General features: G+C 51.2%; 7 protein-coding genes across 20 annotated transcripts; 3 read left to right on the plus strand and 4 right to left on the minus strand.

Annotated features, from left to right (window-relative positions):
* Positions 1–382: 382 nt before the first annotated feature.
* ATP13A2 (ATPase cation transporting 13A2) lies at positions 383–18,915 on the minus strand. Of its 3 annotated transcripts, XM_065649785.1 has the most exons (29): positions 18,844–18,915; positions 13,933–14,006; positions 13,543–13,710; positions 12,441–12,499; positions 12,228–12,342; positions 11,627–11,706; positions 11,075–11,152; positions 10,456–10,525; positions 9,905–10,039; positions 9,593–9,659; positions 8,581–8,709; positions 8,313–8,468; positions 7,996–8,106; positions 7,834–7,880; positions 7,348–7,536; positions 7,065–7,271; positions 6,590–6,703; positions 6,292–6,448; positions 5,760–5,880; positions 5,406–5,530; positions 4,482–4,642; positions 3,956–4,066; positions 3,360–3,439; positions 2,966–3,118; positions 2,753–2,849; positions 2,418–2,641; positions 1,766–1,917; positions 1,510–1,682; positions 383–1,322 (listed from the first exon to the last, which is right to left on the minus strand). In XM_065649785.1, the coding sequence occupies exons 1-29, from the start codon at positions 18,851–18,853 to the stop codon at positions 1,152–1,154; spliced, it is 3,534 nt and encodes a 1,177-aa protein (XP_065505857.1). In that variant the 5' UTR covers positions 18,854–18,915; the 3' UTR covers positions 383–1,151. The 3 variants fall into 3 exon arrangements, with proteins under 3 accessions (XP_065505857.1, XP_065505859.1, XP_065505858.1); XM_065649787.1 differs by lacking the exons at positions 11,627–11,706; positions 18,844–18,915 and having other exon boundaries at positions 12,228–12,339; positions 13,933–14,003; XM_065649786.1 differs by lacking the exons at positions 11,627–11,706; positions 18,844–18,915 and having other exon boundaries at positions 13,933–14,003.
* A 2,186-nt stretch (positions 18,916–21,101) lies between these two features.
* Positions 21,102–33,006, minus strand: SDHB (succinate dehydrogenase complex iron sulfur subunit B). Its single transcript, XM_065650115.1, has 8 exons — positions 32,909–33,006; positions 30,460–30,587; positions 29,097–29,182; positions 26,989–27,125; positions 26,592–26,708; positions 24,477–24,578; positions 24,167–24,289; positions 21,102–22,459 (listed from the first exon to the last, which is right to left on the minus strand). Exons 1-8 carry the CDS (start codon positions 32,981–32,983, stop codon positions 22,382–22,384), a joined length of 846 nt encoding a protein of 281 aa, XP_065506187.1. The 5' UTR covers positions 32,984–33,006; the 3' UTR covers positions 21,102–22,381.
* Positions 33,007–33,419: 413 nt separating this feature from the next.
* Positions 33,420–43,864, minus strand: LOC135997428 (protein-arginine deiminase type-2-like). Of its 2 annotated transcripts, none has more exons than XM_065650004.1 (16): positions 43,773–43,864; positions 42,089–42,275; positions 41,938–42,007; positions 41,700–41,761; positions 41,501–41,618; positions 40,780–40,905; positions 39,856–40,034; positions 39,596–39,699; positions 39,343–39,454; positions 39,148–39,255; positions 36,791–36,942; positions 36,375–36,519; positions 35,203–35,296; positions 34,441–34,526; positions 34,140–34,268; positions 33,420–33,706 (listed from the first exon to the last, which is right to left on the minus strand). In XM_065650004.1, exons 1-16 carry the CDS (start codon positions 43,862–43,864, stop codon positions 33,473–33,475), a joined length of 1,998 nt encoding a protein of 665 aa, XP_065506076.1. In that variant the 3' UTR covers positions 33,420–33,472. The 2 variants fall into 2 exon arrangements, with proteins under 2 accessions (XP_065506076.1, XP_065506077.1); XM_065650005.1 differs by having other exon boundaries at positions 34,441–34,511; positions 35,188–35,296.
* Positions 43,865–50,297: 6,433 nt separating this feature from the next.
* Positions 50,298–61,157, plus strand: LOC135997430 (protein-arginine deiminase type-1-like). Its single transcript, XM_065650013.1, has 16 exons — positions 50,298–50,389; positions 52,417–52,591; positions 53,054–53,123; positions 54,366–54,427; positions 55,146–55,263; positions 55,383–55,508; positions 56,084–56,259; positions 56,337–56,440; positions 56,751–56,874; positions 57,484–57,591; positions 57,679–57,830; positions 59,377–59,521; positions 59,761–59,854; positions 59,933–60,012; positions 60,700–60,825; positions 60,924–61,157. Exons 1-16 carry the CDS (start codon positions 50,298–50,300, stop codon positions 61,155–61,157), a joined length of 1,986 nt encoding a protein of 661 aa, XP_065506085.1.
* A 1,559-nt stretch (positions 61,158–62,716) lies between these two features.
* Positions 62,717–69,106, plus strand: LOC135997406 (protein-arginine deiminase type-3-like). The gene is made up of 16 exons (XM_065649969.1): positions 62,717–62,823; positions 64,913–65,093; positions 65,166–65,238; positions 65,317–65,378; positions 65,470–65,587; positions 65,675–65,800; positions 66,073–66,251; positions 66,333–66,436; positions 66,510–66,621; positions 66,706–66,813; positions 67,035–67,183; positions 67,323–67,467; positions 67,548–67,641; positions 67,929–68,008; positions 68,641–68,769; positions 68,845–69,106. The coding sequence occupies exons 1-16, from the start codon at positions 62,732–62,734 to the stop codon at positions 69,076–69,078; spliced, it is 1,986 nt and encodes a 661-aa protein (XP_065506041.1). The 5' UTR covers positions 62,717–62,731; the 3' UTR covers positions 69,079–69,106.
* Positions 69,107–70,456: 1,350 nt separating this feature from the next.
* RCC2 (regulator of chromosome condensation 2) lies at positions 70,457–84,239 on the minus strand. The gene is made up of 13 exons (XM_065650219.1): positions 84,165–84,239; positions 81,765–82,126; positions 79,284–79,377; positions 77,309–77,452; positions 75,995–76,126; positions 75,805–75,893; positions 75,404–75,518; positions 74,998–75,164; positions 73,665–73,845; positions 73,466–73,571; positions 73,286–73,358; positions 73,083–73,160; positions 70,457–71,885 (listed from the first exon to the last, which is right to left on the minus strand). The coding sequence occupies exons 2-13, from the start codon at positions 82,116–82,118 to the stop codon at positions 71,781–71,783; spliced, it is 1,638 nt and encodes a 545-aa protein (XP_065506291.1). The 5' UTR covers positions 82,119–82,126; positions 84,165–84,239; the 3' UTR covers positions 70,457–71,780.
* A 3,913-nt stretch (positions 84,240–88,152) lies between these two features.
* On the plus strand, positions 88,153–111,456 carry ARHGEF10L (Rho guanine nucleotide exchange factor 10 like). Of its 11 annotated transcripts, none has more exons than XM_065650210.1 (30): positions 88,153–88,168; positions 89,092–89,203; positions 94,657–94,741; positions 95,047–95,223; positions 95,324–95,351; positions 96,120–96,205; positions 96,302–96,379; positions 96,582–96,757; positions 98,115–98,223; positions 98,597–98,692; positions 99,614–99,720; positions 99,927–100,004; positions 100,093–100,272; positions 100,494–100,610; positions 100,704–100,796; positions 101,023–101,196; positions 101,811–101,956; positions 102,301–102,315; positions 102,488–102,672; positions 102,759–102,874; positions 103,053–103,180; positions 103,272–103,372; positions 104,339–104,457; positions 104,743–104,829; positions 104,938–105,161; positions 105,278–105,432; positions 106,914–107,059; positions 108,367–108,541; positions 110,211–110,333; positions 110,423–111,456. In XM_065650210.1, the coding sequence occupies exons 3-30, from the start codon at positions 94,705–94,707 to the stop codon at positions 110,905–110,907; spliced, it is 3,741 nt and encodes a 1,246-aa protein (XP_065506282.1). In that variant the 5' UTR covers positions 88,153–88,168; positions 89,092–89,203; positions 94,657–94,704; the 3' UTR covers positions 110,908–111,456. The 11 variants fall into 11 exon arrangements, with proteins under 11 accessions (XP_065506282.1, XP_065506281.1, XP_065506289.1 ...); XM_065650209.1 differs by lacking the exon at positions 88,153–88,168 and adding an exon at positions 88,490–88,555; XM_065650208.1 differs by lacking the exons at positions 88,153–88,168; positions 89,092–89,203 and adding an exon at positions 89,668–89,930.
* The last annotated feature ends 25,281 nt before the right edge of the window (positions 111,457–136,737 follow it).

The following is a 136,737-nucleotide window of genomic DNA, read 5'->3' on the forward strand; positions in this document are numbered from 1 at the left end:
GAGCATCCCCCCCTCCCCGGGCATCCTCCCCTTTCGGGATGCGGCATCTCCATCCACCGGCTTTTCCTCCATCGAAGGAGCAAGGTTTTTGCAGCCTTGGCGAGGACAATCTGGGTTTTTCCAGCGATTATTATGATTAGTTTCTAGGAAATTCCAGCTGGAAACAGGCTCTGGGGTTATTTAACTCATTTGGGCTGGTGAAATCCCAGCGGTGCCGCCCCCTGGGTTCGCTCTCTGCTTTCGAGCATCAAGGAAAAGCATCTTCCAGCCCAGACGGGGGAGTGAAATGACCCTAAAACCTCCTGCACTTGCTCATATTCTCTGTTTGATACTCACACAACGTTGTCCTGCCCCAAGCTCCATCCACGCACAAGCAAGGCCGTCAAGAAAATAATGTTAATTTATTAGACAACGCTCACGACAGCACCATGCGGAAACCGAAAAGCTGCACGTCATCTTCCCGACTGCATTGACACTGGAGTAGAGTTAAAAAATAAAGAGATTTGGGGTTGCGTTTTTGTGGGTTTGGGGTTTTTTTTTAATGCTACAAAGGTCCCGTGCTTGGCAGGGGCATCACAAGCGGAGAGGTTGGTCCCTGGGCGGTGGGGATTGAGCAGCATCCTTGGCAAGGCGGGGATGGAGGGGTTGTAAACCGTTCCTACACATCTAGGGCAGCCGTGGGCGTTTTTGTTTTTCACAGTGAGCAGAAACGTGAGGTTGGGCTGGATGCTCTCGCCATGAGAAGATCAAGGACCCTCTTAATGAGAAGATCAAGGAGCCTCTTCATGGTGGTTTTGACCAGCCAGGAGATGAAAAGGAAAAATTTGTGTACCCTTATGAAATGGTACCAGTTCCCAGCGTGGGGAGATGGGTCCAAAGCTGGCGCGGGAGAGGAGGAAGAGCTGAGCTGGACCATTTCTCCTCTTTTCTGGACCATTTCTCCTCTTCTTTTGGACGTTCTCCCCCCAGTTTGCTCCTCCAGCATCTCTTCCTCTCCAGCCACGGCTGCGGGACCGGCACGTGCGGCTTCACAGCTTCGACGCCGACGGTCTCCCCGTGGGATCCTGCCCACCGCATCCCTCGATTTATGGGGATAAATAAATAAACGACGGCATCCGAGGGCTGGCAGGTGGGGGGGAGCCCGACACGGGCTATCTAACAGCGATGGACATCTTGGGGGTGGCGAAAAGCGGTTCGTTCAGAGGCGGCCAGGATGGTTGCTGCTGGCTCAGCTCCTTCTCCAGCCTCTTGAAAAGCTTCTTGGACGCTTTTTTTCGGCGCAGCTTGCGGAGGCAGCTGAGCAAGCCGTGGTCCAGGGCAGTCTGAAGGAAAAACGGGGGGGAAAAGGATTTTGAGGAGGTTGTGGACCTCGAGGAGAGGGCAGAGCCAATGCCAAGGCGAGCCCTGCTCCCTCGGTGCCCACAGCTCCTGGAAAATAACTGCTGGGACAGACCCAAAAGGACAACACGTGTCCCTCGCGTCCCCAGTGCCCACCCTGGGGTGACCTACCTCCAGCACGAAGGCGGCGAAGAAGTTGAGGGCGGCGATTCCCAGCAGCAGCAGCTTGAAATTCAAGTCGTCGATGCTCTGCAGCTTCAGCAGCGTTTTGGGGAAGCCCATCGGGTAGAGGGTCAACCACACCATGAGGCCAAAAAGGAGGACGAGGACCACCAAGAAGAGCACTGAGGGCAAGAAAGAAGAGGGTTGAGGAGGAGGAGGAAGGTTTAACGTCTCCTTTGGTCCACGGAGCCGGCATCATCCTCACCGTTGGTGTAGAGCGGCTCCCGGAATGGGTACCCCTTGGACATGGCCACGGCCAGGATGAGGTACTGGAAGCCCGTGACACAGAAGAGGACCGTGTTCTCGTAGTTGGGCAGGTTTTGGGGAGCTGTCACCGTGCTGTTCAGTGGGACGTACCTGAACCAGGTGGGGGGACAAGGTTGAGGAGGGTCAGATGAAGGCAGAGGCAAGGAGAGGGTCTAAACAGCGAGCCCATCTTCTCCATGAGCAGGTTGTTCATGGACCTTCTCTCTACAACTATTTGAAAGAAGGTTGTAGAAAGGGGGGGTTGGTCTCTTCTCCCAGGTATTAAGAAATAGGATGAGAGGAAACGGCCTCGAGTTGTGCCAAGGGAGGTTGAGCTTGGATCTGGGGAACAATTTCTTCCCCAAAGGGCTGTGGGGCATTGGAACAGGCTGCCCAGGGCAGTGCTGGAGTCACCATCCCTGGAGGGGTTGGACAGACGGACATGAGGTTCTCAGGACATGGGGCAGTGCCAGGGGTGGGTAACAGTTGGCCTCGATGAGCTTGAGGGGCTTTTCCAATCAAAATGATTCTAAGACAAGGACCCAGGCTTCATTGCAACGCCCTGTTGTGGGTTTCCCATCACCAAAGTCACGTGAAGCCGGGTCCCTCACCAGCTCTGCGAGACGGTGACAAAGTAGCTGAGCACTTGCACGGTGATGAGCAGGGTGGTCTGGAGGAGCAGGCTGCCCAGCACCAGGACGCTGATCAAGGCTCCTTGGGGACGCTCCACTCCCAGGTCCTGGGCAGGACCCGTCCGACCCATCAGCACCGCCACGGTGGTGGTGATGATCAGGTCGAAGAAGAGGAATTGGAAGTCGCTCAGGTTGGTGTTGATCTGGGAAGGAGAAGCCACCCGCTCTCAGCCACAAGAGGGCTGGGAAGGTCACCCAGCGGTGACAAGGTGACTCAAAGGCATCGCGGGCATTTGGGAAACCACAGGGCTCACCGTGTAGAGCAGCAGGACGGATACAAACTGCACTAAGCTGTAAAGGGCCATGTACTTAAAGACGCCAAAGGAGGTGACCAGTGAGCACCTGCCCTCCCTGTGGAGAAAAACAGCCTCACCCACAGCACCCTTTTTCCATGAATTGTCCCAAAGTGGGGACACAGGGGCAGCCACCAGCCCCCCATCCTGGGTTTTTATCCCCCGGCAGCTCACCGGATGATGGTGGGGACACACTCGATGTTGGCCACCCGGGAGGTGAACGGCGAAGCCACCGACGCCTCCGCCTCGGACAGCGAGATGCCCACGTCGGCGGCTTTCAGAGCCCCGCAGTCGTTGGCGCCGTCCCCGCACATCCCCACGCAATAGCTGTGGTGATAAGGGAGCCAAGATGTCACGACGGGACAGGGGAAAACCCTGGGGCTCCACGGTTGCACCCCCGTATTTAGGATAAATCCACTTCTGGTTCTCAGGGACATGGGTTAGTGTCAGGGTTGGGTTAATGGTTGGACTCAATGATATTGAGGAGCTTTTCCAAGCAAAATGATTCTGTGATTCTACGACTTGTCCCCCTCTGTCCCCGCATCCCTTGGGGCTGGGGGGTCCTTACTTAAGCTCTTGCAGGCTGCAAACCAGCTGAGTCTTCTGGTCGGGCGACATGCGGGCGAAGACGGTGGCTCGGATGAGGATCTGCAAAGAGGGAAAAGGCTCCGTGATTCTATTGCAATACCCCACAGCCCAGGAGGAGCCGCGTGATTTTGAGCTTTCCCAGCTTAGCAGAGCGGAGGGCATCATCCACCAGTAAAAAAAAACCAAACTAAACCCTTGGGGCATTTTGCTTTGGAGCTGCAAGGTTGCATCATGAAACCCCAGTGAGGTCAACCTTCATAAAATCATAGAACATTTTGGGTTGAAGGGACCTTCCCAGCTCATCCAGTCCATGAGCAGGGACATCTGCACCAGCTCAGGTTGCTCAGAGCCCCGTCCAGCCTGGCCTGGGATGTCTCCAGGGATGCTTCATCCACCACCTCTCCGGCCAACCTGGGCCAGGCTCTCACCACCCTCAGGGCCAACAATTTCTTCCTGGTGTCCAGCCTGTTTCTCCCCTCCTTTAGTTTAAAACCATCGCCCCTTGTCTTAATCCAACAGGCCCTGATAAAAAGTCCGTCCTCGCCTTGCCGGAGGATTCCCCGCCATCGGACTCACCTTTGGCAGCAGGTCAGGGAAATGCTCGCAAACCACGGCGAAGGATTTGCCGTTCAGCGCGAAGTGGCAGGGCTGGGGCTGGAGGCAGCAGCCATCCCGCCGGTGCAAACCCTGCCAAGGAAAACAAACTCCTTTTTCCTGGTTCTTTTTCTTCGAGTCGCGCTCAAATCCCTGCTGAGCCCCTGGGTGATGCTCTGCGCCAGCATCCTCAACCCATATAGTAAAGCAGCTTCCCTTCAACCTCAATTTCAGGCATTTAATAGTGGAATTTTGGATAAAAAGCTTGTGTGAGCGAGCCCTTCATAGCAAACCTGGAGCAGGACCTGGCTGCATCCCACGAGGGTGTTTGGAGCCTGATGTGCTCCCAGGGAGAGACAGGAGCAAGTGATTTTCTCCCATTTAAGAAGCGGCAGAATCACACCCATAATTGCCTCTCTTTTCCCAGCATTGTTATTTTTAGAGTCCTGCAAGGTGACCAGCAGCTTTGGCTTTACAAAATCCCCCAAACCGTTGCCTCGGGACTCACCTCCAGCTGTTCCTCGCCCTGGGAGTGCTCGGCGAGGACGAATTTCAGAGCGGCGGGTTTGTCGTGGCTTGGGGGGGAGGCGCTGACGAAGATCACCCCCTCTTTGGCTTCCACCATGCGGCAGCTCCTGGCCACGTTCACGGCTGTCAGCATGTTGTCCCCTGGCAGACAGAGGCGGTGGGGGCTGAGAAACCACCAGCGGAACCATGTTTGCCAGGGTCTCGCATTGCTGTGAGCTCAAACCCACCGCATCCCCCTTGCCGGTCACTTTGGGGGTTCTTTTGCTTCCCCATTTTTTGTGGGACAGCTCGAAAATCTCATTGCTGCCCTACCCCAAATCAGAGAATATTAATAGTTTGGGTTGAAGGGCCGTTCCCAGCTCCCCCAGTGCCCGCCTTGCCATGGGCAGGGACATCTGCACCAGCTCAGGTTGCTCAGAGCCCCGTCCAGCCTGGCCTGGGATGTCTCCAGGGACGGTTCATCCACCACCTCTCTGGCCAACCTGGGCCAGGCTCTCACAGCCCTCAGGGGCAACAATTTCTTCCTCATGTCCGGCCTGAATCTCCCCAAAGAAAAGCAGCAGCTCCAAACCTTGGTGGTGCCGCTTGGTTTGGTGCAAAAGACCCTACATCCCCCCCATTAGCTGTGCAACTTGGGGTGCTCATGAAAAGTCAACATTTATGTGATTGCAGTGAGACAGGGAGCAGTTTTGCTATTTAAGCCGCCCACTCTGGGTCTGCAGGTTCACGCTGCACCTACAAAAAAGCAGCCTGCACCAGTCCAGGAGTCCTCGCCAAGCATCCCAGCTGCTTCAGGCCACGATTTCTGATGGAAAAACCCTTCATCCCTTGCACAGCATCAAGGATCATCTGTGTCCCATCTCCTCCCCAAGCCTGGTGTCCCCGGTCCCCTCCGCAGGGTCACCTGTCACCATGACGGGGCGGATGTTGGCGTTCCTCAGGAGGTGAATCACGGGCGCAGACTCTGGCTTGAGGACGTTTTTCATGACGAGGAAGCCCAGGAAGGTCAGGCTGCTCTCTGCAGAGTCCCTGGTGGGACACAATGAGCTGGTCAACACCGTCTTCAACACAAGGTAGAGCAGAAAAATTGGTATAAACAGCTAAAAATCCATCTGGGGGGCAGCCAGTGATCGCTTTGGTACGGGGTAGGGTTTAATTCCTTGCAGACTATGATGGGGCAGGCTGCTAGGACCAAAGCACCCTGTGAAATGCTCGAAGCGAACATCTAAATGGTGAAAAACAAGTTGTTGGCACCAACCTCGGGAGCTGCAGGGCCTCCTCAAAGGTTGCCACCATGCTCAGAGGTTTGCAAGCCAGAGCCAAGACTCGGAAACCGTCGGTGGTGTAGTGTCGCAGCATCTGGGAGAAATCCACAGGCACTGCGGCCACGAGGAGAAAAGCAAAGTCAGAGCAGCTCCTGCATGAATCCAGTGCGGTAAATCCAGCAAGGGGAGCTGGGGCTGGAGCTGCTGAAGGACTGAAGGGCTTTGGATGGTCAGGGAATCACAGAATTGTTTTGGAAGGAGGGACTCAGGCTGGATACCAGGAAGAAATTGTTGTCCCTGAGGGTGGTGAGAGCCTGGCCCAGGTTGGCCAGAGAGGTGGTGGATGAACCATCCCTGGAGACATCCCAGGCCAGGCTGGACGGGGCTCTGAGCAACCTGAGCTGGTGCAGATGTCCCTGCTCATGGACTGGATGAGCTGGGAAGGTCCCTCCAACCCAAACCAATCTATAACCCTGTGATTCACAGCTGGGCAGTGACAACAAACCACCGTCCCCCAGTATGTACCAGTTTCCTTCCTGCACAGACTGGCCACCATCTCCGGTGCGCCCTTGGTGCAGACATGGGCTGAGGCTTCTCCGGGCAGCTTCACCAGGACACTCATCCTCTGCAAGGAGGAGGAGAAGGGGAAACGCCGGAGGATCCCCAGGGGTGACTGGTGCTTCTGCAGAGGAGAGGGAAGGGGTCTCAGGGCTGGGCAGGAGCTTCTCCAGGAGGTACAACCTCTCCAGGGGCTGTGGAGGACACAACAACCCTTTGGGGTACAAACCAGGGAACCTGAGCCGCTCTGGTCCACAGGACCTACCCTGTCTCGTGGCTGTTCTTCCTCGGGTGGAGGTTTCATCACAGCCAAGACCTTTGTCCCAAACTGCTGGCAGGCAGGCAGCCCACCTTCCTCCTCCTCCATCATCTCCAGGCGCTGAAACCAAGGCAGATGCTGAGATGGCAAAGCCCTGCCTGGCAAGAACCAAGCCCCATGCACCCCACAGGTGGTTTTAAACACACCCTTCTCCTGGCAGAGCAAGATCACACAATTATAGAATGGCTTTGGTTGGAAAAGCCCCTCAAGATCATCGAGTCCAACCGTTCCCCACCCCCAGCACTGCCCCATGTCCTGAGAACCTCATGTCTGTCTGTCCAACCCCTCCAGGGATGGTGACTCCAGCACTGCCCTGGGCAGCCTGTTCCAATGCCCCACAGCCCTTGGGGGAAGAAATTGTTCCAGAGATCCGATAGCTCCTTCTTTACAGACCTGCAGCTTTGCCCGCTGCTTGTCTTACCCAGCCGGTGGACTCCACCATCTTGAGGTCCACAGGGTCCCCGATGGGCTGTGCCCGCAGCAGCGTGACGGTGTGACAGGCGGCCAGTGAGTAGAGCAAGGGACCAGCGGGCAGACAGCGGGGCTCGTGGACGATGGGCATGAAGTGGTTGTTCTCCAGCGGGACCACCCCCCAGACATCCAGACCTTCCTCCGTCAGGGTTCCTGTCTGTGGGGAGGGGACAAGGGGTCCAGACGAGCCTCTCCGAGATGGAAACTGTGGTCCCATTGTGCCCAAGACTCACCTTGTCGAAGCAAACCAGGCGGATCTTCCCGCAGAGGTTGATTCGGGGAGGGCTGATGCAGAAGATTCCTTGTTTCTTCAGCCTGTTCTGGGCGTAGATGGTGCCCACGGTCATCGCAGCCGGGAGAGCCGGGGGCACGATGACGGTGATGAGGTCGAGGGCACGGATGATGATTTGCCCCACAGAGACCTGGCGGGTGAGGAAGAAGGTTGGGCATCCTGATAGCCCCCACCCATCTCCACCCTACACTCAAGGATTCAAATTGTTGCACCTAAGGTGGGTTAGAGCCTGGACCAGGGTGGCCAGAGAGGTGGTGGATGAAGCATCCCTGGAGACATCCCAGGCCAGGCTGGACGGGGCTCTGAGCAACCTGAGCTGGTGCAGATGTCCCTGCTCATGGCAGGGGTGGCACTGGATGAGCTTTGAAGGTCCCTTCAACCCAAACTATTCAAAGATTTGAGGATTCACCAGCTCCAACAACCCTACCTGGTTTTGCACCAAGATGAGGATGCTGTACAGTGTGCCAATAAAAGCTGTGCGGGAGGAGAACAGGCTTGGTTACAATGCAAAGCAGATGATGAAGGGTGGGTTCAAGCATTTAAAGAGGAGTTTGGCTGCTCCTGGCCGTGCCTCCACCCTCAGACGTACCCAGGACGGCAAGGAACAGGACAAACTTCACAGCATCCTTGTAGAACTTGAAGCTCACGGGTTTGGGGTAGAGGATGGAGCTGATGAGATCCCCTTTGGCCGTGCAGAACCCTGCAGGAGACAGGCAGGAGGTAAATATATAATCGTCACTCCAAATACATGGCTTAATCCTGGCTCTTCATATAATCATAGAATCATTTTGGTTGGAAAAGCCCCTCAAGATTGAGTCCAACCGTTGCCCCAACCCTGGCACCACCCCATGTCCCTGAGAACCTCATCTATGCACCTTTGTTTGTGGATTTTTCTCAATCCCTTACCTGTGCGGGTCACCACGGCCAGCACGTCTCTGCCCATGTAGGACTTGGCTTGGATGACCTGCGTCCCGCAGAACAAGGTGTGCCGCCGGTGCTCCTCGGGGGAATAGATGCCGCTGCCCGCCGGGAGAGGGGTTTTCATCACGGGCACGCTCTCCCCTGCGGCGGGGAACAGCACGGAGCGGGGTTTATCACCCTGGCGGGGGCAGGATCCAACCAGCCTGATGGGAAGGGGCTGCTCCCAAAAAATCCCCCGTCGCGGGGCTCTCACCCGTCAGCATGCTCTCGTTGACCATGCACTCGCCCGTCAGCAGCGCTGCGTCGCACGGGACCAGCGTCCCATCCGTGGGGAGGCTGATGCAGTCGCCCGGCACCAGTTCTGCGGAGGTGACCGTCTCCTCTGGGAAAAACACAGCCATGCTCCAGCACGTCATGGAATCATTTTGGTTGGAAAAGCCCCTCAAGATCATCGAGTCCAACCGTTCCCCAGCCCTGGCACTGCCCCATGTCCTGAGAACCTCATGTCCGTCTGTCCAACCCCTCCAGGGATGGTGACTCCAGCACTGCCCTGGGCAGCCTGTTCCAATGCCCCACAGCCCTTTGGGGAAGAAATTGTTCCCCAGATCCAACCTCAACCTCCCCTGGTGCAACTTGAGGCCGTTTCCTCTGGTCTTGGCGCTTGTTCCTGGGGAGCAGAGCCCGACCCCCCCTGGCTCCAAGCTCCTTTCAGGCAGGTCAGAGATCAGAAGGTCTCCCCTCAGCTCCTGTTCTCCAGCTGAACCCCCAGCTCCCTCAGCCGCTCCCATCACCCTTGTGCTCCAGCCCCTCACCAGCTCCGTTCCCTTCTCTCAACTCGCTCCAGCACCTCAAGGCCTTTCTTGGTGTGAGGTGATCCCGCCACCCTTCTGGCCGCCATTTTGAGCCCTGAGGTGATTCTGGTGCCGCCATTTGGAGCCCTGAGGTGATTCTGGTGCCGCCATTTTGAGCCCTGAGATGAGGGGCCCAAAACTGCCCCCAGGATTCGCGGTTTGGCCTCCCCATTCCCAGCACAAGGACAGTCACTGCCCTGGGCCTGCTGGCCACACCAGTGCTGGTACCAGCCAGGATGCTGGTGGCCTTTTTGGCCACCCGGGCACACGCTGGCTCATGTTCAGCCGCTGTCACCAACAACCCCAGGTCCTTTTCCAGCCGCTCTTCCCCGAGACTGTAGCATTGCAGGTGTCATCCCAGCACCATCCCAAACGGCTTCGTGAGCCCTCGCTCATCGTGGACATCGCACTCACCTCCATCAGGACGACGGACCCGGACGCCGACCGACATCTTGGCCATGTTTTGCAGGGTGGCACTTTGCTGCAAGGGAGGGAGCAGTTACCAGCCACCCCTGGGCAGCTCAAAACGCGCAGCAAAGCTCCATAAAACAGGTCTCGAAAGCTCAGGACCGTGGATGAAGGAGGAGAAAACCTGCCCCAGTGTTGGAATATGGGTTGCGCTCACCCAGCTGGGCTCAGAGGGAGCTCAGCAGCAGCACAGAGGTCAAACAGCATCAGAAAACGGGCTGTTTCCTGAGAGCTGCTTGTCCCAAACCCACCACCAACCTTCCTCGTCTCGTAGAGGGAGAGCCCTAAGGAGATGGTGGAGATGAGGAAGATGCAGGCGGCGTAGTAGTAATAGGCGTCGCAGACCCACAGCACGATGCTGAACACTTGGAAGATGTAGAAGGGGTTAAGCACCTGGAAAGGAACAAGGAGAAAGAGCAGATTTTGAGGGGTCAGAGCTTCCTCCAGCCCATCGTGAGACCTCCAGGCTCCTTGAGGGACAGCTGCTCATGCAGACGGGAAACTGGCCCTTCCCTGGGGATAAATCAGCTGAATTCTTCCAAACCCTCCATCCTCCCTGGCTTGGCTCTATGGTCAGGACTCCTGAGGATGCTCAGCCACCTCTGGGGATGCTCGTGTCTGAGTTAAGAGGCAGGACAGGTCCCCTCCACAGCTCTGCCTTCTCTGATCTCTGCCCAAAAATAGTCCTAAAGTCCTCTCCTCCCCACCAGAGAGGAAAAGCCCACAAAGTGAGGGACATGGAGATGGGGAAGGATCTACCCTGGGACAACGCAGTGTTTTCGAAGCCAGGCCCATCGATGCACACATACCTCCTCCACCAAGAGCCTGGCATAGGACTTCACCGGTACCTCGATGAGGTTGGGTCCGTAGATCTTCGTTCTGCAAACAGGAGAGAAAAAAGCAAAGGGGGAAGCAAATGGGTGTTGGGGAAAAGCTGCATTTCCATCCTAAGGGGCCCTCACGCTGCCCAGAACTCCACGGGAGCCTGGTGATGTGGAGAAGCCAAGCCAGGGAAATGCAGCTGACCCGGCTGTCTTATGATTTGAGGTCTGGGAGCAAGAAAAAAACAGATTCCAGAATTCACCAGTCCCTGGAAAAGCTTTATCTGCACTGCTTGGGTGTCCCATGGAGCTTGGAGATCCCACGTGGGCTGGTTGCAATAGGACAAGGGGTGATGGTTTTAAACTAAAAGGAGAGATTCAGGCTGGACATGAGGAAGAAATTGTTGCCCCTGAGGGTGGTGAGAGCCTGGCCCGGGTTGGCCAGAGAGGTGGTGGATGAACCATCCCTGGAGACATCCCAGGCCAGGCTGGACGGGGCTCTGAGCAACCCGAGCTGGTGCAGATGTCCCTGCTCATGGCAGGGGGGGCACTGGGGGAGCTGAGAAGGTCCCTTCAACACAAACCAACTGTGATTCGATGATTCTACCTGGTATTGTGGTCTTGCTGGTCACGCCCAGCCTGGGAGAGGTGGAGATCTGCGCAGGTCCAACCTTCATCCAAGACGCTGGCAAGCCCGAGGGGAAAGAAAAAAACAGAGAAACGGAGTCAAAGTCAGCAGGAGCCTGGCCTGGCGGAACAAAACCCGTGGCCAAGTCCTTGGTGACAAAAAAAACCCCCTTTGAGTAAGGGAGAGCATCTTGTTCCTTGGCATCTGCCAAGGAGCGGAGACAAAAGGGGCACAGTTTGGAGAGCTGCGAGCGGCACAGCGCGGTGGGACCATCCAGCACGGGGCTTCTGCCAAAACACTTCACCCACAAAGACGGGGAACATCAACAACTCAGAGAGAGAGGCAGCGCTGCTTCCCCGACCCAACACCCCAAGGATGGGCTCCAAAGGTTTCACAGCATGGAGAAAAGCTCCAGCACAGTTCTGTGGCTTCCAGCCAGGTCAGGATTATTTTTGGGAGGGGCTGAGGGGTCAAGGAGAGGAGCAGAGAGATGCAGCGAGGATTGCTGGGGCAAAGGGGATGGAGAAACACCTGACTTTGCAGAACGCCTGCCGCTGCTCCATCCAGACGTAGCGCATGCCCTCAAAGAGGTAATACCGCAAGATGTTCTTCTGAGCAGAGCAGGATGGAAAAAGGAAGGGGTTAGCGGGACACAAGAGCAGCCCATGCCATGGGAGGTGGGAATAATAGAATCGTTTTGGTTGGAAAAGACCTCAGGATCATTGAGTCCAACCATAACCCAACGCATGTCCCTGAGAACGTCATCTCTGCGTCTGTCCAACCCCTCCAGGGATGGTGACTCCAGCACTGCCCTGGGCAGCCTGTTCCAATGCCCCACAGCCCTTTGGGGAAGAAATTGTTCCCCACATCCAACCTCAACCTCCCCTGGCGCAACTTGAGGCCGTTTCCTCTGGTCCTGCTGCTTGTTCCTGGGGAGCAGAGCCCGACCCCCCCTGGCTCCAAGCTCCTTTCAGGCAGGTCAGAGATCAGAAGGTCTCCCCTCAGCTCCTGTTCTCCAGCTGAACCCCCAGCTCCCTCAGCCGCTCCCATCACCCTTGTGCTCCAGCCCCTCACCATCTCCGTTCCCTTCTCTCAACTCGCTCCAGCACCTCCCTTTCTCTCCAGACGTTACCTCCTCCTTCTCCTGCAGCCGGACGGTGTCCCTGCTCTCCTCCTCCTCCGACACGCCGATGGCGATGCTACTCCTCCGGTCCTCCAGCCTGGCCCCGGGGTGATGCTCCAGGCTGCTTGAGATGCCAAACCAAGCGTTAATCCCTCCTCACCCGCCGCAAACACCCCCCTTCCTTGTAGCCAAAATCTCGGGGAGCGCCCACCAGCATCTCACCTGCCCTCACCCAGCGGCTCCGCGCACACGCGGGTGGTGAAGCACTGTCCGAATCGGTCCTGCAACACAGCGCGGGGCTGACCAGAGGGAAATGGGGGGTCCCCGTGTGTCCCCCCTGTTCCTTCACATGGGGACAGTGTCACAGGGAGTCCCCAGTCACCCATCCCAGGTGACTGGTGGGTTTCAGGGATGATAAAGAGAAATGCAAAGGCAGGCTGGCTGCTGCGGAAGGGGAAAGCACGGAATTATTCCAGGAATAATAATTATACTATTATCATATTGTATTATGTTATTTTACATTATATTATATCACGTTATATCACATTGTTATGTTATATTATGTTTCATTATATCACTTCACATTATATCACTTTATGTGACTGTTATATTGTTACATTATATCACATCACATTACATTATATCACATTATATTAGATCATGCTATATCACAATATGTAACGTTCCATTATGTTACATTTTATCCTGTTGTATTACATCATGTTACATTACATCACATTGCATCACATTATATTACGTTACATTATATCATGTTATGTCAGTTATGTTCCATTATATTACGTTATATTATATCACATTATGTGATGTTATATTACGTTACATCATATGTTATATCACGTTATATTACATTATATTACGTTATATTATATCACATTATGTGATGTTATGTTACATCATATCATGTTATATCACATTATATTACATTATATTATGTTAGATCACATTATGTGATATTATATTACGTTACATCATATCATATCACGCTATATTACATTGTACTACATTACATTATATCAGGTGATGTGACATATTACATTATATTATGCCATGTTATATTACATTATACTACGTTATATTGCATTATATTATATAAAATCACATTACGTTATTATATGTGATTCTGTGATATAATAATTATTCCTGGAATAACTTGCCTCTGGGGTAGCACATCGCTTGACGCGAGGAGACGTCAAACACAGGGCGGGCAGGGTGACAAGGGACATCAAGGGACATGCCCAGGGCCCTCCCGGGACGCCGGTGGCAGAGTCCGCACCCCCGGCTGTCCCCCCGGTTGGGGACTCACCCTGATGATGACCCAGTCGGCCTGGCCGAGGGCGCAGGGTTTGCATTTCGCCTGCACCTCCAGGCTGGGTTTCCAGTGGAAGAGGACGAGGAGCAGCCCGGCCGTGAGCACGGAGCCCGCATGGCACAGGGCCACCCGCCACCGCTTGGTCTGGTAGCCTGTCACCTCCTGGGAGACACGAAATCCACCTTTACAGGGACGCTTAGCCATAAAATAAACCCAAATTAAAATTATCAAGCATCTAAATCGATAAAAGTCCCAAGCCTCCTGGTGTGATCTAACACCAAGCACATGGCAACCAAGTCATTTTAGGGCTGGAAAACCACTGTTTTTTGCAGATAACGCGCAATTTTCGTGCCTCTCTCCCCGCGGCGAAGCTCTCGGACCTACCATGTGGGATTTCTCAGTGTCCGGCTGCAGCGTCCCGTAGCCCGGCCGCCGCCTCCCCAGCAGCCTGCTGCTGTCTGCAGAGTGAAAAAACAGGGAAAAAAAATCAGGGGAGCTGATCCGAAGGCGTTATTTAGGAGATGCTGCAGTGACGGGCTCCCAGTTGTGGCGGTGACATCCCTGGGTGTCCCCTCTGTCACCCAGCCCAGCTGGTGCCGTGCAGGGGAACGCTGCAGGCACGGGGACACCCGGCGCTGCCCGGTCACCCTCCCACGGCACGTGACGGTCACACCAACGGTGCCAAAGCAGCTTGGGGAGAAAAGCTGGCACCGAACGCAGCGGTTTGGCAGCCGGGGAAGGGAGCGGGGCTGGGGCAGCGCCAGGACGAGCACGAGGAGAGCTCTCCCGGCCGCTTTGCACGCTTGTTGGCTCCTCGTGTTTCCCTCTGCATGGAGGACGTGGCCACAAAATTTGCTTTTGACTAGTTTTAATGATGCCCAGCACGGCTCAGCACCTCCGATTCCTGCTGGTCGCTGCTGCACCTAAATGCCCAACCTGGAAAATGGGGATCGCCAGGGGAGGTTTAAATTGGATCTAGGGAACAATTTCTTCCCCAAAGGGCTGTGGGGCATTGGAACAGGCTGCCCAGGGCAGTGCTGGAGTCACCATCCCTGGAGGGGTTGGACAGACGGACATGAGGTTCTCAGGACATGGGGTAATGCCAGGCGTGGGGAACAGTTGGACTCGATGATCTTGAGGGGCTTTTCCAACCAAAACGATTCTATGATCCCCAGTGGGATTTTAACCATCGCCCTCCATCCCATGAAGCTAAACACACTTATACCCTAAATCTGCTCTGAATTACACCCCAGGGAGTCCCAACTCCGGCAGCTCAAAGCAGCAGTGGGGAGATAACACGTGGCGCAAACACAAACCAGGAGGTAATTCCCACCCTTGAAATGTGAGATAATTTCCCGGTTCAGGTTTCCAGGGCGCTCAGACAATTTACGAGCTGGGCGAAGGCCCGTGGGCCCATCCTCTGCTGGAAAAGCGCCCCCCCCCAGCTCATGACAACAGCAATTAATTAAAATCATCATCATTTTGATGATCACCAGGGCTGGGTCTCAATCTCCCCCCAAAAAACAGCCAGTGCTGCTCCAAGGTCTAAGTTTTGTGTTGGGGAAGTGGAGGCGGGGGGATGAGCTCAAGGGATGGTTTATTCAAACAAAAGCCCCCCCAAGGAGGCAAAAGAAGCAGCTGCAAAGTGGGGAGACATCGATCTCTCTGCTGCCGGCGTCAAACCCCGCGAAAAACCTCGATTCCGGGTGAAACGAGGCCGGGAGCGGCGGAGGAGGCAGAACAAGGGGGAGGGCGAGAGGGTGCCGGGCACTAAGGCTTTTCCCCAGCACCCAGGGTTTGCAGGAGGGGGGAAAAATTACTGAAACACCCCCAAAACCAACCCCAGTTTGCTTCCTGCGCCTCGCTAAGCCAGGCTGGGCGGCAAGAAGCACTGGCCACCTCACCACCCGAACTCCGCTGCTTGCAACAACTCAATTATTACAATTTTCTTGACCTTCTCCTATAAGCAGCAAATTTTTCAGAGCAGCGTGCGGGTGCAAGCGGCTCTGTCCACGGAGCTGCAGCTCTCGCACAACTGTGTCCCCATCCCCGGGGGGTTTCTGACCCCCCATTCCCATCCCGGCTGCACCCCAAAATCCAGCAAGCGAGAAGGAGCTCCGGCCTCGACTCACCGCGCTTTACCCCGCCGGCTGGGCGAGCGGAGCCGTCCCCGCTTGGGATGGGGCAGGTAAAACCATCGTCACCCGCGTCCCGTGTCCGGGAAGCATCCGGCACCGGCCGGGAGGGAGGGCAGAGCCCTGCGGAGCTGCGATACCGGTTTTGAATCGCGACGCAAAGGCCACACCTCGTTGGCAAACACAGCACGGGGACAAGCGGCTGTCCCTGCTCCAGCTCCCAAAGCTGAGGGGTTTTGCCCCAAACGTGTTTCTGAGAGCTCTGGGAAGAGATTTGCTTCTCTTGCTGCTGCTAAATGGGGGGATAACAGCCCAGAGCTGTTGTAAATTTGAGGGGGGGTCAGTGATGCCCCAGCCCAGCTTGCGAAGGGAGGAGGGGACACATAATTCCCCGCTGACACTGGGTTTGCACGGCCAAAGCGCTGCTGGAAGTGCCAGCGCCGGCTCCTCGCAGCTGCCGGCCTCCCAGGCGAGTTAGAATCATAGAACAGAATCATCAAACCATTTTGGTTGGAAGAAAACTTTAAGATCAGAGTGTCCAACCGTTCCCCACCCCTGGCACTGCCCCATGTTCCTGAGAACCTCATGTCCGTCTGTCCAACCCCTCCAGGGATGGTGACTCCAGCACTGCCCTGGGCAGCCTGTTCCAATGCCCCACAGCCCTTTGGGGAAGAAATTGTTCCCCAGACCCAACCTCAACCTCCCCTGGCACAACTTGAGGCCGTTTCCTCTGGTCCTGCCACACGTGCGGGCTGGACGTTGCCCACAAGAAGATCCACCCAGGGAGGTCACTGCTCCAACCAGCAAGGTCTGGTGCTGTCTGGTTGATGGGATGGGGTTGACAAGGTCAATCCAGGCCGTTAGGGACGGGGACACAGAGAATCAGGATGTGGCAAAAGGAAGGACGAGGGAAGGAAAATGGCATTTGGTCACGTAGAGCAAGATTTAACCCCTTGCAGAGTTTGGGATGGGAGACGTCAGAGTCATCAGACCCAGCGAGGGCTTGGGATGAGACGGCGTCAATTCTCCTGCCCTTTCCACCGCGCCAATGTAAACTCATCCACACCAGAAACGTGTTGTCTTGCCTGCCACAGGACGGAGCAAACGTGTTTTACCAGCTCCGGTCCTGCCCTATCTGGAAAAACGCCCCGAGGTTGGAAGAAACAAAAGGATGAGACGAGCTTGAGACACAGTGGGGACATGGCCGATGGGGACTGAGGCTCTGCCGCTGCTGGAAACCCCGGGGGAATCGCTCTCGTACTTCAAATCCTTGAGACGGGCGAGAAAATAAAGTAAGAAAATAAAGTCCTTGCAGGCAAAGCGCCCTCCCAGTAGCCCCGTCCACCTCTAACTGGTTTCGGTTCAGGTCTGCAGGGAGGGTTTGTCTGCAAGGAGGAAACCGGCGGCACAACCAGCGTTTGCTTCACCACATGCTGACGACAGCGGCGGCTGAATCCATCCGGCACGGTGGTTTGTCCCCAGCCCTGGACCAGCATCACCCTGACCTCTCCTGAACTCGGGTTTTGCAAGACCTCGGCACGCGTTAAAACCACTCGCCGAGCTGGAGCACCCGCGCTTGGGCAAAATGACCCTGTTTATATCCGAAATCCATATTTTCTCCAAATTCTGGTTAAATAAAGAGCTCCTACCTCTCTTAAGGAGAGAGGAGCCTTGCTCCTCACAGCCCACCATCCCCATTTTGCTGCGTTAGGCCAGGATTAAAGCACCTCCTGCCTCTCGAGCCAGCATCCCAGCGTTAAACCTGGCTACCCTTAAGCAAAAAAGGGGGGTGGTTTAACCCCTGAGTGCTGCTGTGCTGCAGGCTTGGAGCAAAAAATGGGTGGCGGGGAGCCGAGGGGGGTCAGCAGGGTGGTGGGGACCACGGTGGCAGCACAGGGACCGGCCACCGCATCGTCACCCTCCTCCCTTTCCTTCCTCCTGCGCCGATCGGGGCAAATTTGAAAGGAAACGGACAAAAGCCGCACGGGCCGCGCTGCTTCCGTGTGCCCTAGAATTAAAAACGCCGCCAAGACGAGGGGCGCGGGGCACCTCGGGTGAGGTTTTTAGAGCCATATCGCATTTTTCTGAACCGCTGGATGCTTTTTTCCCCCCCCATCACCCTCGACCCTGCAAAGGGTTTTTCGGCGGTTCAGGGCTTGGTCGGTGACATCGTGTGACATCCCCTAACGGCGCGAGGGGCCAGAAAGGTAAAACCATTCTGCAACATCCCGCGACAGCAAAAGCGTTTTCCAGCCCCGCAGCATCCCGGGGGGGACATCGCTGTGCTGTCCCCACCCCAAATCTGCAACAGCGAGGAGGGGGCAGCACCCGCTTGGTAGCATCGATGGCTCCTGATTTTGGAAACCTCGCTGCGGGGGGAAGCAAAGCAAAATGAAGCGGAAAAGAAAATAAAGCAGAATAAAATAAAGCAAAGCAAAAATAAAGCAAAGCAAAAAGGAGCAAATTAAAATGAGGCGAGGCAAAAAGAAGCGAATTAAAATGGAGCAAAGGAAAAAGAAGCGAATTAAAATGAGGCAAAGCAAAAAGGAGTGAATTAAAATGAGGCAAAGGAAAAATGAGAGAATCAAAATGAGGCGAAGCAAAAAGAAGCGAATTAAAATGAGGCAAAGTGAAAAGAAGTTAATTAAAATAAGGCAAAGCAAGAAGAAGCAAAATAAAGCAAAAAGAGGCCAAATAAAGCAAAGCAAAATAAAATAAAGCAAAGCAAAAAGAGGCCAAATAAAGCAAAGCAAAATAAAATAAAGCAAAGCAAAATAAAATAGAGCAAAATGTAACAAAGCAAAATAAAAGCAAAAATAAAACAAAGCAAAACGAAGCAAAATAAAACGAAACAGAGGAAAAGAAAGCAAAAATAAAAGAAAGCAAAAATAAAGTGAAGCAGCCCCCCACCTTCCAGCACCACCCGTTGCACAAGCAGGGGCCGAGCGGGGGGTGAGCGCAGCCCCCGGGGTGGGGCGCAAAATGCACCCGCGGGGCCACGCACGATGCGACCCCCGTGGGCCGCGCACGGAGCTGCAAAGCGCTGCAAAGCGGGGGGGGGGGGGGGGGAACCTGCGCACCGCGAACCGCCCCCTCCCCACGCCGTGCGTGCGTGCGTGCGTGCGTGTGTGTCCCGCACCCCCGCGTGGGTCCCGCTGACCTGAGCTCATGTTGGGGGACACGCGTGGGCCGGGGCCCCGCGCGCACCCGCAGCTCCGCGGCGCGCGGCGGAAGGGCGGAGCGCGGGGGCTGCTGGGACTTGGAGTCCTGCACCCCCCCCCCCCCCAAAAAAAAAAAATTAAAAAATTAGCAAAAAACCTCCCCGGGTGCTACTCCCACCCCTCCCCGGGCTCTGCAACCTCCCCCCCCGCGTGGAAGGGGAATGCACGGGGCTGTGCACCCCCCACAGCAAAATATCCAGGTCCTGCCCCCAAAAATAGGCTTTGCACCCCCACATCTTGCAAGGAAATGCACGGGGCTCTGCCTCAAAAAGGGCTTTGCACCCCCACATCTTGTGAAGAAATGCACGGGACTCTGCCCCCAAAAGGGCTTTGCACCCTGTTTTGTTGCAAGAAAAACACAAGGAGCTCTGCCTCCCGGCTGCAAAACGCTTTGCACCCAATTTCCTTGCAAGGAATGCAACGAGCTCTGCTCCAAAAAAAAGGCTTTGCACCCCGTTTTCTTGCAAGGAAATAAACTGGGCTCTGCCCCCAAAAAGGGGGTTTGCAGTCCCATATCTTGCAAGCAAATGTACCAGGCTCTGCCTCAAAAAGGCTTTGCACCCCCACATCTTGCAAGGAAACGCACTGGGCTCTGCCCCCAAAAGGGCTTTGCACCCCATTTTCTTGCAAGGAAGCACAAGGAACTCTGCCCCCCCCCCAAAAAAAAGCTTTGCAGCCCCATATCTTCCAAGGAAACGCACTTGGTGGGCTCTGCCCCAAAAAAACGCTTTGCACCCCATTTCCTCACAAGGAAATAAACTAGGGTCTGCCCCCCAAAAGGGGTTTTGCAGCCCCACATCTTGCAAAGAAACGCACCAGGCTCTGCTCCTCCCTCCCAAAAAAAAAAAAAAAAGCAGCTTTGCACTCCCACATCTTGCAAGGAAATGCACTGGGCTCTGCTCCCCCCCCAAAAAGGCATTGCACCCCCAAAAGTTGCAAGGAAATGCACCAGGCTCTACCCCAAAAATGGCTTCATACCCCCACATCTTGCAAGAAAACGCACCAGGTTCTGCCTCAAAAAGGGCCTTTGTACCCCCACATCATGCAAGGAAACGCACGGGGCTCTGCCCCCAAAATAGGCTTTGCAACCCTAAATATAGCAAAGAAATGGACTTGGTGGGCTCTGCCCCAAAAAAGGGCTTTACGCCCCCATATTTTTCAAGAAAATACACCAGGCTCTGCCCCCAAAAAGGGGCTTCGCGCCCCTAAATATTGCAAGGAAATGCATGAAGCTCTGCCCCAAAAAGGGGCATTGTGCCCCATTTTCTTGCAAGGAAGTGCACTGGGCTCTGCCCCCAAAAAAGGCTTTGTACCCCCACATCTTGCAAGAAAATGTACCAGGCTCTGCCTCAAAAAGGGCCTTTGCACCCCCGTATCTTGCAAGGAAATGCAGCAGGCTCCGCCTTCAAAAAAAAAAAAAAAAAAAGGCTTTGCAACCCATTTTCTCGCAAGGGAATGCAATGAGCTCCACTCCCCCAAAAAGGTTTGCACCCCCATATCTTGCAAGGAAATACACTGGGCTCTGCCCCCCAAAAGGGGGCTTGCACCCTCCCATCTTGCAAAAAAATGGATGGGGCTCTGCCCTAAAAAAAGGCTTTGCACTCCTGTATCTTGCAAGGAAATGCACTGGGCTCCACCCTAAAAAAAAAAAAAAAAAAAAGCTTTGCACCCCCATTTTCTTGCAAGGAAATGCATGGGGGTCTGCCCTAAAAAAAAAGAGGCTTTTCACCCCTTTTTCTTAGAAGGAGAGGCACTGGGTGCTGCCCCAAAAAGCAGGGGGGTTATTGAAGCCAGTAACCCTGTGCAGCCCCATTAACGCCCTAGAGCAGGCCCCTCCAGCCCAAACTTGGCTTTTTGGGGCTCTGAATTGCCAAAAAAATGCCACTAGAATTAGCCGGCACCTGCAAGAAGAGCCACTCCTGCCCCCCCCCCGACTCAGCTGCCCCCAAAACCCAACCCTTGCACAAGGGACTTTTGGTTTCTTACACAGAAAGGGAGACAAACTCCAATATTTTCATTAGAAGGAAGAGCCTGTGCTTCTCCCAAAGCCAAAAAAATGAAGCAGTTTTTATTATTCAGGACAGAAAACCCCTCAACCACTGAAAACCATTTTGGTTCCTCCGTGCTGAATTTCCATCCGATCCTTTTCTCAGCCATCGTGCCTAGCTTTTAAAAAAGAAACGAGGCAAAAAACCAGTTTGTGTTCAAATAAAAACCATGTCATAGAGCTCTTTTTATTCAAGCTGTTGATGGGCAGCCCTTAGATTGAAGCAGGGAGATGCTATTTCAAAGCAGAGGGTATCAAAATCTCAGTATTTTGGGAGTGACAATGTGTCACCGCTGTCAAACAGACACAGAAAACAGGGAGGGACAATTTGATGACATGGAAGAGCAGCCCAACACAGGTGGATTTTAAATATTAAAAATCTCTGACCTACAGAAGTCGGTGTCACATCCGCTCTTGGGAATGAAGACGTTAGCTCCAGGAATAAAAAAAAAAAAAAAAAAAATCTATTTCTGCAAATGAAAATTAAGACAGCGACATCAGTTTGGTTTCTCCAGACACCCACAAATCTCCCTGACCATAGGACAGATAAATGTATGGAAAAAACCCAACCAACCAACAACCCAGCATCATTTTTTGGATAAGGCTTTCCAGAGCTGTACACAACTTTTGATGCCACATCAATTTTCATTTGCTGCCCACTGGCAGCAGCTTGGTTACCACATCATGTGTCAGAAGCAGCATCGTGACATTTCTAGGAGTTCTTACTACATCTAGACAAAAAAAACCAACCAACCAAACACCAACACATTAAAAATCTATTAAACAGCAAAACAGAAAGTGCTTCTTTCCTCTCCACCTCCCTGTGTTGCTGCAAGCAACAACCTACCATGAACATCACAAGTTTCAAAAACCTGGAGCTAAAAATCACTTGTACCAGAGCAAAGATTCAACCCTGTTCTAAGAAACCTGCTCTAGGACTTGGAATAAAGATCCAGGTCCTCACTTTGCTCCTCATCGAGGAGCCCAGAGGATTTCAAAGCAGGCTGAAGTTCCCCGCAAATTCCCGTTTCCCAGCCACTTCCATTGTTGTCTTGCTAATTGCCACAGGGTTTATTACTTGCAGGTCTCTTCCCACATGTGCATTTGATTTGAAGACAGAGGATCAAAGTCATTACAGAAATATTTTTTTTTTTTGTCTCCGGGGACACTTTCAAATCCTCATCCCACAGCAGAGCCAATGGCCAAAAATGCAAAAACCAGCAAGGTTTGGGATTCTATGATTGAATCAGAGGCATCAGTGCAACACTTAATAAAATAACAACTCTTCTTTGTCCTTTACAGTTATTTATTGTACATGCAAACCTACGGGAACACCACCGAACTCTCTGCTGGAACCTTCTCTTGCTAAATCAGGTATAAATTACTTTTGGTAAAGCACGTTCGTGTGTAATTCTTCCAGCTGAACAGCGTTACGCAGCGGTCGCCTTCTGTTTGTACGTCGCCATCATCTTCTTGATCTCAGCAATTGCTTTCCCAGGGTTCAAACCCTGAAAAAAAGGAAGAGTTTCAGTTAATTCCTTTGGAAATGGGCATTTTGGAGCATCCTCCCCCTCTTCGTCTCGATTTAAGTCACTGTAAACTCACAAACATGCTGCTATTTGTAAAAAAGTAGCTGGCAGAGTGCTCAGCACCCCGTGCTCAGCTCCTCTACCCAGAGGCTGGACCAGCAGCACTTTCCCACTGCTTGAAGAAGAAAAAAAACCCCACTAATTTGACTTTCAAGGAGTGGTTTTAATCAGCAACATGAGGATCAAAAACGAGTGACGGAGCGATAGGAAATTTTAATAAAGCTCAAGTAGGGCAGAATTCAAGACTTTTACAGGTATTACATGATGATTTCCGGAGGCAGGAAACTGCCTTGTAAAAGATGTTACAAGAGATGTGGGTTTTTGCCTTGTCTGCAATAAAAGAAGCTGTATCAGACGACACTAGGGAAGGGAGCAAGAACATTAACTCCTAAGATTAAAACACTCCTCACACGAGCTTTCCAAAGAAAGGGTTTTTTCTACAATATAGACACACGTCATGTTGCAAAAGCCCTTAATCCTGCAGCACTGCTACCAAACCAAGTGTGTTTAATCTCAAAATGAGAGGGGGGGAAATCACGACTGTGATTCCAGCCACAGGATGGAGAAGGAACAGGAATTACCTGGGCACAGACTTTGAGGGCTGACTGAGACAACAGCCAGGATTAGAGCACGTGAGTGGAAACCTGTTATCAACCAGAAATCTGCCTCCGAGTTGAGACGAAGCATCAACGTGCTATTTATTTCCCTGCACTACATACAGCCAAATCTTCAAGCTGAACCTTCACCATCAGCTGAACTACGGGCGACACCAGATCATGAGCTGGCTCCCCATACAAAGGAAGAATTATCTGTAGCCAGTGAATCACTTCAGAAAAATAACACACATACAAAAAAAAAATTCAGCATGCAGAGGTCCTGACCAACGCCCAGCAGATCTCCAGCATCTCATCATCCCCACATCTCAAGCATTTGCCTCCGTGTTATTTCGCAGCTCAAGAATAATCGCTCCACCGCCAGACACAAGTAGAGGCTGGCAAGAAAACAGCACAGCTGGCAGGGAAGCAAAACTTGATAATCTGCCCAACAACAGGCACAAGGTCATGGCAAGATGAGGAAAAGACATGCTCTGATTTAGGAGAACTTGCTCGGTTCTCAAAAAAAAAAAAAAAATAGAGACACCAGCTGGGAAATGCCCTGACAGCAGGATGTCAGCATAAACCACGTCCCTCAGAGGCATTAAAAACTTGCCAGAGTCTTCTCCATGATACAAATTGCACAAGACAGCAGGGACAACTGCTACCCTTGGAGTTTAAGGTTGTGCTGTGTGGGGGTTAAGCGTGTTAATCATGCCGCTGACTGGACTATGCATGACAAAATTCCCCGACCAGCACCCTACGGTCACGCTCCTAAACCTTGGCAACAGGTTCTCGAAGTCACAGCCTTGCTCACGAGGAAGAAATGTTCCTGTGATGCAAAATAAGAATGTTACGACGTCCTCTCGTACAGTCACTACCATGAGCACAACTGTTGGCAACTCGCCGGGGGTCAAAAGGTTGAATGAGCCAAGGCAAGCGGCAGGAAAAACACCAAAGCGGGTGTTTTCCTACCGGTTTCAAACACGGTACTTGGAAACACGCCAGTAACGCGCGTAGGACACACATGTACCTTCGGGCAAGTCCGCGTGCAATTCATGATCGTGTGACAACGATAGAGAGAAAATGGGTCTTGCAGCTGCGCCAGGCGCTCCTCCGTGTAGTCGTCTCGGGAGTCGATCATCCAGCGATAGGCCTGAAAATCAAGGGCAGGTGACACCCCAAAATGCTTCGTCAAGGAGGTGTCATCACGGGAGGTTTCAAAAGCAACACCTAACTCCGGAATTTTGGGTCCTATGTCGTTCTATCCCACTTGCGCTGGCAAATATTTGTACTGATTTCGCTGGGAAGCCCCTGAGGTGACGCAGGGGATCTGGCCTTACCTGCATCAGCACGGCAGGACCCAGGTACTTGTCCCCGTTCCACCAGTAACTGGGGCAACTGGTGCTGCAGCAGGCGCACAGGATGCACTCGTAGAGTCCGTCCTGGTGGGAGAGCACAGTCAAGACACTCCAGAAACTCATGACAAAGCCTGTTTTTTAAAGAGGGGATTTACAAGAGCACACGCTTCCCTCACCGCCTTCCCCTCTAGCGACTCTGAAAACCTTACGCTGAAGCAGTTCCTCTGAAATGAGCTGCATGAAATCCTCCCTACTCAAGCCGTGTAATGAACAGGGCGGGTGGGGAAGCATAAAGTGGAAAAAAAAAAAAAAAAAAAAGAGTGAAAACCGCTTGATCTTCCTGCATCCCTTCCTTCCAGCCTCTCCCAGTAAGCAGCTGAGGGAAAGCACAGATGTGCGACCAACTAACAGCTCAAAATTGTGTTAAAGAGCAGCAAAATTTGCCCAACAGCTTAAAAGAGAAGAGCTCATAGTTGTCATGTGTTTTCAGGGGAGCTCCAGGCACTTACAGAACAGGAATAGTGAGAGTCTTTAGCCATTTTGCTGTTTTTACAGAAATTAAGGCCTTTTTATTTTGGGTGCTGAAGAACTTTAGACCTACATGGAAGTGACACTGGGCAGACAATGGTTAAATTCCACCAGGTCTCCCAGTTCAATCAAATCCCCAGGCTAAGAGAGGGAGTCCAGTCTGGCTTAAACTACATCTCTGCAAGTTGCTTTTTTGTGCAGGTAACTCAAATTTAGTTTAGAAATATACACGATGCCAAAAAACTTCTAGGAGCTTGTAGGAAGTCTACTGCATTGGAGGGACTGCTCCAATCCACTTTTGAAAAGACTTGCCAAAGCTATTTAAGTCAGGGTTACCTCCTTGCTTTAAATTTATTTCTAATCATAACACTTCAAATAATCGATGATTTTCAGAAAAAAGTGGGAGTTTTTCAGCTGACACTGTATCCAAGTTTCTCCTGCATACAGACCATTGTCAAAGCAAGAGAAACTTCAGAAGTGAGGTAAAAAGCAAATTCATTAGTGGTGAGAAAGATTCCAGCAGCTCTTGCAGCCACTTTTAGCTTTGCTTATTCCTAACTAAATGAGAAAGCAATTTCGAGGATGCTGCTTTATGAAAACCGCGTGTAGGGAGAGTCCCTTTAGTTCTTACGTATAGATTGGATAATGTCATGAAGTGGTGCAAGAGAACTAACCCTTGCCCTTGGATTGAGATTCTTCCAGACTGTAAAAATCCTGCAGTTAAGATATTGGCAGCACCAGTCGCGCCGCACGAACACATAATGGAAAACCTTCCAAGATCGCTGCAGAGTATCAGGCTGCAGCTCACAGGTTTTCATTAAATCCCCTTTAAACAGTCTTCCTCTTTGCTGTTAATATTCACCTCTCTCTCATCGCTTGCCAAAATCCCGCTTTGCGCCTGCGCGACCATGAAGCAAATGATCCACCAAGACAAGTCAGAGGCAAAAAAGAAACGGCTGATTCAATGGCACTTACTGCAGCAGCCGAGGAAATCCAGACGAGAATTTACCTGCACTATGAAGCTCTTCAAATGGTTCCTCAGACACACTTCAGCTTTATGTAGAAACTTCAGACCAGAAAAGCCCCTCAAAATAAGGCAGCGCTCACAACAGACATCCTAAATCTTGTGCTAATGCAGGGTTTAGCTTTTGCCATTAGTTTTTAAGGCTAAAACCCAGCAAGAGGACAGCATTGCGCGGCATACTGCAGCTAGACGAGACAGACAGCGCTGCGCCCGACATCCTACGTGCCCGGCATAAACTGCAGCGCCTTATCTCCCTGGGGTTATTACAAACCTGGAGCCTTCGCAACGTTTGTACAAAGACACGTGGTTTCGCAGCGCAGACAATGGAAAATCAGAGTCCCCATCGCAACCACGACTGCGTTTCCTTAGCAAACATTTCCCCTAGCAATGCAGGCATGCCGTGACACTGCGTTTCAGGCGGCAGATGCCACCCACGCCGGGTTTTGCACCAGACGGCTTTGTCATCAAAGCAACTCAAAGCTACCGCAGGCTAGCGCTTAACCCCGGTCTTATCTGGAAGGGATTTAAACAGAAGAAGCAGTAACCAGTTTCTGACGGTCTTCAATGGACTGCAGGTACTGCTCCTTGCCCTGTTTTGACTCATCCTTCTTCTTCAGATAAGGCTCGATGGATTTGTATTGTGCGTAGAAGTTAGTCAAGTCCTAGGAGTCAAAAGGCAAAGAGGTCACGTTTAGTAACCCGAACTGATGTGCGAGATTGAATAGGTGGCATTTTGTACTTTAACCTGTCGCATTCCTCCAAACAAGGACAGATTTAGTGAAGCTCAGACCCACCCACACCAGAAAACACTAGCATGAATAAAACGTGAATTGGGAGACCCGATTTTGTTGTTACCTCCCAACGTTACCCCCTCCAACCCCATGTGAACCCCCTGCTGCCCAGAACGGTGTCACCCCGGGTCCCAGGCTGACAGATACTCACGGGAACAAGGTCTTTCACCACGTACATGTGCGGGAGAGGGTAGATTTTAGTGATTTTGTTGAGATCGGGGTCAATTCTTTTGATACAGGCCAGCGTGTTGCCACCTGCGATGTTCATAGCACAAGAGCCGCAGATGCCTGAGTGGGAGAAGAAGAATAAAACGTTCAATATTTACCCTCTTATCTTACTTGAGGAAGATCCTCTCAGCCCCAAACATGCCCCCGAGTTGTCTTCAAGAAACTCTGTACGTGACAAGAAAAATGCCCCAAGTTGTTACTGGGCCAAACGCGTTGCTATTTAAATAAAGAACAAACACAAGAGTCACTTTCATTAAAGCTTAAACACATTCTCGGCATTGAACTTCCTTCCACAGCAGAAAACAAGCGGCTTGGCTGCTTCATCACTTTTGCATCATTCATTAGTTTTATATTAGTGGGGAAAACGCTCAGCTTTGCTCACAGGTTTGAAGCACAAGTTTGTATTGATGCAAAAGAGCTACCGCGGAGATTTTAAAATGGGAAGCAGGCGCAGCCCTCACCAGCCCCACAGTTACGGTCAGAGCTTCCCTGAAGGTCAGGAACACAAAACAAAGTCCCCGAGACAGAAGCTTCTTGCTGGGCTTTCTGCAGCGGGGTAGAGCGGTGCCATAAACTGCGTTAATTACGTTCCAAAGGTGAGAGGACAGACAGTAAACCAGAACAAACAGCATAAAAATAACTTAACAAATGGATTAAATGACACCGCTAACAATCTCCCAGTAACAGAAGGATCAGATGTAGCCCAGGAAAGGCCAAGGTTTACAAGAAAAACCACCGCAGAGCTGTCAGAGATACGGCTCCGGAGCTCGGGTATCCAATTCAGAGTGATGCCGAAAACATCCCATTAGAAAGAAGACAAGTGTTGAAAGGGCAAAACTCTCATTTGGGAGGATTTGACACATACCAGTTGATACGAGAGAGAGAAATGCCACCGCTCCTCACAGGGACGAGCTGCTCGGCCGTCCCATCGCTGCCAGATAAAAGCTGGCGCTCGAACAAGGTTGTTCCTCCCACTCCAGAAACGGTTACCAGTATTTTCCAGTCAACTGGAGAGGGAACTGGGACTGCAGACAAAGACCCACGAGTGTGCAACACAAACGCGTGATTTTTTTTTTTTTTTTTTTTTTACATGGTAGAAAAAGGGACAAGATTGAACCAGCCCAGCTCAAATAAAATCCATCTCCAGGTTCTCAAAGAAAATTAGTCAGGGCAATTAATTCCAGCTGCTCAGGAGCAGAGGTGGCTGTCTAAATATCAAACACTGTATGAAATTCCTCCGCCTGCTATGCAGATTCTGCAGGAAACGGCTGCGTTGAAGCGGCTTTTCATGTAGGTCCAAGTCCAAACATCTTTAGGCACCAGCTGCGCCTGAATTTCTCATACTTGCAAACTCACCTCATTAAATCCAAAGTCATTTCATTAGGCATCCTCCCTTCCTGCATTTCCACAACTATCATTTTAAGCTCAGCATCCCAACATTATCCAGGAATTAGGATTTTTTTTTTTTAATAAAAAAAGGAAAGTCACCTTTAATGCAGTCAGAAATGCTGATTTGTAACCAGACAAGAAGCCAAGGGTAGCTTTGCAGCATAAAACCACCAGATGGCCTTTTGCTCAATCATTGAGCTTAGTCAAAGGGCCAAAAAAAAATTCCTGAAGCTATTCCTGGAAGTCCCAAGTCCTTTTCCAGCTACACCCTTTCCAATTTCCACAGCAGCACTAGATAAAGCAGCTCCTACAATTTACTTCCTCACGTCTGCCCCCTCAATTTTGCTGCTGTCATCTTTCTCACTGGGTTTCCCTCCGCCGGCCATCACTGGAGGGCAGCAAGATGAACAAGATTAGGCCAGAAACAGGAACTACCAGGGCTGTTTAAGCTTTATTGCTCACAGCTCAGCATTCTGCGATTCCACCCCAGGAACATGAGCTTTAACTTTACTACTTGATTCATTATTTCATACGTTGGAGGAGGAGAGGGTTGTTTTCCAGCGGTTACACATACGCCATCAGCAACAAAGAGTCTTCAAGGACAATCTTCAGTTTAGGACAGTGGAAAAAAATCCTTCTTACCTTCCCGACACGATCTGCGGAAGGTCAGAGTGGAGTCCACCTCATTTTTTATCTTGATCAGAGCATCGAGCACCATAGGCCCACATCTGTAATAGGAAAAAAAGAAGTCAGTGAACCCAAATAATTAATCCTCCAGCCTCAGTGCTTGACCTCTGGCAACCCAACCGAGCAGCACCTAAAAGGATTTTGAGCAACGGCAATTAAAAATAGACTTTTTTCGCCAATTCCAGGCAACAAGACAGAGATATCTTGATCAGCAGCACAACCCATTCGCTTCGGGACACCCAGGAGAGAAGCCCTTCCATTTCTTGACGCCCAGAAGATCTGGCTCAGCTGGAGAGGGTTCAAACAACACAATTAAAAACCGAGTCCCTTCCTACCGGTTCTCTCCTTCTGAATCAGGTTTTGACAAGCCTGTCTATCTTTAGTCACAAGAGGCAGCGCTGCACACAAAACCAAACAATCTCAGACAATTTATGTAATTTTATATACAGCAGATGAGGCAACACCCAGAGATTATTAACTGGGGCAAGTCACACAAAAATTTGAGTTGTCATGTGCTTCTTGAGCAGAGCTGCGTGGTTTTGTAGCTGAAGCTTTCCGAAAGGCTTGAGGTGAATTCCTCTGGCAAGAGCACAGGGAAATCAAGGTGCACGTGTCCACACAAAGGCTTCTGTGCCACGAGGAAGCCTGCATCTGTTTGCAGAATTGTGGAGAAGAGCTTTCTTGGTGATAGTTACCCCAAAGTGTGCAGGTGGTTACTGCAGGTTTAACAAGATGTGGAAATTAAAAGTAACTAAGTGTTAAGAAAACTAAGAGAAGAGTTGGTAAAGCTTCCACCTTGTCTGCCAGGTCTGGGACTGCGCACTATAGGTAAAACAGTTTCCTTTTGGAACATGCCCCAAGATTTACTGGATAAATAAAGCTTATTAAAGCCACAAACACAATTACATTTTCAACAGAACTCAGGGACGTGGGTAAAACCTCAGAGAAGTCACAAAACAAAGTGACAGCTATTGGGACAGTGGCATTCGGGGAACAGTTTTATTTGCCACACTTAACACTGACAGCTGAGGGAGAGAAAAATCATCCCACATGATCATAGTCAAAATTTATCAAGAAATAACACTGATCTCACCCATGCTGAGGACAAGCAGCTCTAACACAGCTGAGACACCAAATCCCCAGCCACTCTAACAAGGTTTTAACAATCCCTGAAGCTTAACGAGGCTGCTGCCACCCTTAGCTGTCACTCAAGTGCTTCTCAAACACCTTCCATTATCACTTTGCAGATAACCTGTGCACACGCAGCCCCGGAGCGCCTGCCCAGCAGCGAAACCTCTCCCCGCAGGGCCACACTCACTTATTCAGATCCACTTCGTACGTCTGCATGCGGGGCTTGTCCCCAGGCTTGTCGGGATCCCATCGGTAGATGGCAAACTTCTTGATCCGAGGTGCGGCCGCGGCTGCCGTCTGCGCTCCCCGGCACATCTGAAGTCAAACAATGGCAAAAAAACCAGCCCTGAGGTGCCTTGGAGTGGATTTAATTGAGCAACAAAACGACATAAGGATGTGTGGTTTGGGGCGAGAGCTGCAGGACCCGTCGCTGCTTCATGTTCAGTTTTTGGCAAATCCTCCCAAGGCAGGTGGGCCCAGGCAAGCAGTTCTATCCTGGGGCTCCTTCCTCTTCCGTGAGGAAGAGGAGATAATGCGGAAACTAACGGGCAGCCCCAGGTGCTCCTGCGGACGCCCCTTTCATTCCTCCACAGTCCTGAACGCTCTCCCTGCCCCACAACTACCTCCGAAGCTCCCAGCCGTGTCTCTACCCTGCTCCAGGGCAACAACGTCCCCCTCCCAGTGTCCCCCCAGGAGCTTCTTCCCTCTCTAGGCCACCTGCCCCTACTCACCCCTCCCAAATTTCCCCACATCCTTATTCTTCATGGTCCCACATTTTTTCAAACTTGTTTCTAGAACACCTGCATCCCCTACAATTCCTTGTCAAACGTTACCTCCCCTAAACCCTTTCCAAACCCCCTCCTGCTCCTTTTTGCCCTCCACATCCTCTTGCTCCCCCAAGTCCAACCCCCTTTCTCATATCTGCTCTGAACCCTCTTCCCAACCTGTACCCCCTCCTGCCCCCCAGCTCCCTCCCAACCCTTCCTGCACACCCTCCAGACCCCCCCAGCTCCCTTTCAACCCTTCCTGCACACCCTCCAGACCCCCCCAGCTCCCTCTCAGCCCCCTTTGCATCCTCTTCAGCCCCCCAGCTCCCTCCACATCCCCTGCAACCCCTCAGCTCTATCCCAACCCTCTCTGTATGTCCTCCTACTTCCAGCTCCTTCCCAAATCCCTCTGCACCCCCTCCTGCCCTCCCAGCTCCCCCCCAACTCTTCCTGCATCCCCTCCAGACCCCTCTACACCCCCTCCTGCCCCCAACCCTTCCTACACTGCCTCCAGAACCCCCCAGCCCGCTCTGTGCCCCCTCCAATCCCCCAGTTCCCTCCCAATCCTTCCTGCAGCCCCTTTAGAATCCTCCAGCCCACTCTGCACCTCCTCCAATCCCTCATCTCCTTCCCAAATCCCTCTACACTCCCTCCCGCCACCCAGCTCCATTCCAGCCCTTCATTCACCTCCTCCAGCCCCCACTTCCCCCTCAGCCCACTCTGCACCCCCTCCAGACCCCCAGCTCCCTCCCAAATCCCTCTGCACCCCCTCCCGCCCTTCCAGCTCCCCCCTAGTCTTCCTGCACCCTCTCCAGACCACCCTGGCCCCCTCTTGCCCTCAACCCTTCCTTCACTCCCTCCAGCCCCCCAGCTCCCTTCCAGACCCCTTTACCCCTCCCCTTCCCCTCAGCTCCCTCCCAACACTTCCTGCACCCTCTCCTGTGCCCCAGCTCCCCTCTGCACCCCCTCCTGCCCTCCCAGCTTCCCCCAACCCTTCCTTCACCTCCTCCAGCTCCCCCCAACCCTTCCTTCACTCCCTCCAGCCCCCCAGCTCCCTTCCAGACCCCTCTGCATCCCCTCCTGCCCCCCAACACTTCCTTCACTCCCTCCAGCCCCCTCTGCACCCCCTCCAACCACCCAGCTCCCTCCCAAACCTCCCTACACCCCCTCCTGCCCCCCAGCTCCCTCCCAGCCCTTCCTACAGCCCGTTTTGAACCCCCCAGCCCACACTTCACCCCCTCTTGCCTCCAGCTCCCCCAACGCTTCCTTCACCCCCTCCAGCCCCCAGCTCCCTTCCAGACCCCTTTACCCCTCCCCTTTCCCTCAGGTCCCTCCCAACGCTTCCTGCACCCTCTCCTGTGCCCCAGCTTCCCTCTGCACCCCCTCCTGCTCTCCCAGCTCCCCCCAACCCTTCCTTCACCCCCTCCAGCCCCCCAGCTCCCTTCCAGACCCCTCTGCACCCTCCCCAGCTCCCTCTGTCCCTCTCCTTCCCCTCAGCTCCCCCCACAGCTCCCCCCAACCCTTCCTTCACCCCCTCCAGCCTCCCCCCAACCCTTCCTTCACCCCCCTAACCTCCCAGTTCTCTTCCAGAGCCCCCCAACCCTTCCTTCACCCCCTCCGGCCCCCCAGCTCCCTTCTAGACCCCTTTACCCCTCTCCTTCCCCTCAGCTCCCCCCCAACCCTTCCTTCATCCCCTCCAGCCCCCCAGCTCCCTTCCAGACCCCTCTGCACCCTCCCCAGCTCCCTCTGGCCCTCTCCTTCCCCTCAGCTCCCCCCAACCCTTCCTTCATGCCCTCCAGCCCCCCAGCTCCCCCCAACCCGTCAGCCCCCCGCCCGGCTGCCCGGGGCAGGGCGGCTCCAGCCCCTCACCGGCCGCGGCCCGGCCCGCAGGAGCCGTGCGGGGACGCCGCGCCTCAAGGAGACTGCCACCACGGCCGCCGCCATCTTGGCGTTGCGCACTTCCGTGTCCCAGGGGCCACCATAGAGCGCGGGTTGTACCGGGACAAAGGGGCGGGGCTTTTTCTGGCGGCCATCTTGGGTGTGGCGCCACGTTGGGGGTGGCGCCATGTTGAGCGTGGCGCCCTGTGGGACAAGGCGGGATGGCGAGGTCAAGGCGCCCGCATCCCAGCTGTTTGAGGAGAGAGGGGGGTCGGTGCATCCCCCCCTTTAATTCTCAGCTGAATTCTTCCTAGAGAGAAGCCACCCAGACCTTCCCGCCTGCCCCAACCCCAGGCAGGGCAAAACGGTGGGTGCTGAGGGGCAAAATGGCGTCCCCTCCCTGAGGGCTTCCCCCCCTTTCTTTCGCCATTATCGCCCTTTATTATTTAGTTTTCTTCCTCTTTCCTCACAGCAAATTGATTTATTAACTGAATCGCAAGCAACACACGCTGGAAAAGCCACCGGAGACCAAGGCGGAGGGGGGAATGGGCCATGCTATGGCATCATGTGCCACCATTGGAAGGCGAAGGGCCGGCGCTGGACGCTGGTGCCGCAGCGAACCTCCCCCAGGCTGCCGTGGTAGGAGGCCACGTCCTCCAGGAAGCGGCAGCGCAGGCCCAGCGGCTCCAGGAGGGAACGGACCCGTCGCTCCAGGCAGCATTCGCCCCCCGTCACGGGGCCGAAGGGCTTGGGGACGCCCAGGTCCTTGGCCAGGACCATCATGGTGACCTGTGGGGTGACACAGAGGGAGAACCCCGCGGCGTCGGGACTGGGGAAGGTGAAGAGAAGCCGCTGGACGCCCTCATCCGTCAGCGTCGCCCCAAAATGGGGGCACGGACGCTACTTTTGGCAGCCCACCCTCCCGCTGACCTCCAAATCCAGCAGCGTTTTCCCCCTTTTAATCATTAAAATGTGCCTCGCGCCTTGAAATTTCACCACTTTGAGTGGTTTTCACCTCAAAACTATATAGTTTAACCCAACCGCAAGCAACATGAAGCTACAAAGCTGTGGTTGACCTGGGTGTATCCGAGTCTATCTGGAGATCTTTTCCCTTTTTTGGGCAGCTGTAAAGATTGTGCTTTTTTGGGACAACTCTGGGGACTCATTCTAGCTGAATAAGCTGTTTTTTGGGGAGGATCCAAGGAACGGCAGCCCCCCTCACCATGTTGGGGAAGTACGGCACGGCTTTGCCCTGCTTGTCGAGCTTGAAGAGGGTGGGCAGGTCGATGATGTCCTCCTCTGTCAGCCCCAGCTCCTTCTTCAGGACGTCCCTGTTCCAGTCGATGCAGCGCTGGAGGAGATCGGGAAAAGCAGGTCGAGATTTGGGGACGTGGGTGGGCACAGTCCCCAAAACCGTCTCACAGAGCAGAGCCAAAATGCGTCACCTCCCTTAAGGATTTGCACCGCCCTGGGTGATTATCGCAAGAAATATATCAATTATTGTCAGAAATATTGGTTATTACCTGGACATACTGGTTCTGCTGCGCCAGAATGTCATTGGAAAGGACCTTGTTAATGGTGATGCGTTTTGTGTCTGTCCCTGAGTACCCTGCGGATGCAAAACCCCCTCCAAATGAAACGGTGCTGGTAGGAGCCCGGCTTAAAATAGGCCACAGAAATGGAAAAAAAAAAAAAAAACAACAAATCATGATTCCCTGAGCTTGAAGTTCAGGCTGCTGGGAATCCCAGTTCATGGCTTATTGGGAAATTGGGTGGAAGACAAACCTCTGCCTGTTGGGAATAGCGTTGGAAAGGTCCTGTCATCCACGGGGGTCATTAGCTCCTAAATTTCTCCCCTCAACTCCATAAAACCAGAGGTGCCACCTCCAGCCCTTGTTTTGGGACAGGCAGGTCCCGGGGGTGACCCTGGAGGGACCCAGGGAGGGACAAAACTCTTCCCCTGACCCCGTCGTAGATGGATCATGTTCGAATTAACCCAAACCAGCAAGGGAGGGAAGGGCAAGCGAGGCAAAATGCTGCTAATTTGAGTCGTCCTTTGTGCATCTCCTCCGTGCAGAGGTTCTTGATCCCTCCCGTCCCACTCGCTTTCCCAAAATAGGGCTTGAGGAGGCCGGGAACGGTGACCAGACCAGGTGCGAAGGACAAACTGGGTGGGAAAATGTCCCCAACGTCCCCCCCACCCCGTGGACACCCGCACGTCGGTCAGGCGCTGCCGCCCTCACTGGCATCAAAGCTGGGCCCGAAGCCACCCGCTGTCCCCTTGCCTTTGAACATGGTGGCTTCGCCCTGACCCTCCTTCTGCTTCTCCCGAAAGAGCTTGTAGCAGGCAGCGGGGCTGGCCATCAGCATCCGAAACCGCTGCAGGGACAGAGGAGGGACAGCGCTCACCAAAAGTGCCTCATCCAAAGCCCTGGGGGGCTTATTTTTACAAGGAATTAATTTTGGGGGGGTTGGACTAGATGATCTTTAAGATCCCTTCATTCTGTGAGTCTACGAACCTGAGCTTAAACTCTTAAAATTAGGCATCTTCATGGCTATTTATTAGTTTTTTTAAACGCAGTGCTGAGAAGAAGTATCTAAATGAGCTATCGGTGATTTGTGCTGTTGGTAAATCCCCACCTAACAACCCCCGAGGGGTTAAACTGCTGCCTGGGCTTGGCTGCAGGTGGGTCTAATCCTGCCCAGCCCAGGTGGGGTATATAAACCCCCGGGAGGGTTTTGTTGGAGGTTTGGATGAGCTGAGATGGTGTGTGGGGGTTCTGGCTGTTGTTGAGGTTGGTATTTTTTGTTTCTGAACTGGTATTGCAATGAGGGGAGAGGAAGGAATAAGTAAATAATTTTTTTTTTTGTTTTCCCGGGAGAGGTTGAAAAACCAGTATTAAGTTAATCCTATGGAAATTGAGAATTGGAGACTGGGGGGGTTTCCCACCAGCAGAAATGGGCTCCTTGCTGCAGTATTGATGGCATCTCCTATGGGGGTTTAGCACAGCCCTGGTGATAGAAAACACTTCATGGAGGGTTTGTGGGGCTTTTGTATGTAAATATTCCTTTTTTTTGAACCTTTTGATCAAGGTGTGATTTCCCCAGAGGGCAAAGGCCTGTGTCAGAAACAGTAAAAACCAGGAAAGGGCTTTTGCAAACATCTGGAGATGCAGAGCTGCCAGAAGTCCTGGCCAGTGCGTGTGAATATGGAGGTTTAAATTTCTTGGATTATCTTTGCAAGTATCTTTTTCCTTTTATCTATGTTGATTATTCACTAAGAAAGTCTACTTTTTCCATTCAGAGCCCTCACTTTGGGGATAGGAGTGAGAATTCAAGTAAATAACTGGCTGGGACTGTCAAGGAAAAGAGCTTTAGGGTTTTCTCTAGAGGTGCCCCAATGGGATTAGTGTCTGAGTGGAGAAACCGTGGAGTGGTGTGGGGGTTTCGGGGCTACCTTTGTGTCGGAGGTGGGCACAAAAGTGAGAAATTCGTTGACGTGACCCATGGCCAACCAGTCGGAGTAGAGCTCTACAGGAGCCTGGACTTGCTGGGCGTAGAGAAAATCCCGCACCACCCTGGTCATTCTCCTCCCTGCGGATCTGCGGGTGAGAGAACAAGGGCAATAAATATTTATGCAGCAATATGGACATATAAATAACTTGGGGGGCAAAAAAAAGAGGGTTCACATGTGATGGCAGAGGTTGGGTGCACACACTCCGTAAGGTGCCAGATTTGCAGCTGGTCAGGGAATGGCTAATTAAGGCCCTTAATGTGTTGTTTGGTTTGGTTTTGTTTGTTTGGGTTTTTTGTTATATTTAGGGGCAGTTGTGGTTCCTGTGCTCCCAAACCTGTGGGTTTCCCCTCTCTTACGTGGGGAAGCTGCTGCCGATGAGGATCCTCCCCAGGGGATACTCCTTCCCTGCCACGGTCACGGGTGGGCTGACCTCCAGGTTGCCGAAGGAATCGAGGCTGGCGATGGCTTCGAAGAGCGGCTCTCGCCTCACGTACCCAAAATCAGGGCCCTGGGGTAAGAGAAATTGCCGTGGGCTTTGCCCTGAGCTCCCTCTGCCTCCATGTCTCTGTTTTTATTCCTCCTGTTGAGCTCAGACCCACTCCAGTGGGTAAAAAAATAACAAGAATAAAGCCTTTTGGTGGATAAGGAGAGGCTCAAGGAAAGGCAAGAGGATAAAGGTTGTTTCTATGTTATTTTGGCTCAGAAATAAATGGCAAACGCTGGGAGCAGAGCTGGGGCGTTGAGCTGGGCTGAGATCTCCTCTGCTATCTCATAGTCAGTGTTTAAGTGTTGTCATTAAGCTAATGAGGTGCTGGGTTAGCCCCGAAGCCGACTTTCTGGGTGGCTCTTGTTGAGCTCGAGGAACTTCAGCCCCTGAGGGTACATCCACCCCAGCCATAAGAGCCACCCCAAGGGCTGCACTTCGTTTAAATCCCATTTAAACCCTGATTTTCAGCACTTATTATATATGGGATTTAAGGCATTGTGCGCACAGGGGTAATTAACACTCCATTGTGATGTGCCAGGGTCAAATGCTCAAGGGGAGTGATTGCGGTGTTAAAAACGGGGCAAAAATGACAGTGGTGGGGCAAAAATGACAGCGGTGGGACAAAAATCCTACCTTGAGCCCATCCTGGTGCTCTGGTTTATGTGGACTCGGAGCTCAGGGCAGCCCCTGGGACAAGCTCAGGGATCGGTTGGGTTTGTGTTAAATCCCAATCCCTTATTAATGTTGGATTTCCTTAGGGGTAATATATATATATAAGTTGGTAAGAATGCACGGGGAGACCTAAGGTTGTGTGGTTATGATCTAGAAGTTGCTTTTTTTTTTTCTCTTTTAAATTGAGGGTGTTTGAAGGAGCTGGGAGCTGCCGCTGCCTTTCCCTGAGGCTCCCCATACATTTTTGGGGTGCGTATCTAGAGGGTCAGATCCTTCCCCTGGGTGCTATGAGAGGGACTGAGCATGAAACAGCTGCTCTTGGCTTATTTCAGTTTAATAAATGGCGGAGCCGATACGGTTTCAGCTGTCAAGGCGCTGGTTCATCCCAGGTTTGGGTGTCGCATCCAAAGCCTATCAGTTCCAGATTGATTTTTGAGGGGCTTAATTGCCTCCTGTCTCCTTTTTCCCTGGTGTGGGGTCCCAGGGGTTTAGGTTGGCCGGGGCGAGGGGAGGGCCTGTCCATGTTGTGTTTGGCTCAATATTCCGAGCTGGAAAATGAGATTGGAAAGATAGGAGTGGGGATTAGGGGAGGCTTCAAAGCAGAAATTGGAGTATGACATGTTAGCGGCTCCACAGGCTGAAATTGCTTCGCTAAATATGAAGCGGAGCAATTCCTAAAGAGGAATTCGTCCTGCTTGATGAATCCAGGACTGCGTGTTCTCATTTCAGGCATGAGAAACGATGTATTTCAACACTTCTGAAAGCACTTAACCTTCCCCAAAGTGACATGCAACAACAGCAAAAAGGCAAGCTGTCCTCTTTTCCCATTAATTTTGGGGAGAATACCAGGGCTGAGGCTGCTCCCAGAGCCTGGCTGGGTGTACTGGGTGGCTTTGGTGGCTCCTTGGGGATGTCCTACCCTTTCTGCATGGTGATATCTCAAAGGGATCATCCAAACCATCTTTTTTTTCCCATGTGTTTTGGTGCTGGGCTTTCCCAAAACTCCCCAGCCAGGGTTCCTGCTTTCTTTGCGCACCCTGCCCGTGACTGGCCCTTTGCCTTGGCGGAGAAGCCCCACAGGGATGTTTTTTGGCAGCCGATTGTCTTGTTTCTCTTCCAAGGAAGTAAACTGACCCTCTCACACTTTCCTTTCCTGTTCGGGAGCTGCTGTGTAGTCACGGATGTGGAGGAGGGAAGGAAAAACCAGCCAATTCTTGGGTATTCAGGATGGAGAAATCCATTCCTGTCCCAAAGTGTGGCAGGAATCCTTTTTTCCCTGAGGTCCTCCTTGCCCATCTCATCCAGAACTTTGTGGATAAAGGGTTTTCCAGATGGTTGGGATGTGGATCAGGTTCTGACCCTTGTTTTTAGAAGGCGAGGCGGTTGTGAATGGGCTGGTATCTCTATGCAGTGCTCTTAAACTCTCATTTTTCAGCTAATTCATTACAGGGCCTCCAAGGAGCCAAGTGCAAGTGAGATTTTTAGCAAAGGTTCGATGACATAAAAACCTTCAAGCTGCTCCTTGGACACCACAAGTGACCATCCTGCTCTTACCAGCAGCTCCTTGATGGGGAGTTGCTCCACCCCTCCATCTCGAGGGGAGTCCAGCACCACCGGGAAGCTTTTATGGGGAGTGTGGGTGTAGCCAAACTCAATCTCATCCTAAAAAAAAGGGAGGAAAACCCACATGGGGTACATCAGGGAAGGAAAGGGGTTTGGTTTTTTTTTTTCTCTCTGGTGTCCACTTACCTGCATCCAGCGGTCTCCGCGGTTGATGTAGCCGGAGCAAACCTTCAGCTCACAGCCGGCCTTGTTCACCAGGTTTTTGATCTCCTTCATGAAGAGGTAGTTGTCCTTCATGCTGGGAAAGGGGGTGGCAGGAGGGAAGGAGGTGAAGGGCTGCTGGAAAATCAATGTCCCCTCTGCCTGTCACCTCTCTGGCCTGTCACGGTGACCCCCAGGGAGACTGCGGGGCTGATGCTGATTCGGTTGGGGACTTTACCTGCAGACGAAGACGTTCACCGGTGCCAAAGTGTTGGGGGTCATGATCCATGGCGCTACCCTGAACATTACCATGTCGGTGAAGATTGGGGAGTGGGGGATAGCCTGGGGGAGGCAAGTAGAAACTGGGGACTTTCCGCACCCTGGTTACCACTATTTCCCCCCAAATACCTTATTCTTGAGGTCATTTTTGGGGTAAATTAATGGGGACCACTCTCCATTCAGTCCCCCATCTACACCCCTTCCCCTGAATCCCCGAACCTCAGCCAGTGTCTCCAGGAGGCTGACGTGGATGGAGACCAGCCCGGGGAAGGTTTCGTCAGGAAAACGAAGCCCCTCGACGAAGAAGTCGAGCTCGGCGGCCCCGCCGGTGTACTGCACGGCATGGTACAGCTTCCTCTGACCCAGCACGTGGACGTAGCGCTGCCCGAAGAAGGGGTCTGCAAGAAGAGAAAGGGGAAAATGGGCAATTTCTAACGCTTTGGGTTTTTCCAACCTGTTTTCTTGTGTGCGAGGAGGTACCGTGGTCCCTCTGCCCCGGGATTCTCCACCTCTGTGGGAAGATGAGACTTCATCTGGCAGAACCTTAAAATAGGAGTTACGGGGCTTGTGATTTTTATAATTAGGTACAGGAAGGGTGAGGAAAAAATGTCTCAGCCTTTCCTTGGATGGAGCAGCCACTGGTGAGATGTTTCCATGGGGGGTTTCTGCCCTTGCAGCCCCCTCTGACCTGCCATGGGGTGACAATGCCACCAGCCCCCCTGCTGCTGCATGAAGGGAAAAGACCAAGCGACTTCATGGCACATTTCTGGGCTGCATGAGGGTTGGTGTTTTTTTTTGTCCTGTGGAATAAATTGCTGTGCCCACAAAGAATAAGGAAGGAAAATGTTTTGTAAAGTGTGTTGCCACCCTGGATAAAGCGTCTGGATGTCAGGACAAGTGGATTTTATTTTTTTGCTATTCCTTTGCTGGCTGACCTTGGGTAAATGGCTTTGTGACCCTGTGCTTGTTAATAATTCAATGCTGGAAAAAATTGGAGGAGGGATGCTGAGGGCATGGTTTGCTTCAAAATGCCATTTGCAGAGCGTAAAGAGGTCAGAGATGGAAAGAAAAGAGCTCGCAGGGATCTTGAAAGCACCACAAATGAGAAGGAAGGGGCAGAGGAGGAGGTGAGGAAGGACTTACTCTGCACATAGAAGACCCCAACTTTGTCGGCATCAGAAACGGGAACATAGAGGATGATTTCGTACCCCCGGGGCAGGCGCTGTGGCCCTTCAGTCCTCAAGATCATCCGAGACATATCCAGCAAATCTGGGGGTGCAAGAAAAAGAAGAATAATAGTGTGATGGATGATTGCATGGTGCAGCTCTGGCCGTGCTCCCTCCTGGGGTTTAAATCTCCCACGCCAAAAAATCTGTTCTTCCCTCGCTACTGGCCTCTGCAAGCTGGAAAAACAACCTGCGGCCCTGCTTTGAAACAAATGCCTTTTTTAATTTTCATTTTCCCCAACAGCCCTGACCCAGCCGGTCCCCGGCCTCAAGGAGTCGATGGGCATCGGCTCCGCGTGGTTTTAGTTTTCCAGGAATGGACGGGAATTCCTGGCTGGCGTCGCCCTGAGCTCCTTTCACCCGCACAAAGCATTCCTGGGCCAAGCTCTGCTGCCCGTGGCACCTCTGCTATTTTTCTGGCCGTGCTTCATGCCCTTGCTTGACTGCAATTTGTTTTGCATGGCATTAAAAAAATAAAAATTCCCATGTTGGGAGCTTACTCAGCAGCTTGGTGGAGAGCAGCTCATGGGAGCTGGTTCCCAAGTGAAATTTCATCTCCAAAAAGGTTAAAGAAGGGCAATAACGGAGCTTTTTTTTTTTTGCTTTCTATGATTTGGTTTTGTTTTTAAAGCTGTTACCTTCTTTGCTGAATACCCTTTCGTCGTCGTGGTCCGATGCTGGAGTGAAGGGACTGTCCTTGTCACAGCTGACAAGCAGGATGGCCCCGTGTCCCTGCGGGCCCCAGGTCCAGCTTGCCTAAAACAGCCCCTGGGCCTTAGCAAACTCAGGCTTTTGCAAGCCCGTGGACTTTCTGTGCAGCAGAAAAGGCTGAATTACCTTGTTGGGGTTGTTTTTTTCCACCACGCCGTCCCGATCCGCGTCGACGTCCAGAGAGATCCCTGGATGGGCCGATTCCAGTGTCACCCCAGGGTATAGCAAGCTTGGGTGGGTGCAAAAGCCCCCGCAGACCCAGCAAATTTGGGTCTCTCTCTGCCTTCCCCATCCCAGCATCCTCCTCCAAGGGACCGAGGGGGTGAAAATGGATTTTTTGCGTCGCAGAGACCTTCTTACTCACCGATGCCAGTGAGGAAGACCCCGGCTTGGTTGATGGGCTGCCCTCCCTCTGCGTAAAAGCTGACGGTTACCTGCAAACCCCCGAATCCTTGCTTGGGGATGGATTTTCTCCCTCCGGGGGGTGTTCCCCATCCCAGCACCCCACTTCTTACCTTGTTATCATTGATCTCCGTGCTGGCCCGGCTCATGCTGAACCTCAGGACTGTTCCCTCGTCCAGCGGCCACCGTGTCCCGCTGCCGGTGGCCGATCTGTCCTCTGCTTGGCCCCGGCACATCACCTCCACGCTCACCCCCTCTGTGTGCTTCACACCGAAGGAAACCGCCCCGGCTGGGGCCGCCCTGCCCAAAACACTCTGTATTTTTATATGTTTGCACCAAAAAACCACTGGTTGTCACTGCAATTAATTTTGCTGTGCAAAACACAGCCAAGACTGGGCATACTGGTGTCTCCACACTCACCACCAGCACATTTCTGCCTTTTCCTCCCTGCCTGCGAATGCTTGAATTATCTTTTTTTTTTTTTCCTTTTTTTAAAAATTGTTTAGGCAAGCACATGCTATTTTAGCAAACTGAGTCTACTCTGCAGCCATCGGTGTGGATTATGATCCATAATAATCACAGCCAAAGCATTCAGTGCCGCTGGAACCGAACTTGCGTTTGCATTTCAATCGAGAAATCTGTGTTTATTTTCCAACCGAGGCAAACCTGGTATTTAGCACCTCATCGTAACCCAGCTGAGAGACTTTACCATGAGAAACTCTAATTTTTGGGGTGTTTTTACCCAACTCTGAAGCAGCTGGTGCTGCACTGCTCCCGGTATGATGCATCCTTGTTATTTTCCAGCTGCTCTGCGCATCCCCTTCCCCTCGCCTGGCTCCTTGTCCCTAATTTCCCCGTCTTTCCAGGGTTTTTATTTTTGGGCTGCTTGCAGCTCCTGCGGCGCAGGCTCCCTCAGAGCATACGTGCTCCTGACACCCGAGCATTTGTGCCATATCACCGTTACAGCATCATTTATCAAATTTCTGGATGCCGGCAGTCCTGCCAAACCTGCAGCAGGGTTAGAGGGGGGAGAGGAAATCTGAGTGCTCGTTAGCTTCTGCCCTGGCATTTCTTAAACGGTTAAATTATGTTTAATTATGCATGGAAAAACTGGTTTGGTTTCCTTGTTTCTTGCTTTTGGGAATCCCATCGGGAGAAGATTTGACCCGGATTGATGCCAGATGAGTTGTAACTGTGCCGCTTGGCTTGAATATTGAGGGCGAGATTTGCAAAAGTGGCAAAGACCAGAACTGACTGCGAAATGAGCTTTTAAACTTTTTCATTTGAGGGGGAATAATTATCTTGAAATGCAGCATCAGGTTTGTTCTAAGGGAGCAGGGCTGGTGTTGTGGGGGCTTGTGTCCTGTCCTAGGACACTGTTTGCTCACTAGATCTTGTTTTTCTCCCCTCTCCCAGCTGCATCTTGACATTTTCAGTCCATCCCTGTGGCTCCTGCTCATCCCTCTGCTCTCCAGCACCTTTCTGAGATGACGTTGGATCCATCGACCACAAACAGATCAAACTCATTGCTGTCACAGACCCAGGGTAAATATTAATACTGTAGCACAAATGTGGATGCTCAAAGCTTCCCTGGGATTTGTGCAGATTCGCGAAGCCAAGGGAGGATTTTGCTCGTGAATTACATTAAATCGCAGCATCAGGGCTGTGAATTTTGGGGGAGAATAAGGAAAAATGAGGAGAAGGGGATTTGCAGAAGGATAAAAAAGGGGGTAAAGGTGTGGAGAAAAGTGGAAGTGCAGCAATGGAGGAAGGGGAGCGTTGGGGCGTCCCACTCACCCGTAGACGTCGGCGGAGATGTGGGTGCCCAGCACGCAGAGGGCCTCGATGCGGTTCCCGTGCTGCAGCCGCAGCGTGCGCTCCCCCGGCATCTCCGCAGCCCAGCCGCCCCGACGATGGGCACACGCGCCCTTGCCCACCCGCTCCGGGTGCCACCGAGCCCCCCAATGGCACCCAACCGCTTCTCCTTCCTCCCTGGCACACCTCCCTCGTCCTCCTCCTCGACTGGCCCCGCAGCAAATCCCTCAACCTTGGGAGCGTGCAGAGTTTGGGATGACAACTCTGCAGCCCCCACCCCGGTGCAAAGGGAGGAGGCAGCTGGATTGGACCCTCTAAAGCCCCATGAAAATGATCTCGGAGGGGAGGGAAGGGATGGAGAGGGAGGGCAGCTGGCCCCGAGCCCGGCCGGCTCCCAGCCCTACGCAAGGAGCTCCCCCAGCTGTCCCCAGCATCCCCCAGTCCCTCCAGCATCTCCTCCACCCCAAACTGGGATGAGCAGCCCAATGCAGAGGCGATTTTGTGCTGCTTTGCATTTTCCGGCTGGCATTCGCATCTGTGGGGTGTCCACTCTTATTTACTCTCTACGGAAAAACTCTGGCTACACTTGAGAAATAAAAATGCATTTCCCAGCCCTTAGGATAGAGCAGGACACTCCTTTTTTTTTTGCCCCTTATTTTCAGAGGGAAACTCAGCAGCGAGTTGCCAATGAGAGGAAATCAGAGGTGGTTTTGCACGGCAAACCTGTCGCTTGCCACCCCGCAGCGGAGCACGTGGGGAGCAATTGCTGCCCACGCAGGCGTTTGCATTTTCATTAGCATCGAGCTAAGTATTCATCTTTTAAAACCCAAACTTGTGCCCCAGATTTTGGGAGCCACAAGCAATTAGTGAGGAGCAGAAAACGTTCAGGTTGCTGTTCCCTATTTAAATCCCTTTTGGGCTTTTCTTTTTTAGTGCTCTCTTCCCTCTGTGGCTGGGGTGTAGGAAATAACTCAAATCCAGTTTCCCATCTGAAGCAGATCCTGTTGTGTTTGTGGTTTTTGGTCTTTTTTTTTTTTTATCCATGACCTGGGCAAACGTGAGCAAGGACTTTGAGCGAACACTTGGAAACACACACCAAAAAAGGGGCAGTTTTGCTACTTTTCTGCAACGCAAAAATGAGATTTTGTGGTAGTGGGGAGATTTTATTGAAGCCCGTGGATGTTCTCTCTGAGAAATATAAGAAAATATAAACCACTTCGCTCTCGGATTGTATCTTTTGTAGAACATCGTGAGTTAAATGATGCCCTGACCCGGGAGCTGACCTGCTGACAGCTGGAAAATGTTATTTTTGAGAAGTGTCGTGATTTATCTATTTAACCCCTGGCGGTTTAAACCACCAGTAGTAGGAAACACTGTTGAAAGAGGAACTAGAAAGAGAAATAATTTAAAAAGAAGAAAAGAAACAAAAACTGCGTCGTTTGCACAAGCAGGCTCTGTTCTTAAGCACTGTGTGAGACTTATTTTGTCTCTTTTTATCCCAAATCAGAGCCAGCAGCTGGTAGGGGCTGGGGTGGCCTCATCTTCTGCACTCTCCTGGGACCTGCGGGCTGGGGAAATAGAGGTGTAAACCCATCAGTTTGGAGGAAAACAAGCAAAAAGCAGCTTCTCTTTAACCATTTTCGCTTCCCCGTTCCTCCGCCCGAGGATTTAGTATTTCAGTTGTCAGCGAGGAAAGCACACACTGTTTAAATCCTCCTTTTCTTCAAAAAAACCCCAACGAACCCCACCCCAAATCCCTCCCATCTTACAGAAAAACCCCAAGGTCACTGCATCACTTGTGATTTTTTTTTAAAATCCGCAGCAGGATTTCTAGCTGGTCACAGGGTTTCTTTTATGTATCTATTAAAAAATGTATTTATATCCTGTGTGATGATGCTGGTTTGAGTTAAATCCCCTGGCACTTGCCAGGCAGAAGGAAACTTGTGGACCTTTAGGAGCAAGTGTCGCCTGCTAGGAAATATGGGCTTGGAACTTTGGTGTCTCTGAGGATTTTTGGGTGATCTGAGGTTTTTTTGGGTGGCCCTGGCTCCCTGGGAGCTTGCAACAAAATAAAAAAGAGAAGAAAATGCCCCATTTTTGGGGAAAAAATGGAGAACAGCAACTGGATTGCGTGGGGAAGGGGCTGGCAGGGCAAATTTCCACTGCACCAGTCCCTATTTTGAGGCATCGGTGTGGAAGAAGGACGAGGTGTTTGCAAACTTCCCAGGGTTTTTGGAAACCGAGTTTGGTCTTTGCAAACTCTGGAGAGTCTTTCAAAACTTCTTGGGGTCTTTACAAGCCTTTGGGAGGACTTTTAAAGCTTCTTGGACTTCTTTGCAAGCTTCATGGGGTCTTTGGCTTCCCGGACACTTTGCAAGTCTTGGAGGTTCTTTACAAGCAGATTCTGTGTAAATCTGGGGTGTCTTTGTAGAGCTGCAGTGGGGAAAATATTAAATCCTTCCTGGGGAGGCTTTGGCAAAGCACCCACCCCTTGAAATATCTCAATTCGGGGAGGAAGGAGAGGGACAATTGCGCTCAAGAGGCATCCAAGGCATCCTCTCTGTACCTGCATTCAGTGCTGGGGACAAGCGCAAGGACCTACTTATCCCCAGGGCGTGAGGGGTGACAAAAGCCTGTGTGACATCCCCCGAACAGTTGCTAAATAAACCTTGGGTTATGCTGCAAAAATAGATTCTTTTCTTCAGGAAGCAAAAGTGCTGTTCTTGCTGCAGACTCTGTGCTATCAGGTGGGAGATCAGACGTGGTAAACCATCACAGGATGTATATAGATTATATATATATGTATACACACATGTAGATGTCTGGAGGCTGGTGGTTTTGTGGCTGTAGTCAATCAGGTCAGAGGAGTTCTCTGCTTTTTTTTTTTTTCTTAAAATCAGATCTACCGGATTAGGAGCTGCTCTGCATAAACTTCCCCGCCGCTCGTGGATCTCTGCCTGCCCTAATTTCGAGGACCTGGGAACAGGTCCCAGCGCTGGAGCTCGCAAACAACTCCGGCCAGCTGATTCCTGAGGATTTTCACGTGCGCATCGCCCAGCGTCTTTGAAGAAGCACTGAGCCGGTGGGTGCGAGGGAGTTTGAAGCTCTGTGGGTGCTTGGTGAGAGATTTGGGGGGGGGGTGCTGCATCTTTCCTTCAGGCACGTGCCTTATTGCAAAGAGTAGGAAGGAAATATTCCCCCCACGGAGTCTTTTCAAGCCGACCTTTTGCGTTGAGGAGGTGCAAACAGGTGCCTGTCCCAATCGAGCCGTGAGGCGCTGCCCGTTCCTGCCTGCGCTGCCTTTATTTTGGAAGAGGCAGGCGGCTTCGAAGAGGTGAAATCAACCCACCGGTGAAGGACGAAGGAGCTCAGGCAAAGCTGAGCCCACCCGTGGCTTTATTGCACTCCCCGGGTGGGGAATCCAGCACACCCCAGTGAAGGAGATATTTATAGGGCAGCGAATTTTAATGCAAAGCTGGGAAAGAACATGGGCAGGGCAAGCACAGGGGTGCTTTCCCCAAGGGAAAAAGCAGTTTTATGGGGTGTTTTGCTCTTGGATTGCCAGGTCTGAAGTTTCCCAGCAGGCAAATGCCTTGATTTTGGGGAGAAGAAAGGATGGAGGAGGATTTTTTTGGTGCTTTCTCACCCAGGAGAAGGTGGTTGCAAAGCCAGCTCTGACAAGTCCTGGCTGTGGATGTTTTACCAGGATGGAGACCAAGCTCTCTTGGGTTTTACTGGCTTTAAAAGTATTTTTAACTGGTCCAAACCTGCTTCCTGCCCTTCTTCTTTGGCTTCCAATTGGGATGGGGAAGGCAGGTCCTTGGGAGGGGACTTGGTCCCCACCTGGGATACTCCTGCCCCGCTGTTACAACCACACACCTAAAGAAAATAAACCCTCCTGCAAACCCGAGCGGGACTCGATAACTGGTTTGATGCCTTGCCCTGCTGCGAGTAATTAGGCTGACATGGCTCTTAAAAGTTCCTGCTTGCAATTACGCATGCAGACTAATAAATAAAGTGTAATTATCAGCTTAGGGAGATTATCAGACTTTCCTTAATGGAGTGGCGGCACAGGATGGGCAAGAAAAAACACCCCGAGGGGACCTGGGCTATTAGAGGGGTTCCTGGGGGAGCACTGGGGGGTCAAATCTTGCTCCATCATTGCTAGAAACAAGCTGAAATTGGGAGAAAAAGATGAAGCGAGCCCCAAAAAACAAGGCTGACCAAGCTCGATGTGATGGAGTGGCAGGATCCCATCTGTCGTGTACCAGGGATCTGAATAGCAACTTCTCAGGACAAGGTGTTATTAGGAAGAAACACTCAGCTCTGAATGGGCCAGATGACTTAAAATTGCCATTCTCCCTATGCGCGGACATGTCGGTGCTAATAGCAGGCGGAGGAGGAAGAAGAGGTGAGCGTAGGTACCACCCAACGACGACGAAGTGTTTTGGGCTTGAGTGAGCATCCGCAGTGACCATGGCAGCTCAGAACGAGCCGTGACTAAACTTAGTGAAAAAAAAAACCCCAACCCTCCAAACTCAAAAGGAAGGTGAGGTTTTGGCACCGTGTCTCCATCCTTTCTGGCTGGGTGTGATCCTGGGTGGATTTGGAGAAGCACATGATGTCCAACCTTCTGCCGAAGCCCTCATGCTCACTGGGAGCCTGAAACCACCATCCTCCTCCCTCCAGATTACAGACTGTACCAGCCTGACCCTGTGGGGATTAAGGTGTGTTCCCCTGTCCGGCACAGGGCTCAAACCAGCCCAGCAGGATGCGATGCTAAAATCAGCACCATGCCCAGTCCAAACCAGTGTGACCAGCAGGCACGAGTGGGAAATCCAGCTCTCTTCCATAGAGATGCTGCCGTGGCTGGAGTCTTCCTCGGAGGATGCAGCGAGCTCCTCACCCACCGTGCTGGCTGTGATTTGCCCCAGCGCAAAGGGTTTTGGGTATGCGTGAAGGCTTGTGCCCCTCAAGAACCAACAAAATTCACAAATCTATGGACATCAGGAGTTTGGCTCATGTTGGGTTTTGGGAAACGGGGTTTTATTCAAAATCTCAAGCAGGGCGAGAGCCTGGAAATGCCGCTAGCGTTGCCCGCTCGAGCATCCTGGCTGCCTCGGCAGGCTCCCATGATCTGATTAAAGCCGCGCTCGCATACGAGACGTGGTGCTGTTTTGTTTGGTTTTGTTTTTTTTTTCCTCTCTGCTGCAATTAAAGTCGGAAGGAACCCTTTAATGTAGACTGGCTGGGAGATGTTTAAAGCAGCTGGTTTGATCTTGCAGGGGAACGTGCACGCGGGTCGCTGCTCCTCCGGCTGAGGACGTGCAGCTCGCTGCAGCGATGGGGACTGGTCCTTCTAGCTCTGCTGAATTTCCTTTTACCTTTTTGGCTCGCAATGGGTCCTGCCGCTCGCAAGACTCTTTTTCTCTTGGCTCCAGCCCCCTCCTGCCCATTGTGTCGCTAATGCCCCATAAGAACAGGGACCACGTTGCCCCGTCCCCCTTGCTACGAGGGTGAAACTCGCAGCAATGTGGCTGTTGGCACGTTTTCCATCCCTGTGTTGCTGTTTTCCTCCATCTCAGCTGCTGCCTCCATCCCAGAGCGCGGTGGAAACCTCCTTACCGGCTTCGGTAGGATTAATTTCACCCAGTTTCCCCCTTTGCAGGCAGGCAAAGCCTCTGGGATGGCCCACAGAGCGATGCTGTCTCCAGCAGACAGCATCTTCCAGCCATGGGGATGCTTCCCATGGGAGCTTTGCTGCATGCCCGATTCTCCCGAAACTCGAGGTCCAAGCGAAACACGGAGAACTTTTAATTTCCACTGAAAGCATCTTGTTGTTTTGTTGTTTGTTTGGTTTTTCTTTCCCCTTCCCTGCCTGCTAAATAACCAGTTTTCCCTGCACTCGTTTCTACCTGTCGTGTTCCTCTGGAGTTGTTATGATGGGAAGGACTGACCTGAACAAACATTTCCTTTTGTTCGGCTTTATTCGGGCATTGCCCTAATGGGGTAGCCGAGGCCGTGAGTCACCCACGGAGAGGCTCACTGGAAAATTTGGGTTGTTTTAAAGAAAATACTTTATTTTAATGATACCGTGTATTGTAATAACATGTTGCACAACAGGAGTTTAAATGTTTAATGCATTAAGCTTTGGAGTGCTTATACAGAGCTAGAAGGGAATAAAAAGGTGAGAGGCCCTGAAAGAGCTCACTGCTGAGCATCCTAGAGCAGGGCTGGATGTCACTCACCCCGTCCTGCCTTTTGTCCCCTCTCCAGAGCTGCCTGTCACCCCCCCGGGGGCTGCCTTATCGCCTCCATCTCCCCATAAGTGGGGAGGCAACTTGTTGGGTGGTGGAGGTGGAGACGGCAGGGTCCCCTGCCTAAACCCCGTCATCGAGGGGAAGGAGGAGTTAAATTCTCCTGCCTTTTAATCCAGTCCTGCTGGTTTACCTACCAAGCCAGGCAGCAGCTTCCTTCGCATGCAGCTGCCTTCCTTGGCACATCATCATGCCTCAACGTCAGGTCGTGCAGATGTCCACTAGCCATGCCAGCTACGCCGTCTGCGTGTTGGGTACCGAGGTCTTCCTCGATACACGCGGGTAAGGCTTGGGATTGGGGTATCCCCGTGGTTTTCTCTCAGGCTGATGGGTTTTGGGGGAACCCAGCAGTGGTTTTGCTCTTTGTTTGGAGGAGGAAGGGGTGCTAGAGGGGAAATCGGAGCTCATTTTGGGCCCGCATTATGAGTTCATCCAAGGATTTGGCAAGATGCTTCAACATAGACGAGGCTCTTAGGGATGTGGTTTAGTGCTAGATGTAGGTTATGGTTGGACTCAACCTTAAGGGTCTCTTCCAACCAAAATGATTCTATGATTCTATAATTCTATGTCTATGATTCTATAGTTCTATTCTACGATGTCTCCCACTGGGTCTGTTCTAGGGGAGCTGCACCCAAAGCAGGGATGTCGGTTCTGGCAAAACACGAGGCGTCGAAGCGTAATCGAGCCATGACAATTTGCAGGCAAAGCCCATGCACACCCCGGCTAAGCGGGATCTATTTCTGGCTGTAAAAATATTAGGCAAGAGCAATTCGAGATGAGCAACTTGGCCAGAGCTAAAACGGGGCAAAGAAGAAAATGTGTGGCTCAGGCAGAAAAAATCCACCAGCAGGTTTGCACGGGCGATTTCACAAAAAGAGATTTTTTTTTTTCCCCAGCATTAAATACAGAGGTTGCTTTACTGGCCAGATACAAGGCTGTATTTACCTGGCTGTTACACGTTGTCATTATTTAATAAATTATATTTATAATGATAGAGAGTACAGGACAAGCCAGTCAGGATCGCATCCGGGGCAATTATTGGGATTGTGTGTTGGAGCCCGGCCAGGACGTGCTGTTGTCCCCACAAAGGGCTTCAGATTGAGCTAAAAAAATATTAGTCTTCCCCTCAGCCAAATGGGAACATGTAAAACCTATCATTTGCAATTTTTTTTCTGAATTTGGACTCAAAGCAAGCTCAGTCCCATTTAAACATGGGGCCTGAGCCCCAAAATGAGCTGATTTCGCTCCTCAGTAGCAAAATCTGAGCTTGGGCCAAAAAAAAAGGAGACATATGTTCGTTCAGGTAAAAAAAAAAAAAAAAAAAAGAGATTATTTTGTTCCTGGAGAGCGTTGGCCGGGGGGAACTCTGTGATGGATGTGTCAAGCTTTGTGATTTGATTTGGTTTGGGGCAGAAAATGGAGCACAGTAGGAATCCGGTGGCGACGCTGAGGTGCAAGGGCTGTAAAATCAGGGCAAACAGACCCAAATGCGAGAAGTCGCGGTGTGCAACAGCACGCGGGTGGATTTACGGTGTCGGCGCGATGTTAAATACGAGGGGTGACAAACGAGATGATGCTTTAATCTCCCATTACAAGCTGCTGCAGGCACCAGGAATGCTGTGCCAAGGACAATACTGGGAATAAATATTTTCTGGAGTGTTTTTTTTTCTTTTTTTTCTTTTGGGTTTTTTTTTCTTCGCTGTTAAAATTTACCACCCTGACCCTTTTTGCGTGTGGCCAGGGCCACCGGCTCCTGACAGCAGACAGGTCAGAGCACTCGTGCTCCTGGGATGGAGGTGCCGGGGCTGTAATGAGCAGGTAGGCAGCACTTCAAAGGTGAGGGACGTCATGAGATGGGGTGCGGGTTCTCCGTGCTCGGATTCAGGTTCTGCCCCGGTTTGGGTACCTCTAGGGTCAGCGTATGGTTCTGCGATAACCATCTTCCTGGGTGGTTGACATAAAAAATTTGTCCTGGCTCTTTGTTGGGGTTTTGTCCTGGGATGCTGGAGTTTTGGAGGTTTTCTTGCTGTTGTGGAGCGAGGTCGGATGCCCAAACTTCAGCCATTCGCAATCTGGGCTTAACCACAGATGGACGTGTGGAAGCACCAGTGGGAGCTCTGCTTGCTCAACGCCACCACAGAGATACATATAAAATTCAGGCGACGCGTTTCGTCACCCGAAGATGGTTTCCGAGTCCTTTCCATCCAGTTACGGCTGGATTTTAATTCCAGGTTTATGTATTTGGCTCCACAGTGAGGAGAACAGGAGGGACAACTTGGTTTCTAACCCAGCACTGCTCTCTGTTTCAGATGTACCCCCAAAGCTGCCGTATCCTTCGATGTCTATGCCACCTCCGCGGTGACCGTCCACATCATCCACAACCCCACAACAAAACCCATGATGAACTCCAGGTGGCCCCTGGATCCTGATATAGACGTTGTAGTGACCATCAGTGTGACCAGCGCAGCCGTCAATGACAATAAGGTTAGTTTTTTTTTTATGCACTGAAACAGGAAAAATAAATCAAATTTTCCAGGAAAGAAGGGAGGGTTGTGGGCAGGCTCAAGTATTTCTAGGTAGTGGTGATATCGGCGAAAACTCAGACTTAAAAGGAATTGTGTAATTATCGTGTATGAAAAATGAAACCAAGAAGGAGAAGATCACATTTTGTGCCTTAAATACAAGACAGCGGTGGTTGCAAAACCTGGTGTCAGAAACTCTGTGCCAGGCAGAAAAAATCATCCAACCTTGGCTTTTTCTCTGCCTGTTTTTGCGCTGAAGCAGGCAGAAGCAGTTCCACTGAACTGTGATTAATGGAGAATGGCTTGGATGAACCCTCCAAGAGCTTGTTGTGTGGTGTTGATTGGTCAACCCCAATGAGTGGAAAGACCTACTCAGCATGACGGGACACGGGACTTGGGTCACGATCTGGGGATGTCTTTGCAGGTGAAGATTTCGTACTACAGCCAGGAAGACAATGAGCTTTCGGTGGCTTGGTTGTACCTCACCTGCGTAGGTAGGTGTTACAACAGCGCACCATCAAACGCGGCCAACCCTTTCTGCTGCCAAGATCTGGTTGGGTTCCTGGGATGGGAGTTAAGTGGGGGGCGCGGGCTGCCCATCTGTGATGTGCAATCAAGGTTTGGGTGTTGACTGATGCTGACAAGCAAAATGTTATTATCCTGCCTTATATGGTGCAAAAAAGACAAGGGCTGGGCCGTGTCCCCACCCAACGTACAGGCCAAGCATCCTCCTCTGCTTGCCAAGACCATTGCATTGGCAGAAGAGGATCCAAAGAAGACCATCTCACCCAAATTTGGCCGGCATCCCCCTCCTCAACCTCTGTTGCAGCTGGCGGAGAAAAATAGGAACCAAAGTGTAGTTGTCTGACCTATTTTAGAAGTTTAGGATGAGATGAATCATTCCCTTGAAATACTTATTTTCTTCTGCTGACTACAAAGGGAGTCTAGACAACCAGTCTGGATGCAGAGCCTTCTACGGGGATGGATTAATTACCCTAAATTTGAGATTTTTCTAAAGCTTTCACATGACAGTCACACCTGTGTCCTTAAGTCATGCAGATGCCTCCCAAAATTGCAGCTAAAGAGGCTGATGGTTTCCCACATCCCGCAACCGATGGGCTCTGCTGGAGCCATCACCACCTGCAGGGCTTTCACTTTACAAGTTCTCTTCATTTCCTTAGATTTAGGGCTTAGTTTTGAGCTTCTCCACGTTCACTTCTCTGTATCAAGGAGAAGGACAAACTCTGCTTCATTGTCTGTGTTTTCCACCTGTTCAGAGGAGTATTAAGATGAGCTCAATGCAGATTTAAGTAGGGTTTAGGTGAGGTGGCTGGTAAACCTCTGTTGCAGCAGAGGCAGAGATTTGGGCCAAGAAGAGCTGTTTAAAGGAAAATCCTTCTCCAACATTGCATCTACCCTAGTAATTATGTAGGTGTCTGCTCACCCGTGGTAGAAACACTTTCATGGCTTCACGAAAAAAGTTTGAAATTGCTGAAAACACAAAATACACCACGAAGTGACCCAAGACGGGAGCAGATAGCTGGAGAGTGAAGGGGGAAAGCCTTGAAAAAGCCACCGGGTTGGCTTTTCTATCGGTGTTTTGTTGGAGATGTTGAGTCTGGAGTTGATTTGGGGCACAAAGGTGGGGTTGGTGTTGGGTGACTTGTGGCTGGTGCCAAGGATGAGCGCAAAATGCCACCGAGAGCCAGTGGCTTCCTTCTCTCTTGATCTTTCAGACGTGTCCCTGGATGTGGACTTGAACCGTAACGGCAGAGTGAAGAGCAGAGGGAAGGACAAGGTAACGAGGAGCTTTGCTGCAGGCAACGGAGCGTCAGTGCGGGCTGTACCTGTTTTCCCCCAAAATCTCCAGGAGGGAAAAGGATTCGGGTGGTGTCACTGTGTCTGAATTAGGGAAAATAATGTGGCAAATTCTCAACCTATTAATTGAGGAAGAAAACACTTTTTTTTTTTTTAATTCTCTGCCAGAATCCACCTCTCCAGCCCAGCCCCAAGGATCGCACAGGATAAAGCACTCTGCTTTATTTTCTTTTCCTTTTTTTTTTTTTAACTTTTTGGTCTTGAAACATGCCACTGAATGAGTCAGCTGCAAGTTTGGCAAACAGCAAGAGATTTACCCCTTTGGCAACAAATCTGCATATGCCCAAGTACTTACACCCCGGTAATTAGCTGCAACCCGATCGGCGGCACAAATTTTGCATCGCGATGAGATGTATTTCTAAAAACAGCGTAGTGTTGTCCAAACGAGGCCTGGCAGATACTCTCTGGCTTGTTAGAAGATAAGATCTGTTTGAAATAGTCTTTGTTGGCCCTGCGAGAAGCTGAGATTAGGAAATTTAGTGGCTTGAAAGCATCGCTCCTGTCTCCTCACCGGCTTCGACTGCATGTTGTGGGTTGTCCTCCAAGTGTGCCCATGGCACTGGGGTTTTCCCCGAGCCGGGAGTAAACTGAGATGGGGAAAACCTTGCTCGCATTCCCTTTGGTTGCTTCTCTTCTAGGCCAAGTGGACGTGGGGTCCGGATGGACAAGGCGCCGTGCTGCTAGTCAACTGTGACCGGGACAGCCCCGGCACGGTGGGGACGGACAGCAGGCAGGTGGACATACGGACCACCGCAGGTAGGGGGTCATCTGCGGCGTAAAGAGACCCAGAAGGTCTCGCTGGGGTGTTTTCCCACTTGCAACACCTTCGTCACCTCTCTCCATGTCTGCTCTCTCCACCTTTCCCCCCGCCGTAGACCTTCAGGACATGTCGGTCATGCTGCTGCGGACTCAAGGTCCCAGCGCTATCTTTGCCGAGTACCAGGTGGTTCTGCACGTCCCCGAGTCAGACGCGGATAAAGTGCGAGTTTTCCACGCTCTCCGTGAGTATTTCTCCCTTCTGTGGGCAAATGCTTAATTTTTTATTCACTATCTGAGCACCTCCGATTGCTGGAAACACTCATTTATCCCCAAAGCTCCTCTGCTGTTGCAGAAGATGAGGTTATCTAGGAAAAATCAAGTGAAAAAGGACTTTAAAAAGGCTTTTCTCAGCGGGGTTGCTGAAATTTTGACGTTCCCACGGGGTGGATAACCCCGATGTGGCTTCCGGCACCTTTTTGGCGCGGGTGCTGACCCAGCCGCCGAAGCAGCCTATCTCGTCAGGCAGCGCCTTTTGCCTTTGAACGCCCTGGCAGCTGGATCTCCAGCAGCTCCCCGCCGAAAAATCAGGTCAGGGAACCCAAGCATATCATTAGATGCTTAACTCGAGCCATGCACCTTAAAAGGGTTGGACTGGAGGGTATAGAGTCCTCTTTGTAGGAGGAAGATCAAGTGTGTTCCCCAGAGACGAGGCGGCACACCCGCTCATCCGCAAACTTCCTTGCCGGTGCCTCCTTCCAGCCCCATGGACAGGTTGGTCACCCTGTCTGGGCTTGGGTATTTTTTGGTTTTTCTCCAGGGAGTGACTCACACCCCCACTACAAACCTGTGTTGGGGCCAAACAAGCTCTCCTACGTGCTGGACCATGTCGGCAGTGGAGAAAACATCTTCTACATTGAAGGGTTGGCTTTCCCCGACGTGGGCTTCTCCGGGTTGGTTTCTTTCAGCGTCAGCTTGCTGGAGGTTCCCCATCAGGTACGTGCCCCATCCCTGCAAAATCCCCCGAACTGGATTTTTGAACCGCCACTCCCTGGTGTATTTCCCCCTTGCAGAATGCGCCGGGCACTCCGATTTTCACGGATACGGTGGTTTTCCGTGTGGCACCATGGATAATGACGCCTAACACACAGCAGCCTCTGGAGGTTTTTGTCTGCAGGTAGGAGGGACGTCAACTCATCGCTCTCCCGCTTTGGGGAGACTTTCCAAGGGGGAGTTTTTGACCCTTCCTTGCTATGTAGGGTGAGCCAGGTGTTATGCATGCTATATGGGAGGCAATATTTGTGTAGGGAGCCCACTGGTGCTGCTGCAACCCCAAGGAGAAAGGCTGGAGAACCCTCTCCAGGGTCTCACCTCACACATAACTATAACCCCAGTGCATTTAGGAAGGAGGAATGGGCTGCACAGTTGGGTTGGGGGGGCTTTTTGTGTTCCCCCCCTTAAGTGTTCACTCCTTGCTCTCCCCCCAGCATCCAGCAGGGTTCTGACTGCAACCAAGTCTTTCTGGAAGGGCTCCGGGCCCTGCTGAAGAAAGCCAACTGCAAGCTGACCATCTGCTCAGAGGTGGAAACCCGCAGTGACCGCTGGATCCAGGTCATCAGTCAATGTTTGTCAGATCATACACAGCTCCCCTGGTCCCTTACGGGCTCCTGGGGCATGTGGGGTGTCACTCGCCATCATTGGCACCCCTGGGAGGGACTAGTTGAGGTGCTTGGGGTAGTGAGAGGTGAACTAAATCATGGGGAAATGCTGCTGGTGGTGGCAACCAGCACAGGCAGGGATGTTGTCCAGGGACTCAACAGGTCATTGTGAGAGGGACCCCATTCAAGAGGGACCTCATGGCATTTTACGAGAGGGTCCCCATTGCATGAGGGACCCTATAGGACATTGCAAAAGGGTCCTGACTGCAAGAGTGGCCCTATAGAATGTTGCAAAAGGGTCCGCATTGCAAGAAGGGACCTTATGGAACATTGCAAAAGGGTCCCCATTGCAAGAGGGATGCTGTAGGACATTGCAAAAGGGTCCCCACTGCAAGAGTGACCCTACAAGACATTACAAGAGGGACCCTATTGCAAGAGGGGCCCCCTGGGGCTTTTTAAGACTTTCCCAGTTTTTCCTGTTTCCTTTGCCACCCACACTGAGATGGCTCTCACCCCGCCAGGAGCCTTCCTCCTCTTCCTCCTCCTCTTCTTCCCACAACAGGATGAGCTGGAGTTCGGCTATGTGGAAGCGCCACACAAGGCCTTCCCCGTTGTCTTCGACTCACCCAGGAACAGAGGCTTGAAGGATTTTGCTTTTAAAAAGATCCTGGTGTGTTGTCGTGTTGCCAACTCCCCTTTATCCCCCCCCAAAATCCCCCACCTCAGGGGTCCCCATCACCACTCCTCTCTTCCCCAGGGCCCCGATTTCGGCTATGTGACCCGTGAGTCCCCTGGGAAAGAAGTCACCAGCCTCGATTCCTTCGGCAACCTAGATGTCAGCCCGCCGGTGACGGTGCGAGGGAAGGAGTATCCCCTGGGCCGGATCCTGATCGGCAGCCCCCTGCCTTGGTGAGACGCTGGGGGGCTCAAGCCCTCCTTCCGGGATGCGGGGAAGCACCGAAAATCCCTGCGCAAGAAAGGGAGCAGAAATTTGGGGCCGGTTCCCATCAAAATGGGAATTTGGGGTCCGTTGCCATCAAATCACAGATTTAACATGCATCGTTATTCCTTCATCCCTTACAAAATCCTGCCACTGGCCCCATTTTTATTCCCTCTCAAACCACTGGTGCTTTTTCTCCCATGCTACAAAGCCGTAAGCATCCAGGCTATTTTGTCCACCTCCCCCTATTAAAAGTAAAAGTAGGGCAATCCAGGAAAGGGTAAAATCCTGAAGAACTGGAAATTGTTTTGCTCTGGGCAGGCGGTGCTAGGCGGCCCCACGGGAACAACAGCACCCTGCAAAATCTTCCACAAAGGAGGTTGTTTTCCTGGAAAAAAATAACAACGGAGGCGAATCCCAATGGGGTTTGATCCAGGATAACAAACGGGATTCTCTGCCCCCAGCCCTGCTGTAAGCCGGGGCGTTTGCTTCGGTTACGGTGACGGGTAAACGGCATTTTCCCAGCCTCGCCGGGACCGTAATTATCCCTTATTAGCAGGAGTTTAATTAATGTTTTCCCGGCCTGCTGCTGTCTGTCTAAGAAAATTTTGCCCTCGTGCAAAGCGTGTGATTGAAGTCTCACAAGGAGGGGGGAAATTAAACCCAACGGTGTCTAAGCAGAATTGGGGGTGTGATGCACAATTGCCTGTAGATATGTACGGCCTATATATATATTAATATTTAGTATAGGGATGTATTAATATATACTCCAAATATAATAATATAGATAAGAGTATTAAAGTAGAATGTAGATATAATAATATAGAGAAGAGATATCAAAGTAGAGTGTAGATATAATAATATAGAAAGGAGATATTGAAGTATAACTTAAATATAACAACATAGGATATATTGAGGTATAACATAGATTTAATAATATAGAAAAGAGATATTGAAGTATAACGTAGGTATAATAATACAGAAAGGGATATTAAAGTAGAATGTTGAGATAATAATACAGAAAGGAGACATTGAGGTATAATATATGTATAATAACATAGAAAGGAGAATATTGAGGTATACCATATAATACAGAAGGGAGATACTGAGGTATAACATACATATAATAATACAGAAAGGAAATACTGAGGTATAATGTACATTTAATAACACAGAAAGGAGATATTGAAGCATAACATATATATAATAATATAGAAAACGGATACTAAAATAGAACGTAGATATAATCATATAGAAATGGGATATTAAAGTAAGATGTAGATACAACAATATACATAATTTAGATATATTAAACCAGAATATCTAGATATATTAATATATATAATATAGATACATGTTTCTCAGACTATTTCCTGCCTCTTCCCAGTGTTTCCCATAAAAACAGGATGTGCAGCTGCATTTTCTCCCCTTGGCACGATGTTTGGGGGAAGGATGGGGGCCAATCTTTGGGGGGGATGCGATGGCCACCCGCTTTCTCCTCCCTCTGCTCCCCAGGGCTGCCGGCCGGCGCATGTCCAAGGCCGTCAGGGCTTTTCTTTACGCCCAGAAAGTGCAGGCGCCGGTGGAGGTTTACTCGGAGTGGCTGACCGTGGGCCACGTGGATGAATTCCTCACCTTCGTCCCTGCTTATGATAGGAAGGTACCGCTCCCTAGAGTTGTCTCTGTTCCTGCACGAGGCATCTTCTGCAAATGCCAAAAAAAAAAAAATAAAGCCATTTTGCAGTTGCTCATCCTCCCCAGTATGGCTGGAGTGGTTTCGCTGGGTGGCATCTCCTGCACCTGGGGCTGGGTTTTGGGTCAGCGTGGTGTCTCTTAGCAGGATGTGGGGATAAAATATCCCACCAGCAGCAAAGTGTGACTCCCAGGCTCTCTCCGCAGGGTTTCCGTCTCCTCTTGGCCAGCCCCAACGCCTGCTACAAGCTCTTCAAGGACATGCAGCAGCAGGGCCATGGTGAAGCCACGCAGCTCGTCGGTAAGGGCATCTCTGCGGCATGACAGGCACCGCCGGTGTCCCTTAGCAGCGTCCCTTACTGCTGCTGTCCCCACACAGGGCTGAAGGGTGTCCAGAGGAGAAGCATCGATGAGATCCTGGCAGACGCATCATTGAAAAATGACAACCGGCATGTGCAGGTGGGTCTTTGTGGCTACTGGTTTGGGTGGATTCACTCTCCTCACTTGTATGTCACTGCCAGGTGATTTCTGGGTGTGAGGAACAATTTTAGAGACCCCAGGGAAGAGAAACAAACTGTGGCTTGAGTTACACGGTGCGGTGTGAAAGCAGGTGGGCAAGAATCAGAGAATTGTTTTGGTTGGAAAAGCCCCTCAAGATCATCGAGTCCAACTGTTCCCCACCCCCGGCACTGCCCCATGTCCCTGAGAACCTCATCTCCGTCTGTCCAACCCCTCCAGGGATGGTGACTCCAGCACTGCCCTGGGCAGCCTGTTCCAATGCCCCACAGCCCTTTGGGGAAGAAATTGTTCCCCAGATCCAACCTCAACCTCCCCTGGCGCAACTTGAGGCTGTTTCCTCTGGTCCTGGCGCTTGTTCCTTGGGAAGAGCACCCATGAAGGAGCCAGACACCCTTGGGTGCTGGGTCACTCCAGCCTGTCGTCCCACTGGGAGGTGACTGCGGAGGTGTCAAACTAAAGAAAAGAGATTGCTGGGGTTGGGGATGCATTCGGAAGGTTGCTCAGAGGGGTGGGATGGGATGCAACGGAGCAGCTGAGGATCCAGGCAGGATGCTACGGGCACACAGGGTTCTGTGCGTGGGATTTGGGTGGCCGGGGGTGGCAATTCCAGGTCCCCTGTCTCCACAGCGCTGCATCGACTGGAACCGTGACCTCCTGAAGCAGGAGCTGGGCCTGAGCGAGCAGGACATCATCGACATCCCCCAGCTCTTCATCCTCAAGGGCACCCACGCGGACGCCTTCTTCCCGAACATGGTGAGACCCCCCGCACCTCTCTTTTTCCATCCACACCTGCTGCAAATACACCTTTTGGGTGGAAAACACTGGTGGTTTTTTTTTCGGTCTGGCTGTAGGTGAACATGCTGGTGCTGGGCAAACACCTGGGCATCCCCAAACCCTTTGGCCCGAAGGTGGGTGGGCAGTGCTGCCTGGAGCAGCGGGTGCGGGAGCTGCTGGAGCCCCTGGGACTCACCTGCACCTTCATCGACGATTATTTCTCCTACCACCTCCTCTCCGGTGACGTCCACTGCGGCACCAACGTCCGGCGTAAACCCTTTGCCTTCAAATGGTGGCACATGGTGCCCTGAAACACCCGGGGACGGGCTCGGGTCCCGCAACGGGAGGATGAAGGTGCATTGGGTGCATCAGAAGATGCATCAAAATCGAGGGCTTTGCCAATAAAGCTGCATTAACACTGAGGACGCAGCTCTTCCCCCTCTCCCGTCCTTTCTTCCTTGGCTACTGGGCTGAAAATGTTGGTTTAAACCTTTTTTTTTGGGGGGGGGGTTGTTATAGGAATGGTGGTTTTATGGGATGGGGCCAATCATGATGGGTGGAGGATGGACACGGAGCAGCTTCGGGAGCGTGGGACGTGTGAGTCAGCTGGTTTGAGGCCCCATCCCACTGCTAAACCTTCTTATTGTCCCTTATGCCAGGTTTGTAGCGAATAATCCCCCCCCAAATTCCCTTTATCAGCCAAAAAAAGTAACTCCTGGGGATAGACCAGCCCTTCGCCTGGCACGGTGATGAGGCAGAGCCCTGTCCTTGTGCAAATCATTTTACACCTTCCCCAGTGAGCAAATTTCCTTTTTCCTTTTTTCTTTCTTTCTTCTCATGGCAAACAAAGCGTGGCGTGTCCCCGGACCGACCTGGCACCGCTGCCCGTCCCTCACCCAGCAGGAACTGGCACCAGGAACTGAAACCAGTCCCTTGCGCCTGGCACCGCTCAGCCCTCTGCAACCCCAGAGCTTATTCTGGGGCTAAAACCACTTATTTTCGGTGGCAATTTTCTTTTCTAGCAGCACTTCTTGACGTGTAAAAGTGTAACTGTGATGCCGCATTTGCAAGCGGTGCTGGAGAAACAAGGGAGATACTCCCCAAAAGGGTCATGCATCCCTCTTGACACCACTCTTTTTTACCAAAAAGCTGATTTCTAACCCCAAACCCCTCCTTTCCCCCACAGTTATGGCCCTGCTGAGTTTCCCCCCGTCCTGAGCGGCAGTATTAAATTCCAGCGGTGTGTGACCCCAGAGGGAGTTGGTGGGGGGACAGCTGCATCAGCAAAGGGCTCTCCCACGCCGAGACGAGGATTTAATTAAAACAAAGGCGATTAAAGCCGCGGCGGGCTCTGCTGTTCCCGCTGCAGGTGACATGCCCGCCCCCTGATAGGACAAGCACACAGAGGATGGGACAAGCACCAAGCTGGCATCTTCAGAATAAGAATTAAAGCCTTTTTTTTTTTTTTTTCCAGCTGGGCAAATAAAACCCTTTAGGAGGGGAAATAAAACCCCTCTGAGCCGAGCGCTGGCACGTCCCCAGCTTGGCTCTGGTGTCACACTGAATATTTTACAGCGTGGGTTTAAGGGTGACTGGTCACATCAGCGCCTCTTTGTGCTTAGAGGGGAAAAAAAACCACCCCCAAGCTGCTTAAAAATAATAAAAAAACCCCTCGTGGGTGTCTTGGGGTTCTTTTCTCCTGGCGCTGATTCATGCTCCACCACCAGGAAGCACAACCGGGCATCACGCACACCCAGCCCGGGGGCCAAAAGCCTAGAGGTGGGATTAAACCAGGCTTTGCTTAATCCCCTCCCAGCAGCCAGGCTTTATAAATCCCCTCCTGCCACGCAGCGCAGCACCCAAGGGTGCTCCAGGGGCCGCCGGCATGGCCCAGCAGCGCCGCGTCCAGCTCTCCACGCAGCGTCCCACCAGCACTGTCTGCGTGCTGGGCACCGAGCTCTCCCTGGATGTCTGCGGGTAAGTGGCCACAAAAAAAATTTTAAAAAAAATAATCTGCTTTTTTTTAACTTTTATTCCCTTAAAATAGCTGAAGGTGGGGGTGATGCTGCTGCTTTGGTGGTTTTTCTAGAGGATGCTGAGTCCGGGATGGAGGGGATGCTCCAAATTGCAACACAGCGACCCCTCCAAGGTGGATTTTGCATTTTTTTGGGGTGCAAAAATCCCCCCCAGGAGGTTTAAGCGATGCCCCAGGCTGAGTTACAGATCCCGGCCTGGAGGCTGCTGTGTTGTCGCACAAAATATAAATAATTTCCCTGTTTTGGGGCAACGTGAGGAGCGAAACCACCACGGCGCTGCCGGCCGGGGTGGCACCGCCGGGTGTTTCAGCTGCTTCTCTGGCCCCAGCCCAAGCTCAAGTGCTTTTCGCCAGCAGGTTTTTGCTTTTCGCTTCCTTAAAGCTCAGCTCAAGCAGCAGCTTAGGGGAGTTTTTCTATTCCTTGAAGCATCCAAACTCGCTGCAGCATCACTGCATCCTCTCCCGTGGGCCCCGGGGTGGGATTTTCCTTCTCCCCGCAGGGACGGATCCGAGTTTTCCTCCCGGCGGGTCAGGATTTGCGATTCTTGGCCCATCGCCTGGCATTTGTCCTTTTTTGCACCGAATAAGAGCGATGCGAGCTGCGGCCTGCCCGCTCGCAGCTTCGCTTTTCAGGGGATGCATCCTGTCAGCACTCGCTGCTTTGGGGCAAAATGTGAATATTTGGGCAGCCCCGTAGCAAAATAACCCCTCAAAACAGCTCCGGAGTTTTGCAAGATTTGTTGCAATTGCATTTTGCAGAGTTCACTGCGATTTAATATCGCAAGATTTAGTGCACATTGCAGGGTTTATTGCCATTAATATTGCAGGATTTGTTGCAATTGCATTTTGTAGAGTTTGTTGTGTTTTGCAGGATTTGTTGCAATTGCATTTTGCAGGATTAGTGCTGTTTTGAAGGGTCTTTTTTTAAAAAAAAAAAGGATTACTTGCAATTGCATTTTGCAAGGTTCTCTGCAATTGAATTTTGCAATATTTAGTGCACATTGCAGGGTTTATCGCCATTAATATTGCAGGATTTGCTGCAATTGCATTTTGTAGAGTTTGTTGTGTTTTGCAGGGTGGGTTTTTTGTAGGTTTTTTTTGCAATTGCACATCGCAGGACTAGTTGTACTTTGCAGCATTCACTATTATTTAATATCACAGGATTTAGTGAATGTGGCAGGGTTTATCACCGCTAATATTGCAGGATTTGTTGTCATTTCACATTGCAGGGCATGTTGCATTTTGCAATGTTCTATGCAACTGAATATTGCAAAGTGTGGCGTGTATCACAGGCTTTGCTGCAATTAATATTATGGGATTTGTCGCCATTGCCTTTTGCAGGATTTGTTGCCTCTGGCAGGATTTGTTGTAATCGCCTTTCGCAGGATTTATTGCAATTGCCTCTTACAGGATTTGTTGCGATCACGTTTTGCAGGACTTGTTGTGATTGCCGTTTGCAGGATTCGTTGCATGTTGCAGGGTTTATTGCAGCTGCATATTGCAGAATTTGGGGCATTTTTAAGAACTGGTTGCAACTGAATACTGCAGGATTTGTTGCATTTTGCAGGACTTGTTGCAATTCAATTTTGCAGGTTGTATTGCATGTTGAAGGGCTGGGTGCGATTACATATTGCAGGATTAATTGTGTTTGGTAGGGCTTGTTGCAATTGCATAGTGCAGCACTTGTAGTTAATGTTGCAGGATTAACTGCATTTCGCAGGACTTACGGCAATTGCACCTTGCAGGACTTCTTGCAATTCATTTTGCAGGATTAATTGCACATCGCACAGCTTGTCGCAGTTGCATTTTGCAGGATTAATTGCACCTTGCAGGACTTTTTGCAATTGCACCTTGCAGGAATATTTGAATTTTGCATGACTTATTGCAGTTGCACATTGCAGGATTTCCTGCATATTGCAAGACTTCTTGCCCACGGCAGGCTCTGCATCCCCTGCAGCTGGCCCCACACTATATTATTCCAGCAATTCCGCCCCCCCCAAAAACTCTCACTGCGCTTTTCCCCCCGCTTAGATCCGCACCCAAAGACGCCATCACCTTCCACGTGCAAGGCACGCCGGGCGTGAAAATCTACGTTGTGCACGAAACGCAGAGCATCAAGTTGCCCTCCAGCGTGTCCCGCTGGCCCCTGGCCGCCGGCACCGAGGTGCTGCTGGCCATGGACACCCTCAGCAAGGATGTGGGGGACGAAAAGGTGGGTGCTGGGGTCCCCGGCAGGATCTGGCCCCCCATTGGCGCGGTGACGAGCACCCACTCGTCATTTCAGGTCAGGATTTCGTATTTTGGAGAGACCGGCGGGGTGCCCGTGGGCAGAGCCATGTTGTACCTCACCTGCGTGGGTAAGTAGTGGGGGGACACCCCAAAATTGTGGCGGTGGTGGGGATGTCCCCCCGCCTCAAGCATCCTTGTCCCCGCAGAGATCTCGCTGGACGCTGACACCAGCCGTAGCGGCGCGGCGAGCAAGACGCTGCTGGATAAGGTATAAAAAGGGGGGTGGGAGGCCCCCAGGATCCCCGTGGGTTGTGGGGGGCGTGACGACTGACACCCCCAATCCTGTTTGACCCCCCCAGACGACATGGACGTGGGGTCCTGATGGGCATGGGGCCATTCTGCTGGTGAACTGCGACCGCGACGACCCCAAAGCCGAAACGCTGGATAACCACGACACCGCTATCCGCTCCTACGATGGTACCGGCGCATCCTGTACAAGAAACCCCCATTTTCTTATATTTTCCCCCCAAATTTTCCTTTCTTATCCCATTTTCCCGCCCCTAGACCTGAAGGACATGTCGCAGATGGTGCTGCGCACCCGAGGTCCCCGCACCATCTTCACCGGCCACCGCCTCGTCCTCCACGTGGACTTCGGTGACGCCGATAAAGTTGGAGTTTTCTACGGCGGCAGTGAGTGCCCGACGCTGGGGTTTGAGGGGGGGCAGACACCCCAAATTATCGGGATTCAAGCAAAACATGGAGAAAATTATCAGGATTCAAGCAAAGTGGGTACCACTTCTGCAACATCCAACCTCCATCCCACCCAGGAGGTTTTATCCGATGCGTTGGGTGAATTTGCTCTCTGGGATCAAATATGCCCTTTTCACAAGGTTTAGGAAAAAAGTTAAGCTGGAACGCTGCAGAAAAGGGGTCGGTTGGTTAAGGGGGGGTTGCACCCACAGACAGCATCGCGCTGGAGGAGTACAAACACGTGCTGGGGGGGTCGAAACTCGCCTATGCCGTCAAACCCAGCCGGCACCAGGAGGAGAGCATCTTCTACGTGGAGGGACTCGCCTTCCCCGACGTCGACTTTTCGGGGCTTGTGTCTTTTCACGTCACGCTGCTGGAGAGCCCTGAGAAGGTACTGGCCATGGCAGGGGGGGTCAGGGTGACACATAACAGGGAGTAAAAGAGCTCAAATATTGCCCCAAACCCATCGCAGGGTTTGCTGGAGACGCCAATTTTCACCGACACGGTGGTTTTCCGCGTGGCTCCGTGGATCATGACGCCCAACACGGCAGCACCACTGGAGGTTTTTGTCTGCAGGTGGGTGCCGGAGGGGTGGCCGCATCCTTCCCTGGTGCTGGATCAACCTCTCATAATCTGGTTTTTTTTCCAGCGTGGACAATAACGAGGATTTTGTGGCGGCCGTGGGTGCCCTGGCCGAGAAAGCCAAGTGCCCGCTCACCGTCTGCCCGCTGCTGGAGAATCGCCAGGACCGCTGGATCCAGGTGGGTGCAGGATGATGCTCAGCCCCATCCTCACTGCCGCAGCTCCTGGGGGGCTCCCCCAAATCTTCTCCATCCCTTCTCCAGGACGAGGTTGAATTTGGCTACGTGCAAGCCCCCCACAAGACCTTCCCCGTCGTCTTCGACTCGCCCCGTGACCGGGGGCTGAAGGATTTTCCCGTCAAGAGGATCCTGGTACCCGACCTCTTCTTCCTCCCTTCCCCAGAAAGGCCTAAAGCTTTGTGAACCCATAAAAAAATAGAAAAAAAAAAATCCTTTTTTCTTGCACTTTTTGGGAAGGGAAGAGCCAGCACAGAGGATGATTTGGGAGTGCTGCATTTTGGGTGCTTATACCTATTTTTTTAACCATTATCGCCTTTTTTTAACCGTTGTCACATTTTTTTTTCCCCCTCCAGGGCCCTGATTTTGGCTATGTGGCCCGGCAAGTGCCGGAAGGTGCTTCCAGCCTCGATTGCTTCGGGAATTTGGAGGTGAGCCCCCCCGTGACGGCGCAAGGCAAGGAGTACCCCTTGGGTCGCATCCTCATCGGCAGCAGCTTCCCCAGGTGAGATGCAGGACAGGGGCATCAAACATTGGAAACAAAACCCAAAAAAGGATTTTTATGCACCGTTTGAGGTTGGTTGCAAGCAAAGCATCACCTTGGCCACCCCAAAATTGCAGCCCCCTCCTTGTGCCCCCCCCAGATTTGGCGGCCGGCGGATGGCGAAAGCCGTCCGGGATTTTCTGGTCGCCCAACGCGTGCAGGCGCCTGTGGAGCTATTTTCTGACTGGCTCCGCGTCGGCCACGTCGACGAGTTCCTCAGTTTCGTCCCTGCGCCCGATCGGAAGGTAACGAGTCCCGGGGAGGGGGAAAAAGTGGGGTGCAACTTTTATACCCCCCCCCAAATCACCTTTTTCTCCCTCTGCAGGGTTTTCGGCTTCTCCTGGCCAGCCCCAGCGCCTGCTACCAGCTCCTCAAGGAGAAGCAAGAGGAGGGGTTCGGCGAGGCCGTGATGTTCAAGGGTAGGATGAAAAACGGGGCTCGATGGGTTTATTTTCCCTTTTTCCTGCAAAACGCAACAGGGTGGGTGAATGCACGATGCCCTGAAACCCGGCTAATGGCTGGGAAGTGCTGCCAGCAGCAAGAAATAAGCAGAATTAATTAAAAAGCCTCGTGGATCTGATTTCCCGGGTTGGGGTGGAGGTTGCTGCTGGGGATCCCCAAAAGGAAGGAGCTCTGGGCTCAGAGCTGGGAAACATGTCCCAAATGCGTTGGGGGAGAAATTCCCGCCCGGTTCGTTGTGCTGCAGGGCTGGCGGGGGTGCCCAAGCCGACGATAAACGAGATTCTGGCTAATGAAGCCCTCCGGAAATTCAATAATTACGTCCAGGTGAGGAAAGGGGAGCAGGGGGCTCCTTACCAGCCGCCTGCATCCCTCTGTCCATCCACCCATCCATCCACACCTTCCTCTGTCCATCCATCCACGCACCACTTTGTCCGTTTGTCCATCCCTCTGTCCATTCACCTCTCTGTCCCTCTGTCCCTCCATCTGCCCACCCATCTTTCCATCCTTCCATTCTTCCGTCCATCCTCCTGTCCCTCCCTCTGTTCCTCCGTCCATCCACTTGCCCCTTTGTCCCTCTGTCCATCCACCCTCCCTCCATCTGTCCATCTATCCTTCTGTCCATCTGTTTGTCCATCCACCCATCCCTCCCACCCTCCATCTACTCCTTCCTCCGTGCATCCTTCCAGCCATCCCTGCATCCTTGTCCGTCTGTCCACCGATCCCTCTTTCTATCCCTCCATTCCTCCTTCTGTCCATCCTTTTGTCCCTCCATCCACCCCTTTGTCCATCCACCCATCCTTCTCTCCATCCCTTTGTCCCCCTACCATCCCTCTGTCCATCCCTTTGTTCCTCCATCTACCCACCCACCCCCGTCTATCCGCCCCCCGCTCTGTCCATGCCTCTGTCCACCCTCCGTCCATCCATCCCTCCCTGCTGACCCCGCTCTGTCCCCCCAGAGCTGCATCAGCTGGAACAGGGACATCCTGAAGCGCGCGCTGGGCTTGGCCGAACCCGACATCCTCGACCTCCCGCAGCTCTTCCGCGGCGACGCGGCCGCCGGCGCCGACGCCTTCTTCCCCGACATGGTACCCGCGCTCCCTCCCCGGGGCACCCGTTTGGCCTGAAATCCTCCTTTTTTACACCAAATCCCGCTGCTGCAGGTCAACATGCTGGTGCTGGGCAAACACCTGGGCATCCCCAAACCCTTTGGCCCGGAGGTGGGTGGGCAGTGCTGCCTGGAGCAGCGGGTGCGGGAGCTGCTGGAGCCCCTGGGACTCACCTGCACCTTCATCGACGATTATTTCTCCTACCACCTCCTCTCCGGCGAGGTTCACTGCGGCACCAACGTCCGCCGGAAACCCTTTGCCTTCAAATGGTGGCACATGGTGCCCTGAGGTTCTTCCTCCTCCTCCCCAAACCCCTCTCCCCATCTCTGCAAGTGCCTTTGGCGGCGGCCGCCACGTTTAAAATAAAAACCAGGGCTGCAGCTTCCTCCCGGCCTCCCTGCGACGTCTGAAAAATTTTGAACGGAAAAATGTTTTTTTTTCACGCTGGGTGATACTTTGTGGTGCTGTGGTACATGGGTATTGCTCTGAAATTAGAATTAAAATGGGTAAAGAGGGTGGAAAAAGGTGCTAAGCGGGGGGTTATAGAGTTCCCCGTCTTGCTGTAGTGATGCAGGTGCAAAAATGTGGGTGCAAAAATACACGTGCATGCCCAAAAGCACGTGCACACAAAGGGGGGGTGTGTGTGTGCAGATATCCATGTGCAAAATGGGTGTGTGTGCATAAAAACGCATGTAGAAAAAGTGTCACGTGCATGCACAAAAATGCACACACCTGTGTGCAAAACTACACATATGCATGAAAATACACATGCATGTGTGCACAGAAATGCATGCAAAAAATACACATGCATGTTAAACCCACCATGCATGCAGAAAAACAAGTCTGTGTGTTCCTAAATACAGGTGCAGGATCAAAACCACACATGCCTGCACAAAATCCTGCGTGCACGTGCATTTTTGTGCACAAAAAGCATGCGCAAACCCACACATGCATGCACAAAACACTGCACGTGCAAAAATGCACACGTGCGCGCACGAAACGCTGCATGTTTTGCAAAAACGCACACACGCACAAAAACACGCATGTGCACGCACAAAAATCCATGTGCATGTATTAAAATACAGAGAAATGTACGCACTGCCCTGTTTTTGCACCCTGCTGTGGAATATTAAGGGGAAATATTCGGGGGGGGAATATTTTGGGATGCAAGATGCTGTTGGCTGCTGGACGGTGCCCTCTAATGGCTGCGGATTTGGGTTTGGGGACACCGGATGTGCCTTTGCTTAAATTAATACAATTTAAATTAAAAAAAAACCAAAACAAACACAGTAGGGAGGGATAAATTTGTTTAAATTAATTGAACTTAAAAACTCAAAAAAATTATTTTAAAAAATTTTAAACATAAATAATAGGGAAGGATGAATTTGGTTAAATGCATTAAATGTCATATTAAAAAATAATTAAGAATAATAGGGAGGGATGGATTTGGTTAAATGAATTAAATTTACGTTGAAAATAAAAGAAAATTCGAAAATAAAAAATAAAATTAAAAAATTAATAGGGAGGGATAAATTTGGTTAAGTGAATTAAATTTAATAATAGCCAGAAAATAAAAAAATTTAAAAAATAATAGGGAGGGATGAAATCAGTTAAATTTAGATGATTTTAAACAAAGGAGGAGGGATGAAGCGAGCGGAGCGCGGGGTGTACACAATGACATCGTTTATTTAAACATTTTACTCCGAGAAATATAAAAAAACCCATGAAGACAATTACAGCACTAAACCCAGGACCCTCTTGGCTACAGGACGAGTCGTTCCCAAATCCCCGTGGTTCGGGATTTTTTTTTAAATTTTTCTTCCTGAAGTTTAATCAGGCTAAAAAGATTTTGCTGGCAGGTAGGATGAAGCAAAATGATACTTTTTTGGGGGGTAAAAATGGGGTTTTGGTGATTTTTCCACCCCATTTTATTGAGGCTGCAGCATCCGCTTGTGCCGCAACCCCGAAAATACTTAATATTGCTAAAAAAGCGGAATATTTGGACTTTTCCACCCAGCTGCTCTCCCTGCCCTGGATATTTGATCTCTAACACACCCCCAAAAATATCCTAAAATAACCCCCCGGCCCCAAAACAAGTGAGAAAAAAAATACCCCAAAACAAACTTTTTTTTTTACTGCGAAAACTCCCCGACCGGGCGCGAACGCCCCCGAGCACCCAGCGCGACCCGCCGGGGAGGGCGGAAAGGGCTTAAAAAAAGAAATTTAATTGAAACGAAAACTTAAAATTTCAAAATAAAAGAAAAATGGAAAAGAAAATCACCCTTGGGTTGCGTGGAGGCAGAGCCGGGCTCCGCTCGAAAAGGCACCTCGTTTCTCCAGCACAGTGCACAGCGTCGTAGGAAGGAATCCCAGGCGGAAATAATTAATAATAATTAAAAAAAAAAAGGCAAAATAATTTTAATAAAAAGCTTTAGGGTTCCCCTCTTCATACCTGAGATCTCCCTGGGGTGGGCGAGGGCTGCGACAGCGGGGAGGGGAACCCCAAAAATGCTGCATCCCCTTGAGGGGGGGCGTGAGGAAAAACGTTTTAATCCTGAATCCCTCTGGAAAAAGGGATTGGGGGGGAGAGGGGGAATCCCCAAAATTAAGAGAGCTCAAAGAGGAGGGTATTTCGGAAAAATGCGAAAAAATTGGAATATTGGGGGGGAAAAAAGAGGCGTTTTGTAGCTTTTCAAGTCCCCAATTTTGCCCCGATGGCTGGCGGGGGGGTATTTGTGGCTGGGAAAAAAGGGGAATAATAAAAAAAGTGATGCGGGAAAGAAATAAAAATAATATAAAAATAGTTAAAAAAATACACCACCACCACCCCCCAAAAAAAAAAAAAAAAAAAAATCCTGTTACCTTCAGGGACTCAAAAAGCGCCGGGGGGTGGGGTGGGGGTGGGAAATACCCCCCCCGCGGAGGCTTTAGGAGAACAGGGGTTTAACCGCGGCTGGAAAAGCGGGTTTGGGGGCCGGGGGAGACGCCCCTCAGAGGGTGCGGGGGTTGTACTCGGGCAGCTTGCGCAGCTTCTCCTTCTCGGCATCGCTCTCGTCCCGGGCGATCACCAGCGAGTGGGCATAGCCCATGGCCACCTGGGGGGCACGGGGGAAACTGAGGCACGGGGGAGCGGAGGGACAGGGAAACGGAGGCACGGAGGAGCTGAGGGACTGGGGAATGGAGGCACGGGGGAGCTGAGGCATGGGGGAGCTGAGGGACTGGGGAACGGAGGCACGGGGGAAACTGAGGCATGGGGGAGCTGAGGGACTGGGGAACGGAGGCACGGGGGAGCTGAGGCATGGGGGAGCTGAGGGACTGGGGAACGGAGGCACGGGGGAAACTGAGGCATGGGGGAGCTGAGGGACTGGGGAAACTGGGGCACGGGGGAAACTGAGGCACGGGGGAACGGAGGGATAGGGGAACTGAGGCACGGGGGAATGGAGGAACAGGGGAAACCGAAGCATGGGGGAATGGAGGCACAGGGGAACACAGGGAGAGGGGAAACTGAGGTACAGGAGAATGGAGGGACAGGGAAACTGAGGCATGGGTGAATGGAGGGACTGCGGAAACTGAGGCACAGGAACAGAGGGACAGGGGAAACTGAGGCACAGGGACAACTGAGGTACAGGGCAACTGAGGCATGGGGGAATGGAGGCACAGGGGAATGGAGGAACACAGGAAACTGAAGCACAGGGGAACTGAGGCATGGGGGAAACTGAGGCACGGGGACCCTGCACCTCATCCCCACTTGGGCTTTTCCCACCTGCTTTTGGCCACTTGGAGCATCCATGGGTGCGATGAGTTGCCTACGGTCTCAGCTACCGTATTTATTTATTTAAGGGGAGCCCACGCGCCCTCTCTTGAGCACTCCATGCGTGTGACGAATTATGCACGGTCTCGGCTACTGTATATAATTAAGGCGGGGGCCATGCGCCGTCCCTTGAGCACCCATGGGTGTGATGAATTGTGTACAGCCTCAGCCACCGCATTTATTTAAGGGGGGGCCTGTATTCCTTCCCTCCAGCACCCCATGGGTGTAATGAGTTGTGCATGGTCTCAGCCACCATATTTATTTAAGGGGGGGGGCCCACATACCTTCTCTTGAGCACCCCGTGGGTGTAACGAGTTGTGTACGCTCTCAGCTACTGTATTTATTTAAAGGGGGGCCCGTACTCCTTCCCTCCAGCACCCCATGGGCATGATGAGCTGTGTATGGCCTCAGCTACCGCATTTATTTAAGGGGGGGCCCACGCACCCTCCCTCCAGCGTCCTCTGGCGGGTCGCCCCCTCACCTGCTCTGTGTAGATCCCGTCCAGGGTCTTCACCTCTTGTGCTGCTGTCGAGGATTTGGGCTTGTGGTCCCCGTAACCCTGCCGAGTGCACCCCAGGGAGGCAAAAATCAGTGTGTGGGGGGGTGGGAAGCAGCCAGTGCCTCCCACTAGCAGCTGGGGGGTGGTTCTGGGGTGTTGAGGGGTCCCTGGTAAATGTTTCTTACCAGTTCCCCAAAGGTGGGAGATGGACCCCAGCTGATGGTGCTCTCATCTGCCGCCACGATGATGCTGCTCTTCCTGCAGCGGGGTGCAAGGCAGGGTGACCCTGTGCCCTCCCCCAAACCACCTGCACCCCAAAAATCTAAGAAACTGTTTTTTTTTTTTAAGGGGGATCTAGGACTTACCCACAGGCCAGGCTGCGGATTTTCCAGCCGCAGAGGTCCTGCACAGCTTTGGGGTACATGGTGGACTCCCGGGAGGTGTTGGTGGCGCCCCAAAAAAACAACCCGCCTGCAAAGCCCGACATCGCCGCTCAAGCTGTGACACCCCCAAAACCTCCCGAATTCACGATGGATTTGCTTTAAAAATCGCCCAAATCCCAACCTGTCTCGCTGACGGCGAAGGAGCAGGTGTAGCCGGCATAGATCTGCGTCGCCCCACGCCCCGGGAAGTCGAAGAGCTTCACCAGCCGTGGCACCATCTCGTCCTTCTGCTCGGCGTGGCCCAGCCGCCCGTAGCCCCCAAAGCCCCAGGAGAAAACGCGTTTCTGCGAGTCCAGAACCAGCTGGGGATGGAAAAACGGCCCCCCCTGGCCATCAGCAGCTGAGACCTGAACAGCTTGGTGCAGGGAGAGCCGCAGCAGACGCAACAAATTGCACTGATTGCGGTAAGTGTTGCAAATGTTAACTGTGCGCTGCAAATCTTTATCCTTAAATGCACCCTGCAAATATTTATTCTTAAATGCATCTTGCAAGTCTTTATTCTTAAATGCATCCTGCAAATCTTTATCCTTAAATGCACCCTGCAAGTATTTATCTTTAAATGCACCCTGCAAGCATTTATCCTTAAACGTGTCCTGCAAATATTTATCCTTGGGTGCATCCTGCAAATCTCTATCCTTAGGTACATTCTGCAAGAATTTATCTTTAAATGCACGCTGCAAATCTCTAGCCTTAAACACAGCCTGCACGTATTTATCCTTAAACACACGCTGCAAGTATTTAACCTGATACGCATGCTGCAAATCTTGATCCTTAAATACATGTAGCAAGTATTTATGCTTATATGCGTGCTGCAAATCTGTCCTTATACGCATGCTGCAAATTTCGATCCTTAAACACACTCTGCAAATTTCAATCCTTAAATGCATGCAGCAAGTACTTATCCTTGTATGCACGCTGCAAAACTTTACCCTTAAATGTACACTGCAAATATTGATCATTATATGTATGCTACATATCTCTATTCGTAAATGCACGCAAGTATTTATCCTTATATGCATTTTGCAAGACTTTACCTTTAAATGCACCCTGTAAACATTTATCTTTATACACATGCTGCAAATTTCAGTTCTTAAACGCAAGCTGCAAATCTCTATCCGTAAATGATTCCTGCATGTATTTAATCCTTCTATGCACACTGCAAATCTTGAGCTTTAAATACACGCTGCATGTATTTATCCTTATATGCACGCTGCAAATATCTATCCTTATATGCATGCTGCAAAACTTTACCCTTAAACGCAGGCTGCAAATATTTCTTGTCAGATGCACGCTGCAAATTTCAATCCCTAAATGCCCGCTGCACACATCCTATCCTTACGTGCACCCTGCAAATCTTTATCCTTAAATGCTCCTGCAAACACCCTTAAATGCACGCCGCAATCTTTACCCATTAATGCGAATATTTAGGGTGAAATGCACGCGCTCCCCCGTACCGTGTGGTTGGCCCCGCACGCCACGTCCCGCACCACCACGTTGGGGACGGGCAGGATCTGCCCATCTTTGGTCTTCTCGATGAAGATGGCCACGCGCCGCGGCACCAGCTCGCAGTCGTACTCGATCCGCTGCGCCCGGGCGATGAATTTCCCATCGGAATTATGGCCTGCAGGACGAAAATGGGGTGTGTGTCCCCCCCCAGCACCCTGTTATTTCCAAGCCAAAAATCCCCTCTCCGCTTGCAAACCCCTTTTTATTTACAGCTCGCACCCCCGCTATTTTTGCTGGAGGTAAAGGGGAGGGATGCGGTGCTTGCCCAGATGGGGAAACTGAAGCAGGGAAACTTTTCCCCCAACCCTGTGAGAGCTCAAAATTGCGGCGAATCACCCCAAAACGGCACCGTACCCAGCTGCCCGTACTCGGGGCACCCGAAGGAGTAGAGGTTTCCTTTGCAATCCATGATCATGCTGAATTCCGCCCCGCACGCCAGTTTAGTGATTGGCTGCCCGTTGTACATGATCTGCGGGGCGAAAAAAAGCAGAAAAAGGGATTAAAAAAAACCAACAACAACCAAACAACAGAAAACTGGTCAAAACTTAAACTTCCAAGGAGAACCCCGAAATCTTCAAATCTGGGGTTTTATTTTAAATTCGTCTTTGCATGGAAACAACATCCCTAAGAGGGATGCTCCGGCATCCTCGAGGGGTTTGGGCTCTGCTAAGGGATTTTTTTCAAAGTGAAAACCCCAAATCTGTGGTTTTTTCGCCCAAAATAATAAAGGGAAGCAGGGCAAAGGATGGCGCTACCTGCGTGGGGCTGGGCACGGCGTCTGTCTGGTTCCCCAGCCCCAGCTGCCCCATTTTGTTCTCCCCGAAGGCAAACACCGAACCACTCTCTGCAAAAAATAAATAATAATAAAAAAAAGCAGTGGCGTTTTGGGGTTAAACGGGCTGATTTTAGGCAATTTGCTTAAAATATGAGGGTTTTTTTTATCACCTGTAAGCGCCAGCGTGTGGTTGCGGCCACAAGCCGCCAGCACGATGGCTTCGCCCCCCAGCACCTCGATGAGCTTCGGCGCTTCCACCCGCTTCGTGTCCCCCTGGCCCAGCTGCCCTTTCTCATTGCGACCTGGCCAAAAAATCAAGAGTTTTCACAGAATGACAGGATGTCAGGGGTCGGAAGGGACCTCGGAAGCTCATCCAGCCCAATCCCCCGCCGGAGCAGGAACACCCAGATGAGGTTACACAGAAGGTGTCCAGGCGGGTTGGAATGTCTGCAGAGAAGGAGACTCCACAACCTCCCTGGGCAGCCTGGGCCAGGCTCTGGCACCCTCACCGGGAAGAAGCTTCTTCTCATATTTAAGCGGAACCTCCTGTGTTCCAGTTTGCACCCATTGCCCCTTGTCCTATCATGGTTGCCACCCAGAGGAGCCTGGCTCCATCCTCCTGACACTCCCCCTTTCCATATTGATCCCCATGAACGAGTCAGCCCTCAGTCTCCTCTTCTCCAGCTCCAGAGCCCCAGCTCCTCAGCCTTTCCTCACACGGGAGATGCTCCACTCCCTGCAGCATCTTCGTGGCTGCGCTGGACTCCCTCAACAGTTCCCTGTCCTTGACCTGAGGGGCCCAGAACTGGACACGATATTCCAGACGAGGTCTCCCCAGGGCAGAGCAGAGGGGCAGGAGAACAAGGGAGTGACCCCCGAGCTGCCTCCAAATGGCGGCACCAGAATCACCTCAGGGCTCAAAATGGCGGCACCAGAATCACCTCAGGGCTCAAAATGGCGGCACCAGAATCACCTCAGGGCTCCAAATGGCGGCCTCAGAATCACCTCAGGGCTCCAAACGGTGACCCCAGGGGAACCAATTTTGATTTTTTTTGGCATTGATGCAAGACTCTACACTTGCCCTTGTTATATTGCATTAAATTTCTCCCTGCCCAGCTGTCCAGCCTGCCCAGGTCTCCGGATGGCAGCACAGCCTCCCAGTGTCAGCCACTCCTCCCGGTTTGGTGCCACCAGCAAACTGGCTGACAGTCACTCTATTCCCTCATCCAAGTTGTTGATGAGTATATTGAATAGTAATGGTCCCGGTACCGACCAGTAGATACAGGGCTCCGACTGGACTCTGCCCCATTGACCACAACCCTCTGGCTTCTTTCCTCCACCCAGTCCCCAGTCCACCTCACCACCTCACCCTTCAGACCACCCTTCCTCAGTTTAGCTTTTTTTTTTTTTTTTTCAGGAAAAGCTTCCCGGCCTCACGCCGTGCTGCGTTTTTTTGGGGTGGTTTTATCGTGGGGGCGGCTCACCCCAGCTCCAGAGTTTGCCCTCGGCGGTGATGAGGAGGCTGTGAGCGGCGCAGGGGCCCGACACGACGCTGCGCACCTGGACCCCCGACAGGCAGCCGTACCTGTGCGGCCCCCACAGGTTCTGGCCCAGATTCCGATATGCAACTGGATGGGGAAAAAGAAAGGAAAAATAAAAATTAATTTAAAAAAAAATTCAGTGTAAATGCAAAAAAAAAAGCGGGGGAAAAAGTGAGAGATAAATGCAATAAAAAGGCAGAAAAGGTAATGAAATATAAACGCAAAAAAAAAAGAGGCAGGAAAGGTAATGGAGTATAAATGCATAAAAAATAACCAGAAAAAGGAATGAAATATAAATAATAATTAAAAAAAAAAAAAAAACGGGAAATAATTATTTGAATATAAAGGCGTAAAAAGTACGCAGCGCATTTGTTTTGCTTTGCAAGAGACCCAGCGCACCCCTAGTTCTGGCCCAGATTCCGATATGCAACTGGATGGGGAAAAAAGAAAGGAAAAATAAAAATTAATTAAAAAAAAAATTCAGTGTAAATGCAAAAAAAAAAGCGGGGGAAATAGTGAGAGATAAATGCAATAAAAAGGCAGAAAAGGTAATGAAATATAAATGCAAAAAAAAAAAAAAAGGCAGGAAAGGTAATGGGAGTATACACGCATAAAAAATAACCAGAAAAAGGAATGAAATATAAATAATAAAAAAAACAAAACAGGAAATAATTATTTGAATATAAAGGCATAAAAAGTACGCAGCGCATTTGTTTTGCTTTGCAAGAGACCCAGCGCACCCCTAGTTCTGGCCCAGATTCCGATACGCAACTGGATGTACAAAAAATAAAAAAGGAAAAATAAAAATTAAGTTAAAAAAAAAAAATCAAGGTAAATACAAAAAAAAAAAGGGGGGGGAGGAAGAAAGATAAATGCAATAAAAAGGTAGGAAATGTAATGAAATATAAATGCAAAAAAAAGGGCAGGAAAGGTAATGGAATATAAATGCATAAAAACCAGAAAAAGGAATGAAATATAAATGCAAAATAAAAAAGCAGGAAAAAAGTTAACGTAACATAAAGGCATAAAAAGTAGCGCATTTGTTTCGTTCTGCAGGAGATGCAGCGCGCTCTAAGTTCTGGTCCAGATTATGAGATGCGACGAGAACTTCTCCCAAAATCAATTAATTAAATTTAATATAGATGCATAAAAATGAACCAGAAAACTTAATTAAATATAAATGCAAAAAAGCAGAAAAAAAAATTATTGAATTGAATATAAAGGCATAAAGAGTACGCAGCGCATTTATTTTGCTTTGCAGGAGATCCAGCGCACCCCTAGTTCTGGTCCAGGTTATGAGATGCAACTGTAACTCCTCCCAAAATTAATGAATTTAAAAAAATAATTAAATACAAATGCATAAAAAGTGAGCAGAAAAAGGAATGAAATAGAAATGCATTAAAAAATAAGCAGCGCGTTTATTTTGCTTTGCAGGAGATTCGGCGCACCCCAAGTTCTGGCCCAGATTACAATATGTAACAGTAAAAAAACCCCTTCGAAACTATTAATTAATAAAAATAATAATTAGATACAAATGCGGCATGAAAAGCAGAAAAAATTAATTAAATATAAAGGCATAAAAAAATAAGCAATGCCTTTAATTTGCTTTGCAGGAGACCCAGCGCGTCCCAAGTTCTGGCCTGGATTATGCTATGCAACTGTAAAAAGCTTAATTAGTAAGAATAATAGGGTTAGCTAATAAGAAAAATAATATAAATGCAGTAAAGGTAAGCAGGAAAAATTAATATAAAGGCATCAAAAATAAGCAGCGCCTCTAGTTTGCGTTGCAGCAGACCCAGCGCATCCCACGCAAGTGGTTTAAAAACTCCTCAAAAACAGTAATTAAATAAAAAATGAGTATAAATGCATAAAAAATAAGATGAAAAAAAATAATTACAATATGTTTGTGTCACCTCACCTTGCTGCTTAGGCACTTCTTTGCGGCCGATCAAGTCCCAGTTGGTGGCCCCGAAAATGAGGAGCTGCCCCCGGCACTTGGCGCCTTCCAGCTTCTGCAAGGAGCCCGAGACCGTGAGGGACAGGGGACATTGGGGACATCGGGGACATCGGGGACATGGGGAACATTGGGGACATTGGGGAGCTGGGGTGCACGGGGGATACTGGGGATGTGGGGGATGAGGGACATGGGTGACACTGGGGACATGACGGATTTGAAGAACAAAGGGGACATGAAGGTCATGGTGGACACGGGGGACATGAGGGACATGGGGGACAGGGGACATGACATTGGGGACATGAACATCATGGCGGACACGGGGGACATGAGGGACATAACACTGGGGACACGAAGGTTATGGGGGACATGGGGGACATGAGGGACATGGGTGACAGGGGACATGGGGGACATGACATTGGGGACATGAAGGTTATGGCGGACATGGGGGACATGAGGGACATGGGTGACAGGGGACATGGGGGACACAACATTGGGGACATGAAGGTTATGGGGGACATGAGGGACATGGGTGACAGGGGACATGGGGGATTTGAAGGACAAAGGGGACATGGGGGACATGACATTGGGGACATGAAGGTTATGGGGGACATGAGGGACATGGGGGATTTGAAGAACAAAGGGGACATGAAGGTCATGGTGGACACGGGGGACATGAGGGACATGTGGGACAGAGGACATAGAGGATTTGAAGGACAAAGGGGACATGAAGGTTATGGGGGACACAGGGGACATAGGGGATTTGAGGGACATGGGTGACACAGGGGACATGAAGGACATGGGTGATACAGGAGACATGGGGGATTTGGGGGACACGGGTGATGTGAGGGACATCGGGGACACATGGAGGACATTGGGGATGGGGGGGACATCAGGGACATGCATTAGGGGGTGCAAAGGGGGGTGCAAGGGGCTGCATTACAGGGTGCAATGGGGGATACATTAGGGGTGCATTATGGGGTGCAATGGGGGTACAGAGGTAACACAAGGGGGGTGTATTGGGGGTGCAATGGGAGTACATTAGGGGGTGTATGTGGGATGCATTGGGGGGTGCACAAGTGGTGCATTGGGGTGCAAGGGGGGGTGCATTACAGGGTGTAATGGGTGGGTGCAATAGGAGGATGCAGAGGGGATACAAGGGGGGCGCAATGGGGGTGCAGGAGGGGGTGGATTAGGGGTGCAATAAGGGGTGCATTAAGGGTGTTAAAAAGGGGCGCATTAGGGGATAAAAGAGGGGTGCATTACAGTGTGCAATGGGGGTACAGGAGATGGTGCATTAGGGGGTACAATGGGCTGCATTAGGGGGTGCATTAGGGGTGTAATAGGGGGTGCAGAGGGGATACAGGGGGTGCATTGGGGGTGTATGTGGGATGCATTAGGGGGTGCAAGGGGTGTGCATTAGGGGGTATAATGGGGGTGTAAGGGGGGTGCATTATGGGGTGCAATAGGAGGGTGCAGAGGGGATACAAGGGGGGTGCGATGGGGGTGGATTAGGGGGTGCAAGGGGGTGCATTACAGCGTGCAATGGGGGTGCAGGAGACAGTGCATTAGAGGGTGCAATGGGGTGCATTACAGGGTGCAGAGGGGATACAAGGGGTGCATTAGGGGGTGCGAGGGGCTGCATTATGGGGTGCAATTGGGGGTGCAGAGGGGATACAAGGGGGTGCACTATGGGGTGCAAAGTGGGTGCATTAGAGGGTGCGAGGGGGATGCATTAGGGGGTGCAAAGGTGGGTTCGAGGGGTGCAATGGGGGGTGCAGAGGGGATACAAGGGGGTGCATTATGGGGTGCAAAGTGGGTGCATTAGAGGGTGCAAGGGGGATGCATTAGGGGGTGCAATGGGGGGTGCAGAGGGGATACAAGGGGGTGCATTATGGGGTGCAAAGTGGGTGCATTAGGGGGTGCAGAGGGGGGCGCGAGGGGATACAAGGGGGTGCACTATGGGGTGCAAAGTGGGTGCATTAGAGGGTGCAAGGGGGACACATTAGGGGGTGCAAAGGGGGGCACGAGGGGATACAAGGGGGTGCACTATGGGGTGCAAAGTGGGTGCATTAGAGGGTGCAAGGGGGACGCATTAGGGGGTGCAAAGGGGCTGCATTACAGGGTGCAATGGGGGGTGCAGCGGGGATACAAGGGGGTGCATTATGGGGTGCAAAGCGGGTGCATTAGAGGGTGCAAGGGGGACGCATTAGGGGGTGCAAAGCGGGGCGCGAGGGGATACAAGGGGGTGCATTAGAGGGTGCAAGGGGGACGCATTAGGGGGTGCAAAGCGGGGCGCGAGGGGATACAAGGGGGTGCATTAGAGGGTGCAAGGGGGACGCATTAGGGGGTGCAATGGGGGGTGCGAGGGGCTGCATTACGGGGTGCAATGGGGGCTACATTAGGGGTGTAACGGGGCGCCGCCCTCCCGCCGCCCCCTCTCACGATGCGCTCCTTGCTGTGCTCGGGCTCGCAGATCACCACGCTCTGTCCCCTCGCCGCGCCGCCTCCTCCTCCTCCTCCTCCTCCGCCAGCACCGGCCCCTCCGGGCCTACCGGGCCGCCTTCCTCCTCCTCCTCCTCCTCCTCCTCCTCCGGGGCTGCCGTCCCGCGGCCGCCGCTCCCGGGGCGCCTCATCCTCGCTGCTCCCTCCGCTGCTGCCGCCGCTGCGCTCCGAGCGCGGCCGCCGCCTCCCGCCTCCTCCTCCCGCCGGGCCGGGCCGCCTCCTCCCCGCCGCCGCCGCCGCCCCGTTGCCCGGGCCCGTCTCCCAGGGCGGCCCCGCCGCTTTCCTCCGGGGCATGGCGGCGCCTGGGCACACGGAACCGCCGTCACCCGCCGGCCCCCCCCCGCGCCGCCGCCGCCGCCTCCTCCTCCGCCCCGGGGGACACAAAAGGCCTTGGGGGGGGGTGACCCCCCTGCCGAGTGCACTTGGGGAAAGTTTAAGGGGGAGGAAAACGGGGTGCAAGGCGGGGGAGGGGAAGGGGCGATTTGCAAATTTGGAAAGGGGAGGGTTGCACTTGGGGGGGGTTGCAAAAGGGGGTTACAAAGGGGCGATCTGCAAAGGGGGCGATTTGCAAAGTTGGAAAGGGGGGGGTTGCAATTTGGGGGGGGTGCAAAAGGGGGTCACAAAGGGGCGATTTGCAAAGTTGGAAAGGGGGGGGTTGCACTTGGGGGGGTTGCAAAAGGGGGTTACAAAGGGGCGATGTGCAAAGTTGGAAAGGGGGGGTTGCATTTTGGGGGTTGCAAAAGGGGGTTACAAAGGGGCGATTTGCAAAGTTGGAAAGGGGGGGGTTGCACTTGGGGGGGTTGCAAAAGGGGGTTACAGAGGGGCGATTTGCAAAGGGGGCGATTTGCAAAGTTGGAAAGGGGGGGGTTGCACTTGGGGGGGTTGCAAAAGGGGGTTACAAAGGGGCGATTTGCAAAGGGGGCGATTTGCAAAGTTGGAAAGGAGGGGTTGCACTAGGGGGGGTTCCAAGGTGGGGGGGCTTCAAAGGGGCGACTTGCAAAGGGGGGGTTGGAAAAGGGGGACGGGACACGAGGGGTGCAAAGGGGGCGATTTGCAAATTTGGAAAGAGGGGGTTGCATTGGGGGGGTTGCAAAGGCGGGAGCTGCAAAAGGGGGACTAGAGAGGAGGTTGCACTTGGGGGAGTTGCAAAGGGGCGATGTGCAAATTTGGAAAGGGGGGGGTTGCAAAAGGGGGTTACAAAGGGGCGATTTGCAAAGGGGGGGTTGCAAAGGGGGCGATTTGCAAAGTTGGAAGGGGGAGGCTGCAAACGGGCGACTTGCAAAGGGGAGGTTGGAAAAGGGGGACTGGAAACGGGGGGTGCAAAGGGGGCGATTTGCAAATTTGGAAAGGGGGGGTTGCACTTGGGGGGGTTGCAAGGGGGCGATTTGCAAAGGGAGGGTTGCAAGGGAGGGTTGGGAAGGGGGGGGATTGCAAAGGGGAAGATTTTGCAAATTTAGAAAGGGGGGGTTGCAAAGGGGGCGATCTGCAAATTTGGAGAGGGGGGTTGCATTTGGGGGGGCTGTAAAAGGGGGGAGCTCCAAGAGATTTGCAAAGGGGCGATTTGCAGGAGGAGCTGAAAAGTGGGGGGGGTTGCACTGGGGGAGGGGGGTGGGGTGTAAAGGGGCGATTTGCAAACGGGGGGTGCAAAAGGGGTTTGTAAAGGGGCGACCACCCCCCGGCTCCCCCAAGTGCACTTGGAAAAGTTTACGGGGGGGCGGGGGGATTAAAAAAGGGGGGTTGTAAAAGGCAATGTGCAAAGGGGGGGGCACGAAAGGGGGGTGCAAAGGGGGGGGGTGCGGAAGGGGAATTCACCAAGTGGCAAGAAAACGGCCCGGAGACAAAAAAGCCGCCCCCCCGCCCGGCAAGTGGGGGGAGCTGTACCCGGGGGGGGACACACACACGGACCCCCCCTCCCCGTCACCCCCAAACCTCCACACCTGCTCTGGGGGCCCCTCCTGCGCTCCGCCCGTCTTTATTTGCTATTTGGTTGGGGAGGGGGACGCGCTTTTTTTTAACCGGGGGGGGGGATGCTATTTGGGGAAGGGGGGGGGGTGTTTGCAAAATAACCCCCATCCCCCTGCTCGGCTGGGGCCGCCCCCCCAGCTCCATCCCTCTCCTTCCTTTCCCCCCCCCCCATTATTTTCTTTTATTTTATTTTTAATTTCCCCTTTATTATTGCCGGTGAACAATGGGATCTCTGTCTGGCCCCATTAAACCACGTGGATCCGCCTGCCTTTTTTTTTTTTTTTCCCCCCCCTTTTTTTTCGCTTTTTAAGCCCCCCCCTCCCCCCCCTTCTCCCCCCCCCCAAAACCCCCTTCCCCCCCCCCCCAGTTGCAAACCTGATTTTAGGGCGCAGGGTGCAGCATAAAGAAAGCAACAACTCGGGGCCTTTGCAATATTTTTGGTGGTGTTTCCTGTTGCAGGAAAAAAAAAAAAAAAAGGAGGTAATTTTTTTTTTTTTTTTTTTTTTCCCTTTTCCTCCCTTAGCGCCCACCCACCAGATGCACTTAAAATGTAAATATGAGCCGCCTGAACAAATGCTACAATACAAAACAGAAACACATGTATGGGCAGGAAAAGGGGAAAAAAAAAAAAAAAAATCTTGCTTTGGAGAGGAAGAGGCTGCAAAGTCCAGCTGGGTACACACAGCTCCATCTTTAGGGCTGGAAGACTTGGGGAGGGCGAGACAAAAAAAATAATTATATATATATATATATATATATAAGGGATTCCCCTTCTGCAGCGACAAAGATGCAAAGGGATTTTTAAAAATTTTTCTAAATTTTTTTCAAATTTTTTTTTTTGGAAAGGAAAATGCACCTATTGCAAAGAATGAAGATTTGGGCCGGAGGAAAATTGCACTCGCTCCGCTCGTTGCGAATTTTTTTCCTCGCAAAAAAAATTACACATGCTGCCTTCATTGCAAAGCTCTTTTTTTTTTTTTCCCCTAAAAAATAAATGCACACATTCCTTTTATTGCAAAATGGGTTTTTTCCACAAGAAATAAGTGCACATATTCCCTTTATCGCATGGTTTTTTGCAAAGGAAAGGTGCGCTCCTGCCTCTTACGGGAAAGCAAGATTTTTGTGGGAGCAAAGACTTCTTGCAAAGCAAGTTTTATCGCAGAAGAAAGATGCATTCCATCCATGCATTTTATTTTATTTTAATTTTTTCAGAAGGGAAGATTCACTCACTCTCCTTACTGGAGATTTTTTTTTTTTTTACCAGGGGAAAATTCCCTTTATTGCAAAGAGAGATTTTGCAGGAGGGGAAAACACATGAATTTACCCCAACTCTAATTAGCAGCTTTTGCCGTCCCTGTGCCGTCTTGTGCAGACACAGCGGGATGCGATAAAATTGCAATTTGTGATACAACTGCAGTTCGCCATGCATTTGCGATATGTGATGCATTTGCAACTTGAGATCCAATTTGTGATGCATTTGCAATTTGCGAAAAAAATTGCAACATGATCCATTTGCTATATACGGTGCATTTGCAATTTGTGATAAAATTGCCATTTGTGATCCATTTACGATATGTGATCCATTTGCAATATGTGATGCATTTGCAATAAGTGATACAGTTCCAATTTGCGATCCGTTTGCAATAAGTGATGCAGTTGCAATTTGCGATCCGTTTGCAATATGCGATGCAGCTGCAATTTGCGATAAAATCGCAATTCGTGACCCATTTGCAGCATGTGATGCATTTGCAATGAGCGATGCAGTTGCAATTTGTGATGCTTTTGCAAGTTGGGGACCTGGGCCCATGTGGTGCTGCTGGGCACCATTAGCAAAAAAACGCCACGAAATACCAAACCGCTGGCAAAACCCTGGCGTTATTTAAGAAAAATCACCTCGATGGTGGTTTAAAGGGGATTAAGAAATCAATATTTTACTTACGGAATCATTCGCGAAGCATCTCGGCGCGGCGACCTCCCGTCCGGCCGATGCTCGGGCAGGATTTGGGAGATCAAAGGATGCGCTGCCCTGGGAAAGAGGGAAAAAAGGCCTCAAATCAGCACCCAAAATTTAAAGAAAACCCATTGCAATGCTGGGGTTTTTAAAAGTCTTTTGCTGAGGATGAATAATTTAGTGGCGCCGATTCCCCTTGTTGCCGGGATGGGTTTTGGCGTGCAGCCCAAAATCGCCTCCTATTTACCTGCTTTCCCTTAAAATTTGGCTATTTTGCGGGGAACCGTTCTGCAGCTTTTTGCCCTAATTCTGGTGAAAATGAAAAATCGAAGCGTCGCTTCCAGGAGCAGGGGGTTGGACTTGGTTTATTTAGGGGTTTTCCACGATACCAGTAGCAACATGATGTAATGAAAACGCTGCCGGCGCTGGAACCCGGCCGCTTATCCCTAAAAATGAATTTATTTATTGTTGGGGTTTTTTTCCCCCGAAACTCCGGCTGGCTTCTACGGGTTGGATGGGAAGATTTGGAGGACGATTTTTTTTTGGCGGGTTGCGTCAGGCTGTGGCTTAAACTGGTTTTTCCTGGGATAAGGGAAAAAAACTGGTTTTACCTGTTAATTCCCAAGGGTGTCTGGGATGGGGGAGCGACTCACCTGGGGTGACCTGGGCTTTGCTTTGCCTTCCCCTATCCCGGGTCCGGACAAGGGTTTTGCATCCCCGGCCGATGAGATTTGGGGTATCCCTGTGGATATTGGGGCTACAGCCCCCCCAAAAAGTTGTTGGTTTTGGGTTTTTTTTGCAGTGGGACCCTCTGCAAAAATCACCTCGGCCCGGGTGGTTTTGGGTGCAGCGTGGGAATGGGTGCGGGGGGAGATTTGCATGTTCTGCCTGCGGCAAAGGAGCAAAAAACCTGCTGGTGCACCCAGCGAGAGATTTTCTGCAATAAATGCAAGTCCCTTTTCACGCTCCTTTTGCAAGCGGAGTTTTTAAGCGAGTTGCTGATGCTCTGGTAGGTGATTTGTTCTCTGGGTGAAGCGTACGTTGAATTTTCCCCGAGTGTTTAGTCCAAGTGAGAGGGGAATTTGCTGGGAATTGCGTGGCTGGGAGATGCGGAGGAAGCAGTAGATGAGCTAAAAAGATATGAATGTACGCCTTGCAAGCTTGCATCTGCAGGCCTTGCAAGCTTGCATGCTTGCTGCAGGCTTGTGCATCTCCGAACAAGCTGTAAAAATTAATGTGTGCTTTGCAAGCTTGCACCCACGCGCTTTGCATGTGGATTTGTGCCTCTCTGATGGGTTTTTGGTCGGGAGACCGGTGAGCAAAACCAGCGCAGCCGCTCTCTGGCATCCTTGCACCCGCATCTTTGGGGTTTGTAGCGATGCTGCAATGCCACAAACAGCAGCTTTTGGTGCTTCTCTGCAAGATTTTTCCTAAAAAAAAAAAAAGGCTCTGGAGAAAGTTGGGGCGTCTTTTGGAAGAGGTGTCCCAAAGGCTTCCCCAGCAGAGGGCATCCCCGCGCCGGCTCCATCACCCCCATTACACAGCTCTCTATAAATATAGAGAGATATTTGCACACGGGATGGTGATATTTAAATAAACACCCTCCCGCCACGCGCATCAATCTGCCCCGCGTCGTATACGAGCGCGCGGCGCGCTCAAACGGCTATTTAAACACCAAATATTTAAAGTTCCTTGAAAAAGTCCCCGCTCACACCCATAAAAACAGGTTTATTGAGTTTCTGTTACGTTCCGTGTTGTAAAACTTGATGGGGAAGGTGTAAATCTGCACAGGGAGGGGTTTTCATTTTTTGCTGGGGTGGGTTTTGCATTTTAAAGCAGGTGTGGGTGGTGCAGGATGGGACCAGCTGGGCTCCATCAGCAGCTTAATATAAGGGCTGAGCAGGGGTGCAAGCTCTTTGCTTGCCCAAATATCCCCTGGGCTCTTTCCTGGAGGGATAAAAGTTGGATCATTGATGCAAAAAAATCCTCTGGCAGGCAGGATTCAATCGCTGTGATAACGGGTGGGTGACCCCCATGCTGCACCCAGCGTCCCCCTATCTTTTGGGGGTCAATAAAATCAAGTTGATGGACTTTTTTTGGCTAAATGGAGGTTGCCCTGCATGCAAGCAGGAGGTGCATGGAATTATTTCTAAGCAAGGAGCTGGCAGAGCATCCTTAACCCTTGCAGGTGTTTGCAATCCTGCAAAAATGCAGCCCTGCACCTCGCAAGGGAGGTTTTGGGGGCTCTTTGCTGGTTGCTGCAGCCATGACCCCTCCTTGGTTTGCAGAGGAGAGGATCTGCAGGGCGATATTTTATTTTTAATGCATTTATTTGTTTATTTTGGGAGGTTTATTTCAGCTCCCAGCACCCTGGGCTGGCCCAGCCCCGACTGAGTCAGTGCCAGCGGTGCCAACGTGCCGGCTGCGAGTGAGCAAATTTCTCTTTATTCCCATTTTTATTGAGCGTAGGGTGAGTTTTTTGGGGGTTGGGGGGCACCCTATGGGTGCCAGGGGGGTTAATGCTCCTTGGCGCGTTGACGCGCCTTTGCAAATTTAGTTTGCAAATTGTTATTGGGTGCCCGGGAAGGGGTTTTGCGTGCGTGTGATTCGGGGTGTGTGCAAACTCGCCCCCTTTGCCAGTGTGTAATTACCCAGCTGTGACTCACCGGGAGGGTTAGTTCCTATATATGGGATATATGACGGTGCTATATAGAGCTGGCTCCGGGTGCAAAGTCCCCCGGAACCTTTCTGTGCGCCCCACTGATGCGTTTCTGCTTGGGGAGTGCAAAACGAAACACAAACAGCCTGCAAAAGGGTGGGTGCTCTGGGTGTTCTGTGCTCCCGGAGCTGCTTTTGGGGTGCAATAGCCCCCAAAAAGGGGTTTAAGTCCTGGCTGCGAAGTTTCTGGAGTGGAGGACAGGGGGTTGATTCACGAAATGCAATATGAGATACTGGAAAAATAGTATTCTGTGATTGCCACTCGGATGCTTCTGCGGATATCCAGCGCCCCCCCTCCACAAATTGGCTGTGGAGGGTTTATATCTATTTTTTATATATATATATTTTTTTTATCCCTTCTAAATGTTGGGATAATGAGGTTAAAGTCCTCCCCGCCACGATGCTCGTGTCCTGTTCCTGGCAGAGCTCGGCGCCTCTGCGAGCAGCAATTCCATTACCCAAAGGAAAAGCTGTTTTTCTAATACCTTTTTTTATTATTTTTCGGCTGCCTGCGAGTCATCCGAAGGGCACTAGGATTTTTTTTTTATTTTTATTATTTTTTTTTTTTCCCCGGGCTTGTTCGGCTGGTTTGGAGCTGGAATAAACCTGAGAGCTGTTTGGTTTGTTTGCAAGGGGTGTTATCCGGCAGGGCTGGACCGGGGAGTGCCGGCAGGTAACGTCCCGACAGCGGCGCAAAACTTATTTCCCAGCAGGAAAAACACAGCCCCGAACACCGATGAGATAGGTAAGACGGGTGCATTTTGCAGCGTGGATATTGCATTTAAATAAATGCGTGTGTGAGGTGCTTTAACTCGTGGGGTTTTTTTGCTCTAACAGTGTATTTCGAAGGGGGGGTTTAGAGCCTTGAAAAGTCAGCACGGGGTGGGGAAATACCCCGAAATAGAGACGTGGAGCTGTGTTTTGGCATTGCCAGCCTGGCAGCTGTGAAATATTGTGGCGCAAATCCAAAATTTCCAGGAAAAGAGGAAATTCCTGCAAATCCCAGGCTGGTTTTTTTTGCCCCGGGGCGACGCTGTCGGCAGCGAGAGGGTTAACAGGCCGCACCGGGGTATAAAGGGTTAAAAACCCAAGGAGGGGGATAAATCCTGCTGGGAGGTTATTTATGAGGATTGGGAAGACCAGGGGTGTAAATCAGAGCTGCTTGGGAAGAAGAAGAGGAGGAGGAAGAGGAGGAGGAGGGGGGAGATGATGCCCAAAATCCCGGCATCCCCCTCGCTGCGGCCGCTGGACCGCGGCTCCCACCGGGCCGCCAGGCCTCGCAGCCCAAATTTTGGGGGTGCTGGGGTGGGTTTGGGGGTGTCACCCCCCTCGGACACTCCGTTGCGGGTGACTGTGGGATAAATCCCCATCGGTTTGGGGTTTTTTTGGGGTAATTTTCCGACGTTTTGCCCCCGCCGGGGGCCTGCTCGGCCGATGTGGATACAAAGCCGGAGGAGCCGCGGCCTTCCCAGGTCAGCAAAAAACGTCTCCCCTCCTTATAAATCCATATAAATTGATATATATTCTGTATATCTATAGGTTATCGCACCTTCTTGCAGGGGGAGGAGGTGTCGCTTCGCTTCCCTGCTGCCGCCTGCAATCCGTGCTTTTTTTATTTTTATATATATGTTATATATTTTTAATTGCTTTTAAACAGATAAGCAAAAAGAAGCAGCAATGGCGAAGGAGGAGGCGGGCGTGGGTGCATCAGGCTTGTTCCACACCCTTTTTTAGGGCTTTTTCACCCCGTTTTCTTGCAGATTCTGCAAAGGTCATAAATCCCTCCTGGGTTTTCCCGGCTCGTATTTGCAGCACCTGCAGAAAATGGCAATTATGGGGGGGTGAGGGGATCCTCCAGGATGGTTTTGACAGCAAATAATGGCAATTTTCCCTTCTTTTAGTGATTTTTTTTTTTTTGGACGGTGGTTGCATTGGGGTGCAAGGTCGCATCGCACTCTGCAAGGGTCGCTGCAATGTTTTTTCCCTCTGTTTGCACCACTTATATATGATTTTAAAAATATATTTAGTGTGTTCTAGTGAGATACCAGGTTGCGAAGAGCAGGTTTTGTCCCAAAACAGCAGCAAAGAATGTGAAGAAATGCATTTCAGGGGTAAAACCCAATGTTTTATGGGGCGCTTGAATACGTGTTTGCAAAACAGGGCGAGAAATTAAGAATATTGGGGAGGGGGATCCCAAATCCACCAGTGTCACCACCTGGTACTGATTTTTGGGTGGCTTTTCAGCCAAAATAAAGGGAACCCGGAGCATCAGTGGGAGGAAAAATCACTTGCAAAAAGTGGGGGAAGTTTTATTTTGAAGCTTTGCAATGAAGCGAACCCCAGAATTGTTGGATATTTTAGGCTGGAAACACTAATAGTAGAAAAAAACCCATATTTTTTTGGCCTTTTTTCTTGTTATTTCTGATTCAAATGCTTCTGCCTTCCAGTTCCTTTCTGGGATAGTTTCGTAGCGGGTGAACTTTGCAATTACTTTGCAAAGCATCGAAAGGAGGAGATTGGGATAAGCATCAAGTTGGGGAGATTTTTGGTGGTAAATAAGGCTTTTTCATTGCTTCTTGGGCCTCTCTGTAAGAAAACTTTAATTTAAGTGCTGTAATTCTGATTTTTTGCTGATTTTTTTTCCTCCCCTTTTTCCCTGCATTTGCACTTCTCACGTCGCGGGTGGGACAAGGGGTGGATTTTTTCCACTTCATTGGTGATGTTGAAAAGGAAAATAGAGGAAAATGGTGGCAGTTTTCCAGATTTGGGCTTTTTAGTGGGAATATTTGCCCAGAAGAGCCGTTTGGAGGTGAAAGAGGGAAGCGCCGTGTTCGGGAGGAGCTTTTCCTATAAGACAATCCCTTTCGGCAAGAGTCTGTTTACAAAAAATAATCACAAAATGGCCTTGAATCTTGAATTTTCATGGATTTTTTTTTTTTTTTTTTCCCCAAGGGAAAAACCCCTCTTGACTTTTTATTTCTGGGAAAACGCATTTCTTCGGATTTTTGAGAGGAAAAAAAAAAATCCATATTTTGGCTTTTTTTAGGGGGAAACCCCCATCTTTTTGCTATCATTTCATTCCCACCACTCACCAAGCGACCCTTATTGCTGCCTCCACCTATCACAACCGCATCGAAACACCCAGTTTGGGGAAATTTTGAAGACACAGGATAATTTTTCTTCACTGGCGTCCTCATTCCCACGCTGACGCCGTCAAATTTCCGCAATTTATTTCTTGGAAATCTGGGAAATAAACCACTCAGCCCTTAAAACTCCGATATTGTGCAGCACCAATCCAATTCCGGCTGGAAAAAAAAAAACCTTATCTTGCAGCAAATATTTGCTGGTTTTTAAAAATTATTATTGTAAAGGACTGGGATTTTGGGGTTAAAACCATCCCTGCTTTGCTCTGGGGACCGCGCCGCTCTTTCTGGCAACCCGCGCGCTGGAAATAATCGGAATTAATTCTATTTTTTTGGCCAAAGCGATGGTGGAAAAATCACCCAGGTGGTGAAATGAGCCTTTTGAAACCGCAGTTGGGATGCGGCACCGCCAGCCGGAGGAATTAATGAGGAGTGGGAGGAAACTCTTGGGAGGAAAAAAAAGCTATTTTTGATTTCTAAACCAACCCCTCCCATCCCTTATAAATAGCGCGCGGGGTTATTTATAAGGAGGGATTAACGTGGCGGGGGGGATGTGGAGAGGAGCAGGACGGTAAATCTCGTCTGCATCCCCGCTGCGATATTATGGATTTTTTTCTTATTTTTGGCTTGCAAACTGCTATATTTAAGGGAAAAAAAAAAAAAAAAAAAAAGGGGGTTTTCTGGGTCGGGGGGAGGATGCTCCATCGCTCCCCTGGGGTTGGCAGCCGGCCCCGCCAGCTGGGACCTGTCGCTCCGCGACGGCGCCTAAAAATAAACCAAATAAAGCCAAATAGTTGCCAGCTTCGCTAGGCGAAGGGTCGGGCCGGGTTTAGCAGATGGCCCTGCTTTTCTGCCTTTATTTAGACCCAGCTTTATTTTATTTATTTATTTTTTTTTTCCCTCCCCGCCCCAGGGTTGGGGCTGAACTGCGGTTCATGGTGCTGGGGTGAGGATCCAGCAGCTTTTTGGGGGCTTTAAATCTGTATTTCCGAGGGTGATATCGCACCCCGACCTCCTCCTTGGATTGTTCTGCATTCCCCGTGTCTTTCTTGGATTATTCTGCATTCCCACGCCTTTTTTGGATTATTCTGCATCCCGTTTTTCCCACCCAAATCTGCTCCGGGGGCATCTCCTTCCCCCCAGTTTTCCCCATCCCATGGGGTACATTTTGTTGGGATGCTCCTACCCCCGGTAGCAATATTGAAATATTACACAAAATAATGATTCAAAATTACCTTTTTAATTTAGCGAGACCCAGTTAAAAGCGAGGGCGGGTTTTTTTGGAGAGCTGGTAATTCTCCTCGTGCTCGCAGCCGGAAAAATAACCAGCCCTGGGACAAATCGGGCCGGAGGAGCTTATGTCAACTCTCAAAACGGGACGTGACCTTCTCCTGCCCCGCTGGCCGCATCAAATCGGGACCGAGCATCGTCCTCTCCGAATGCACAAGCCACCGGGTTACTGGAAAATTGAAGAAAACCAGTGAGCAAACCGGTTTCTGGATCAAACCATCAGCATCGCTTTGCAGGGTTTATTTTACCCAGGTGTTATTATTTTATTTACCCAGGTGTTATAATTTTTATTTTATTTACCCAGGTGTTGTTATTTTTGCTTTGCCTTTTTTTTTTTTTTTTTTTTTTTTTTTTTTTTTTGTGGCACCACTGCAGAAATATGGGGGGGTTTAAAATTTTCCCTTGTGGTCCTCAGCGCTTCTCCTGGTTTCCAGTGGATTTCTGGCACCGCATCCCTAGGGATCAAACCCTGGAAAAGAGGGAGAGCCGGGAATTGGCTCCCGTGCTGATGGGAAGCAGATTAGTGACATGTGAGAGCGGCCTCGGCTGCCAACCACTTTCATTTTGGGCCAAAAAAAGAGTCTGAGCAAGAAAAACGAGCATCCCTGAGTCTTCCTCCCAAATAAATCCCTATTAATGCATTTACGGAGGCAACGGGTTTGTTGCAAAAGTGGTTGGAAGAGGATGTTTGTGGCGATAACGCAGGTCGAGGAAGGGAAGAAGGATTTTATTTGTATATTTTTTTAATACAAATAGCGTTGTATGGGGTTTAGGTTGATGGTTTTGGGGGTTTTTGCAGTGGGGTTGGGGTTGCCGAGTGCTTTGCAGCATCAGCTCGCGCACATGTAGTGATTGCAAAGGGGTTTTTAGCTCCTTTTCCAGGGATAAAGGCAAATTTGGAAAGTGGTTGCTGATCTCAGCTCCCTCCTGCTGTGCTCTAGACCTCCATATATATGTATTTTTATATATATGTATTTATATATGGCTCTGGAGCTGTATGTCTTGCTGCAAAGCCACACGGGGCAACTGCACCCACGCTGCGCTGCGGCTCAAAGGGCTTTTGGTACACGGGGAATAAATAGATCCTATTTTTTGAGATCATCCCGAGTCTGTGCAACCCCTATATCCCGATTTCAGAGGAAACAAGGGACAAATGGTCACCGGGGAGCGGGGGGGTCACAGGTTTTTGGAGCAGCGTGGTGATGTCCGTCGTGCACCAGTTGCTGCTTCCAGCGGGACCGAATTGGTGGAGTTTGGCCCCGTTTTGCTCTTTGCAGCATCTCGGGTGTCATTTCGTCCCTTGAGCGCGGGGGGGTCCCCGCTCCGTCCTTCCTCTTCCCCCCCCGTGACCTTTTGGGGCGTCGGGACGGGCGGCTCTGGTTACCGGAGCGGATGAACCATCGATCGCCAGGAGGATGCTCGGCGCTTCCCAACCCTCCGGGACCTTCCAGCTTGATGCTCGCGGCTGGATCTGCCACGCAGGGGCTGGATTTGCCATTCGCGGGATAAATTTGCCGTTCCTGGGATAAATTTGCCATTCCTGGGATAAATTTGCCATGCACGGGGCGGATTTCTTGCACGCAGGCTGGATTTTCTGTGCAAATTTGGACCCGGGGGCAGCGTTTCTGCTTCCTTGTAAGGTTTTGCAGCAGCCGGAGCTGGATCCATCACCCCCGGGGGGGCTTCTCACGTCGCCTCCTTGCCTGGGGATGGATTTTGGGGCTGATCTCCCTTCTCAACCCATTTCTCCTCCTCTTTCCCCCAGGAAAGCCTCAGGGAAGGGCCGAGGCGAAGCACCCGGGACCCCCGTGCCATGGCTTCGTCTGAGCTGCCCCCCCACCCCGCACTAGGTACTGACAACCCACCAGAGCTGCATTTTGGGGGTTATTTTTTGGAGGAGGGCGACACACCCAACCTTGGGCAGAAAAGGGGGTGCGCCACCCTGGGGACATCCTACATGTCCCCATCGGGGTCATGAAAACATGACGGGCTGTTGCTTTGCTCAGTTTTTGGGGGGTGATGCTCAATTCCGTCCCCCCGCATTCCCCGTGTCCCCCGTGTCCCCGCGTCCCCCCCGTCCCCGCATCCCTGCATCCCTCCTGGGGTACCACAGCACGATGAGGGGACACCAAGTGACAAGAGTTTCTGCTCACAGGTGACCATCTCGCCCCGGCCACCCCGAGTCCCCACGGGGAGGAAGACCTCGGCGAAGCCTTCACTTTTGAGGACAGCGAGGAAGAAGAGGAGGAGGAAGACTCGACGGCAGAGCCGAGGGGTGACGCCATCCTGCGGGCTCCCCCTCGCAGGCGACGACCTGCCAGCTCTGGCGGTGGTGAGAGGGCAGGCTGGGTGTCCCCGATGTCCCACCGTGTCCCCTTTGGGTGACACCACTGGGTGCCAACGCAGTTTCTCTTTGCTTTTCCTCTCTGCAGACGGGCTGGTGCTGGAGACCCAGGAAGGGTACGTGGAGTTTTGGGGGGGTTTTGGGGGGGTTTGAGTGCATTGAAGGGGAAAACACAGCTTTGGGGTTTGTGGGTCCCCTGTCCCCTCTCCGTCCCCCATTTAGCATGTTGCCGCCTGGCGTTGTGCCTCAGTTTCCCCAATTTCTTCCTATTGCAAGCAGGAGATCCCCAGGGTTTGGGGTCACACCCTGGGGATCTGGGGGGGCTTTGGGTACCCCTTTTGATTAACCCCAGCCCTTGGTTGAGGAAACCCCCTGAGATGGGTGTTTGAGGAGGGGCTGGTGTTTGCCCCAGCTGCAGATTTGGGGGAAAAATCTGCAGATTTGGCTGCAAAGAGGGTTGGTCCCCCCCCCGCCCCGTGAAGCACACACAGGGCACAGTGAGTGTGGCAAGACCCCCACCAGGGATGGGGATCCCTCCCCGTGCTCCCCGATGTCGACGCATCCTCCTGCCCTCCAGCGTCACACGGTCTGAGGCTAAAAAAGCCATTTTTGGTTCTTTTGCATTGTGACCCTAAAACCTGTGTACCCCTCAAAATCCATAAAGAAGCAAACGTGTGAATGGGGCGGGGGGGGACATGACACAAGCTTTATTCTGTGCTTGTGAACCCCTGTAAGAGGAAGGGAGGTGAGGGGCCTGTGTGCACCCAGTTCTGGGGGGGGGTTGCACCCAGTTCTTGGGGGGTTTGTACCCAATTCGGGGGGGTTTGTACCCAATTCTGGGGGGTTTGCACCCCAGGTGCTCCCTGACCCCCCCTTCCCCGCAGGCTGCCGGTGGGGGTGAGCAATGGGGAGGCTGGAGGTGACCCCCACATCGGTACCCAGACCTGGAAGAGGAAAAGCAGCCACCAAGGTGGGTTAAAAAGCTGAAAAAACCCAAGCTGTGGAAGGATTTCTCCATCCTGGGGTGCTGAGCTGAGTCCCTGGGGGGGTTTTTGTCCCCCCAAAGGTGAGCGCTTCGAGTTCCCGGCCGTGGAGGACGACGTGATCTACGACGATGTCCCCTGCGAAGCCCTCGATGCTGACGGTAGGGACAGACCTTCCCCCCTCCCAGTTCCCCACCAGCCCATTTCCCAGCTGGGTAAACTGAGGCACAATCCAGGAAGGAGCAGCTGATCCTAAAGAGGATGCGGAGCGGGGACGACCCTGGGCAAACCACTGGGATTTGGGTCCCCGGCGAGGGGGAAATTGCTTTTTTGGATGGGAAAGGAGCCGTTTTTCCCCGGCAGGCGTTGGGACGGGGCGCAGCCTGATTTACGAGGAGGTGCAGCGCGGCGAGGGGCCGCGGGCGGGCGAGGATTTGGGCTGGAGCTCCAGCGAGTTCGAGAGCTACAGCGAGGATTCGGGCGAGGAAAACAAGACAGAGGCTGAGCCGGCCAAGCAGCGGGCATCCTTCCAGCCCAAGGTAACGCTTCAATTTATCTTTTCATTATTATTTTATTTTTTCTCCCACTGGGTTTACTTGTATAAAGGCACCGGAGCCTCAAGCCCAGCTTCTCCCCTGGATGGCGAAGCAGAAGATGCTGCATATCCCGGGGTTAACCTGCTGCAAAGCCAGCATGAAACTTTGCGAGTTCCATTTCTTTCTTTTTTATTTTTCCTTCCCCTTTTTTCCACCCCCCCTTTCCTTTTGCATTTCGGCATCGCTGGAGCGCGGCTGCTGCTTTTCCTCACGCTTGGTCCCTTCGTTGCTTGAGCAAAATCAGATTTTGGGAAGATGCTGCCTGTACCGTGCTGCTTTGGGATGATTTCTCCTCCTTTTTTTTTTTTTTTTTTTTTTTTTTATTTTTTTGGCTGCTTACCTGGATCTCTTCTCTGCCTCCTCTGCCTCCTCCTCCCGCCTGGTTTGCTTTGGGCTCAGCTTTCTCCAGACCTGAATAGACTAAAGGAGAGATACGCCAGGACTAAGAGGGACATCCTGGCTTTAAGAGTTGGGGGGAGAGACATGCAGGAGCTGAAGCAGAAGTACGATTGGAAGGTACTGTCCCTCCTCCATCCCTTGTTCCCCCAAAATAACCCTCCCGGAGTTTATCCAGCCTGAATTCATCCCATTTTATCCCCCAGAAGAGGAAAAAACTTTGAGTTAAGCACCACAAAGCTGCCTCTCATGTCCATCTGTCTTGCAGCTCCCCATCCTCCAGCTGCTCAAAACATTTGTTTCTTGGGGTATTTTTTCTTTTTTAAGGGGCGTTTGGATGAAGCGAGGTTACCCGCAGGATAGATGGATCTGAGAAGGTTTTTTCCCCCCCGATACGGGGTGGAAATCAGGTGGGGAAGTAGATTCTTGGGAGGCGTAGAAACTTAGCGCAGAGCCTTTCCCAGCCCCAGACCATCCAGCTTGACCATTTATGGCCAGTTCGGGCTGGGAAAGCGATGCCAATGTCATCTTGGGCTAAAAACGCTGCGATTTGAGGTGTGAAACCCCAACACCGCCCCACCTTTTGCTCTCTGGCACGTAAAACTTGTCTGTGAGGAGGGGACGGACGCGCTCGTGCCTCTGTCCCCTCCCTCCTCTTTGCTTTCGCTGCACGTTCCCGCTTTGCCTGCGCCTGCTGCCGTGTCCCCGCGGAGGCAGGAGAGATGCTGGAGCATCCTCCTTCCTCGGCCACCTGCCGCCTCCTCCTCCTCATTGTGCTGGGTGGGAAAACGGGGATGAATTTTGGAAGGGATGTCCCCAAGGGGACGATGCCGCTGCATCCAGACCCGAAATGGGCTCCCGGTGCTGTCCTGAGCATCCCGGTCCCTCTCGTCCCCCTGCCCAGATGACTCAGCTGATGAAAGCGGCCAAAAGCGGCACCAAGGACGGGTTGGAGAAGACCAAGATCGCCGTGATGAGGAAGGTGACGTTCCTGCACCGCAAAGAAACACCGGGTAAGCGGGGAATGCCCCCACCTTCCTTTTGAGAGCCAAATACAAGCCTTTTTGAGAGTATTTTTTAAAAAATTCCATTGTGACTCCTTATGGCTTTCAGCATTTCCTTTTGCTGATTTATTTTCTGCATTTTAAGCTCTTTTTTTGATTTTATTATTAATTTTTTTGTCCCCATCTTGGCATCCCCGTGCAAGCTCAGTCAGTTCAGCTCACTTCTTGCTCCAAGCACCCATGTCCTTTAGGGTGCAGGCCAGCTCCAGCACCCACGGGTGCCCTCCATGGATGCAGAGCAGCATCTGCCCTGAAAATAGTGATTTTTTTTTTTTTTTTTTGGGGGAGGGGGTGTTTTCCTAATCCTTTTGCTATTGTGTAGGGGATGGGGAGCAGAGGAGGAGGAGGGTGGCGGAGGCGGAAAAGCAGCCGCTCGCCCGCCGCAGCTCGGGGGTCTCCCTGGAGCATCACGGGGGAGGTAGGATCCCGGCGGGCGGCATCGCGGCTCGGCCGGGGCTGCCCGGGGGATCCGGCGTGTGTGTCCCCGGCCTTTGCTGCATGTCCCCAACCCTGTTTTAGCCTCACCAGGATGGGCGTTGAAACGCTTTTGGGGTTTTGAGAGCGGGATGCTGGAGAGCATCTCACGCCGTGGTCCCGCAGAGCATCCCGTCCGTGCGGCGTGGGGATGGGGAGGAGGAGACGATGGAGGCGGTGGCCAAGGGTGGCGAATCCTCCCGGCCAAAATTAGGGAAGGAAAAAGGTCACCCGGCTGCCAGCGCCCTCCCCTCCCGCCCGGCCGGTCCTCCCCGGTGCCGGCTATTTATAGGGTGACGGGGATGGGGCCGGGGCGGCCGTGACGGGGCGTTGTGGCCATGTGGAAGAAGCGGCCGTCCCCGTATGGTGATGCCGCCGCCTTGGCTCGCTCGCCATCCTCCTCCTCCGCCGCTTCGGCCTCGGGTAAGGGCTCGCCGTGCCGGCCGGTGGGCACTCGCTCTCGCCTTCCCCTTTTTCTTCTGCGTGCTGCTTTGTTTGCTGCTTTTTTCCCCTGTTTTTCCCTCGCGCCCACCCTTGGAGTGAGGATCAAGGGGATTTTTCTTCAACCAGGGTGGGTTTTTGGGGACAAGGACCCTTTTTGTCCCTTCCCGGTGGGGACCTGGCTCGGTCCCCGCTCGCAGCCTGACTCATGCTGGTGTCCGGTGACAGCGGCCGGAGCTTGGGGACAAACACGCGATGCTGGGAGGGTCCATCTCAGCTTGCAGCTCCAGACCCAAATCCACCCCCTGCATCATCTCAGCGAAGCAGCTGGGGGGGCTGCGGGCTTTTCTTTAGACCAAAAAAACCCCTCCTCTAAAATTGTTATTTTCTTGGCATTTTATCGTGTTTTTTTTTTCCCTTGCAGGGGACTCGGAGGAGGAGGACACGGGGTTCCTGGAGGTCACCGTCTCCGACATGAAGCACCCGCCGCCGGAGCTGGGCCCCATGCCCGAGGGGCTGAGCCCGCAGCAGGTGCGTGTGGGTGATTTTGGGGGGCTTGGCGGGGGGCACAGCTTCCCCTTGTCCCCATGATTGAGCAACCGGGGAAAAGGCGAGTCAGCAGAAAGCGATGCTGCCGCCGCGTCAGCACTTCTGCAGCGCCCTGTGCCCGCCTCACCCCCCCAAACCCTCACTTTTTGGGCGGGGGGGACCACAATCGAACCCCAGTTTCATCGCAGGTGGTTCGGCGGCACATCCTGGGCTCCATCGTGCAGAGCGAGCGCAGCTACGTGGACTCCCTAAAACGCATCCTGCAGGTGGGGAACCCCTTTTTTACAAATTTTTTTATGGGGGGGGAAAGGCATAGGGATGCAGGGGATGCTGATGCCCCAGCATCTCCCGCAGGATTACAGGAACCCGCTGCTGGAGATGGAGCCGAAGGTGCTGAGCGCTCGCAAGTGCCAGGTGGTGTTTTTTCGGCTGAAGGAGATCCTGCAGTGCCACTCCATGTTCCAGATCGCCCTCGCCTCCCGCGTGGCCGAGTGGGACACGGCAGAGAAGATCGGGGACCTCTTCGTGGCCTCGGTAGGAGCAAAAATCGGGGGGACCCCATCAAACCACCCCCTGGATCCCTCTCAGTGATCGCAGCGGGGGAGTGTTGGAGGATTTAAGCCATGCGTCCCCAACTTGGGGTACCACCAGCATCCTCGGCATCGCTCCAAAAACACACCAGCACCCCCACGCTTTGCCAAACCACCCCCTTTTTTTGGGGTGTCATCATGGTTCTCCTCCCGCCCTCTCCCCAGTTCTCCAAGTCAATGGTGCTGGACGTCTACAGCGACTACGTCAACAACTTCACCACCGCCATGTCCCTCATCAAGAAGGCTTGTCTCACCAAACCCGCCTTCCTCGACTTCCTCAAGGTCAGCAGCACCCAAACGCGGGCGCGTGGTGCTGCCAGTCACCATTATGGGTGAAAACTTCTCTTTTTTTTGCCTTTCTTTCCCCCGCCGTAGAAGAGGCAGATGGCCAGTGCCGACCGCGTCACGCTCTACGGGCTGATGGTGAAGCCCATCCAGAGGTTCCCTCAATTCATCCTGCTCCTGCAGGTATGGGCGGGGGTTCCTGCACCCACCTCCCTTTGCACCCTGTTCTTTGCAGCCTGGGTGCTTTGGCAAACATTTTAGCAACGGACACATTTTTGGGTTGGCATCTTGGGACCATCCCAAGGATCACCCTCCAAGCTTTGATTTTGGAGGTGCTGCAAGCGCTTCCAATTGTAGCATGTCCAACAGGTCTGATTTTTTTGGGGGTGTCTTTTGTCCCCCACCCCAGGACATGCTGAAAAACACCCCCAAGGGCCACGCGGACCGTCTGTCCCTCCAGCTGGCCCTCACCGAGCTGGAGACGTTGGCGGAGAAGCTCAACGAGCAGAAGCGTTTGGCCGACCAAGTTGCCGAAATCCAGCAGCTCAGCAAGAGCATCAGCGACCGCAGCAGCCTCAACAAGGTGGGTCCTTCAGCCTCACACCCTCATCCTCGCCGTGGGGTGTTGAGCTTTGCAGCCTCCAGCTTCCTCTTTGTTTCAAGATCCCCGTTTGCACTGAAAGGATGTTGAGTAAAAGCAAATCTCGAGGCTGGCACGGGGAAATTCCCCTCCAGGGAAAAGTGAGGATGAGATGTGGTCTCACCCGCCTGATTTTGCAATTGTTGGTGGAAAACAAAACAAAACCCTAAATGAAGCTCTTGCGACACATCCTGAACTGGGGACAAAAACCGCAGCGGGACACCCGCTAGCTCAGCCCTGGGATCAAGATTTAGGGTCAGGGGATGAAAAGAGACCCAAAAAAGGGCCAAAAAAGGGTCACGTTGGTCTTCTAGGGCTCTGCTGTCTTGATGGTTGGACATACAGGGTGCAAAGGGGTTTTGCATCAGAGCGTATTGCACATCCGTCTCTGCAGAGCTCGGGGCTATGCGTGCTCTTGGTTGGAGGAAAATCCTCACAAGAAGGGCATAATAAGGGAAAAGCAAACCTAATAAGGGAAAAGCAGCCCAAAATCTGGGGCAGGAGGCTCAGAAAAGCCCCCAGACTGAGCCCCCCCACCTTCTCCATCCCCTCCGCAGCTGCTGAGCTCGGGGCAGCGGCAGCTCCTGCTCTGCGAGACGCTGACGGAGACGGTGTACGGCGACCGCGGGCAGCTCATCAAGTCCAAGGAGCGGAAGGTTTTCCTCCTCAACGACATGCTGGTCTGCGCCAACATCAACTTCAAGTACGTGCTGGTGGCCCCCGGGCCCCCAAAACTCACTTTGCAAAGTGGCGACGTAGCGAGCGTCCCCCTTCCCCGCCTTGATTTTGGGCTCGGTGGGGTTTGTTAGACCCCAAGGGCTTTTGAAACCATCCAACCTTGTTTTGGAGGGGGAACCCACCCGATTTGGGGTTGCTTTGCCCCCGACTTTTGGTAAAACCTCCATCCCCTGGTGCTGTTGGATCCCTGAGCCAGCGCGGGGTCCAGGAACCTCCTGGGACCTCAGGGCTTGGTGGAGGTTGATGATGCGAACCCCTCCTTCAGCTCCCCATAATACCACTTTATTAATTATTTTTCCCCTCTTCCAGGCCGGTGAACCCAGGGTAGGTGCTGTGCATGGTCTGCGGTGGTTGCGTGCCCCACATTTGGGGGTGCAGGCGTGCACCGGTGCATGGCGTGGGGTTGCAAAATGCATTTTCCAAGAGCTTGCAGAGCAAACCGCAGCACTCGCTGATGTATTGATAGATTTTATTTTTTTGCATCCTCCCTCGGCAGAGGCCAGCTGGAAATCAGCAGCTTGGTGCCCCTGGGTCCCAAATACGTGGTGAAGTGGAGCACGGCCCTCCCGCAGGTCCAGGTCGTGGAGGTGGGGCAGGAGAGCGGCGCCTACGACAAGGACAACGTCGTCATCCACAACGCCGGGGCCAAGAAACACGCGCCGGCCGGGCAGGCTTCGCACAGTGAGCACCCATCCCTTGGGCTGGTTTCGGTGGAATGGGATGGAGAATTTCTCCATGGTCCTCATTTCTTTAATTCTTCGCCCAAGATAAAGTCTACCTGGGGCCACCGCGGCTCTTCCAGGAGCTGCAGGACCTGCAGAAGGACCTGGCGGTGGTGGAGCAGATCACCCTTCTCATCAGCACCTTGCATGGCACCTACCAGGTACCTCTGTACGGGCAAGCTCATGATTTGGCTACAACCAACCTTGGGGGCTTTGCGATAACCGTGTGGTTCCTCAGAGACCACCATCCTCATCCTCCTGAGCCCCATGGGTGAAATTTGGGGACGAATCAGACTTGTTTTGGAGATTCTTCCATGATTTATGACTTTTTTCCTCTAGAACCTGAACATGACAGTGGCCCAGGACTGGTGCTTGGCCTTGCAGAGGATGATGAAGGTGAAGGAGGAGGAGATCCACTCTGCCAACAAGTGCCGCCTCCGTCTCCTGCTGCCCGGGAAGCCAGATAAGTGAGTTTATAAATCACGGGTGGGCTCCTCCCTCCCTGGGGAGGAGGAGAAAGAGGCTGAAGATCAACCTGGGGATGCTCTCCCTACGCAGGTCCGGCCGCCCCATCAGTGTCATGGTTGTCTTCATCACCCCCAACCCCTTGAGCAAGATCTCCTGGGTCAACCGCCTGCACTTGGCCAAGATAGGACTGCGTGAGTAGCGCGTCGCTCGCCGTCACCCTGGCTTTGAAAAGCCAAATTTGGGAGTTAGGAGGAGGTTTGTTCAGAGAGGTGGTGGATGAAGCATCCCTGGAGACATCCCAGGCCAGGCTGGTCGGAGCTCTGAGCAACCCGAGCTGGTGCAGATGTCCCTGCTCGTGGAATGGATGAGCTCCGAAGGTTCCTTCAACCCCAAATACTCTATTATTCTATGATTTGTATTGCTCCGAGCAGCCTGACACGAAACAGGGCAGGGGAAAAAAATCAGAGCAAGGGGCTGGAGGACACTTTGGGGGTTTGTATGCTGGAAAATGCTGGGAATGGGTAATTCTGCCTTGCATTTTGCTGCTCTCAGTGGCAGGGCTGAACAGTTTTCCATAAAACAGGATGAATAAGCAAAGGAGGAGCCGGCCCTCCTGCCACTTCCCCACCCCTATTCCTTTGTAAATCCACCAGCTGCTGCAGAAACAAACAAACAAAAAAAAGTTTAATGGAAGAAAGAAAAAAAAAATCATTTGAAAATCCTATTTGAGTGCTCAGATCCCCCTGGGCTGGAACTATTTTTGATTCTCTTGTCTTTAACAGTTTGTGTATTTATTTATTTTTTTTTTTTAAATCTGAGATGCCTGGGGGATAATCCTATATCCATGAGTTAAAATGAAAACACATTAAAGCCTAATGTGAAGAAACACATTAGGGTGTATTTTTTTTCCCCTTTTTACATATATATTATTTGGGTTTGGGGCTTTTTTTGCCGCTGCTTGAGGCAGTTGCTTGGCCGTGCACCGCACAATAATTTGGAGAAAAGGGGTGAGATGTTCCCCAAGTCCGCAGATGATGATGCTTTGAGGTTGGAGACGAGAACCCTGCACCCCGAATTACTAATTTTGGGGTCCCACTGGGGAAGGGAGAGATGCTGGGGGGTGTTTTGGCCAAATTTGACCTCTCCACTGGCTGCAGGGGAGGAGAACCAGCCGGGCTGGCTCTGTCCCGATGAAGATAAGAAAAGCAAAGCTCCGTTCTGGTGCCCCATCCTCTCCTGCCACATGCCCGCCTTCTCCAAAGCCCTCGACCTGCAGGTAAGAACCACATCCAACCTCTTCTCCAACCCCCCCGGTACCTCCTGCCCCTTTACATCCATCTTTTTTGGGGGAAAAAAGGCAGAAATCCCACGGTGGGTGGGCTGGGCTGGGGCCACCAAGCTGGTTGCAAAGACAGAAATTCATACAATCCAGCCTGGAAAATTAAAAATACAAGCTGGGCTTTGGCTGGATCCTGATTTTTGGGGTGTGCGCTGACACCCGGCGTGTGTTGGATTAACCTGGGGGTGTTCCACCCGCCGTGTGCCCCGGTTTCTCCCCCAGCTCGGCGCCGCGGTGCACAACCCCGTGCAGTCCTCTCTGCTGGGCTTCTCCGCCGTCAGCACCTCGCTGCCGCAGGGCTACCTCTGGGTGAGCAAAACAACCCCAAAACGGGGCTAAAAACCCCAAGTTTGGGTCATACTGGCTGCAAACCAGCGCTCCCGCCTGGGGCTAACACCCATTTTCTGGTTTGCACAGGTTGGGGGGGGCCAGGAAGGCGCCGGGGGGCAGGTGGAGATCTTCTCCCTGAACCGCGCCGTGCCGCGGACGGTGAAATCCTTCCCGGTGGCATCACCGGTGCTGTGCATGGAGTACATCCCCGAGGCGGGGGACGATGGGGACACCCGGGAACCCCGACCTGCCACCGAACAACCCCCCGCGTCCCCACATCCCACCGTCTGCTTGGGCTTGCGGGACGGCAGGTGAGTCCGTGTCTTCTCCATCCATCCATCCATCCGTCCATCCATCCTCGGGTACCAGCACTTTGGGGACCACCAGCATCTCCTGCATCTTGTCCCCCGCCGTGTTGTCCCCTCAGCATCGCGGTCTACGGCAGCGTGGACACGGGCACGCAATGTTTATTGACCTGCAAAAGTCCGGGCATGCAACCCGTCCTCTGCTTGAAGCACAGCCCCGAGTTCCTGTTCGCCGGGTTGCAGGATGGGACCGTGGCCGCCTACCCCAGAAATAATGGTAAGGACGTCCCCTTGTGCCCTTTCGGACAAGATTTTGGGTGGGACACCCTAAAAAAAATAGGGAGTGGGAAGTTCTACAAGCTGGCGAGATGTGCTGGCTGCTAAAATGGTGATAAAAGCACCGTTTTCCACTTTATTTGGACTAGATGATCTTTCGAGGTCCCTTCTAATCCATAACATTCTTGTAGCCCAGGGCGGGTTTAAAAATGCTGGTTTGCATTTTTAAAAGTGCTATCTTATTTTTAAAATGTTCTTTTGCATTGCTAGGATGGATGCAAGAGGTTTTGGGGGAAAATATGTAGAAAACAGTCCTGGCAACGGGGTGATACTGTAGCAAAGGGTTTGCTCGGAGGGTGGTTGCACCCAGGGAAGGGTCCGATGCCACGATGCACAAGGACTTGGGGCTTTTAGCTTAAAAATAATCACCTTATTGCTGCTATAAACTGAAACCCCATTCATGCAAGAGCCTTCTCCTTTATTAGCTCGATCTTTGGGTTGGTTTTCCCCGGTTTCGGCTCAGCCCAAGGCTGGAGCTTGACTCCTCGCCTGGGCTGTTAAATACCTTTGCTTCATCACTAGAGGGTAGGAAAGAGCCTCAAATAATGTGCTGTATTGGCCTATTTTTGAACAAAACCCTCTCCTCTGCTCTGAGAAAACCCGCAGCGAGCAGCACTCAGGCCAGACCAGAGTCAGTAAAGCCATTTAAATTGAATTTTGGGGTGCTGCGCATCCCCTTTCCCACCCTATAGCAACCATACAATCCAATTAATGAAGTGGCTTTAATTTAATCTCGATTGCATAAATGCACAGAGAAGGTAACAAGCTGCTGGCAGGGCTGTGAAGTGAGGTTTTTAATCTTATCCCCGTCTTTTTGGAATGCAAAAGCTTTCCTGAAATAGCTCGATTTTTAGGTGAAAATTGGGATTTGCTGCAAGGCGGCTGGGTTGTAAACTCCTGCTGATGGGAGCAGAGGTCCAAGCATCCAAAAGGCTCTTTTATCCCTCGGATCTTGCGGTTTTATTTTTAAAAAATGGCTTTTGGAATAAGAAAAGAAGAACAATTATCTCTTGAAGCTGCTCAGCCGCTGCTGGTGGTGAATTTATCCAAATCCAGCCTGGGTGCCATTCACAGAGACGCTAGATCGGCTCTGGAGCGTCAATTCAAGAGCAAAGAAATTGTTTAAAAAGGGAATTTTTGGCTTTTGGGACACGGAGCGTGCCCCAGTGTTGCAGGCGGTGCTGCTAAAAAGCTGCTTGCGCGGGGGCAAAGGCGTTTTGAGGGGGCTGGAACAGGGGGTGCGAGCTCCCCGCATCCTTTCGCTTGCGGCATTAAGATGCTCGGAGGTGACACTGGAGACACCAAGGCGTTCGCGGTTACTTAGGGTGGTTTCATCTGCGTCCAAAAAATGTTTTTGTTTTTTTTTTTTCCAAAAAAATGTTCCTTTCTGAGCATCTCCTTGCCCCCCGGTTTGGGTTGCAGGGGGGCTGTGGGACGTGGCGGAGCAGCCCGCCCGCCTGGCCGTGGGCACCGGCCCCGTGCGCGCCCTCCTGACGCTGGACGAGACCCTCTGGGCCAGCTGTGACAACCAGGTCGCCGTCCTCGATGCCACCAGCCTCCGCACGCAGGTAGGGAGCAGCGCCGGGCCCCCCCGTGCTGCACCCGCCGTGGCTTTGCTGGGGGGGTCACAGCGGTTTGAACCCCGATAATGCACATCCCTGCCTGCGCGATGCCCAAAATTACCTTTTATTGCTGCGGCTTTGCTGCTTTTCACCACTTTTGGGTCCCTTCCCTCATAGGAGGAGGATGCTGAAACATCTCCCTCTCTAAACAGGGAATGTCGACAAGTCCCTTTTATTTATTTTTTTAAAAAAAACCCCTTTCTCCCACCTTTAGTTTTCACATTTAGTGCCCAAACTTACTTTGCATGTATTAGCTGTCGTAAATCCAGCCTAACGGCGATGCCGGAGATGAATAATGCATCGGGGACTGGATTCGTTTTCAGTCTCTGATTTTTATTTATGACAGAGGCCGGGTGGGAATTTTTGCAGAAGAAAAGTGATGGAGGAGGAAAAAAATATAGGGGGGGATACAGGGGGATTGGTGTAAATGGTATTTGATGGTGTAATGGGGTCTGCCTGGAATAAACCATCAGTGAATAAATCCCACGTGGGGGTGGGGAGAAAGGGGGAAATTGCCTAAAAGTCTCTATCTGCCCCAATTTCGTGCAAGTTTTTTGGGGAGATGCGCTCTGCAGGTTTTTTTCAGGAAGGGGATAAATAGCCGCTCCTCTTTCTTTCAATATATAAAGCAAATTTTAAGGCAAAAAAGTGTTTCGAAGCCGTAGGAGAAATGCAGGCGAAGTTACTGCGTGAAGGTTCCTCTCACAGTGATTTAATCTTTCCGTGTTAATGTGAGTTTTTATTGGGGGGAATCTGCAGCAAGGGCAATTTCTGATGCAAAAGGTGTTTTTTTCCTGCAGTTTGCATCCCGTGTCTGATGGAGAAACGCTCCAGCGGGGAGCTTGGAAGCAGATGGACCAGTTTTTGATCCCCAAATGGCTCTTGCAGGGGAGCTGAGCCTTTTATCGCTGATTTTTGGGGTTGGAGGGAAGCAGGAAGGTCTTGTCCCATCTTGGGATGGGTTTTGCAGATGCATCTAGTCTGGGAAATGAGTCTTTTAAAGAATAACAAAAAGCCTGAAGGGGTGGGAAAAGCTGTGTTATCATCCAAAAAGTAAAACTCAAGGCGGCTTTGGGGCTGGTTTTGGTGTTCTCTGCCCAAGCTGGAGCTGGCGAGGAGGGATGGGACATCAAGGTCACTCTGGTCCCCTCCCTGTGCAGCTTTGCAGCTCCTGGCGAGAGCAGCAATTTTAGGGATAGACCCTTTGACTTATTTTTTTTTTTTTCTTTTTTTTGCAATTCCCCTTTTGGCAGCAAACCTTCGAGGCCCACCCGGACGCGGGGGCCAGCGTCACGCACATGGTCAAGGCGGGCAGCGGCGTCTGGATGGCCTTTTCCTCAGGTTCCTCCATCCGCCTCTTCCACACCGAGACGTTGGAGCATCTGCAGGAGATCAACATCGCCACCAAGACCACCTTTGTCCTGCCTGGTGAGTTCTGCTTTCCCTCCGTTCTTAATCGCAATGAACGGGCAAGTCGGGGCATCATCCCCTGGATGCGTCGCTTTGGTTTGCGGTTGTGCTGATTCGCAGAGAAACTGTGCGAGGAATTTATCGTGTAAAGGTTTGAGCTTGGACATCTGGGGTCTCTGCTCATTGATGGTGGGGATGGAGCTGGTGGCACCTCTGCATCTGTGTGTGCATCACAGAATCATCGAATCACAGAAGGGTTTGGGTTGGAAGGGACCTTCCCAGCTCATCCAGCCCACGAGCAGGGACATCTGCACCAGCTCAGGTTGCCCAGAGCCCCGTCCAGCCTGGCCTGGGATGTCTCCAGGGATGGTTCCTCCACCACCTCTCTGGCCAACCTGGGCCAGGCTCTCACCACCCTCAGGGCCAACAATTTCTTCCTCATGTCCAGCCTGAATCTCCCTCCTTTAGTTTAAACCATCACCTCTTGTCCTATCACAACAGCCCCTGCTGAAAAGCCTGTCCCCATCTTTCTTATCAGCCCCTTTTAAGTACGGAAAGGACGCTATAAGATCTCCTCGGAGCTTCTCCTCTCCAGGCTGGACACCCCCAGCTCTCTCAGCCTGTCCTCACACGGAGATGCATCCATGCACCCCATCTTTGCACCTCTGCTCCTGTACTTTATCTGCGCGCCCCACTTTTGCACATATGCGTCTACTCGCTCCATCCTTACACCGTCTTTGCACCCCTGTGTGCATCCATGCATCCCATCTTTGCATCTGTGCACCCCATATTTGCACCTGTGCTTGCGGCCACATATCCTTTTCTTGCCCCTCTGCACCCCACGTTTGCACACGCGCCTGCATCCTTGCACCCCAGCTTTGCACCCGTGCATCCACACGCCCCGTTTTTTGCACTTCTGTGCATCCCCGTGCATGCATCCTTGCACCCCGTCCTTGCACCCGTTTTCACCTCCTTGCACGCATCCTTGCACCCCATCGTCTCACCCATGCGTGCACCCCACCACCATTGCCCTGTGCACCCCATTTTCCCCCATCCAGCACCATTTCCCAGCCGTGTCCACCCATCCCGCTCTCACCCACCCCGCGCTTGCAAGGTTGTCTCCTGCCTTGTTCCGGCTACAGAACGACATAATTGCGTAATTAGTTATAAGCGCGATACTCGTGTAAGTTGCTTTTTCTTTTTTTTCTTTTTTTTTTGTTTAAGGGCATGTTAAAATATTTATCACTTCCTTTTCTTCCTGGGCGAGTGAGCGTTGGGTATTAATGCGTTTTTGAACTCGTGCTCCCTCATCCTTTTTAACTCGACAGGTCATTAATAAAGTCCTCCCGGAGAAACTGGAGTTGCATCTCCGCAGATATATTGCTTCGCTGAGTCCGACGCCATGCAGCGCTAAGTCCCGGCGATAAAATATTCATTTGCCATTAGAAGTCTCGCTTTTTCTTTTTTTTTTTTCCTTCCCCGCCCCCCCCCACTCCTCTCTTTATTTATTTATATTTGCAGCGCTCTCCTTGGCATGGAGACTTGCGTGCAAAGATGCTGCTTGGTTTTGGGGGGGCTCCGGAGCATGTTCTTCATGAAAAACCCACTGGCCGTTGGTTCTATGGGAAGACGCTGCTGCAAAATCATCCCTCATCCTTTCCTTTTTAAATTTTTTTGCCTGTCACAGGTCAAAAACACGTTCGTGTCACCAGCCTCCTCATCTGCCAGGGTTCGCTTTGGGTGGGCACCGACCAGGGCATCATTGTGCTGCTGCCCGTGCCCCGCTTGGAGGGCATCCCCAAAATCACTGGTGAGCGCCCCAAAAAAAACCCTCCCTGTGTGGATTCAGCCTTATTTTTGGGCTTGGTTTTAACGAAACTCTGAATTTTTTTTGGCCAGGAAAAGGCATGGTGTCCCTCAACGGCCACGGTGGCCCCGTGGAGTTTTTGGCGGTGGCGCTGAGCACCCTGGCACCCGACGTGCTAAAAGGTGACCAGGAGGAGGAAGAGGAAGGTGAAGACGAGAAACCCCCCGAACTGGACGGCCCCCCGCTTCGAGAAATGAGAAAAAAAGGGATTTTATTACAATATCGCCTCCGATCCACCTCCCACCTCCCCGGGCAGCTGCTCTCGGTGCGGGAAGCGCCCGCGGGTGTCGCGCCGGCGCACACCGAGGAGGACGGTTCCATCTACGAGATGGCCGACGACCCCGATATCTGGGTGCGGAGCCGACCCTGCGCCCGCGACACCCCCCGCAAGGAGATTTCCTCAGTCGCCATCATTTCGGGGGGCCGGGGGTACCGTAACTTCAGCCCTGAATCGCCGCGCCGGGGGGGAGATGCCGACAGCACCTTGCTCATCTGGCAGGTCCCCTTGATGCTATAGCACCCCGGGACCCCCCCACCCACCTGGCACCTACCTCAGAAAACCACCCAAAAGCTGCCGGGGGTGGTCCTGCCCTGGGTACATCACCTTTGATTTCTTTTAAGGAGGAAAAAACTGAATTACGGGGTTTTTTTCCCCCCAAGAAAAACAGCTTTGTGCATGGGGAGAGGGGATTTTTTTAACGGTGGGAGCGGCGGCCTCCCTGCGGGCTTTGGAGGTGCCGGCTCTTTGGCCGAAGGCGTCTGTGTGTCTGCGTGTGAATATATATATATATAAAAATATATATATATAAATAGGATGTATATTATTACCTGTATAAAGAAGGAATCTGTATATATTGGGGCAACTCGGAGATGCAGAAATAGTGGTTGGCAGCGCTCAGCAGGTGCCGGCTGCGCTGAAACGGGGGTTTTGCTGAAATAGCTGGGTTTTTTGACTTTGAATCGAGGATATTTGGTACCAAAATCCCCTGGTTTTGGGAGCTGAGTACACGTGGTTTCCAGAGGAAAAGACATTTTGGGAGCATGGAAATAAATCCTGTAGGAATCAGCGTGTTTCCTTGCAGTATTTTGTAACCGGGTTTGGCTCGTGCAAATGTTTTCTCTCCCTTGATTCAACAACAGCATCCCAAGGGGTTAATATACACCCTCAAAAATCAATCTGAATCCCCAAAATGCTCTTTTTCCCCCCCACAAATGGTGTGGAATGGATGGAAAAATGGACTGAAGGATACAACCCATTCCCTGCATCTTGGGTACCCAAAGCTCCTCCATCCCCGATGGAGAAACCCGGAGCCAAGGAAGTGGGAACTTGTCCGAGGACTAAATCAATTTATAATGCAATCCTCTAACCGCCTTCAATTTGATTTTCATTTGTAGCATTACAATCATCAGATTGATATTCCCGGCCGCTCAACCTTGAAATGGGACGGCGCGGCTCCTGCTGCCGGGGAGCCAAGATTATCCGCCTTGCGCCGCTTTCGGAGTATTTTTCTAATTAGCCATCAAATGTGCTTTGCTGGGGTTTTTCTTTCTTTGCCCTTAAAGTCTTTTCTGATTAAGTTTTCTCCCCATCTCAGCTGCACGACACCGGGGTTGTGGAGTTTTTGGACCAGCCGTGCAGCATCCCCCAGCCCAGGGACCACGAGCATCCTCGCCAACATCTGGGATGCCCATGGGAAGGATGTTGAGGAGCTCGTGGCTTTTTCCACCTATTTTTCCTATTTCCTTTGAGATTTTGCTGCTTTTGGAGGCGGCGTGTGGGAAAGCGACTGTTTCTCAAGGAATATCACCCCATGGCGCGGTAGAGTGTTATTGCCATGCGATTGCAACCACATAATTAAATACATATATATTTATTGCAATGCTGTATGTGATGATAAACGTGGAGTTTGCACTGTATTTAGCAACGGGACATTATTAAACTAATTTGTGGCACTCCACACACTGTCTCTATGGGTTCACCAGCCACCTGAGCTCCAATTTCATTTAAAATACCCCCAAATGAGGATGCGACATCAAATCACGCCTGGAGGAGATGCTGCTGCAGGTGCTTCCCCCCATTCATGGGGCTGCTTCACCACCTTGGATTTTTTCTTTCCTCACCCCAAATTAATGTATTTCAGCTAATGAGGATGTTTCTGGCGCTGCCTGGTGGGGATTGTGCTCCCCAAAGGAGAAGGGAACTGGCAAAACCAACGGGGTTCGTTGCTGCCACCTTAATGAGCTGCTTTATTAACCCAAGTGTGGTCCCACCCCATCTGGGGACAGCCCTGCAAGGCCACCACCTTCTCCTATGTATGGGCCACAAATTGAATTGAATTTAAAAAATTTTTAAAAAATTAAACCTCACAATTAAGTTTAAGATGTTAAACGCAAGTATTTCCACGCTGGTAACTTTTACAAGACGCTTTTTGCAAAGCTTGAGCTCGCTCCCCCTCATCCAAGCAGGGAACAGGTGTCCTGCACCAAACTTCATCTTCCCAAGCTCATCACTATTATGATTCTATTTTTATTTATTATTTTCCTCATTTTTCTTCTTGATATTCCCTGTAGCGATCCCTTCCTCCAGCCTCGGTATCTCCACGGATGCCAACGTTCCAGGGCAGCTGGTGAGCTCATTGCAGGAGCTGTTTGCAAACTCCCAGCAAATGCTATTAAGCAGAAATCTCCCTTTAACGACTGAAAAATGAATATATAAAACCCCCTCGCTCCAGTTTAGGAAAGATTTTTTTCTTTTTTTTACTTATTCTCTGAAAGATGCTGCTGGGGGGTGGCTGGAAGGGGCTTCAGAGAGCTTGCAGGGGGGTTTTCGGACTTAAAAGGGAGATTTCTTTGGACTCAAAAGGAGATTTTTGCTGCTTTTAAGGGCTATAAATGGTGGGCGGCGGTGTTTTTTTCTTTTCTTTCAGATGCGTTTAAGGAGAAACAAGCCCGTGCCCCTCGCGCCGGTGGGATGCACCACGCACGGAGCATCTGACACGCGAGCATCCTCGCAGCTGCTGTGGCAACGGTCCAGCGAGGACGGGAAGGGACATTTGCTGTGTCACCGCGGCCCAAAGAGGATGGAGATGTCGGGCTGTGATCCGTGGGGTCTCTGCGCCTTTTTTCCTCTTCCTAAAGAACCTGCTCTGCCAGCCGAGCATCCCTTGGCAAAGAGAAGCAGCGTGGCCGGAGCAGCCGCGTCCTTCAAGGAGACGGTGCCTGCGTGGGGAATAATCTGGATTATGAGATGTCTGAGCTGGTCGCGGCCACAGGAGGAGAAATTCTTTTTTTCCACCAATATTTTGGTGCGGAAAACAAATCTGAGAGGTTTCGAGGACGTGTTTGTGGTCCAGCTGTGGGGTGGCGAAGGGAAATCAACTTTCCCTCCTGCTTCTTCCCTGGGGGACACAAGCAAAGCCGGTTCCCTTCCTCTCTGCCCATCATCCTTCTCCATCACCTTTCATCAAGCCGATTTGAGCCCTCCTGGGTTTTTCCCACTCCTTGCAAGCCACGAGTAGAAAGGAAAAAAAAATACAAATAAATTGAGAATAATAATCATCACCATAACAAGCAGCGTGGGAGCCTGGGGGTGGAAAAGGAGCAAAGGAGAAATTGCTTTGAGCTGCAAAGGCAGGACCGCTCTGAAGATGGGCTCGCCTGAGATTTGGGAGGAGAAACCTGCCTTGAAAGGAGCAATTAAAAGGGGAAAGTAATTAAATTGCTGCAGGAAAAGTGGGGTGAAGGAGCTGGAGAGGATGGAGAGGGCTGGGGGGTTGCATTGGGTGCTGTATCCCTGGTGATGCTCCTTGCTCTGTGCTCAAATAACGTGTATATATTCATTATGTATTTTATATTTATACATATATATGTAAAAATATATATATATATGCAGCAGGGAAGGAGAATAATATTTCCAGGGGCTGAAGTTAATGTCCTTTGGAAGGTGTTTGGTTATTAAGTCCTGAGGAATCGCGGTGGCCGGAGGGTGGAAATTATTCCATCAGACAACAACAAGTGGCTGCCGAGCTCTGCTTCAAAATAAATACCTGACAAACCAGACCCGACCTGTCAATGTTTTTCTTGCTGTAGCCAGTGCTGAAGTCCCTTGGGTTTCAGATTTTCTCCCTGACCGGGGATATTTCCCCCTTGCTGGGCATGGGAGGAATTTAGATATTCAAATCCTTTCTGCTTATATTTCTTTCTTAATTTTTGCTTTTCCCCCTGGGCTCCAGGGAGGAATTTAGGCATTAAACCCCTTTCTAGTTATACTTTTTTTTTATTTTATTTTTGCTTTTTTTCCCCCCAGGCTACAGGCCAGGAAAGGCTCTGCTTTCCCTCCCCATCCCTTTGCTTTTTTGGGGGGTGCAACCCCCTCTCTTCATTTCCAAGAGCCTCTTCGCACTAATTAGACCTTAATTACAGCAATAAATTCATCTTGGGTCAGGCTTTCATCCAGTCCCTCTCCCCCATCCTGCTTGGGGCAAGGAGCCCAGAGCTGATACATACACATCTATAATTATATATATATATATATTTCTGAAAAGCCTCAATTTGGGATATATTCCTGCAAAATTCACCCAGTTTGGTGCAAATTCTTCAGGATCTGGCCCTTAAGCCCCTCTTGGGCCGGTTTTTGTGTTGGCAGAGGCTCCGACCAGCTTTTTGCATCAGCCCCGGTGGTGAGGACGTTGTCACGCACGTGTTCCCCATGGGTTTACATGGGAATCGGCTGGCGTTTTTATTAAAAAAAAAGCATATCTGAGGAGTGGTTACACACGTAAAGCAGCAAGAGAAAGGCTTATGCAGCACTACCTCCCCCTGTGCATATATAAATATATAGAGAGATATATCCCCTGGCCATAACACGCAAATGAATAGGCTGGCAATTGTCATTCCTGGGCAGAAGAGTTCAGAGAGACAAGCTTAACTGGGGGGAAAAAAAAAAAAAAAGAAAAAGAAAAAATACATTCCCTTTTTTCTTATTTTTCCTGCAACGGGAGCTCTGCTGGGTAGGAAAAAATTGCGTTTTCTCTCCTCTGCGTCGTCCTCAATGTCATGAAAACAGGTCAGGAAAGTTGCTGAATCTCTAATTTATGCCCCTGTCCAGTTGCTTTGGGGGTCACGGCCCCGGCCCCCCAGCACCGTTCACCCCAGCGCTGCCTTCCTGGCCGTAACTCAAACAGCAATGATTAGCCAAATAAAATTTCCATCTGTTGAGGACTTTCCGGGAGTTATTACCAGTAATAAAACCCATTCGAGGCGAATGATGTATCTGAGGGGTAAGTGCCTCCATTACAACCAAAAGTGACTTTTAAATAAGGTTATGAGCTTCCTTATCGGCCTGAAAAAATCCAATTTTGGACGGTCTGCAAGGAGCTTCTCCTAAATCCTGGGAAAAATTCTGCTGGGAACAGCTTTCCCAGGTCAGCTGGGCTGGAAAAATGTCAGGAATTAATTGCTCTGGCTTGTTGGAGGAGATTTTGGGCGCTGGGGCGCTGTCCCCTCGGGATGCAGCACCTTTCGGGACCTTTTCGGGAAACCATGCCCACGAGCGTCACTGCATCCCCTAAAGCTGCTTTTTCACAACTCAAGGAGCCCGTGTCCTTCGCTCATCCCTTTTTGCTGCTCCGAACGCGATTGAGGCCGCCAGGTTTGGACGTGCAAATCCGTGCAAAAGCTGAGGGTTGACAACTGCGGTGGGAAATAGCTGCCCGCTTAAAAAATGATGGGATGCAGAGCTGTTTTTTACAATCTTTTCTTGCTCTAAGTGAGCTGGGAGCAAAATATATCGAATAAATACAAAAGAAAAAGATGTAGATGCTCCCGTAAAGCCTTTTTTTTTAAAGGGAGGGGGCAGGATTGCTTGCAGCAGGATGGGTGCCAGGGTGCAGAGCCTGGTGCAGGTGGATGCTGAACTCAGCTGTATTGCAGAGGGATCTGCTGCCCTGCAGCAAGAAAAATAATAATAAAAAAGAGGAATATTTCAAAATGCAGCTGCATTTCTGGTTTGTTTTTCCCTTGACACGTGTGGCAAACATTGAGCTGGGCCCCGGTTGCATCTTGTAAAAGCCGCCGGGGTGTTTGAAGAAGAATAAAAAAGCTTCAGCAAAATAAAGCGGGGGGGTGGGGATGGACACCCCCTGCAGATAACAGGCAATATTAGTGTCCTCTTAATTCCTCCAAGGGAGGGTTGTGGGTTTTTTTTTTTTTTTCCTCAGCAATTTGGAAGGATTAAAGCCAAAAGAACAGCAGGTGATAATCGCAGCGTTGGAGGATGTTTAACAAGCCGGGGGTTTGTTGTGTCTCCAGCCCATTGAGGGGGGGGTTTCCCTGCCCAGGGGGGCAGGCGGGGCGGGATCCCCTGGTCAATAAAACAGGGTCCTCAGACAAGGAGGTGCCGGGTCAGAGAAGCTTCTGGATCGCGTTGAAACGGCCACAGAAGGTGCGACCAGGCCATAAAATGGCGCCTGCACCGAACCTCGTTGGAGTTGGTGTTGTAGGGGCAGCGGGGCTCTGAGCAACATCCCCCCAGAAATCAGGGACTGTCTGAGGAGACTTCCCAGGACTGGAGCCTCATATTCTCCTTGGTGAGTGATTTTATTCTGGAAATATCCTTGAGAGAGCCCAGGGCATGTGATTATTTCTTCTGGAGGCCTCATTGCGGCCTTCCCGTACTTAAGAGGGGCCTGTGAACAAAAACGGGGCCAGACTTCTTCGCAGGGCTAAAGGGAAGGGGTTTTGCTAAAAGTGGACTTAGTGTAGAATCTTTTTGCTTATTTTTATTTTTATTTTTCTCTAAGGGAGCTTAACAGCACAGCCAGCTCCTTTTGCATTTTCTGTTGTGAGTTTTCTGATATTTGCTTTGTTTCGTAAGAAGCCATTAGTTATTAATTTTGTTTGAGAGTTGAATGCAATCTGCTGGATATGAAAGCTTTTTGGTTGCCAGCTGTTGATGTGGTCAAATAAAAATTAAAGTGCTGGGAATAAAAACCTTTTTGATACATGCGTGTTAACGGGCTTGCTTTCTAAAGGAAACATTACTGATGTATGGTTTTCTTAAAGGATTTGTTAGTATTAACTGTGAGAGTGATTACTTGCTTTTGGTTAACTTCTTTTTGTAAGTACACCTCCAAAAGAGATTTATGGGATGTAAATTTGAATCTAATAATGTTTAGAGTTTGAATAATGTTTTAGTGGAACAGGCTGCCCAGGGCAGTGGTGGAGTCACCATCCCTGGAGGTGTTTAAAACACATATAGATGAAGCTCTGAGGGACATGGCTTAGTGCTAGATTTAGGTTATGGTTGGACTCGGTGATCTTAAGGGTCTCTTCCAGCCAAAACGATTCTGTGATTCTATGAAATCCCCTTCGCGGGGGGATGACCTGGGGTTTTGCTCGACGCTTTTTGCTGCTTTTCGCTGCCTTTTGTCACCCGCCGTTGGGGTTAAAGCGAGGCCAAGCGCAGCTTGTGCGGGTGAGCGCGTCCTCCCGGTGCCGCTACCCGCGAAAACCAGCCGCAGGCATCGCCGGGAGCGACCGCCGATGAATTTAAAATGCGAAATATCCCCCGTGGTATCTTTGTCTCTGGCTTATAAAGCAGGCAGGGGACGTAGCGACCCGCCGGGCTGCAGCTTTCTGTATCAAAGCCCAGCTACGTGGCTCTGGCACAGAGAGCAGCCGGCTCCATCCTAGGAGTGATGATAAAAAAAAAAAACTCCAGAAATTCATGTTCATTCGCAAGCTTTCCTCTAGGCTCTGCCCTTGGGGAGCTGGCAAGTGAGAGACATCAAATATAGCAGCAGAGTAGAGGAAATAAGCTCTTGTGAAGCTTGGAACCGAGTTTGGGTTCAGGCTTAGCAAAGCTGCTGTACAGATCCACTGCAAATGCATCACAAATAGACAAATATGGGCTCCAGACACTGAATTCTGGGGGGGTTTCTCCCCTTTTTTCAGCTAGGTGCTCTGTAGCAGAGCATCCTCTGCTGCGGGCAAAATAAATATAATCTGGTAATTGCCTTTGCAGTGCAACACTTGTACTTGAACCTTAACGAAGTGACTGATGCTGGAGCAGCGGGACAGACACGACCTCTGCTCCCTGGTGTCTCCTGCCACAAATAAAGCATTGAAGAAGCATCTTCAGCACAACCTCAGCTGACAGGTCTGGTTTTACCACCATTAGTTTCTTTTTTAGAGACACCCGACCAGTAATAATAACCCCTCCCCAGCTGTTGTGGCTGCAGCTGGTTTTAAGTGCAGTAATGGGTGGAGAGTGGAGGCAGAAATAAGTTCTTGTCCTGCATACCTGTGGTTTGCTCCTCTGCTTCTCCTGCTCCAGGTAACGTAGATTTTGTAGCCCTATAAGTGGCCCCAATGGTGGGATGGACATGGTGGGGGGTCATGGGATTATCCCCATTCCCGTAACTTTTGGGGATTTGCTTCTCAAAGCAAAGGAAGACCAAGCTCAGATGCTCTTGTTTTGCTTTTGGCCGAGTGTTTGAGGCTGGGAACAGTCACCTTGAGTTGGGCGGAAGGGAAGCAAAACACTTGAGAAATGTCAAAACACGGGCTGTTCAAAAGTAATTTGCTAAACTAACAATTTGGGCTGCGAGAAGAGCCGTGATTGCCCTCTTCAGATATCTTGGATGGGTTTGTTTTTCCTCCTGGCTCCACGCCCTCCGAGCAGGATTTTCAGTTTCTGACTCTTCTTCTGCAGCTGGGGAGGCTGTGGGGGGAAAGGACCCCGACTTCTTCCCTCTTTAGCCAAAATATAAAGATGCCGAAGCCTCTGTGACCATCTCAGATGCTCATCGGGGATATTTCACCCTGTTTTAGCATTGTCCCTGGCTGGGGGATGCCCCTTGTAGTGTCATTGGGATCCAGTAACTATTAATTGTGTTGGAGCAATTGCAACCTGAGTTGGGGGCGGGAGGGGGAGTGATCCAGCCCTAGGGGCTTAAATTATCCTTAAAAAATAGGTTTTCCTCCACCCATGCTTGCTTACAACACCCCGATTTGTTGAGCTCGGGGCTGAGCACTTGCAGCTGGCCGTAATTTGCCTTTCTTATAACCACTATATAATGCGGAGTCGCTATAGGCGCCCTGCCAGGCTCAGAATTTGGGTTGGCAGGTTAATTTTAGGGCAACCCTCACTCCCAGCTTGACCGGGGTTGGCCGCCGAGGATGTCGTTTAATAACCACGCGGCTTTTTGGAATGCCCAGCTTGCTAATATCAGGTGCCATTAAATGGCACTTAAAGGCTTTTAACATTTCACCCTGGCACTGCTCAGCTGCTTGTTTGCCCGCTCACGCTGACAAACACGACGAGTCTGCATCCAGCCAATTTCATGGTCTGATTCCCGCGCACAAGCGCGATACAATAGCGTTCCCCGGCTAAAAATAATGCAACGTACGCTATATTAAAGGCTGATTCATGATGTCTCTATGAACGAGTTGCTTCGGTACCTTCCGTGCAAGGAGTGGGCTGGAGGATCCACGATAGCCAAAGTGTTTGCAGCTCGTGTGGTCTCATCCTGGGCTTGGTTTTAGCAGCGATACAGGGATGCTGAGCTGAGCCTAAGGGCTGTGCTGCTCTTTCGGAGGATGCACTCACCATGAAAACACCTTTCTGTCACCATCCACCACGCTGGTGGGCTCGCGGCGATGGGAAAGTTGGACCTGAGATGCTTCATGTCTTGTTTCAAAAGGAGATGGAGCTGCTGGGAAAAGTTTCCCCTTCCCAGGGTAGGATATTAAGCAGCTGCCTTAATCAGGCATCATTGTTTGCAAGAGCTGGACCTCCGCACGCGTTGCTATTCCTGGTGCCGGGGGCTCTGCCAGCCAAGGGTGCCAGGAGAAGTTGGGTGAGCGGAGAAGTCGCTGCCGCTTTTGGGGAGATTTGCTCCAGACCCGTTGGGAAACGGGGAGGGAAAAGCCAACCCTTTGCCTTCAGTGTGGGTCTGGGGGAGCTCGGCTATTGCAGGGGGTGAGGATGGAAGGAAAGGAAGAAAGGAAAAAGGAAGAAAGAAGTTTGATGTGCGGCAGGGCTGTTTGCATCCTACACAGGACCAGCTCCTGTGCTTTAACCCCATGTGCGTCATTGCACTGGTTGCAACTGGGCCCAGTAAGGCTGGAGAACTGGGCTGGTGATAACTCCCTGTTTGACGAGCTCGTAACCCCCAGAATTCTGTATTTGAGTGCACAAATCCACCCAAGCCAAGGACCCACATCTTCCCTGGCTAGCAAGGCTTCGTGAGCTCCTGGTACCCCAGCGAGGAGCAAAAAAATAACTCGATAATTTATTAGCCTAATTAAATTTTCCTAATGCGTTTGACCCCAGCTGCGCAGCGGAGCGCTTATCAAAGCTGCAATCTCCCAGAGATTATTGGACAATTAATAAGAGTCAATCGGTTGCCATTCCTTGTCGGGTGGGACGTAGGTGTCCCCCAGGATCACTGGTGGCTTTTGCTTTTGCATTGTGGTGCTGATGCAAAGGGCTGCAGAGCTTTGGGGGCTTGCGGAGATGCTCCCGGTAGGGACCGTGATGCCTTGTAAAGGAGAAAAGGGGGTTATAACCCCCCTCGGGTACGGATTTGGGGGTCTCTGCGGCTTCATCCCTGGCTCAGGGATGTAAAACCGTCCTAATAGGATTGCGAGTGGCGAGGGGAAAAAGTGCTCTCGCAGGAGCCTCTCGCAGAAGCGAGGCTTAAACGGCTCTTTGTGTCACAGCTTTTTTTTGAAGTCCTTGTCAAAAAATGACATTTTTCAGGTTGTTAGCCAAAAAACACCCCTCGCCCCCCCCGCCTTCCGACAAACCCCAATCTGTCAAGTGGACGCGTCCTTTCCCATCCGCCTTGACAAAGCTGGTTTGATCCGAACCCCGAAGCGAGATGCTGCCGGCGACGCCGGGTCGTGCCGCGCGGTGGGAATTTTATTTGGGGAAAGAGGATTTAAAAGGATGGAGAGACGTGACCAAAAAAAAATCAATCCTTGGGAGAGGATGGAGAGCTGGGGGCGATGATGTCCCCAGGCCGAGCTGGGATGCGGCAGGGCAGGTATTTTACCACCTCAGCAGCGATTTGGAGCCCTGGGAAGGTCAAATTCTGCTCAAAAATGGAAAAAAAACCACCTTATTTAAGAGCAGCCAGGTCCTTTGCTAACGGCGATGTGATGCTCACATTTGGGGTCAAAGCATGGCTGGGTTGTCTCCCTGATATTTCCTTCTGCTTCCTATTAATCCATGTTCAGGCCAGAGGTTAATGGGAACTTGAACCCAGGGCTCAGCATCGCGGCTTTGCCTCCATCCAGCCCTCTGCAATTAAAGCCGGAGGAGCAAATGAAGACGCTAATGCAACAGGAAAAAAAAATTCACCAGGGTTGGTGTTAATTGCCCAGCATGGGGATGGTGGAGGCAGCAGTGGGTTTGGGGCTGTGTCTCCTACTTCTCTGCAGCTGGGGAGGGGAAAAAAGTACAATTTTTATTTTTTTTGGTAACTGCTTTTTTATTTTAATCTCGTTTTCAGGGGTTTAAGGCTGCAAATATCCCGCCTGGCTCCGTTTCAGGTTGCCTGACAGGCTATAATCTCCTCTTCTCCAAACAATGGACAATCTCCGAAATGGCACGAAATCACCATCTGCAACTTTTGGGGGATTTTTTTTCTCCCCCGTCAGCCACTGCTATTGCTGGGAGGGGGAATTTTTTCCTTTTCCCCCCAAAAAAGAGTATTTTCTGGAGGTCTTAATGCACACCAAAGCCTACGGCAGGTGGACGCATCTGCTGCCCCACAGCTGTTTTAACTGGTTTATAATGGTTTTAAGAGGCATTGGTCAGTGGATTCTGGCTGTTTTGGCCTTTTTGGGCTATTTTTGTCTTGTGCCTTAAGCAAAAAGGCCGTGGAATAAGATGTTATTAAATTTGCTTCCTCCGGGCTGGTTTCTTCCCGTCTTTATTTCCCTGTCGCTCTGATCTCCCTTGAAACCGGCTTTAAGGCCGGTGGCTGTCCGAGCTTAAACTCTCACAAAGGCTTATCCCCCTCGTCCTCCTGTTTCTGACAAGGCTTTCAAGCCACGCAACCACTCCATGTCTCGTTCTTTTTCCTAGATAATGAGCTTAATTACAGCCAGATTTGTGTTCTCTGCGCTGGTTTTGGAGGAACTGGTTCTATATGTCGCTGGCTTTGCATTCCACCTCCGTCTCTCCTCTGCTTTGGGCTTTGCTTGGAGCTAATTAGTGACCAGAAGAGTGGAAGATGATGGTGTAAAACTGCGAGGCGGGGAGCTGGGGGAGTTTTGGGGTTATTTTTGCAAACTGTGCTGAGCAAAAAGCTCTTGCCAAGCTGACGGGATGGTGGGGCGATGGCCGTGCTGGTGGGCAAAGCCAAACCGTGATGATGCTGATCCCATTGCAAACCCATAATGATGCTGATCCCATGGCAAACTCATAACAATGCTGATCCCATGACAAACCCATAACGATGTTGAACCCCGTGGTAAACTCATAACAATGTTGAACCCCATGGCAAACCCATAATGATGTTGATCCCAGCCACCTCATTGGGATACAGAGCCATGAGCTGTAGCAAACCCTTACCCCAAGCCTTGGAGATGTTGGATTGATGGTCACACCACAGAGCAAAGCCAACCCATAATGATGTTGACCCCATGACAAACCCATAGCAATGCGATCCCAACCATCCCATCATGGTCCAGGACCACATCCCTCAGGAATGCCAAACAGCCGTTTGGTGGGACGATGTCGTCCCCATCACATCCTTGACCTTCGGGATGTCCAGCTCCACCCTTGCATGTCCTTGTGCTCTAATTACGATCACCGTGTTCTCATTAACGCTGGAGCCCAGACTATTTCTCAGCACCGGCATCCAAGCCGCGCGCAGCTGCGAGGACGTTAGCCGGTCCATTCATAATTACAGGGCCAGAGCCCGCGTGAACATCAAACCATTAGTCTAATTTGACTATCTAACGAGGAGCTGTGATGTTTTATGCATGGCGCCTAATTTTACCCTCGCAATCTCTGCTATATTTAACATCATTAATCATTTATTCCCATGGGGCTGGAACCCTGATTAGTGTCAGATGTATTATGGGAGGAAAGGGATTTAAAATAAACCCCCTTTGCCTTTCTCCTGGGGGGGATGAAGCTGGTTTGTCGGCGTTGAGCTGCCGGTCCTTGGCTCGCTTGAGTCTGCGAATGCAACTGGAAGAGATTGGTCCTTTCCTGGCCTTTTTGATGCTGTTTTTAGGGCAAAAATGGGGAAAAAGAGGCGATGTGAGACCGTTCCCCCATCTCCGCTCCCTACCCTGGTCTTATTAGCTATGTTTACGTGGCGGAGATGTCAGGCCATTAATTTTTAATGCCTTGGTTTATTGTGGGTTTGAATGGTTTATCGAGTAATTCCCGCATTTAAGTGATTAATTCCCCAGGGGTGGGAGCGACTGGTTAGTTTTACATTAATCAGCCCGTCTGGATGCCAAAGGAGGGACGATCGATCAGGCTCCACCGCCGGCAACGAGGACATTAAAATACCTCAAGGTGCAACGAGGTTAAGGGAAAGGAGTAATTAAGGCTCCGAGTCGGCTTTGCAAAGCTGGTGCTCGGCCAGCAGCTGCCTGTTCCCATTTTCCTGCCATTCCCCAAGCAAAACGAACCCCCCTAATTAATTTGGAGACCCAACGCTTGTAGCTCAAGATGGTTTTGTAGGGTTGGTAGCGAGACAGGAGGTTTACATGCACATGGGAGATGTTGCTGCTATCAAATCTTCCAACGCCTGAGCCGAGATCGATGCAAAACCTCTTCAAGGTCGAGCGTCTTAAGTAAATGACACTAATTACAGTGAAACTTCTTCTTCTGGCGCTAATTGCCGCTTGCCGGTGATGTGCCAGAGGAATGGGGGGGATGTAGAGGGACAACCAGGTTCTGCGGGTGGCTGGTCCTCAGCCCATCACCGTCTTCTCGAGGATCTGCTCTGCCAAAATTGTCCTCGCAATGATTAAATAAACAGTTTGCAAGGCGGGACGGGGCTACGCTATCCATCAAATCTCATTTTTCCTCCCTGTGCACACAGAGTTGGGGGCTTAGGTGGTGTCTACCAGCATCTCCCAGCTTGCAGAGACACCGAGGTCCTGCTTTTCTACCACCCCGCTTGGTTTAAGAGGTTTATTTTCCCCTTGCTCAGCTCCATCCCCTGCTATTTTGCATCGAGGCAGCTCTCTCCTCTCCTGCACGCTCTTTCTTTTCCTCCGCAAGCTGCGCAAAACCCACCTGCAAGGGCGGTGGGAAAGCAGCAAACAGGTGCTTTGCAACAGATCTCCCATTGCTCCGGGGCTGGCAAGTAAAACAAATGACGCGGGTTTATTTATTTTATTATATATATATATAATTTCTTTTAATTTTTTTTTTTTTAGCACCTCCGCGTGGAAAAGGAGCCGTTTGCTGTCAGCCAGGCAGATGCGAGCTGTTAATGACGGCTGCCGAAGGCGCGGGGAGCCGCTGTCTCCTGCCTCATCAAAGCAGCCGAAGGTATTTTTAGCAAAGGTTTTGCGCTGCGACTGAAGCGGTGTCGGGAAAGCAAGAGACGTGCGTGCGTGTGTCCCCCTCCCGAGGCTCTTTTTGCGAGAAATGTCCAGAAATCAAGCCCTTCACAGGTAAAAAAAAAAAAAGGGGTTTTGAGGTCTTGATGGTACCATCCGGGGAAATGCGGTTTTGCTGCTGTGAGTGAGGGAGGACGGAGATGCTTTTGTTGCCTCCAGCGAGGATTTAATCGATGGTTTTTTGGGAGCATCGGCTTTTTCGGGTGAAGCAAAGCCCCCCGACTCCTCCATCTTCAAATCACCCGGTGTTTTGCAAGCAAATGTGTGTCCAGCCAGCATCAGGCATCACCTCCTCGCCCCAAATTTGCCACTTTTCCCCTCATTTTGGCCCCACAGCTTGGGAGCATCGTGGTCTTGCTTTTTGGGGTGCACTCCTATGGGTTTGTGGGTCTGTCCTGCTGTGACAAGGGGGGACCATGACCCAGTGCACGAGGAAGGGGAGACAGTTGGTGTAATGGGGTCCCACACCCTGTTGGGTGCTGCTTTGGTACCCGTTGTGTATTTCATACTAAACTACGCCAAAATGAGAGTCTGATGGCTCTGAGCATCCAAGTTCTGGGCTGGGGGGTCATTGCGACTTGGGGGGGGTCTGAGCATCCGCATCCTGGGCTGGGGGGTCATTGGGATATGTGGGGGGGGTCTGAGTATCCGCATCCTGGGCTGGGGGGTCATTGGGATATGTGGGGGGGGTCTGAGCATCCACATCCTGGGCTGGGGGGTCATTGGGACCTGCAATTGCAGAGTGTTTTTTTTTTCTCCAAGGCAGGAAAAAAATAAAAGAGAGATGGAAAAAATTAGCAAAACAAGGGATGCAATCGCATCTTCCCAACGCACAGATGGTGCAATTAAGAGGACAAATCCTTCGCCGAAAATGATACCACTCCAAGAAAGCAAACAGTTCCACGGGGGGTCCTTTCCCTGGTTTAAAAGGCTGCCAGCAGCATGTAATTCCTTAATGGAAATTGTATATTTAAGTACTTAAGATGGTTATGAGAGCAGCGGAGGACACGGAAAGGAGCGTTTTCCACCCTGCAAAGTTTGCCAGAGCTCTTGGGGTGCACCAGGTTGCTGGAAAGAGGGATGAACCCCATGGGGATAATTTCAGGAGGCCAAAAATCCCAAGAAAAAGGAATATTCAGGTGCATCGTCACCCAACCCAGCAGCTGCAGCTGGATTTGGGGTTCGAGGTGCAGCTTTACCTCCCTTCTCACCTCCTGCCATCCTCTTGGGTCACTGACTCGGGCTCCAGAGACCAGAAACAATTTCCCAGCGCTTGAAATTAAGTGCTTCCTATATGAGAGTTTAATTAGCACATTATAGGACAGTTACTGGGCATTAGGATTTTTTTAATAATTATTAATATCACATTAAACAATGAATTATCGTGAACAATTAAAATTAATTACATTTCTCCAAGTTAATTAAATTATTCCCGTAATAGGGAGACGAGTGTGCTCTACCATAAAAATGAGTGTCCCTCGTGGGAGAGTCAAGTGATGTGTCACCCGCAAGGAGGGGGTCGGTGCTCCCAAATGTCACATTTTCCTTGGTTTTCAGGCTCGTCCTTGTCCCATCTCTGCATCCTCTGGGCATCTCGCTCCGTGGGCTTGGATACGGTGGGTTTTTCAGATATTTCTCCAAGGAAGGGTTAAAGACTGATGTCTTTGAGTTCGTCTGCAGAAAAGGGGGGTTTATTTTAAATAAACGATGATTTTTATTGAAGTGGCCGGAGGAATGTATTGAACAGGGGCTAAGGGACATGCCCAGGGTCACCCAAGGAATGCAGTAGCAGAGGGCAAGCCCATGGTAACACATTTCCAGCATCCTAGGCCCCGAAACACCCCTAATTTGGGCAATTTCCCCCCTTGCATGACCCAGGCTCGGTTATTCCTGCACCAACGTGGATTTAGAAAATTGCTCTTCGCCAAAGGGATATTTTCAGAGGCTCGAAATCCCCCGTTTTCTGTGAAAACAGCTGCCTTGCAGCAGAATCAGACCGTTTGACCTTCCCCGTTCTTGCCCATAATAACTGTTATTCCTCCATAATCGCTCGGAAATAACTCGGGATCATTATGCACCGTCTTACAATTTCCCCCCGTTTATCCGCCGGTGGCTTGTCCTGGCTGGGCAGGGATGGGATGTAATGGCTTTATTTGGTTTCTTTTTCTCCTTTCCCTTGCTTAGATGGATTAACTCTCTGTGGGTTAAAAAACACTGAGGTTTTTCCACTCCACTCATGAGTTGGCCAGTCCCGTGCAAAAAAAAATAATAACCTCGGTGATCATTCTGGTTTGGAAACATCTTCTGCGCTTTTTTTTTTCCCCCTTTTCCGAGTCAATTTGTAACTGGGACTTTAACAGGGAAGGAGAGAAAGAGAAAAGCTGCAAGGAATGGCAAAAAGCCTTTTTTTTCCCCTCTGTCTAATTCTGTAATACCCAGAGTAAATCCTGGTGAGATGGGATGCTACAATGGGCTGAAATAAGCACTTTTTGGGGGTATCTCAGCCCCCCGAGAGCCTGTTTTTAGCTCCTTTGCCTTGTTCTGAGCCTTTCCCATCGCCGAATTCATCCCCCTGCCCTGGATTTATTTACTCCGAGAGTTTTTCTGCTTAACAACTTGCTTTAAATTGTCCCTATATTTGCCCCGTCTGTAAAGTTCACGTGACACAGACGAGGAAAAAAAAAATAAAGAAAAAAAACCCCTTTGCATTCCCAAAAGAGCCATAAATGCAGAAAAATCCCGCTCAAACCCAGCCAGCAAAGCTCCTAAGCGCCTCCGCAGCGCCGCCAATGCCGCTGCTGTGATTAACAGGGACTAAATACCCAAATTTTGGAGGGTTTGGGCCCGTTTGCAGCTGCCGAGAGATGAGCCCAGGTGACAGCCCATCCTTGTTTTACAGCCTGACCTATTTGTTTCCAAGCGAGCATCCCTCTGCTATTTGCATCGCTGTCATCGAGGCGGTGACACGAATCGCAGCCAGCCCGGGGAAATGGAAAAAAATTTTTAAAAATCTCTATTAATAAAGCGCTGGGCATGCTGAGGATGCCTAAAACCTTGTCTTTATTTCAGCAAAACGTTGCTTTGCAACAGGGTTGAAACACAAGGAGAAAAAGCCACTTATTGCAAGAAAAATCTTGGTTTTTTCCCTGCTCCCTTTTATAATACTGAGATTTTTAGAATGCTGAGATTTTTTATATGACTGAGATTCTTATAATACTGAGATTTGGCTGTTTTAAGGCTGCGATAGGAACCTCAAACATGCACCAAGTCCTGCCACGCTGCTTTTAAACTTAAACTTTTTAAAATGCAATAAGGGAGAGGAGTTTTGCGGCAGGGGAAGAGCATAAATAGTTAGGCAAGGAGCTAAGCTCAGCCTAGGTTGATTTAGTGCTGGCTTTGACCTCAACAAAAGCTGAAAAGCCTCCCCTAAGAGGTATTTGCAAAATAAGTGGATTTTCCCTCATGAGAAGCAGCTACTTTTTGCAGTTTCTTCTTAATTTTTGCAGTTTCCCTTTAATTCTTGCAGCCGAATATAAGGGGGGAGGCCGGAGCTTATTTGTTCCAAAGGGGGCATCATGTGCAGCTCATTAGGAGCAGGTGGCACCTGTAATGGTTCTGAGGCTGGAGATGCTGTTTGAGTTCTTGCTGTTGGTATCTTTAGTATTTTTTTCTCCCCAAATTAGGGGAAAAAAGTAGTTTTCCCCAGCCTAATCCTCCCCAGTTTGCTTTGCCTGGTTGCTGGGTCGTACCTGGAGGAGCCGAGATGCTGGTTTTGGAGAAGAAACCTAGGATTTGTCTTGCGGCGCTTCACCTCCCGCCCCGAAGGAAGCACGATCTGTTCCTAATGGTATTTAAATCTGTTTCCTTTTAGAGAGAAGGAATTTTAGGAAGGAGATTGGGTTTTGTGGAGTCTTTTAGCACAGGTGGGTCTGTGCTTTGTGGCGTCTTTTGGAGAAGGTGGCCTTCAGAAAATGGGGTTTTTTGAGCTTATCTCCTGGGTTTTCCTTGCTGTGCTGGGTTTTGTATGGGCCGCGTGTCCCACCGAGGGGGAATTTGCATCGTCTGCTCAAAATATCTAAGTCTGGTCCGGAATTTTTCCGAGCTCCGGGGATAAATGTGTTGGCTGTGGTACCCGGGATGGGGGACGCATCCCTGAGGGCAGGTTTGACGTCCAGACCTGCTTTTTGGGGTCCCCCCCATGACACCGGTGTCCTCATTTTTTGGATTCTGCTTTGCTTCGCCCTTCCTGTGGTCCAAGGAGCAGTTTAATTAGCGGGCCCTGTAATTAGGGCATTTATCTAGGAGGTAGGAAGCGCATCCCGGGGCTGCGCATCCCTTTGGCCGCATCCTGCGCGCAGCATCCCCTGTGCTGGTTGTGCTGCTTTGCACCAGCTCGCGCCTGCAAAACCCCCCCAAATTTGGGGAAAAAACCCTAAACCCAGCCCTTTTTGCCCCATTTCCATCACCTCGAACTGATGAAACACCGATGCTGGGTGAGGTTCAGCGGAATAAAGCTGAATTTTCCCCAAAGCTCATCCCAGGGTGTGGAAGCAGAGACTCCACGCAACTTCTAATTTCTAAAATAAAAGCTTGAATTAGGCTACAAAGTGGGGGGAAATGGCGCATTTTCTGCAAATTTAGGCTCCTTCTAAATGCAAAATGTCTTGGGGAATAGACGGCCAGGAACCGGTCGCGCCATTTAGAGCTGCGGCTAAAAGCTTAATCCGTTTTGCTAATGGGTGCGGAGGTAAATGGGAAGCGCTGTAATGGTGTGGGTTTGCAGCCGAAAAAAAGAAAGTCACGGTGCTTCTGTAAATGGGGAGGAAAGAGTAATTAATGGGCTGGGTTTGAGGGATTTGTGAGCTGGCTAATGGAGGCGTTCTGGCGTGATGTGCTCGTTTAGGACTCGAGTAAAATCAGGCTGGTTTATTCCGAAAACAGCTGTGAAGCTGGTCCATTGGAGGGCAGGAGGTTGAGGAGGAACTGGGTAAACTGGGGACCTGCCACCGCATGTGGCTGAGCTACACAGGGGCCATATTTTGAGGTTAAACCCTGTTTTTCTGGAAGGATAACCATCCTTTTTTTGATGTTGTCTGAGTGTCCTTCGTTGACCTCCAACTCCGCAGGCCACAATTTGGCTTTTTGGTGCAATTTTCCTTCTTCCAAGCCCATGGATGGGGATCACTTTCCGATGCTCGACCATCCCAGCTGCAGGGCTGGATATTTGTCCTCTCTGGGGTGTCACAGAGCCCAAATTTAGGCCGTGCAGGAAAAATGGTCTCAGGTTACCAGGGATAAGTGCAATTTTATTGCTCTGAGAGAGATTCTGCATCTTGTCCCCAAAACATCTCCCTGTCTCCTTCTGCTAAAGATGCTTTTGCAAATCTGCATTATATAGATTTTTATTATTATTATTATTATTTCCCATCTTTGCCCCAACCTGCAGCGCTGGGAAGGGATGTCAGAATTGCTGCCGGACCCGTTTCCATCCCCTTTATCCCCATTTATACCTTCTGCGCTTTTTGTTTCTCTCATTTCACCAGAACACCGTGTACTTTGCTGGCTGCTAGATCAGCACAGGTGTGTGTGTGTATATATATATATATGTGTGTGTATATATATAGACACAGGTGGAGTTAATTTATAGACAGCCTGTCTCATCTCACCCTTGGCTGTGACCACTTCCATCAGCACTCCCTTGTTTGTACCATATAACTTGCAATCCTCTATTATTGTCTGTATTTTTTTTTCCCCCTACCTATAGTTTAAATGTTTTATACTCATGTCCTCAGCTCCCGGGTTGAATTGCTCACTTCAAGCGTTACCAGGCGATGGCAGGAAATAAATGCAAGAACGAGGCTTTTAAGGGGTGGGGGGGAAGGAAGCGTCGTTTCATTAAATTAAAATCCGCCAATGTAAATACATTTTCATTATCGGGAGGAAAAGTGCAGACAAGGCAAAGGAGACTTTTAAATGGGAAAATGTCTTTATCGAGAGGTCTGCCTGGGGCGGGGGAACGGGAATTGCAGGAGATGGAGCTGCTGGTGGTCCTGTTGGGGCTCTATACGTCAGATTTGGGGAAAATATGGCTATTTCCACCCTGTTCAACCTTGCTGTTTCCCCGATGGGGTTTTACTGTCCATCTGGCTGGAGAAATTGAGGTCTGGGGGGGGCTCAGGAAGGGGTTTTGGGTGCCCTATTGTAAAATATCACAAAGCTCCTCTTGCCTTTGATGCTCAGAGCTGGGAATGTGTATTTATTTATTTTTTCTTAACCTTAAATATCCCTTTCCGAAACCAGAGCGAGCCCTCGATGGCGGGTCGGTGCAGGAGGTGCTGGTCCTGGCGAATGCCAACTGGGGTTACTGGTGTGCTCAGGAGCTGCTTTGCCTGAGCTGGTTAGAGGGGAAAGAACTAAACGGTCCCTTTGGACGCACCGTTTCACGCAATAAATGGTTTAGCGACGGCTAAACCATTAGCTGGGTTTGGAGATAACGAGGAGAAATCACAGCGTGTGGAGGGTCTCCCTGTTTATCTTCCAGCTTGGGTAAGTTTGGGTTGAATTCCCCAAATTTCCCGTGCAATCACAAGGGGGAGAAATTCCCATTTCTCTTCCCCAAAGCTCGAGCCGCTCGTGCGATGATGAGATGCCGGGAGCCTTAAAATCACAGTAATCAGGAGAGCTGTCAAACAGCACATTAAAGTAAGTAATTACAAGCGTGGAGGGTTCCCAATTCTGCGCAAATTTTTGCTTAACACAATTTTTCATACAAAAAAAAAAAAAGGAGATTGAATAGATTGCGACTGGCTCTACTTGCAGCCTGTTTTACACCTGGTGCTCCAGGGACTGACATTTCCCATCCCCTTTCTCCTTCCCCTTCATCCCTCCTCTTCCTCCGAGCAGAGAATTGAGATGCTTTAGCACATGGTCAGAAGGAAAAAAATAGGATTTGGGGGGGATTTTTAAGCCATAGGGTTTTTTTCTAGTCTTTGTGGTCACAGGGAGAAGTTTGGCTACAGAGCCAAATGATTCCATGTTATAAAAAAAAAAAAAAAATCCACAACCTCAAATATAAGTGGTTGAGTTTTCATAAAAGATCTTTTGATTTGAGAGACAGAAGAGCAGCTTGAATTTCATCGGTGGTTTCGGATGAAGCTTTTTTTTCCGCCTTTGCAGAGGTAGGGGAGGTGATTGACTGACGGCAGCGCCACTTTGAAGACGTTCCGAAGTGATTGCAAGAGGTTTTTATGTTCTGAAATCGTCAAAAAGTGGAGCGGCTTTGTAGTTGCAAATGATCTGCTTTGGAAAGCGAAGCCGATGATGGGAGGAAATTGAAATTGGGAATGAGGAGAAACGCACCCAGGACCCGGTTTGTTTCTAATCCATCACCCGTCGTGGGGTTTACGGCAAGTCTGGGTTTGCCCGTTGGCTCAGGAGCAACCCCGTGCCCAATTCTTGGGGATGCTGCAGGTGACAGTGGGGTTTTTGTGTCCCCAAAAGCCACAATATGGCTTGTCCGTGGCCTTTTGGTCTCCCTTGGTGGCGGCAGGGACCTGCTGGCTCTTGGTTGCACAACCAGCCCTGTTATATATGTCCCAATTTGGGGACATTTCTCCGTCCTCCACCAAGATTTTGGGCACAAAGCTCTTTCTCCTTTCCTTTTTTCCAGCAGAAAGAGGTTTGCTGGTGCTCAGAGAGCAAAACCCGCCTCCTTTATGATGTTACAGGCGCTGAAAACTTTGCAGTTGGGTAACGCAACGATCTTGTGTGTTGCCCAGAAGTCCCAGATTCCAAAAAAACCTTCGTGCAACTGAGCTCAGGAGTGTTGATTTTGCATTCAACCCTTGGATGACCTTGCTCATCTCCCTCTCCTGGCTCAACCTCTTATTTGGCATCTGGGAAGGAAAGAACAGGAGAAATAACTCTCCGTAATTTGGGGATAAACCCACTAATGTGGTCGGAGGCTTCAGGAGAACCAAGTATCCCCTGGGATGCTCGTGGGATGTGATGCAAACCCCATCCCCACCTGTGCCGAGGTCATTAGTGACACTTTATATTCATCCTACGTGATTGTGTACGCTGAAGAAACGGGGAAAATAAATTAAAATGAAATGGGGAGGCTCTCGAGTAGGAGCTGCGTGAGGCGAAGCCCCTTTTGAGGCTGTTTTCTTCCCGTCTCAAGTGTGTGGGATTTGCATCGCTCTTTGCTTTACCCGCTCTGCGTCATGGGGTTTTAAATGGTTTTTGGTGAGGGGAAATATTCAGGGTGAAGTGTATTTTTGGAGAACAATTACTTGGTATGGGGCTTGTGTTGCCCCGTTATGTGCTGGGTCTCTCCTTTCTGCAGCACCCCCTGTTTCTGGTTTGTTGGTAGCTTTTTTTCTTTATTTTTTTTTTTTCCCAAACCACCCTGTGCTGCACCTAATGCTCATAACCCCGCAAAAATCAGAGCAATTTCCTCGTGGGAGGATAAAGCTTTGCTTGTCCTGGCGCGTTACGCCCAGACATGAGGACGCACCGCTGAGAACAAGCACAAATGCTTCCCCCAGCCCAAATCCTCTTTAGTATATATATTTATTTGCTTATCGTTATTTAACCTATTCCTTCTTTGGCAACCAAGTTATTTCCCCAAACGCTTTTCACCCCAATCTGCTCCGGTGCCGCTGCCGGACCTCGCGGGGTCCCCACCGCAATCACCGGCGATGTCGCCTCGTTCTCCGCATCTCGCGCATGGATTATTCGCGCCGTTCGCCCTCGTGCAACCCGGCACCGTCCCGGCTGTTGAATTTTTATTTTTATTTAAGGCGATGTGACAGGTCGGGGGCTGGATGGGGGGCGTTAATCCACGGGCACGGCGGAGCAGATGCTGCAGGAGTCACAGCGCGTTAACGCTGCCGTGAGGCGTCGCGGTGATGATGCCACCCCGGAGAGTAAACGGGGCGTAGCGGTAATTAAGGATGCTCTGCACCCTGAGCGTCTCCAATGGCCACGCTCCGTTAAATCCCAGTGAGGATGTGAGCCCTGAAGCTTTGGATGGGATGCTGCGGGAGGAGGATGCGCTTTGCCCGGCTTTGGGTACCAGCGGTTAAGATACCAGCATCAGAGCGAGTTGTGCACCTTTCCTGAAGCATCAGCAGAGAGGAAAAAAAGTGCTTTGTCTCAGCTTAATATCCTTTTTCTTTGCTTTCTTGCTCCTACATCTCCTTTTTTTTCCCCGGTTGGCTATTAAGAGCGTGAAGGTCATGGCCAAGATGTGAATATCTAAAAGACAGCTCGGGTGGTGAAGGTGAAGCCCACCTTGGGTTTTGTATTTAGTTGGATGCCAGGATGGCCAAAAACGTCAATGAATGAAAGGTTTGCTCGCCTCGCTGCTCGCAAACCGCCCGTATCCCGCTGGCATCTTTGTGAGGAGCGAGTCAGCTGGAAGGAAACAAACCCTTGAACTTGGATTCAAAGCAGAAACTGAGCTCTGTCGGTGCCAGGCTTGGAAACGTTCGCTTCTGTCGCAGCACGGGGGTTTGTCTTCGCAGCCTTCCCTGCCAAAAAAAGAGAAAAAAAAACCCCCAGGATTACTAGAAACCTCCCGCAGGACGGTTGGTTTGATTTCCAGCACCTTGGCAGGACGATGGGATCCCAGCCAGGGGCCTGTTGAGCATCTCCAGTTGGGTTTGGTGGGTCTGTTGGAGCCAGGTGAGTTTTAAGGAGGAGACCGCCTGTAGTTTTGCTCCAGCTCGCCAAATCCCTCATTTAAATTGCATGAATTTGGCGCTATATAAATACGAAACTTGGACAAAGTTGTGGGTTTTGGGGTTGGTTTTTTTTCCACCACCAAAGTACAATCAATTCCTTCAGTGGAAGTAAGAGCATCTATATATAGTGATGGGAAGACACTTAAGTATTGCAAAAAGCTCTGCTCAGGGGGCGAGTGTGTTCACCAGGCGTGAAGAAAACCTTCCAAGAGCTGGAAATTTGGGGCTAAAACCCCCTTTTTTTTGCACACTGATGGCCGCGCGTCCTCTACCACCTGTGGTGTTGCCTCTTTGCTTTGCTACAACAGACTAAAGGAGCCCAGAAGCTCCCGTTTTGGAGGAAAAGAGGCTTTGGGTTTTATTAAAAAAGGGTTTTATTATTTAGCAGAGGTATCTATGAGAAGCAGAAGTCCATAGTGGGGTTAATGACTCAACCGCCGCTTCCCCGCGAGCTGGCAATAACCTGATAAATTGCTGAGTACACTCAAGCTCGCTTCGCCCGAGTCCCTGCTCAGGTTATTTCCTACAACGGTAGAGACCTCCAAGTAGGTCATTAGTGCCTAATTACTGCCTAAACGCTCTCATTTGTCCTCCCGTTGTCAGCCGGGGCGCTGGACCATGCGCCAGCATCGCCGGAGATCCCTCCTGGCCTCATCCTGCCGCGTCACCCAGGCCAACAGAAAATCGGGGAAAGGAAAATAAAAGCGAGTTGGTTTTTTTTTTTTTTTTTCTACTCTGCAAACAAAATTAATTCTGTCCCAGCACAGGCCAGAGGGTTTTTTTCTTTTCAGTGCAAGGCAGGAACGAATGTGTCGCATCCCACAGGCTTGCATGTCCCATCTTCTTGATTTTCCTCTTGCCTTTGCTTGCTTGGGTAGGAGCAGCCGCTGTCCAGCCGAAAACGCTGCCAGTTTAAGAATATCTCCCCAGGTTTCACATTATAAGGATGCATCAAGCTTTAGGTGGATTTAGATTTTTTTTTTTTTTCCTTTTCTTACCGATGTATTTTCTGCGTCGCGCTTGCAGCTGGGCTTGTCACTGGGTGACAAGTTGATGAAAGCTACTCCGAAAAGAGAGCGAGGAGATGGATTCGTGCAGGAGGGGGAAAAAAAAGGGAAGGGGAGGGAGGGGAGAAGGTCGTGGAAGGAATAACAAGGCGTCGAGATGCCACTTCGCTGCCAGCGCTCGCCTTGATTATCCGATTGCAGCTCTTCGGAGCTGGAGTGCGCAACGTCTCCCTCCTCCTCGTGCAGCGTGATTAATCCCCTCCTCTCTTTCTGGTGGCTTTTCCTATTTGTGTGTGTGTATATATATATATATTTATATTTAAAAAATATATTTATATGTACAAGCAAGAGCTGCCTCAGTGCCAGCTGCATCCCTGCAAAGTGAGGATGGGGAAGGACAGACGTGGGTCCGGGGTGGTCCCTGCCCCGTGTCAACCTGCAGCACAAATATCTCCAGAGGAGCTACTGATGGTAAAATACCAAGGAAAATAGAACTTTTCCTTCAAATTATGTGGGTTTTCTGTGCCCCCACGGAGAGGGAAGGAGCTTTACAGGCTAAGTTAATAAAGTTTTTTATTAATAATACAGATTTAAGCAGGAGCTTGGCTGTGGAAAATGGTTTTCAGGACTCAGATTTCCAGCCGTGTGGGGAATTGTGGGTGGATCTGGGGGGTTATTTTTCCATACCCTCCCCTTGGGAATCAGTCATAGGTCGTGTCCCGTGTCTAACCCTCCGCAGGGTCCTTTGTCTGGGTTTTGGGGAGCTCTGGGTTCCCCCAAATCCAAACCAGCACCATTGGCACACCCCAATTTTCCAGCAAGAAGTCTGTGAAGCCCAGCCTCCAATTTTGTGGCACGCCGGTTTTGCAAACGACGGGGTTTCTCTGCACGGCCCAGAGATGATGCAGAGAAATGCAAATATCATTTTTATTCTTATTTTATTCTATTTTTTCCCCCTTTTTTTTCTTACCTTGCACTTCCCCCAAG

Source organism: Caloenas nicobarica, chromosome 22 (genome assembly GCF_036013445.1).
Source record: "Caloenas nicobarica isolate bCalNic1 chromosome 22, bCalNic1.hap1, whole genome shotgun sequence".
NCBI lineage: Eukaryota > Metazoa > Chordata > Aves > Columbiformes > Columbidae > Caloenas > Caloenas nicobarica.

What these genes read in the sequence shown, in the direction of transcription:
- RCC2 (XM_065650219.1), bottom strand. Translation starts at nt 82,118, where the DNA reads ATGCCCCGGAGGAAAGCGGCGGGGCCGCCCTGGGAGACGGGCCCGGGC. An exon ending in CTTCGCCGTCAGCGAGACAG is followed by an intron (nt 73,572 to 73,664) that starts GTTGGGATTTGG and finishes CGGGCTTTGCAG; the next exon opens with GCGGGTTGTTTTTTTGGGGC. An exon ending in ATCCGCAGCCTGGCCTGTGG is followed by an intron (nt 73,359 to 73,465) that starts GTAAGTCCTAGA and finishes ACCCCGCTGCAG; the next exon opens with GAAGAGCAGCATCATCGTGG.
- LOC135997406 (XM_065649969.1), top strand. Translation starts at nt 62,732, where the DNA reads ATGGCCCAGCAGCGCCGCGTCCAGCTCTCCACGCAGCGTCCCACCAGC. An exon ending in GCCAGGACCGCTGGATCCAG is followed by an intron (nt 66,622 to 66,705) that starts GTGGGTGCAGGA and finishes TCCCTTCTCCAG; the next exon opens with GACGAGGTTGAATTTGGCTA. An exon ending in ATCGGCAGCAGCTTCCCCAG is followed by an intron (nt 67,184 to 67,322) that starts GTGAGATGCAGG and finishes TGCCCCCCCCAG; the next exon opens with ATTTGGCGGCCGGCGGATGG.
- ATP13A2 (XM_065649785.1), bottom strand. An exon ending in GGCCGTGGTGACCCGCACAG is followed by an intron (nt 8,107 to 8,312) that starts GTAAGGGATTGA and finishes TGTCTCCTGCAG; the next exon opens with GGTTCTGCACGGCCAAAGGG. An exon ending in AGGGCGAGGAACAGCTGGAG is followed by an intron (nt 4,067 to 4,481) that starts GTGAGTCCCGAG and finishes TTTCCTTGGCAG; the next exon opens with GGTTTGCACCGGCGGGATGG.
- LOC135997430 (XM_065650013.1), top strand. Translation starts at nt 50,298, where the DNA reads ATGCCTCAACGTCAGGTCGTGCAGATGTCCACTAGCCATGCCAGCTAC. An exon ending in TCCCTGCTTATGATAGGAAG is followed by an intron (nt 59,522 to 59,760) that starts GTACCGCTCCCT and finishes CTCTCTCCGCAG; the next exon opens with GGTTTCCGTCTCCTCTTGGC. An exon ending in ACGCCTTCTTCCCGAACATG is followed by an intron (nt 60,826 to 60,923) that starts GTGAGACCCCCC and finishes GTCTGGCTGTAG; the next exon opens with GTGAACATGCTGGTGCTGGG.
- LOC135997428 (XM_065650004.1), bottom strand. Translation starts at nt 43,864, where the DNA reads ATGCCGGGGGAGCGCACGCTGCGGCTGCAGCACGGGAACCGCATCGAG. An exon ending in GGTCTTCCTCACTGGCATCG is followed by an intron (nt 41,762 to 41,937) that starts GTGAGTAAGAAG and finishes CGGCCCATCCAG; the next exon opens with GGATCTCTCTGGACGTCGAC. An exon ending in AAGGGTATTCAGCAAAGAAG is followed by an intron (nt 40,906 to 41,500) that starts GTAACAGCTTTA and finishes TTGCACCCCCAG; the next exon opens with ATTTGCTGGATATGTCTCGG.
- ARHGEF10L (XM_065650210.1), top strand. Translation starts at nt 94,705, where the DNA reads ATGGCTTCGTCTGAGCTGCCCCCCCACCCCGCACTAG. An exon ending in CCTTCCTCGACTTCCTCAAG is followed by an intron (nt 100,611 to 100,703) that starts GTCAGCAGCACC and finishes CCCCCGCCGTAG; the next exon opens with AAGAGGCAGATGGCCAGTGC. An exon ending in GGCCGGGCAGGCTTCGCACA is followed by an intron (nt 102,673 to 102,758) that starts GTGAGCACCCAT and finishes TCTTCGCCCAAG; the next exon opens with ATAAAGTCTACCTGGGGCCA.
- SDHB (XM_065650115.1), bottom strand. Translation starts at nt 32,983, where the DNA reads ATGGCGGCGGCCGTGGTGGCAGTCTCCTTGAGGCGCGGCGTCCCCGCA. An exon ending in TGCGGGCCGGGCCGCGGCCG is followed by an intron (nt 30,588 to 32,908) that starts GTGAGGGGCTGG and finishes GTTTGACTTCAG; the next exon opens with ATGTGCCGGGGAGCGCAGAC. An exon ending in GCACGCGGACTTGCCCGAAG is followed by an intron (nt 22,460 to 24,166) that starts GTACATGTGTGT and finishes CCTTTTTTTCAG; the next exon opens with GGTTTGAACCCTGGGAAAGC.